Below are 144,179 nucleotides of genomic sequence, written 5' to 3' on the forward strand. Positions count from 1 at the left end.
TAAAGCTGAGCGGCAAGAACGATTCGAAAGAATACGTCATTGTCCTGATCGATGCCTTTACCAAATTCGTATACCTACACCATACTCGTAAGATAGATTCACTCAGCACCGTTAAGGCACTCAAATCTGTTATATTCTATTCGGCAGCCCCTCTCGGGTAATAGCGGACCAAGGCCGATGTTTTACCAGTAAGGAATTCCAAGATTTCTGTCAGGCTAAACAAATTAAATTCCACTTAATAGCAACCGGTGCTAGTAGAGCGAATGGACAGGTAGAGCGTACTATGGGCACATTAAAGAACATGTTTACAACAGTAGAAACAACTAGGGCGATCATGGCAAGACGCGATCGGCGAAATACAATTAGCTTTAAATTGCATCACCAATCGTGTGACTAAATCGAGTCCGCTAAAACTATTAATTGGTAAAACAGCAAGACCCTACGAGTTACTACTATCTGAAAATACCGAAGAAAAGGAAATAGATATCTCCATCGTAAGACAACAGGCCATACAAAATATAGAGAACAGCGCTAAGTACGATAAAGAAAGATTCGATAAAACGAAAGCAAAAGTAGTTAAATTCAATGTCGGTGATTTTGTATTAAAGAAAAATGAGGAAAGGAATCAACCGAAACTAGATCCGAAATTTAGGGGTCCACTTGTGATAGCAGAAATTTTGGAAGGAGATAGGTACATTTTAAAAACGTTAGACGGCAAACGGTCGTATAAATACAGCCATGATAGCGTCACGGCGATCTTGGAATAATCATATTTTGCATATCAGTTGGCATACCATAGCCATCAAAACTACAATTAAGCAGTAACAGCATATCCACGTGCCGGCATCCAGCAAACCCATCCATAGGAGCCAAAACCTTGATATAAAAATCCTCTAATACTTTAATAATCATTCTTCATAATTAACTGATATAAAGCGACTGGTTTATATTCTGCTTCACATTCTATTGCTTCTTCTTTTAATTCTTCCAGGCTTGTATAACGCCCTATAAAATTAACCGCTTCTTTATCTATATTTACATCATCGTCCTTGCCTGTCACCAAAACAGACGTAAATAATATTGGGTGAAAGAGTCCAAGCCGATTAAGTTTTCCAGGATCTTGCGATAATGTTGCACTGAATAATAACTTTTGTGCTGGAATTTTACTGTTTAAAAATGAATGCATTATTATAGATTTAATATCAGATAATACAACTTTATATTAATACATATCATCCTGGTAAATGATAATTCTAACTAAATTGTAACTAAAAACTAACCTAGAACGTAAGTTGGAAAATGTTAATCGTGGAGTTTGATAATGAGGCTCGGGGATATACTCCAACCAGTCAGCAGCTGTATCTGCTTCATCGATTACAAGAAATCTCATATCATCCAATGAAAATCCCGAAGTTTTTAATATGTGGTCTTTTAACCGTCCAGGCGTGGCAACCACTATATCCACTAGAGAGATATATTCCCCTCTATCATCTGAAATATAAAAATTATAGAGAATATTTTGTATTTTATAAATAATGTAAATAAAACCTTCTTCTTAAAATTTATAAACACATACTCTCTTTTCGAATATTTCTTTGTTCTTCGTGAAATGCTGATGCGCCGGAAAGTAAACCAACTCTTAAATTTGTATGCGAAGTATACGTAAGCATCACTTTATACACTTGCATAGCTAATTCTTGTACGGGTGCAACAACTAAACAGCGCACCTTCGGAACTATACGAAATTGTAATGCCTGGACAATTGGTAGAACATACGCTAGAGTTTTACCTAAAGAGAGAATAATTTCTTAAATTATTTTTTTTCACGACAGAAAGTAATTTTTTAAATACGGAGCTTTAATCTATTCGTTGTATGCAATGTTTAATTAAATAAAGAAAACTGACTTGAAACAATATTCATTAACAACATTAATTGTAATTAGAATTTAACATTATTTATTAACAAAACACGATAAAGTATCGAAACTAGAATGTAAATATTTCAATTTGCTATAAATAACTTGTATATTCGTACCACTGCCCGTAGGAGCAGATACACACGTATCCCTTAACCACCATTTTTGTTGCCCATTTTCATTACACTTCGTTAGCCAAGATACCATACTAGGTTGAACAGGAAATAATTTATTAATCCCGTTAGCTCTTAAAACTTCAATAAGCTTAGAATCTAAAATCGAATTCATGTCTTCCAAGGTTGGACCACTATTTAAATCAATAGATATGACTTCTGGATTAGCCAACCATTCTGGCAGAATTCTCTTAACTTCACGCTTCCTTCGCTTATTTTTTACACCCAGAATTATGAAATCACTATTCTGTCCTGATATTTTTTCTTGTGTTTCATTCGGGTCTGATGATTTATTAGGTATTTCATTATCCTGATTATCTGTATTTTCACTTTGCAATGTTTTATCTGCAGTTTTAATTGTTTCATTAGAACTTCCTTCGCTATATTTCCTCTTCTTTTTATTCTTTCTAAGCTCTGAAACATGTACTTCTGCCTTTCCATTAACGTCACTCGATATACTATTTTCATTCAAATTAATATTTTCCATTGAACATTTATTCAGATTTTCTGCTTTTTCCTTATTCTTTTTATAATTCGATTCTTGTGCATTTTGAGAACTACTTTCCTGTATTTGATGATTAGTTTTTAATAGCTCTTTCTACTTTACGTTCTTCTATTCTTTTTAATAATTCAGACAAATAATTCCTTTCATCTTTCGTTTCTTCTTTTTCACCCTCGTATCTATCAACAAATAGAATATGTATATTAATAATAAATATTCTATCTATTAGAACTAAAAACTCGAGTACGATTAATATAATAGAATATCTATTTATATAGTTTAATTGACTAAATTTATTATTCGGTGATTAAGTTTATTAACACACATGTATGATATTTTTGGACATTTTGACATACCTGTTTATCACAAATAAACTCATTTTGTTTGCAATTTTACTCACGTGTTATACACGTGTTTTACAGGTTATATTCTAACGTGTACTACCTATTCCACGGTTGTATACACGACTGTAACCTATATTAACCTATGCGTACTAACGCCACTCTAGACTTTAAAACCGGATGTGAATGTGTTGTTACGTATTTATTTGTTTTAAATCAAATTAAGATTAAAATTTAAATTTTGTTTAATTTATATTATTGTGTATGAAATATTTATTTGGATTTCTGATTAATACGGTAGTTGCTGCCACCAGAAATAGTCTAAGGACTATTTCAAAAATTTTTTTCAAACGTTACGGGTAGCGTCGACTAGAGTTTAATGCAACTGGCAAACTTCCACTTTTGGATTCCACTTTTTCGGCTAACCTGCTATGTGCAGGGATACTAGCACAGGAGAGGATTAAAGCTGGGTACAATAAATATCTGTCTTCGTTGAACGGATTTTTATTTGAATGTCGAATTTTTCGTCGCTTGATATAAATTTATTTTTTTTTACGTTTGCCTTCTTCTTCTCTTTTAATTTCGCTATAATAGTTTGTTGTTAGAACCAAAGCTCAGTTCATTCGTTACGATGGATTTTATTGCCACGATTTTCTTGCCTCTTGAGTTTGATAATCGAAGATGATTCTAACGATCCTCTCTGTGCGGAACTTGTGTGATTTCGCAAGCCTTGCCCAAAGACGGGCAATAATTTGCCAACAATGGGAGGAGGAATGCGAAGATCGATAGGTGTTTTCGATAATCGAAAACACCGTTTGCACAAGCCAACACAGCGAACGATCTTTTAGTTAAATCTTCAAGTCATTGCGATGTTAATTATTTTGAACGTTTGGCCTATCGACAGGTTGTTACTTAGTCCCAAGTGTTGCGTTGTGTGTTCTATTTCTTTTGTAGATTATTAGTAGTAGTTTAGTTTAGAATATAGATTATTTATATATATATATATATATATATATTTTTATATGTCGGAGATGAAAGGACAACGGGGTCACCCGTTGGAATTGCTTGGAAAAGCCTCAATATCATTCACGAAATAACCCAGACACAGTCATTCGAAACTTGAGACAATGAGCTTGGGCTCGAGGCGACAACCGGTCGCCGAGCGTAGCCGCGTTCACGGGATGAATGTTTCATCTAACAGAAAAGTACCAATATTGTGAGACACACGTTGTATTAACAATCAAACCCTGAGCAAGAGCAATGTCGCAGTTATGCGAGTCTGCCTAGCAACGGTAACAGTTTGTTGGTATCCCAGGCCAACGTTAAACAAAGCCAACGCAACCGTAAGGAAAAGAAAGTTTCCTTTACTCGATTATTCTTGAGATCTCCTTGGTGAGTGACACATCGTCTAGAGAGCAATATAAAGAGCGTCATTGTGAGCGATACTTTTGTGTGTAGAAATTCTATTCTGAGTTTAATAAAAGTGAGCCCGTGGACCGTGGATTCGCTATATCGAATCTAAGATCATTGCCATCAGCGTTTAGTTACTATTGTTATTGTTCAAACTTATTTCTTCTGTATTTGTGTTAATAAACGTTATCTTGATTGTGAAATTACAATGAACAATCCAGGCGAAGATTCTTTACACGCCCATAATCAAAACTCAAACAATTCTACTCCGACATATATATAGACATGCATGTTTCGTAGTGTAGTTCTTATTTTATAATTCTTTATCGGAATATAGGCTAGTTTTAAGTATGTATCTTAGATTACAGATTTGATTTAATAATGTAGAATGCGCACACATATATATATTTCTGACAATGTAACCTTTATTTCTTTAATAATATAATATTGTATGTTTTATGTATTCGTTAGACTATTAGTTTTTTGATTTCATATATACATATATTTCATAAATTGATAATATTGTATTTGTTGCATAGTATTGGAAGTACTGTCTCTAATATTTACTAGGTTATTACGTGTTTGGCATATATGTTTATACTTATATGTAACTCTCCAAGTTGTTGCGGCGTTGATTGATTAAAATATATATTTATATATACATATATTCCTGGCGTTTCAATCATTTCCCTTTCTGTAGTCATTCTTATTTCCTGGTTTATTTGTTTGGTTCGTGACTCGTTCAATCCATTAGTTGGTTCTATTTATTTTATTTTATACTGGTTGGGTTTATATTATATTGAACCATAGGTTTTCAAATTGCAAGTCGGTTATTGGTAGGTTTATTTAGAGTTGTGTGTATATGTATTTTGTTTATTGGTTGGATCTATTAGTCGCCCTCATTTTGTTAATCCTTCCTTTCGTTTCGTAGTGCCGTGTGTTCGTTTGTGCATTCAAATCCTTATTCGCGCGTTTTGTATAGAGTGGTTTTCTTCTTCTTGTTACGGCACGTGCGGAGCGCGGGACGTGACAGTGTAAGTTATCAGGATCGCGATCATCTTGTGGTATTATTTAAATAGATATATATTTACTTATGCATATATGTATATAAATAAATAAATATACATCGTCAAAAAGGCAAATTTAAAAATGGTATTATTTTAAACTTGTATTTCATTAAACTTTAACTATGTGTATTTACTATGTGTAAGAATAAGCTTAATAATATTTCATCATTATTACGTGCGTACATTTATATAATGTCTAGAAACAATTAATTTCAAAAATATGATTGAAATATATGTCGGAGATGAAAGGACAACGGGGTCACCCGTTGGAATTGCTTGGAAAAGCCTCAATAGCATTCACGAAATAACCCAGACACAGTCATTCGAAACTTGAGACAATGAGCTTAGGCTCGAGGCGACAACCGGTCGCCGAGCGTAGCCGCGGTCACGGGATGAATGTTTCACCTAACAGAAAAGTACCAATATTGTGAGACACACGTTGTATTAACAATCAAACCCTGGGCAAAAGCAATGTCGCAGTTATGTGAGTCTGCCTAGCAACGGTAACAGTTTGTTGGTATCCCAGGCCAGCGTTAAACAAAACCAACGCAACCGTAAGGAAAAGAAAGTTTCCATTACTCAGTTATTCTTGAGATCTCCTTGGTGAGTGACACATCGTCTAGAGAGCAATATAAAGAGCGTCGTTGTGAGCGATACTTTTGTGTATAGAAATTCTATTCTGAGTTTAATAAAAGTGAGCCCGTGGACCGTGGATTCGCTATATCGAATCTAAGGTCATTGCCATCAGCGTCTAGTTACCATTGTTATTGTTCAAACTTATTTCTTCTGTATTTGTGTTAATAAACGTTATCTTGATTGTGAAACTACAATGAACAATCCAGGCGAAAATTCTTTACACGCCCATAATCAAAACTCAAACAACTCAACTCCGACATCAGAAGTCGGCCGTAACGTCGCCGTTTGTACCGTTGGACCAGCTCATAGCCATCATGAACCAATCCAGAGGACAAAGGGAGAGCGTGGAACCGAAGGAAGTATCCTTACCAGAATTTAATCCTGATAAAGCAGGCGCCGATCCAGCCGCATGGTGCTTAACCGCCAATCAGCTCATGGAGCAAAGGCCCATTAAAAATAACGAATTACTTCTTACTGTAAGCCGTGCGCTGAAGGGCACTGCTGCGCAGTGGCTCACGCATATACCGACCGTCGCAGACTTCACTTGGGCAAAGTTTAAAGAACAATTTCTTGCGCGTTTCGGTGGAAAAGAGACGGCAACCTCAGCGTTGATGAAGATGCTGGCCGAACCTCAGCTGGATGGTGAATCTACGGGAGCCTATGGTATGCGTCTCCGCTCTCTCCTTGGAGCAAGGTGGGAACATTTGACAATAACCGAAGCAGTCAACGCCGCCGTTCTTTATCACCTGAGTTTACGCGACGAGCGTGTCGAGAAGATAGCGCTTACAACTGACGTGAAGACTATGGATCAATTTGCGGCGGAAATGAACGCTTTTCATTACGCAAAGAAGAGGCTGACGCCTTCGTCAAGAACTCCATCGGTAGGCCTCGAAGCAAAACGACGGAAGCTGTCTGACACCCGTATTAAATGTCATTATTGTGGAGTCCCCGGACACAAAATAGCGGAGTGCCGTACGAAGATGAAGACCGAAAGACAGGAAACTACACGACGCCCGGAGAAAAGCCGACCAGCTGTATCATCCAAGGTGTCCTGTTTCAAGTGCCGTGAGGAGGGTCATATCGCACCTGACTGTCCGTTATTGCGGAAAACAAACCGCGATACTGATAACGAACGTCGAGTAAACTCCTGCGTGGTGGAGTCTCCAATGGGTAAATTAAGTCACCTGGGTGAGTCGTTTTCATTTTGTTTCGATTCTGGAGCCGAATGTTCACTAATTAAAGAGTCCATAGCTTCGAAGTTTTCCGGCAAAAGAACGACCGATGTAGTAGTGATGAGAGGGATAGGAAACAATCGCATTAACTGTACATCGCAAGTTTCGTCTGTAGTGTGTATCAACGATTTTGCGTTGGAGATAACTTTCCATATCCTCGATGACAGTTATCTTGAGTGCGATATCATGATAGGCCGCGAAATCCTAAGCCAAGGTTTTAACATAGATATTTCCCGAAATAGTCTCACTATTAGTAGGGCAAAGACCGTTAACAGTTGTAATAAAACTGTAGAAAACGAAATTGATACTAACACACTTGACACTGAGGCGTTTGGCGAGGATAGAGACCGATTGGTTTCTATTCTTGAAGAATTTAAGAGTTCGTTTATTACGGGGTTTCCGCGTAGACGTGTTAAGACGGGACAGATGAAAATACGTTTGATTGACCCTAACATCACTGTACAAAGAAGTCCTTATAGATTAAGCGAGGCGGAACGAGCCGTAGTACGCGAGCGTGTAGACGAATTAATTAGAGCGGAAATCATAAAGCCTAGCAATTCACCGTTCGCGAGCCCTATACTACTCATAAAAAAGAAGGACGGTTCGGATAGGATGTGTGTGGATTTCCGAGAACTAAATAAAAATACGGTCGCGGACCGGTATCCCCTGCCCCTTATTGCAGACCAAATCGCGAGATTACAAAAGGCGAAATACTTCGTTAGTCTGGACATGGCCAGCGGGTTTTATCAAATCCCCATTCACCCCAGTTCGACGGAGTACACAGCATTTGTCACCCCTGATGGTCAGTATGAGTATCTAACGATGCCGTTCGGATTGAAGAATGTACCATCCGTTTTCCAGAGGGCCATTCTAAACGCTTTGGGTGATCTCGCATATTCTTACGTCGTTGTTTACCTAGATGATGTCTTAATTATTGCTGAATCGGTAGACGAAGCCCTGGATAGATTGTACATTGTATTAAATACCCTCGTAAACGCCGGGTTCTCTTTCAATTTTTCCAAATGCTCTTTCTTAAAGACGTCGGTTCTTTATCTCGGATACGTGATCCACAACGGAGAGGTTCGCCCCAACCCTGGTAAAATACAAGCTTTGACTTCTTTATCTGCACCAACAACTGTCACTCAACTTAGACAATTCATAGGTTTAGCTTCCTACTTTAGAAAATTCATACCTAAATTCTCACAAATAATGAAACCGTTGTACGCGTTTACTTCCGGTAGTAAAAACTTAATTTGAACAGATACACACGAAAGTATAAGACAAAGAATAATTTCCGTCCTGACGAATGAGCCGGTGCTAGTAATATTCAACCCGAATTACCCGATCGAACTACATACGGATGCTAGTTCGGACGGATATGGGGCAATTTTAATGCATAAAATTGAAGGCAAAAACCGGGTAGTAGAATACTATAGTAAAAGAACGAGTCCCGCGGAATCTAGATATCATTCTTATGAATTAGAGACGCTGGCAGTTGTAAACGCCATTAAACACTTTCGTCACTATCTGTACGGTCGGGAATTTCTTGTTGTGACTGACTGCAACTCTTTGAAGGCAGCTCGCAATAAAGTGAATTTGAGTGACCGGGTTTATAGGTGGTGGGCCTATCTACAAACTTTTACGTTTGACATCATGTACCGAGAGGGTAAGCGCATGTCTCATGTAGATTTCTTCTCGCGTAACCCTGTCGATATCGACCATACCCCTGTTAGTAAGGTCAAAGAAAAGAGGATTAATCTCGCCGAAATTTCTAAGGACTGGCTTACAGCGGAACAGCGTCGCGATCCCCAAATTTTAGAAATCGTTAATAAACTGAAAAACGATGAGCTCGCGGAAGACATCGCGAATACATACGAGCTACGATCCGGTACCCTTTACCGTAAGATCCAAAGGAGAGGCAGGACCCTCTGCCTGCCCATCGTACCAAGAGGTTTTAGGTGGTCCGTCATTAACCACATACACCAGTCGATCATGCACTTAGGTTGGGATAAAACGCTCGAGAAACTGTACGAGTATTACTGGTTCGAAGGAATGGCGAAATATGTTCGCAAATTCGTAGAGAATTGTCATGCTTGTCAGATTTCTAAGGCAAATTCAGGCAAAATACAAGCCGAATTACATCCCATACCTAAGACCAGCATACCCTGGCATACGATTCACATAGATCTAACCGGAAAACTGAGCGGCAAGAATGATTCGAAGGAATATGTTGTTGTCTTAATCGATGCCTTTACTAAATTTGTGTACTTACATCATACTCGTAAGATAGATTCACTTAGCACTGTTAAGGCACTCAAATCTGCCATATTCTTATTCGGTAGCCCCTCTCGGGTAATAGCAGACCAAGGGTGATGTTTTACCGGTAAGGAATTTCAAGAGTTTTGTCGGGATAAACAGATCAAACTACACCTAATAGCAACCGGTGCTAGTAGAGCGACTGGACAGGTAGAGCGTACTATGGGTACGTTGAAAAATATGTTTACGACAGTAGAGACGACCGGACGTTCCTGGCAAGACGCGATCGGAGAGATTCAATTAGCTTTGAATTGCACCACCAATCGTGTGACTAAATCGAGTCCGTTAGAATTATTAATTGGTAAAACGGCAAGACCCTATGGATTATTACTACCTGAAAATATCGAGGAAAGGGAAGTAGACATCTCCAACGTAAGACAACAGGCTGTACAAAGTATAGAAAATAGCGCTAAGTATGATAAAGAAAGATTTGATAAAACGAAAGCAAAAGTAGTTAAATTCAATGTCGGTGATTTTGTATTAAAGAAAAACGAGGAAAGAAATCAAACGAAACTAGATCCGAAATTTAGGGGTCCATTTGTGATATCAGAAATTTTGGAAGGAGACAGATATATTTTAAAAACGTTAGATGGCAAACGGTCGTATAAATACAGCCATGATAGGCTGAAGAAAATGCCTGATAGTTGCGTTCCTACTGAGTTAGACGTCTGCGGTGGGGGTGAGAGCAGTGGCCATAGTGATGCGAGTGCCCCGGCCTCAGAGGAGGATCACTTTGACCACAGCACTTGATAAAATGAGTTTGAGAGCGCCCAGTGGGGCGATACTATGAGTTCACTGTTTTCGTGGCACTATGGTAATAACATCTAACATAGTGTTCGCACGAGCGCCCAGTGGGGCGATATGATGAGTTTTCACAAATGCTCAGTGTGGTAAAATGATCCATAGAAGTGAGAGTCGTTGAGGTGCGAGATCGAGAATGGTCCATCTTACCATTACGCTCGGATTGATGATTCACTGAACGCAACTAGTACTTCGAATATTAATCATAACGTTTCGAATTTCTGTTCTCTTTTAACTCTTTCTTTATCAAACATTCGATCAGAATTTTTGTCGTCAAACTGGACCCTTGACCTATTTTAATACTTAGTACAATTGTAAATAACACCAATTATATCGAGTCTAACATGAGGAAAACCCAATATTCTAGATACAACCGAGGACGTGTGACAGTCAGGATGGCCGTGTCGGAGATGAAAGGACAACGGGGTCACCCGTTGGAATTGCTTGGAAAAGCCTCAATAGCATTCACGAAATAACCCAGACACAGTCATTCGAAACTTGAGACAATGAGCTTAGGCTCGAGGCGACAACCGGTCGCCGAGCGTAGCCGCGGTCACGGGATGAATGTTTCACCTAACAGAAAAGTACCAATATTGTGAGACACACGTTGTATTAACAATCAAACCCTGGGCAAGAGCAATGTCGCAGTTATGTGAGTCTGCCTAGCAACGGTAACAGTTTGTTGGTATCCCAGGCCAGCGTTAAACAAAACCAACGCAACCGTAAGGAAAAGAAAGTTTCCATTACTCAGTTATTCTTGAGATCTCCTTGGTGAGTGACACATCGTCTAGAGAGCAATATAAAGAGCGTCGTTGTGAGCGATACTTTTGTGTATAGAAATTCTATTCTGAGTTTAATAAAAAGTGAGCCCGTGGACCGTGGATTCGCTATATCGAATCTAAGGTCATTGCCATCAGCGTCTAGTTACCATTGTTATTGTTCAAACTTATTTCTTCTGTATTTGTGTTAATAAACGTTATCTTGATTGTGAAACTACAATGAACAATCCAGGCGAAAATTCTTTACACGCCCATAATCAAAACTCAAACAACTCAACTCCGACATATATATTAAAATTACATATTACTAATATTAAAATCGTCTGCTTAAATTAGCCAAACTACTTCTCAAGAATGTAATTGAAAGTAATTTGTAATTTCAAATTTGTTACAAGCTTACATACGTTGCTTACATAGGTAAGATACCAACAGAAATTACACATGTATATAGTAGTAGGTAACAGTAGTACGATAAGCGACTATATTTAACAAATTTCAAATAAATATCGTTTTTGCAAGTTAAATCACGTAATTTTTAACCGTGTTACTGTCTACAAAAAATTATTAATCAATTTTGTTAAACATCTCAATAATCATTTAATAAAAAGACATACAAAAGACATTCGTACAGTAATTAATTAATTTCAACAATTAATTTCTGTTTCTCTATTTCAAGAGCATATTTTAATTTATCAATATGATTAAAATAATCGATTTCATTTATAATACCACTTAGTTCGATTTTTTCAACACGTGGTATTACTTTATGCGCATTATTCAACATACGCTTAAATATTTTAACTTGTTTGGGTGTCAGAATGGATATAGCAGTGCCGGATTTACCTGCGCGTCCTGTTCTTCCTGTTCTGTGGATATAACCGTTAATATGCTTAGGAAGATCATAACTGTTGAAGTGTTCGATACTTCTAAGAAAACTCTACATCTGGTCTTCGGCTTTCACAAAGCGCCGATGTCATCGATAGCGCATAGACAAAAGAATGCGTCGACGACAGACGATAAGCGGCACACGTGCGACGTTTTTTTTTGCGGCGTTCTTTTAGTCTCAGGGTAACATTGCTAGCGTGCGGATCTGGACCAGCTTACATATATTCCACACTTTATACTTTCACAATAAATTATATATTTTCAATACCTTACAATTTACCCACGCGTTTCTTTAATTCCACATCCATCCTATAACCTTAACAGGTTATGGGCCCAGGGCTGTAGATTGTAAGGTAGCAACGCGAACTGAATAAAGTGTTAGGGTGTTGTGCTTGGTAAAGTAAGAGATAGTGCTAAAATGGAATCAGCAAGTTCGAAAATTGAGATGTTACGTGGCGAAGAAAACTGGCTCCAGTGGCGTTTTATTATGCGTACACTTTTGGAGGAAAATGACGACCTGATCAACGTGTGTGAAGGGAATCTGTGTCATCCAGGTAACAGTGCGGAAAAGGGAATCGCCCGTGAAAGATTTTTGAAGGCAGATCGGTTAGCGAGGAAATTAATTGTGACCTCGGTAGGAAGGAAACCGTTGGATCTTCTTTTATGCTGCACAACAGCACATGAAATGTGGAAAAAATTAAATTCAGTATATGATATGAAATCAAATGAAAATTTAAATATGGTCCAGAAGCAGTTCTTCAATTTTAAATGGGAAGAATCTGAAAATGTGTCCCACAACTTGTCGAAGTTGGAACTGATCGCGGCGAAGATGAAAGCCCTTGGAGGTGAAGTGGCCGAGAGAACGCTGATAACACGCATTTTATCGGCGTTACCAAGCAAATTTGACCATTTTCACAGTGCGTGGGATTCAGTGGAAGAAGAAAAGAAAACCCTAGACAAGCTTAGTACCAGACTGATGGAAGAAGAAACCAGATGGAAGAAAGACGACCAGGAAACATCGGTGGCGCTGGTAACAAAAAGTAATAATTGTAAAAGGGAACAGCAGAAACGATTAAATAAAACCGAATATGAGAAACAAGGACCAAGCTGTTTCAACTGTGGAAAAGTCGGACATCTAAAAAGAGATTGTTTTAGATGCTTTATATGTAAAAGAAAAGGCCACATCAGCAAAAATTGCTTTCAAAATAAAGGAAACAACAGTAGAGACAACCAGGAACCCAGAAATCGAAATCGAGATCACAGCAGAATTGGTCTATTAGGAAGCACCTCAACGATGCATGCGGCAAACCATGATCTTTGGATAATCGACTCAGGAGCTACGGATCACATGACAGGACGACAAGAATGGTTCAGCGTCCTCGAAAAATTCGACAACACGGTGAAGATAGAGATCGGCGATAGTACGTTCATGGATGCATGCGGCAAAGGAAAAATCAAAGTAGAGACTTTTGTGGACGGAAAATGGGTAGCATGTACAATGAACGATGTATTATACGTACCAGGTATGAAAAGAAATTTGTTTTCCATAAGATCTGTCGCAAGGAGGGGTATAGACTTTTGTATTTCAAAGGAAGGGCAAAATTGTATATTTTTACAAAACCGGAAAGTAATAGCAAGAGGTTCGGTTATCGGAAATTTATATAAGGTCGATATGCGAGTTATCATACCGTCAGTTTGCAATCTTAGCAATAGAGCGGAGTCAAACGCGGATACGTTGCAATTATGGCACGAACGGCTATGTCATCAAAACATCAGACACGTTAAGGAATTTTTAAGAAATTCAAATATAAAAGTGGTAGAGGATAGTAGCTTTTTCTGTGAAGGTTGCGCATACGGGAAACATCATAGATCGAGTTTTCACGAGAAAATCAAGCGTGCGACTAAACCTCGCGAAATTATTTATACGGATGTATGTGGACCTATGGAAGTCCAGTCATTAGGAAAGAAATTCTATTTTCTTATATTTAAAGACGATTTTTCGAAATTCACGAAGATTTACTTCTTACAACGTGTCAGAAGTAATCGAAAAGCTAAAAATTTTTTGTTTAGAAGTCGAAAACCAATTCAATAGTAAGATCAAAGAAATTCATAGTGATGGAGGGAAAGAATTCAAAAATAAAGAGGTTAAAGAATTTTTAAGAAGCCAGGGAATTAGGCACACGGTTAACGTCCCATACACTCCCGAACAGAATGGCGTTGCAGAAAGAGAAAATAGTGCAATAGTAGAGGCAGGCCGGTCAATGCTACATTCGAAACCAAATCTACCGCTGTTTTTATGGGCCGAAGCCATGAACACAGCAGTGCATGTCATAAATAAGACAGGGCCAACAGGACAAGACAATAAAACACCATATGAATTGTGGTACGGGAAATCGTCAGATGTAGAAAAGTTTAGAGTTTTCGGTACTGAGTTCTTTGCACACATACCTGAAAAAAAGAGAAGTAAACTTGACAAAAAGGCTAACAAAGGATATTTGGTAGGCTATCTAGATGACGGACGAGGGTATCGAGTATACGTGCCGACCGTAAGAAATGTAATATTAAGCCGTGATGTAATATTTATGCCCGAACTAGAAACTGCAAAATTCGTTAATATAAGTTTACCGAAAATTGTCGAACGCAAAGATGTGTGTACGCAGAGCGATAGAGCATGTACGTATGAAAGCGCAGAGAGTGAACATGAAAAACAACTTCATGTAACCAACGAGAATGTGAGACAATTGAGAGATAGAGATAAGATCAAACGAACCGATTTTTATGGTAGTCCAACAATGTATGTAGCGGAAAAACTACCGGTAGATTTTAACGAAGCGATGAGATCCGAAAAGAAAGAATTATGGAAAGCGGCTATGCATGATGAAATGAAATCGCACCAGGAAAATAAGACGTGGATCCTTGTAGAAAAACCAAAAGATCAAAAGACACTTAGTAATAGGTGGGTTTTAACGGTAAAGCAAAATCCGGACAATTCGGAACGATACAAAGCGCGACTTGTGATTAAAGGGTGTTCACAGGAAGAAGGCATAGATTATAAGGAAACCTATAGTCCCGTTGCTCGGTTTGACACAATTAGATTAATGCTCAGTATTGCTGCCAAAAATAATTTATACCTTGGACAGTTTGACATTAAAACCGCATTTTTATATGGAAGTCTGAAAGAAGACATCTATATGAAACAACCTAAAGGTTTTGATGATGGTACAAATCGCGTTTGTAAATTGCTAAAAGGCCTATATGGCTTAAAGCAGTCTCCAAGATGTTGGACGGAACGTTTCACAAAATTTATTTCAGGTTTAAAATTTTATCAGAGTAACGCAGATCCTTGCTTTTATATTTATACAGAAGATGACAAATTAATGCTGATGACCATATACGTAGACGATGGACTGGTAGCAGCTTCAGACGAATCTCTAATCGATAAATTTTTCAACAATTTAAATAAGGAATTCAAAATTACGAGTTCGAAAGTAGTAAAGAGGTTTCTTGGACTTGAAATTGATAGACTAGAAGATGGTTCAATATTCATTCATCAGAGCAGGTATATCGAAAGCATATTAGAAAAATTTAATATGAATGAGGCAAACAGTGTTTCTACACCTATCGAGACTAATTGGAATGAAAGTAACATAGGCGATAATGATTGTAACGCACCATACAGAGAAGCTGTAGGAAACTTAATGTTTTTACAAACCGTAAGTAGGCCAGATATTAGCTTTGCAATAAATATAGCGTCGAGACATTTAGAAAATCCAAATAAGCATCAGTGGCAATTAGTCAAACGAATTTTACGCTACATAAAAGGGACCGCAGACATGGGACTCTTATATACAAAAGCAGGCAGTCTCGAAACCTTCAGCGATGCTGACTATGCAGGCGACAAAGAAACAAGAAAGTCAACATCAGGCGTTGTATGTAAGTATGCGAATGCAGCCATTACATGGCAATGTAAGCGACAACAATGTATAGCTTTATCTACGACCGAAGCTGAGTATGTCAGTGCAGCCTCAGGAGCGAAAGAAATTATGTGGTTGAAAAAAATATTTCCTGAATGTAAAATAGACATCCTTAAGTATCTGCTATATGTAGACAATAATAGTGCTGTGAAGTTAATTAAAAATCCAGAATTCCATCAAAGAAGTAAGCATATTGATGTAAGATATCATTTCTTGCGAGATTTATACAATAGAGGCGAAATTGATGTAACGTATGTAACAAGCGAAGACCAACTGGCAGATATATGTACAAAGGCGTTGCCAAAACCAAGATTTGAATATTTGAGACAGAAATTAGGCCTGAAAAATAAAAGGGATATTAAGAGGTAATTGTTTGTAGAAATGTAGAGTTTTTAGGGAGGGTATCGAAGTGGTTATTACTTGTAAAAGAAAAAGAAAAACTCTACATGATCTACTAAGTCTTCTCGTAGTATTTTTAGTAATAAATTAATTCGAATGGTAAAGAGAAAGGCATTGTCGAAATTAAGCTTCAAATATTCACAAAGAGATAATTGTATGTGAGGATGTAGAGTTTTAGGCAGGGTGTTGAAGTGATCGATACTTCTAAGAAAACTCTACATCTGGTCTTCGGCTTTCACAAAGCGCCGATGTCAACAATAGCGCATAGACAAAAGAATGCGTCGACGACAGACGATAAGCCGCACACGTGCGACGTTTTTTTTTCGGCGTTCTTTTAGTCTCAGGGTAACATTGCTAGCGTGCGGATCTGGACCAGCTTACATATATTCCACACTTTATACTTTCACAATAAATTATATATTTTCAATACCTTACAATTTACCCACGCGTTTCTTTAATTCCACATCAATCCTATAACCCTAACAATAACTTATGACTAACTGTACATTTGGAATATCTACACCCCTTGCTATTGCATCTGAACATACAAGTCTGAAAGTATAATAAAATTATATCACAATTTTTAGAAAATATTGATCTTAATTTTCAACGAAATTATAAACAAAACGTACATTTGAATTTTTCCACTTGTAAATTTCGTGAGTATATCCTCACGTTCTTTTGATGCAAGTTGTGCAGAAAGTTCTCCAACCACTATATTCTTTTTAGATAAGAGTGATTGGAGTAAAATAGTTAGTCTATGAGCAGTTCCTCCAGAATTTGTGAATACTAATACTTTAAAAGTGATATCATTCTTCATTATTAATTGATATAAAGCTACTGGTTTATATTCTGCTTCATATTCTATTGCTTCTTCTTTTAATTCTTCTGGGCTTGTATAACGCCCTATAAAATTAAACGCTTCTTTATCTAAATTTACATCATCGTCCTTGGGCCACATCATCATCATCAGATTGGGCCACAGGTCTCGGACTCCTGCTGGTGAACAGGCGCTCGAAAAGAGGGAGAAATCTCTCTATGCTACGAGACGTATCGTGAGGTGCGGCGATCGCTGGAGAGACAAATCAAGATCGCAAAAGCGCGGACCTGGTCAGACCTGTAATGGTGTAAAAATTTTGCTCGAAGGGTCACCCGGCGACGACGGAGATAGAATCAATACTGCTGCTGGAGGTCATTGGGACGCTTTCCCCCCTACAGAATGCATCATCGCCTGATGAATTAAGTGAGGAATCGATTGGTGAATGGCGGCGTAGTTTGAGAAATGAAATAGAGAAAACTTCCGAAGTCCCTCGTCCCACACGAGGAATATACAATAAGTTAAAGAGTGTGTGGGATAAGGATTGTGTAGGCAAATAATAACAGATGTTACATGCATAATCTTGTTATAAAACATAATCTACTTCTCGATCAAGATGGCTACAAGCTGTCAAGACGTATCAACTGAAGCTCATAATAATCCTGTGGCGACACATGAGTCATAGGACGAAACGAAACTGGTAACAAATTCTTCGTTAGAATTTGTTGCCGACTTAACACTGAATAACTTTGGATTGAAATATTTTCCTGTCAGATTATGTGAGTGTTGCAAATATATCGTGGACATTTTTTATCCAAAAAGAACACTGCACACTGGCACCGAAGTACCATTTCCGCCTTTATTGTTTGTTACTATTTTAAATCGCATCTGCAGTGACAGTCCTATCCGAGCAACCGAGCTAAACAGACTGAGAAACTGCGCGTCAGTGAAACTGCGACAAGCAGTGAATTTAGACGAACAAAACGACAACGAACGCTGCCAAATGGTTAAAACTCTTAAATGCAACAACAAATACCGCCAATCAAAATAACCAACAAAGGTTATCAAATGTACCATGTAAATAAAGCTACAAATGTTGGACCAAAAACAAACATTTAACAAAGAACGGAAAGGCTCAGCTACAAAGGAAATGGAAACATTGCAAGAGCAAGAAGAGAACACGTATAACAACGAACTACTCTATCAAGATGAGAACTGGAAGGTAGCAACAGCTCACAAGAAGCGTAAAATCATACCAGACACAAGCGCTATGAAGCTTTCAGATGCAGAAAAAGAACAATGATTACAAGACATCCCATTCCGAAATTCTTTCAGCTCACTGATGTAACATGTAGTTACGGATCCGAAAGAAGAAGTAACAACCGATATCGCTAAATCACCACCGTTCTACATTCGTGACCAAATAATAGATCCTCTTATAGAACTATTAAAGAACACTGACGGAAAAAGACTTCGGTATAAATCGATTAGAATTGGAACAAGTAAAAGTACAGACAAATATTTTTAATATTTCAGAAATCCTTAGAAAAGTGACGCAAACATTAAGAGAGCGTAGCGGTACATGAGTCGTCGGAGGATTCGAATCGGGAGCGACTCGTATTGTTGTAGCTTAGAGTGTCAACGCAGTTTTCATTTGCTAGGTTCAAGAATAAACGAACTCCGGACAAAAATATTATCGCCGTTATGAGTAATCGGCAACCGAAATCACGTTTGAACTTTTTGAAAGTCCATCGATCGATAGCGGATCAGTCTTTATAGCGAGCGTTATTACAACCAGTATAGCGAATCAGTTTAACGAGTCATACGGTAACGTTGAGCGAGCGACGATTATCGATCTCTTTACTTATATTTAAAGTGATTTTAATATAGTTGACTATTACCATGTTACAATAAGTTTCTTTAATAAACTAACACGTTTAATACCATCTCTGGAGAAAAACGCTGAGTAGCATAGTAATTTAACGACTAACCTCAATAATATTCAAATGAATATTATCAATCGTACCACCTAAATTCGCTTGAAAACTATTTGTTGTATAAAAGAATATTTCGAACATCATTTGATATCGATTTGGCATCGAGCGTAATAACCACTTTTTTAATATTTCTTTTTTTTATCGAGATATGAAAGTTGCTCTGAGCTTTTCTATCATAACGTGTAATATTTGGCCTTGAAATTTCAAAACGTATCGAATACCGAGTAAAAGACTACTAAAGTATATGAGGTCTTCTTTAATTTATTTTCAATTTAAATAATGTTTAAAGTGTTGTCCATTACATTCGATGTAAGTACGCAAACTATTAATGAGAGCGAGTGACATATGTTCCACCGTTTCCGAAGTTACATCTTTGTATGTTCCAATAATTCGATCCATAGTGTCTTCAGGTGTCGGCTGGCTCTTGATAAACTTCGTTTTTTAAATGTCCAAAGAAAGTAGTCGAGTGGCGCCAGATTCGGAGATCGAACTGGCCATGGAATTTCTGGTCCACGTCCAAACCATTGATTAGGAAAAGATCGCCGCAACGCTTGATGCGCTTGTCATGCGTAATATACAAGACAACCGTCTTGTTGATACCACGTTGTCAGTGTTTGTAGTCATAAATCTGTTTGTAACGATGATAGTTTTTGGGATATGAGAATGGAATATTTCCGTCCAGTCAATGATCCCTCAGTATAAAAAGATCCAATTATTGAGATATAAGATTTGACGAAGCCAATGTGGATTTTCTTGTCATCGTATATAGTTATAATGCATATTTTTTATAACGGCTTGTCCAAAATTTGTGAATATGGCCTTATCAGTAGACAACATATTTTGTAGAAATGTATCATTTGTATTTGTTTTATTTAAAAGCCTCTCACAAACTTTCATACGGTTTTGAAACTTTGTCCCTTGCAATTCTTCGTGCAATTGTATACGATCAGGAAAAGATTTTGTGAATAGAGAATTCTTACAACACTTGTTTGACTAATTCTTATAGTTTGAGGTATTTTTGCCGTGTATTAATACGATGATTCTGATTGACAGCGGCAAGTATGATATTAATTTTATCTTCGGTTCTTGCAATGTGCGGACGTTTATGCTTTGAATGGAAATTGCCAGTTTCTTCTAGCATTTTTCAAAGCTTTTGAAACACACGGCGCGATGGTAGATGTTTGCCACGATATTTTTCCACATATAAGTGTTTCGTTATAACTTTTTCCTTGTATGCATCATAAACGAGAATCATATCCAACATTTTAATATTACTAAATTTCATTGTATCGTTGCACCTCTCCTCTTCGGCCGACAACGTACTACTACGGAACTCATTTAAGCATCAATATCGTCTGGCTGGAGAGGCCAGATGTCTTTATAAACGCAGGAACACGTTCACGCCGGCGTGTACCACTAGTGGCTCACGTTCGAGTCTCCCAGCGGTTCATGATTGAACGTTCCATCAGACAGTGTTGTTTATGTATTTCTATGCAATTCTTGAAAACATTTCAGTCAGAGTGCTGGCTGACCGTCACAACAATTGCAATACGCCGCTGCTCTTTTACCTTCCTTCGTGGCATAATCTCTACCTTTTTTTTTTTATATAAGCATTTATAATATTCCTCGCATCTTTTTCTTGACTTTTTTCCAGACCCATTATATGAATGAAGAATATGTGAATTTGCTTTTCAATAGCCATTTGTTCAATATTGTGATTATTGGTCAAAAGTTGATCAATAGTTCATTTTCTAAGTTGTAAAATATTAATATGTTTTCCATAAACAACTATAGTACGATGTCATTTGATCGGATAAATCAACATCCTTTTTTGCATTATTATACAAAAACTACCATCGGGATTATCTTGTCATTTTTTCCTTCAATAATTGTACACGTGTGATTCTTGAAAGCAGTTAACATACAAACTGGTCTTTTACCAGTCCATTTCAAAAATTTTAATCCGCTACGATTTTCAAAACTCATAATGTCAGCTCGTTGTTGTTTTGCGTGTGGTGGTAGAAATTTTTTATTTATTTTACGGTACCACAAATAAATGCTTTTTTCTCGAAAGTTCTTCAGCAAAAGGGACAGTCGTGAAATAGCTATCTATAAATAGCATGCGGCCCTCAAATAATAATCGGCCAGAAACGCAAAGTAGCGCGGGCGTAAACCTGTGTATTTAGCAGGTACGTAAGTAAGAATATCTCGGTAATTGTTAGTTTGTGCCCCATATACCTTAGTAGCTTTTTACTTGGCATTTAATGTCCTTTCCAATTGCAAATGTCGTACACTCCTTCCCAGTATCAAACAACTTTTGCTCGAAACATTGCTTTATACTGTGAACAAATTTGATCTCTTGCTTTACGATTTAAGTAGCAACAGCGCGTGCCGTAACCAACGGTAGGTCGGTCAGGCGTCGAGCCATTTCATAGTCTGGCTGAGCGTTCAAAGTCGTGCAAATCGCACCGTTCTTTTAATGTTTATATCATCTAAAAGTGAATAATAAATCAGTAACATTTTTATTACAATTTCTAAATAAACACATATTAAATATTTGTCAATTTGATCAAGACATTAATAATTTAAAATATGTGTTTATTTAGAAATTGTAATAAAAATGTTACTGATTTATTAAATATTTGTAAATTTGATCAAGACATTAATAATTTAAAATAATTTTCAATCGTGTGGTATATTTCGAAGCATATGGGTACATGTAATGCTACTTTACATATTTTGCATTCCCACATTGTTTCGCTACGTTTTTCATGTTTATGCAAACTTTGCAGAATCTTCGTGGCCTTGATTTCGATATTGTTCGGTCTATATGCTTGGAAAATTGACTCTAATGTTTTGCGTGCAGTTTCTTAGGTAAATCTTCGTTCGATAATCGTCCTCTCCTTTTATACTCTGGTAACGGTATATTTTTTAGTAATGACTCGTTTGCTTTTTGCTAGTTTGTTATTTATTTTGTCGAATAAAATGTACAGAGCAATATCTGTTCAACCGTTCGCGAAGAGACGCGGTCGAGGTAGAGCGCGTCAACGAGAGTCGTAAATTCTCGCTACGATACGACGATCGTGTCACACACTCAAGGAAACCATCTGCTTAGTAAATAAATAGACCGAACACTCTGAATGCCACATCTGTTGAAACAATAGACTAACGAGACCCCCTCCAAAGGGACTAGATCCTCGGTAGAGGGACCTTCCCAAACCAGCGTAAATACAGTCTGTTGTAGCATTTCGAAGCTATCTGTTGTAATCGTCACTCTGTTGGATTTCTGCAATAAATTTAATCTTTGCGTATCAAGTTCTATTTCCTTCACCCTATTCGTGAAAGAATCATTTCGTTCGTGCCGCGGCGCGAGGACATCACCGGCGATCTGTTAATTTCGCGATCTTTTGTGTCTCCGACGTGACAAAATTGGCGATCCTGCCAGGATCCATTCATCGCATCAAGAGGAAACTTCAAAGGGAAGTCTACGGATTTTACAGCGAAGGACCACGGTCACCTCTTTGATCAAAAGAAGGATCTACGAAGAATCTCGGTAAGCTGGCTTTCGCATATTATCGAAATCCTAAACCCGAAATACGTTCTGAAGATAGTGACTCTTCCGAAAATATCGCGTCTATCAAGATGAATCCAACTGACATGAGTACGGCAAAGCAGAGCGAATTAATTATGACTATACTCGAACAACTTCAAAATCTTACTCACGAGTTCAGAAACTTTAAAAGTAATACGGATCAAAGTATTAACAATATAAAAGAATTCGCGGAAACTTGTGATAGAAGTCGGGCCAAAGAAATACGAAGCCTTGCAAAGGCTATGGAACTAGGGTACGACACCGAAACTGACCAACCGCTCACGAGCACGCCTTTAGCAACCGGTGTTGACCAAATGACAGACGACGAAACCGACGAACCAAATGTTTCACGAAAACAACGAAGTAATCACGTTACGACTAGACAAAGAAACGACCGCAACGAAGACCAAGGGCTTGACGCAGACAAGGCCATACAAACTATCGAGACACTACGGGGTCGAGATGATGTAGGCGTTGAAGATTTCATCTCATCGGTCTGCAAAGCAAGAGCCAGATGTAAGGCAAGTGACAGAGAGCTATTATTGGACCTTATATTGATCCAAAGAATTACCGATGATGCAAAAAGAAATATACGGTATCTAAAAATTGACTCGTTCGAAAACTTGTATACATGCTTGAGACAACATGTGCTAACACCAACAACTATCAGCAATTGTAGGGACAAACTAAAGAATTTAAAACAAGGGGCAACAGAAAGTGTACAATCTTTCAATTCTAGATTCCGACAACAGCTCAATGAACTGAATTACGCAGTTCAAAACGAAAATCGTACACCAACCGAACGACGCATAGCTATAGATATTGAAGAACGCGAGGCGCTTAAAACATATTTACTCAACCTACGACATGAAATAGGACAGATGGTAGTGGTTAGCGACCCGAAAAATCTGAACCTTGCCCAACAACTAGCCACTGATAGAGAACAATGGCTACGGGAAGCGAATCGTGTCGCCAACCGCCCAAGGAACCAATCTTACAACACCATACCAGCACCCAAGCAAAATATTACCAACCCACGACTGCAAACTTTTGCTCGTTCATCTGGCCGACCATTAGACGACCATGTGAAACCGAAGTGTCCCAAGTGTTTACGAACCGGACACACGGCCGGAGGTTGTTACCCCCAAAAATTTTCCATTTGCCAACCAAGGAAAAATTCCACCTCGAGTAAACCAGACAACGGAGAACCGAGAAGAAACATCCCAAGAGTTAATTGTACCACCATCGGAAGATTATTGTCGATCGTGCTGCAACGAAGAGACGGAAAAAGAGCCAGATTTCTCGTCGATACTGGAGCAGGAATAAATCTCATAAAAGAAACGACAAACACACCACCAAAAAAATTTGTAACCTAAATATTTTCAAGAAGGATCAGCAATTCCATATAGTTCCTGACAATTTTCCCCTAATCGAAGACGGAATAATCGGACTCCCATTCCTTACGAAGTACCGATATAACGTCACTAACGATAAACTGACCCTAGACGAGATCACATTACCTTTCCAGAGCACCGATAACGAGATAGGACCAGGCGAAACTTTAACCTCAACCCAATACATCGGAGGAAAGCCCACCACAGTATGCTTTATCAACACTGGTAATCAAACCTGCCATATTACAAACAAAATAGAAAAACCCGATAGATTAACGCAAATTAATAAATTTACGCGAGTAATATGCACTAAACATATTGATCCAGAACTTCGAGAACCTCTTGAAAAAATCCTTATTAACTACTTAGACGTTTTTAACATGGAAACAGACTCACTACCATGCACTAACTTAACCGAACATACAATCACACTCAAAACGGACAAACCCATAAACGTCAAATCTTATAGACCGCCCGAATGTCATAAAAAAGAAATCGAGACTCAAATCAACGACATGTTAAACAAACACATCATAGAACCATCGGATAGTCCATATAACGCACCAATTTGGGTAGTTCCAAAGAAATTAGACGCATCAGGTAAACAAAAGTGGAGGATTGTTATAGACTTTCGGAAGTTAAACGAGCAAACAGACCAAGACGCGTATCCTTTACCGAATGCGGACGAGATACTCGATCATTTAGGCAAGGCTAAATTTTTCTCAGCCCTAGACCTCTCATCAGGATTTCACCAGATACCTATGGAACAAAAATCAAAAAAATATACTGCGTTTTCAACTCCACAAGGTCACTTTCACTATAATCGCATGCCCTTCGGACTCAAAAATGCACCGGCAACGTTCCAACGCATGATGGATACCGCGCTACGGGGCTTAGTAGGAAATAACTGCTTTGTATACTTAGACGATATCATAATATTCGGAAGCACCTACCAAGAACACAACCGAAATCTAGCTATTGTATTAGACAGATTACAAAATTTAGGGTTAAAATACAACCAGATAAATGCGAATTTTTAAAACCAGAGTTAGAGTATTTAGGGCACGTAGTAACAAAAGAAGGAGTAAAGCCTAACCCCGAAAAGATCCAGGCTGTGAAGGATTTTAAAATACCAAAAACCGCGACTCACATAAGATCATTCTTAGGACTCGTTGGGTACTATAGGAAATTTATACGCAATTTTTCCAAAATCGCGAAACCACTGACGGACCTCACAAAGAAAGACACTCCATTCCACTGGACTGATAAACAACAGCTTGCATTTGACACACTGAAACAAAAACTCTGTGAAGCCCCTGTACTGCAATACCCGGATTTTGAAAAAACATTCACGTTAATAACAGACGCAAGTAACGACGGATTAGGAGCAATACTCTTCCAGGACGGACATCCATGCTGTTACATATCCCGAACCTTAAACCCTCCTGAGAAAAACTATTCCACAACCGAAAAGGAGTTACTAGCAATAGTATGGTCAATCAAAAGACTGAGACAATATTTGCTTGGTAGAAAATTTAAGATTCAAAGTGATCATCAAGCTTTGAAGTGGCTAAAAAATGTTAAGGATCCCTCATCGAGACTCATGCGATGACGCTTGAGACTCGAGGAGTATGATTATGAAATAGAATACAAAAAGGGAAGAGAAAATACAGCTGCAGACGCTCTGTCCCGATTGTATCCTATCACCAATGGAGAAATTCAATCTGGCTTAGAAAACCCGAACTATTACGACGAATATATCGACTGGAAAACAAATATCACCCCAGCTCCAATAATTCAAAAGATTAACAGACCACGCTTTAAACAAATTACAAAGACCGAATTAGGAGACTTTAACGAACAGCACTGGTTGCATCAATTAACTAAACACTTTATTAACCAGACTGGACACTTGCATATAGGAATAAATGACAATAGCTTCGGTACATTAGAAAAAGTTAACATTCAACTCATGGTAAGGTTTCTAACAACTAGGTTCCCTCAAATAAAATTGGTATTTGGACAAGATCCGCCAGTAGACTACGATAACGAACAAAAACAAACTATACTGCGCGAGAACCATAACGAAATAGTAGGGCTTAACGATCCAATTGATCAAGTTGATAGATTACAACGCGTGATAGATTTAATAGACCGTCAATGTAAACCACCTTGCGCTCACATACCAGAAATAAGTAGCCTAAAATCTAAATACAGAAATCTTCAAAACCTGTCTCGGCAACTCAAATTATTATTGCATTACAGAAGCAAACGCGGATTGCTTAATGTCATAGGCTCAGTATCCAAAACTTTGTTCGGAACCCTCAGTTCAAAATTTTCAACTAATTCTAGATCTAAGTAAATTAAAAATATGGACAAGAGATAACAAACTTATATATACAATAACTGTGCCGGTTTTGGAAAACAATGAATGGAAAATAACAAAAATTTATCCGATACCTTCTAAACAAAACTCTGTATTCATTGCGCCTGTAATAGAAACTGACTTGATATTAACCAATTCAGAACAATACATCTTTGCCGATAGTCACTACTTAGACAGATATTGTAAACGAACAGCAATCATCCACATTTGTAAAAGAACTCAACCGAGTCACAATAGAATGAACTCACCCGAATGCGGGTCAGAATTAATTAATAATCAACGGACAGTCAAAACTTGTCCGACTGCTGCCTTCAAATCGGAAGGATTGACGTTCGTACCTTTGCAGACAGAAAACCATTACATTGTTATCCCTACGAAAAATGTACAAATCGACGTATTATGTAAGACACATAAAATCCTAGAGATTAGACAGCCTAGTTTAATAAGCAGTAAAACCGGGTGCATAATCACCTACGATCATAATATTATGAAGATAGGAGGTTCACATAAAAATATCTCTTACGAAACCAAATTTAAGAATAGTATATACAGCTTCGAAGAAACAGACGTTCCGATATTAGAGAAAATATTAGAAACAGCTCCAAGAGTAATTCATAACTTTAACCAATATAAAGCCGACCTCGATATGTTGCAAATGCAAATCAGTACCCTACAATTTGAGCGACGCATAAATTCATTAAAGGGATGTGGCATATCCACACTACAAATATTAGGAATCGTAGCTCTAAGATTAGGAACAATATATGTAATGTACAAATGTAAAGTTTTCGAATGTCTATGCCGATCATTTCCCAAAAACTTATGTATCAAAATACTCTGCCCTACCGCTCGCGTAAACAGGATCTATCAAACACCAACAGCACCAAGGACGGTCACTTATCAAAACATCGCAGATGTTGAAAATAGCGGGGTCATCCAAATCAGACGACCCACCAGAACCATACGCTTCCACGGAGTAAAGCGAATCTAAGAAGGGGGGAATGTCACACACTCAAGGAAACCATCTGCTTAGTAAATAAATAGACCGAACACTCTGAATACCACATCTGTTGAAACAATAGACTAACGAGACCCCCTCCAAAGGGACTAGATCCTCGGTAGAGGGACCTTCCCAAACCAGCGTAAATACAGTCTGTTGTAGCATTTCGAAGCTATCTGTTGTAACCGTCACTCTGTTGGATTTCTGCAATAAATTTAATCTTTGCGTATCAAGTTCTATTTCCTTCACCCTATTCGTGAAAGAATCATTTCGTTCGTGCCGCGGCGCGAGGACACCACCGGCGATCTGTTAATTTCGCGATCTTTTGTGTCTCCGACGTGACAATCGACGCCACTAATCAGCCGATCCCCTATTTCGGTTGCAACAATAAGACTGGTTGATGTGATTATAACACTGAAATAACAGGTTAATTATACAGTTTATTCCAACAACTTTGATCACTTAAATATTTACGCATGATGCGTGTAGGCGTGTTCTCAGCGAAGTGTTAATATGAAGTTAAGACGTTGAGTGATAAATGCAACGAAAAATCAGTGAAGTTCGGTGGTGGTACTATTGCAAAGGGAAACTAGCGATGAATGTGTCCAAAGCACGGAAAAAAGCTGGGCGTAAGGATGAGTGCTGACCGCTCACATCAAACACGCTTTCTCGTGTTTTCCCGGAATAAACAATAATCATAAGCAATGCTTCAACTTATACGATACTTGTGTGGTCTTACGGGCATCAACAGTAAGAAATGCTAAAATTTATAATGGGTTTTTAAGATTATCGAGGAACCGTAATAAGGTGGTCACTCTAGTGGCCATCTTACCCGAGGGATGGAGTCTGGTTTATATAGAGAGTCATGGGACGTAACAATATCAAAGAGCTAAAGGAAAACCTTTCGGTATTCTTCTATTCTTTTTATTTAATTTGTCCACAGTTTGTCTATTTTATTCCTTTAGTGAGGTCAGTGGGGTGTTTTCTCTTTCGTCTTCTTTTTACGAGGGTTTTGCTCTTTTCAGCAGCAAGCTGGTTCAGATGCGTTGCCATTTTTCCCTTGTATTATTTTGCGTATCTTCCGATTTCTTCTTTCACCGCTGGTATTTCTAGGTCCCCGTTTCTTACATACCACGGGGCTAATACCATGGAGCTATTTTCCATGCTGAGTTTAGAGTTTCGACTGCTTAGTCTAGTTATTCAATACATCTGCCTTCTTTTTATCCGTATTCTGTCTATAATTGATTTAGTATGTTGCTTTGTTTGTGTGTCTAAGTGGTAGGTATTTAACTTGCGTTGTTTGTGTTATGTGTGTGCCAGTCGATTGAATATTTAGCGGTTTCCGTTTTCGTAGTGTAAATATAATATGGTTTATCTTGTAGCAATTTTTTTATTTTCGTGATATGCTTTTGTAGTAATGTGATTGCTATTTCTGGATTGGTTTGCCTGACTAGCACAGCCGTGTCGTCCGCAAATGTCAGTATTTTGCTATTTGTAGTTGTTGGTATGTTGGCCGTGTAGAGGGTGTGTAGTATTGGTCTTAGGACGCTTCCTTGCGGTACCCCTACCTTGATGTCTCTAACTTTAGAATATGCGTCCTTTATTTTTGCTACGAAGGTTCTGTTGCTTAGGTATGATTCGAGTAAGTGGTGGATTTGTTCCGGGAAATGTTTTTTTCTTGTTTGTAAGAGGCTTTCATTGTTCACTTTGCCAAAAGCTTTCTCGATGTGCACGAAGAGGACTGTACAGTATCGTTTCTTTTCTATTGCTAGTAAAACTTCGTTGACGAGCCTGTGCATTTGCTCTATCGTGGAGTGTTTGTTTCTGAATTCAAATTGGTGATCTGGTATTAGTTTTTCTTTCTCTATTGTTGGTTTTAAGCGATCGTGTATTACAGTATTTGGAGAAACACTGGAAGTAATGATATTGGTCCGTAAGATGCTGTTTGGTGTGGGTCTTTGCCTGGCTTAGGTAACATTACGATCTGTGCTAGTAGATTAGGAAAATATTGTACTCTTAAAATTTCATTGAATATTATTGTCATTAATTGTACTGTTTTTGGGGGAAGGTCTTTCAAGATTTTACCACGGATTAGATCGATTCCTGGTGCTTTATTGTTTTTTGTTTTCTCCATTATGATCCTAATTCCTTGAGCTGTGTATTAGGTATGGCGCGGTGCTTGTCAGTCGAGCTACTAGTATTTTGCGCATCTTTGCCTCAAGGACATTTGATTTTTCTGTTATTAACAATCATTGTACGGAGTAATATGTAACAGTATTATATGGAGTAAATGTATTACAAAGATGGTTGGAGAATTCTGCAGCTTGCTCTCGTCTGCTTTTCTGATTGCTGGCATTAGTTTCATTGGTTGCTTTGTTTTTATTTTTATTTTTATGAATTTTGAGAAATCGTTATTATTATGATCTTTTATTTTACTTTTTATCTCCTTTGCAAGCTTGTTCACATGTTACTTTGTTTTCACGTGTCCTATGTTTTTGACATTTTGTTTTCGCTTTTCTGTTTTCTCTGATTTTGTCAAGGATGTCTGTTGAAATTATTTCTGTTTGCCTATTGTTTGCTTCTTGTATAATTTCTGTCAATGTTGTTACTGCCTGTTCAATGTGTTCGGGTGTTTTTAGTGAAATATTTGGTGGTTTTATTGCAAAGCGATTCTGAATTAGTATGATCTGGAGTATGATCGGAGCTAAGCTCAAGACTGGGTGTTATGTTTAATTTATGTGCGTTTAGTCCTTTGATAACTGCAAAGTCTAGCAAGTCAGGAGTTTTGTTTAGATCTTTCGGCCAGTATCTTGGTCTTCCTGTGGATAATACGTTGAGATTACTAGTTCTAATATATTTTCCTAGTGTTCTAGCTCGAAGTGTGTTAATTCTTGAGCCCCATAGCGTGTGTTTCGCATTAAAATCTCCTGCTGCGATGTATTTGTCACTTAAGAATTGAAACTACTCTTCCCATTTTTGTAATGTCATTCTATGTTGCGGTGGTGCATATACTACTAACATCTGCAAGTAGTTGCTTTTAGTTTGTATTGTAACGGTGGTTGCTCCTTCCTGACTAATTTGGCTATGCAAGTGGTGTTTGATATCGTCCCTTATTATCACTACGGCGCTTCCGTGTGCTTTTCCTGGGGGATATTTGGTATCGTAGATGGTATAATATGGTATTTTCGTGTAGCTTTTTGAAGTAAAATGTGTTTCCGAAAGAAGTAATACGTCAATATGTTTGTATACAGAAATGTTTTAGTTTCGAGGGCTCGTTGTTGTAGACTTCCAAGCTGCTATTTCCAACGTGTTCATTTCTATTGTTTATTTAACGTGTTTGTAAGTAGTAGCATGACTAATTTATTGTGTTTGTTGTCCGAGTACCGAGTATTTGCTCGCTTATCATTTTTCTTAGCATTTCAGCGTTTCTGATGAATTGTTTGAGAAGTTCCTTGATTTCTGTAACGTCGCTATTGTTGTTGTGTTGGTCGTTTGGTTAGTTACTTGTGCATAATTTCAGCTACCAAAGATGTTGATATCTTTATGGTTAGTGTTTGATACGTATTGTACATTTGTTTCTGATTCTGTAATTTCCTGTTGTGAGTGATAGTTGCTATTTGTTCCGCTTCGAAGCGGTGGAAATCTGCATGGTTTCCATTACAGTTATTTTACTTCGTCTATTTTTCCTATGTACGGGCAGTTTGTTACTACGTGGTTTTCCGCACATTTGATACACGCCGGGATTCTGTTGCAATTATTTGTGCGTCCGTATCGTTGACTCCGTATGCATTGCGATATGTCCTTTTTATAATGTGGTGGCTCAATTGTTCCTATTGTGTTTAGGATTTTTGTAATATGGAAGACATTTTTGTTATTGGTTTTGGGTTCGATTTCTATTAGAAACAGTAGCAATGGCTGTTTTGTATCGTATCTGGTTATATTATTAATTGTTCTTACTTGGTGTCCGATTTTTCCTACTTCCTCGCATGTATATTTTGTGTTTGTTCTTGGGGTTAGTTCTCTAATTACTACTTTCTACCTCTTTTCTGCTTCGAGCTGGTACAATACTCAGCGTTTTTCTCTCGTAATGTTTGCGTCACATTTCTAAAGATTTCTGGAATATTTTTATAAGAGGGGAACATGCAATTACGCATACCCAGTAGCCCGCGCCATACCCACTCAAAGCCTCCTCTTTTTATTAGGCCATGAGACAACTCTGACATTACTGTACAGCATTGCTTCAGGGTTATCCCTATTTGCTGTCAGATTCAATGTTTTCCGTAATCGCTGTCATCATTTGTTCGACGCTAAGTTGATCACTATAAGATTAAATGTGACTTTCTAACATTTTCTTCTATTCATATGTATGTTATGTTACTCTTGCCCTCTTTTTCTCTGCCTTGTCTGCTCATGATTATTGTTTTCCAAATTTTATATGCTTTACTTTTCTTGCCGAATGTTCTCCACCAACGGTTACTCAAGGATGGAGTTGGGAAAACAACCCGCTTTTCCCGTGTTTTATCGCAATGAGCAATAACCCCAAGAAACGTTATGACGGTTCCTTTACAACAACAGCTGTTATTACTTGCCGCTAAACTCATCCCACACACCTCCGAATTCGCGCTCGACTTTCCAGTCTGTGTGTTTGCTGGACGAGGCAAACAAGTAGCCCGAAAGAGTAATCGCAGTCTGCCTTTAGACACACTTAGCCCGGAGAATGTCTAGACTGCAGGAGGGCCAGTACGGCGTCAGGAAGTGGCGGTATACGATCGACGCGTTCCTTGGGGTACGATAGGGGAGGCCCTGGAGTATCACACAAATGGCCCTGTATCTGCGGAACGTTGTCCGGGCGTACCACCGGGACCGGTCTATTATATCACCGGTCGGGACAAAACGGCAGAGATGCGGTTTTACTCTAATAAGCGTTTGCGACTAATAAGGAACAATTTCTCAATTTTCTCGATGCTCTATGTGTATCTTATGTTAGAAATGTAATGCCACACAGATTAGAGGAAAATCTAAATCATGTTGTTGTTTTGTCTCAGAGTATCAATGTCGCCGCTACGTGCAACCGTCAAACAAAGATGAATTTGAATTTTCCGACTCTCCCCCGAACAGTATAAATAAACGGACGCGATCGCGAGCGAATCAGTTATTAACAGTTATTATACGAGTTTCACGAGTTACCGATTAATATCTGCGAGAGATTATACACTGTCTTTGCGAATACGTTTGTACGAGCGACTTTGGGCATTGTCTATATTTATTTCATTTATTTCAAGTATATTTGGCGGGTTGCAACAGCAAGCTCTCGTTTCTGTTTTATCAATCCTCTACACTTCCACCACAGAAATAATAGTATGCACTTGCTCGAAATGAAACTACTTGTACATTTCAATAATAATACTACGTCACTTGAAAATCTTAGGAAATATCACATTAAAAATCTAATTCTAAAAAGCTACCCTAGTTAAAAGTACATTTCTAAAATATAATATCGCAATACCATCCTCTACAAACGTTTGTCTGTGAAACGTTTATTTAGTTTTGCACGGCTAATATTAGCATCTCAACGAAATTCTTTATAAGATACTACGTTTGAAAAATATATTCTATTTAAGCAAACAAAGTAATTCAGCGATATATATAAATTGTTTCTGTCTGATATTTTCAGTTATAAGTATTATATTGTGGATAAAAGTATACTTGCATGTTAGATATGAAGGGTGCTTAGTATTAAAAGTATTACTCGAATAAAAATAGCGGTATTACTATTTGAAACACCATTATTTGAAATAGAAATTGATGGAAATACTATTATTTGAAATACTTTTATCTTATCTTTCAATGAAATACTCATTTCATAATAATATTTGTATGAGTTAATATTAAAATATGTATTTGAAATACCATTTCTATATATAATTATTATTTCAAAAAAAAAGTTTATTTGCCAAATCTTGTGTTTACCAATAGATAAAAAAAAGAAAGAAAAACTAGGTAAAGCTGAATAACTTTTTTTACCACTTATATATTTGGTACATATCAAACTTCGAAGTTCTATGCACGCACTTTTCTGTCCTAGAAATGAATTTGTTTGTTATATATGTTAATCTTTTATTAACAAAAAATTGCTCTCAACAGCAAATAGGAACCATCTTATTCAACTTCGGTGTCGATCTAAAATAAATAATTTACTTATAATATACATATGTGTTGTTAACAAATATTTACCTATTATTATTTGTTTTATAATATACTTCAATTTCATAAAAAATTTCTTGGCAATCTTAATAATATTGTACGTACGATGTGTTTTTATATTTATTTTAAAGAATCAAAACTGATATTTCCTTTCAAACGCTTCCAAGTAACTTCCTTTCTTGCTTCTACGTACACCTTTCATATTTCTATCAACAGCAGCATGCAATGATTTCCATGAAAGCAAACGATTTTGTTAGCAGCTTGTTGATATTCTCTTAAAAGCGACATTTGATATTATGATTCAAATGAAATGAGAGGCCTACGATAAAAAGAACCATGTTATAGCACTTTTCAGACAACGAAAATTTATTTTTCAATATGTAATGTCACAATTTTGTATTTTCTCATAAATATTCCATTAAGATAAGACATTTCGTTCTTCGTTTCATTCTGCATCATTTTCCAGTTTTACTTGTAATTACGAGTAATGTATAACTGAGGAAACGGTAATAAATGAAAAATACGTTGTACACGACAATTTCATTCGAATTAACTAGTGATAAAGAGCACACACAGAAATATATGAAAACATGTTAAATTCAAAATTCGTTGAAATTGACATACCCTCTTTTCTCGTCGACCTTTTATATGATAAGCAATATCATTTATTCATGTATATTATATACTAATTAAAGGTGTCAGATTGTTTAAAAGCAAATAAGGGATTAGTTAACTTGTGAAATAGAAGTAGTAAGCTTTAAAAAGTGCATGCCTGAGAAGTGCTATAACATGGTTCTTTTTATCGTACATAGCGTGCTATTGATGAAGCGCCAGGAAATTTAAGAAGTGATTCTTGAAGCTGACGTAAAACGAAAATTAAGAATAAAAAAATTGTTTCTTAATTTTTGTCAATTAAAAATCGATAAAAATACCCTTACACGAACGAAAGGAGCAGGGCTGCAAACCTATTTCTTACAAGTGGTAAAAAGAATATCATGGTATTCAGAGACGTAAACTGATATTGTCCCGTTCACGAGTGTCCACGGAACGATCGCGCACGCACCGCCATTGTTTCGGGCGAATACGGTGCAGTATCTGCACTCCCACATCTGGACCGTCCGCCAGATCCAGCAAGTTTCAACGTATCAGTACCCGCAATCGTTTGTCTATTTTGCAAAATATCTTTGCCCTGGGCATAGTCCTATTGAGATATCTTTCGCCGTACGAACGTCGCGCTTTCGTGCTGTTGCCGTCGTCGCATCGTAGCGAAAATGTATATATTTTGTAAATGCCTACGATATAAATACTACTACACACTCGCTACGCGCACTGCACACCCAAGTAACACTCTACTTTAATTTTTTCAGTTCTCTGAAAGTTCCTCGGAACTCGGATGAAGAGATTAAGAGACGAGTCGTAAGTGAAGAGTGGCGATTGCGGCAGTTTTCGGCAAGAGTTGTGAATAAATAGTCATCCGCACGAGCGGCGAGTCGAGAGTTGTAAAGAATTAAGTCGAATTAACAAACGCATTGTTAAATAAAACGCCGAGTATTTCTTTGGCACCCTACACGTCCTATCACCTCAGTTCGTTCGAGCGATAGCTTCGCCTAAGCTTGCGCTGTACATAAGCGTGGAAACTGTGTTTCTGAGCTGATATTACTGATATTACTGATATTATTATATTGTCGTGCAAGTCGGCGTAACAATACTTTTTCTTACTTTCGAACATTCCAAACAGAATTGGTTGGGATAATCGAGGCTCTGTCGTATTATTATTTCCGCTACTGTAAACCTAGTATCGAGTTTAAAAGAATGTTACATTCTGAACAATTTTTCTTTTTCTGCCATTGACCTAAATGCTTTTAGACTACACCTTTGGTGTATTGGGAATTCCATAATCGAGAACAGTAACGGTCCATGACGTTTATTAGATAATTCATCGTACTGACGACGCAGATCAGTATTTTTTGCACGAAAACAGATTGAACTACTCAATGCGCAATGGACGGCGTTGTCCTTAAGATTGTCAAATGTATACCAAGGCCTCTCGTATAATTCGATAATACTAAAGCATTCTGGAATATTCCAGGGAATTTAGAATCGCATTCAATACTAGGTTGAATTTCGTAATAGCGATGTTTTAGCCAGTCTTTTGTACTCGTTATATGATATAATTTGTAGAATTTATATATATGTAATTGACTTGAAATTGTACATAAGGAAAATCATCAAAATAAAAAGTTCTTTTAGATAATACCATGATAACGCATGACGTTGCCATATTGATGTACAATATTCCCTCCGTGAATGATTTGATTTCGAATGAGGAATGTTTGATCTAAACTCGTATCAGGATCTACATTCTGCGATACGCGAGAGAACATAACGTCGATTTTCAGGGTTAAAATTATAAAATTTTCAGCTATAAAAATTTTACCTTCTGATATACACAGTTACATATATGATCGATTGTTACTGATTATTAAATAGAACTGAATAATTATCATACAGGAAATTTTACAGTTAACGTGAGAAATATGGGCTTGTGCCGAAAATTTGATTGTCATTACGCATGTACCAATTTATTAATAATAGCGTGGTAATTATAAAGCTAATAGATAAATTGTAAGAGTGAAGCAATATGTTTGAAGGAAAGGGAAGAAAGGAAAAGACACGAACACTTCCATAACTTTCCAACCTAACGAATCACGATCCTTTATGCATCGAATTCGCAAGCTGTTTCATTAGGCGCGACAGAAATGTAATGAAAGTTGTTCAGAATTTTGACCTTGACAACATATTTCGTTGAAATCGGTGAGATCGACCGCTTTGTGAGTGATTATTTAGTGATTTTCCCAACAAAGAGACAGCCATTTTTTAAAAAGCTCGAAGGATGAATATTTTTTTTACTAAACGTAAAGTATTTTTTATATTGTGCTACGTAGAATTGGTATACTCAGAATAGCCCTATTTATTGTATGTAAGAAAATTTTGTAGACATACAAAGCAATCCATTTTCTTACATCGGAGTTATGCATTATTATTTTATTATTAATGCTTAATAATATTATTTAATTTTTTTACAAGTTTCAAAGCCTCCGTATCAGCTGTATTAAAGACTTACTTTAACAGAAACAACGGGACAACCGCGTCGAGGTTTTGTGCGTGTATATGTATCAATGTCGTTTAAAAGTCTTTCAATTTCATTTATATGTAAACCAGCTTCTCTGGTATGATCCTTATCAACAGCAACTAATTTATCGAACCAGCATTTTTCATCAGTCGTACAGATTTCTTCATTGACAATACCTTGAAATTTATTTGTTTTGTTGAACATATTCATTTGTTAAATACACTACTGTCTCGTTAATTGATCCCCCTCAGTGACGAATTATCGTATACAAGATCTGACTCTAAGTACAAATACGGTCTACCATTTCGCTGAACGTAGAGTAGGACACCGCGAGTGAAGAAAAAAGAAGTTAGAAGGTCGGCTTAACCCAAAAAACATATTCGTGAGACAATGCTAAAACAACAATTATATTTTTAATTTTTGTTTCTAGTGAGACTTTTACCAATGTAATGAGATTTTTATGATTAAAACAAGATATTCGCTGATTTAATTACATTCGCCTATTTCCTTTTACCTATTAAATGTGTAATTGAATGTGATCTAAAATATATTCCAATTTAACTACATATTCTCATTTTAACCAGAAAAATTCTATAAATTCGTTAGTAAAAGTTTAATTGAAAAATGGTTGAAAATAGAAAAGTATCATCATATTACTACTGTCACTAATTGACATTCAAGCTCGGATTAGAATATACATATTACTCAGCCGAGCTTCCCAGTGTGTCGTACTAATCTTTGGAAAAGTTGTGAGAGAGACGACCGATCACTTGAGTGATACGAGATGACGTTCGATTGATAAAACGATACTGTAATTAATTACTTAGAGTAATTTCTTGAAAATTTGATTCTAACTATTTCATTTTTATAATGACTTCTTTTTTATATTATAAATATATTTTTCATATTACGCATACGATATACTTGAATATATTTTATACATAACATACATAAATATTGTATAAAAAAATAAAATGTAATACACACGTGATGTGATTTACTTCTTTATTCATACAGGTATAAAAGAAAACAAACAAAAATAATATATTGATATATTAACTATATTATAATTTATAGTTTTCACTATACATTTTTAAATAATAATAATATGATTACACTATATCTAACATATTCTAATTTATAGTTAAATTAACAAACAATTTGTTTTCTTAAATGTGTACACAGCAAACAGCTTGCTATAAATGTACACATTTGATCTCTAACAACAACGAATAATTATACTAGAAAAGAATAAAAATTGACCTTACGCTAAAAATAATATGACAATAATAATATGATATGTTATTATATATATAAAAAGATATATAACAGGCGCGTGCGTCTCTGTTCCACATACACACAAACTGAAGTATGAAATGAACAAACTGAAGATTCTTAAAAATTAAATAAATTATTTATACGTATAATATCAACTATCTACCTGACGTTAATCTCTGAAAAACAGAATTGCTAATTTTAATTAAACTTTCTTTCTCCGATATTTCCTTCTCAGTGGCAGAATATTTTTCGCTCATCTTTGAAATTTTCTATTATGTGGAAAGTATAAACTTGTTAGACTATTTTCTCCCAATGTAATGTAAATTTTTCTGTGTACTACTTGAACATTATCGCATCCGACGATGAACTTTTCATACTGTCTTTTTTTTATACATACATAGTGTAAAATATTCGATTGGTACGTACACATCGATAATTCAGTGGAGTGTCGTGTACGCCACATCCATTCAAATTTCAAAAAGTCAAATTATAAAATAGCGTAGCCTAAGCAACGAACACAGAGAATTTGTCCAAGTAAATATTTCGTGTCTGCCAGATTATTTATCAGAGATAACTACCGTTAATCTTTAATTTGCGTATTTATTTGTAATTGATGTTTGTAAGAGAATAATTTAGATATTACATTCTTTATTTTACTAAAAGATAAACTATTTATTGTAGATTGAAAATATATAACAATTCCATTCTAACAATAACATTTTCACGTCACATTAATGTAATTTAGTAGTTCTTAAAAACCATTCAAAGTGGAAAATAGATTTGTTTCGTATAGAAACTGCTAGAATATAATTCTATCTCAGTACAAAGCTATATTGCGAAGTGTTAGTGTCTGAATTCTAACATGCAACGAAAAGTCAGAATAGTAGTTTCGATAAAAGACATCTTGTTATTTATCATAGAGAAAAAGATAAAAATTATCGTGAAATTGCACAATTATTAATAACGAAAAAGAGCACAGTTGCGAATATTATTAAAAAATATAAAGAAAAAGCCACCTCGAATTATTACAGAAAAGGAGGAAAGAATAACAATAGGCCATAGAGATTGGCCATGAAACTAGGAAACAAGTCAGTGCAGAAACAGTAGGCAGAATAACGAGACGCAATGGATTTAATGTTTGAATAGCAAGAAGAAAGCCGTATATAAACGAAATAAACGGATAATTGTCCGATACTAACAGTCCTTAACTCCACTACGAGAAGGTACGGGAAATCTACTTTTCTCAGGAACGACGCTTCCTGCCAGCAACTTTCTCTCAAGGGCGACTAGCATCTTTCTCTAACCACCAACATAGAAATTAACCAATTAACAGCAACGTCCATTTCCCTCGCTTTCCGAGCGAAGGTTTTTCTCGACGACTCCGATGATCTCGTGCCCTTAGACACACCCCATCATAGTTTTCCGCTGCAGCATCACCGCGACGGAAAACTCACTCTCGTGCGATCTCATCAGCGAGAAAAACAACGTCTTTACGATCAGTGAATATTGTTACATTTTATTTTAACCAAGGGTCAGATTCAGACTTTGGAGAAAAGTACCTTTACTATCCCGTTGACCGCGGATTCGTTATCGAAACTAACACCATTGCCATTAGCGTCTAATCACCGCGGTTACTTGCCGATTCTGTGATACCCACACTTGTGCTAATCAACATTACCTCGATTGTAGAACAACGATGGCTAATTCCGGTCACTACCCTTAATCATAGCTTTAATCCGACATATAGATAAGAATAAATATTTGGATCAATCGCGTACGCTTTGGATAAATTGCAAGAGGACAAAGCTTATAGGGGTGATATTTTTCCATAGATTTTACATAGATAGAACATATTTTTCAAGATATCGGAGGCGTAGACAATATACACAAACTTTGAAATATTGCGAACCTTAATATCATTTAATATCAAGTTTAAAAACTCGGTTTTCTCATTTTTACGATTTATTGGAAACTGAAGACTTAGAGGACATCTGATTACATAATTGCGATTGTTAGTCATCCATGATGGAAAATATACGTAATTATATCGAAGAAAGAATGTTGAAAACTTTAAAAGATGTATGAAATCAATCCTCTCCACTTTCGCAAAGCAAAGTATAAGATACAGTAAAACTAGACGATTTCTTTTCATTAATGGGAAAACAGAGAGTTTAGTGTTTACAATGATAGTTGTTGAAGTGATCGATACTTCTGAGAAAACTCTACATCTGGTCTTCGGCTTTCACAAGGCGCCGATGTCGTCTATAGCGCATAGACAAAAGAATGCGTCGACGACAGACGATAAGCGGCACACGTGCGACGTTTTTTTCGGCGTTCCTTTAGTCATAGGGTAACACTGCTAGCGTGCGGATCTGGACCAGCTTACATATATATTCCTACTTGTATTTACACTTCTATATTAAATTATATTTTCTACCTTACAATCTATCCACACGTTTCTTTGTTCACATATCTAATAACCTCAACAATAGTAACACTGCATAATTAGAATCGTTGAAAAGTTCAGACGGTAACGTCCCACGAATTCAAAATATCACAAAATACAGATACATGAAACAATTATTTTTAAAATATAAAACACCTATTTCGTCGTCTATCGCACTTGAAAGATCGCTTAGCTTCGCTGGATTGATTCTGTGCCAGCGAAGGAGTAGCCTAAGTAGACGAAAACATTGAACGATGCACTATGTTACATGCAAATAGCCATACTAAAAGAGGAAACTAAATTTATTTTCAATATTATGGTTTCTTGCATTTTAATATCATCTCTTTCCCCAATCTATTTTCGTCGTCAAGAAATATGTGAAATAATATTTAACGCAAAGTTAAAATATTTTATTTTATGTTTTAGATTATTAAAATAACGCAAACGTATGAATAATGGTATTAGCGGAGGATGTTGAGATTGCAATAAAAGACCAGATAACGCGAAACACGCCTTATTTAACAGTCCTAAGTGGGCCGCGGAAATAGCGACATTGAAAAATCGGGTAGGAGAAACTCTTACAGACAAAAAAATTGTTGATGAGGTTATGAGGTATGAAGATATATATGAAAATTGCCAACATCACATAAATCTAGAAAATGAAACAACAAAGAATGCAATAATGACGAAGAATGAATATACCGACTTAAAATAATAAAAGTAATAATATAATTAAAATAACAAAAACTCACAGGTGATGACCGACGATGTAGGCACGTGTAGAAATGGCGACGTTGAGGATGTAGCTGATGCGATGTAATCATGAGTACACGAACAATAAGCGGCTACCTTGGAGAAATGGATCAGGAGCATGCGCACGGTGCGATGGCGGTGGCGCCACTTAACTAACGATGCGCGCTGATTGGCCTGCGGAAATTCAAGAAAAGCGACCAATTGGTTCGCGGAATAAGTGCGCTGATTGGCCGATCAAGTAGAAAAGAAAGACAGCCAGCAGGAAGTTCAACTTGAGGGAAATTTAAACGCATTTTTAAGAATAAAACGCAGCAAGTAATTAAAAGACGAAGAAGAATAGACATACTGACTTAAAATTCACAGATGAAGATTGGACATATATGACACGAGTAGAAGCGATTGGCTGGTTTAAATAGATAAGTAAGATAGCCGACGAGTAAACCTACTAGAGGGAAATTTGAGAACATTCTAAGAAAGGATGATAGTAAAAAGGGGGAAATACTGTTTTTCTCACACGTTGATTACAGAAGTACGAACAAATAAGAAGACCAACCCTTAAGTAATACCAATGGTGGTTCCGGTGTTGGTCGTCATGTACCTTGTGAGGGCTAGGAAAGGAAGAAAGGCTTTTATTGAGTATGGCGCATACCATTCAACCCAATCTCACATAACTCAACAGTACAAGCTGTTGGATATGCATAATGCATTTCCCCTTGCTCGTGGAATAAAAGCATTATCAAAATTAAAATCCTTTATTTGGCAGAATTTTACCGCCTACTTAAGATAGTTTCTATTTGAATTGTAGAACAACGAATATTTAAAACAGTATTTGCAATATTTTTTCTCCAAATTTTTCTAGGTTTTGGTTATCAGACAGCCAAAAGCCAGGTAACACAGAATATGTCAGCTTTTAATAGAGAACCGAACCCAGAAGAAAAAGATGATATGATAATGCAGACACACTAGCCTGAAAGTCCTTAAAAAGGACCAATATGATAAAGTAACTGGATAAACTTAAATATGCTGATGACAGAATATCACATGCAAAGACAGTGTTACGTATTTATTTGTTTTAAATCAAGTTAAGATTAAAATTTTGTTTAATTTATTTTTCGTTTGATTTAGAGTTTAGTCGAAAGGGAAATATTGAAATGATATTATTGTGTATGAAATATTTATTTGGATTTCTGATTAATACGGTAGTTGCTGCCACCAGAAATAGTCTAAGGACTATTTCAAAAATTTTTTTCAAACGTTACGGGTAGCGTCGACTAGAGTTTAATGCAACTGGCAAACTTCCACTTTTGGATTCCACTTTTTCGGCTAACCTGCTATGTGCAGGGATACTAGCACAGGAGAGGATTAAAGCTGGGTACAATAAATATCTGTCTTCGTTGAACGGATTTTTATTTGAATGTCGAATTTTTCGTCGCTTGATATAAATTTATTTTTTTTTACGTTTGCCTTCTTCTTCTCTTTTAATTTCGCTATAATAGTTTGTTGTTAGAACCAAAGCTCAGTTCATTCGTTACGATGGATTTTATTGCCACGATTTTCTTGCCTCTTGAGTTTGATAATCGAAGATGATTCTAACGATCCTCTCTGTGCGGAACTTGTGTGATTTCGCAAGCCTTGCCCAAAGACGGGCAATAATTTGCCAACAATGGGAGGAGGAATGCGAAGATCGATAGGTGTTTTCGATAATCGAAAACACCGTTTGCACAAGCCAACACAGCGAACGATCTTTTAGTTAAATCTTCAAGTCATTGCGATGTTAATTATTTTGAACGTTTGGCCTATCGACAGGTTGTTACTTAGTCCCAAGTGTTGCGTTGTGTGTTCTATTTCTTTTGTAGATTATTAGTAGTAGTTTAGTTTAGAATATAGATTATTTATATATATATATTTTATATATAGACATGCATGTTTCGTAATGTAGTTCTTATTTTATAACTCTTTATCGGAATGTAGGCTAGTTTTAAGTATGTATCTTAGATTACTGATTTGATTTAATAATGTAGAATGCGCACACATATATATATATTTCTGACAATGTAACCTTTATTTCTTTAATAATATAATATTGTGTGCTTTATGTATTTGTTAGACTATTAGTTTTTTGATTTCATATATACATATATTTCATAAATTGATAATATTGTATTTGTTGCATAGTATTGGAAGTACTGTCTCTAATATTTACTAGGTTATTACATGTTTGGCATATATGTTTATACTTATATGTAACTCTCCGAGTTGTTGCGGCGTTGATTGTTTAAAATATATTTATATATACATATATTCATGGCGTTTCAATCATTTCCCTTTCTGTAGTTATTCTTATTTCCTGGTTTATTTGTTTGGTTCGTGACTCGTTCAATCCATTAGTTGGTTCTATTTATTTTATTTTATACTGGTTGGGTTTATATTATATTGAACCATAGGTTTTCAAATTGCAAGTCGGTTATTGGTAGGTTTATTTAGAGTTGTGTGTATATGTATTTTGTTTATTGGTTGGATCTATTAGTCGCCCTCATTTTGTTAATCCTTCCTTTCGTTTCGTAGTGCCGTGTGTTCGTTTGTGCATTCAAATCCTTATTCGCGCGTTTTGTATAGAGTGGTTTTCTTGTTCTTGTTACGGTACGTGCGGAGCGCGGGACGTGACACCCCCGCCCTTGAAGTTCAAATTTCCAAAGGAAATTTGACTGATGGTGTCTCTGAGTTCGTTCAAGGCGGATGTAGATGTCGTTGGTTGTTGAGTGACTACCGGTGTTATCGATATCCCTTGAGGTTGTGCTGTTTGATCATCGATATTTCGTCTTCTTTTGAGGTATAGTAGCAGGAGGGTGACTGAGCCGCATATCGCTCCTAATAGGGCGATTCCACATCCGTAAGTTTCACGTAACTGGTATCCGTGTATGGCTATATCTATTATCGTCTTGATTAATTTAAATATTACGAGTATTCCAAATATTGCTGCACTGATAGTTCCAAATTCCATGAAACCAGTCCATAGCTTGATACGATATTTTTCGCTATTGTCGTTAATGTGTTTGCGTCCATCATTCCCAGGATGTTTACTGTTCCAGGGACGATTGTTTTTCCTGTCGCTCCTCTGGCCAATGTGTTCGAGACTGTAGTTTTTTCTGCCGGGAACATGACGTGGTTCCGTAGTGCGTCCAAGTCCTTTTGGGTATATATTCCGCTCGTGGCCAATGACGATGGTGCTGAATATCGCCACGTTTGGCGCACGTCCGGGCGGAGTTCCTGTGGTGCGATTGTTTCCATGGGTTTTGGTACGAATTTGTGCCAGAGTCCGTCGATGTTGTATAGCGTGGGTAGTATTGCGCTACATTCTCTATGGTTTCCGTGTTGCGTTAGGATGTGTGTTTTTGGCGTTAGAAATGCGGTGCGATTTCCTTGCCAAACGGGTAGCTCCGAGTAGCATTCTGTTGTATGTCGTATCTTTACTTGTACCGGAATGCATTTGACTATATGGACCGCTTCTCCTGCGATCAGAGCCATGTGTCCTGGGGTTTTGGTTATGGTGTATGCAAATTCATCGGGCAGTAAGATTGCTAAGCTTAAAGCATTCTCCATTAGTTTCTTCTGTGTGGTGCATCTTTGTGTCAATATATCATGGTATAACGTTGTCATTTGTCGTTTAATATGTTTCTCTACGTAAATGAATTTTGAGTTGACATATGCGAATATATCCAGATTTTCGACTGCTGTCTTGCTTTTGGAAATGAACGTATTTCCTCTTGTTGTTTCTAACAGGAACAATTTGGGGTGTTCAGTGGATAGTAGAGTATATCCACACAGTGGCTGTTCTCCAGTTTTAGTCAGCGCAAATGTTACTTCCTGCGTTGTTAGTGCGTAAACTGGTTGTGCTGGTTCCTTGTTGGTTCTTATTTCCTGGATCTTTGTAGCAATTCCTTCATATAGCACATCGTACTGATCAAATTTGCATGGTGAGGGCAGTTGTGGTTGCCAATAAGTGTATCCGTCCTCAGCATCTAGACAGTTTCCTTCGCTAAAGGTACATATCATTCCTGATTTCAGTAGAATTTTGTTTGCTTCGATCCGTACTGGCACAACTGCTGATCTTAAACTTATCTTTACTGTGGCTTGTACTACGACTCTTTCCCAGCTCCTGTATGGATCTACATACTGTGTTCCCTGGCAGCTGCTGTCGTCTGTTAACTTGCCAGCTAGGACAAGCGACCTTGTTTCTGTTGCATTATCTTTTAGGCCTACTATAAGGTTTTGTGGTCCGAATGAAAACGTGTCGTCTTGGTGCATCCTTGCACATTGTTGGGCGGTTGTTTCATGGAGGTATTCGGCGAATCCATTATGCACTGCCGACGTGTGGGAGTGCATGCCACAGTAATATATAATTCGAGTTATTTGCATCTTGCATTGCCTTACACTGGTAAATTCGAATTCTGAGAGTTGCAGTAGTTGAATATAAATATCTTGGGTTTCTGTTATCGCAGGCTGTATGCTGCAGTCCACGATGGAGTTTAAAGAGATGGTGGTAACGTTGAGGTGGTTGCCATTGTAGTCGTATCCTACCAGGCCATATACTATTTTGATGAGGGTAAGTACGATGACCAGGTAATTCATCTTCCTATTAACAATTTATTAAATCGTTTCTTACTCTCGAGTTTATTAGAAATAAGAATAACCTTTTATTATTATTAATATACAAAAAAGAAAATTTTTATATTTATATATATATATTTTTTTTTTTTTATTAAAACTATTGTTTTATTTTAGGTTTTACGTATATGTTATCAGTGAAAATAAATATTATGAATGCTACTTGGGTTATAATTATATACATATATGCATACGTATTGGTAAGTAATGAGATTTGTTTTATCGTTATAAATATATATGTATATATTATCAATAGAATAGATATTACAAATATAGCTTGTTTTCGAATATATATATATATGTGCGTGTAGTGGTAAATATGACGGCTTATTTTATGAGTCACTTGCATTATCAATGGAAGTGAGTGTTATAAATATCACCTACTTTACAACATGCGTGTGTATATATTGGTAAACATAAGTAAAAATTACATGTATAGTTATAAATGTTGTTTGTTTACAGGTGGATAGCATAAGTATTTGGTTTTGTGCGTAGCATACAAGTTTATAGTTCTACGGTGCGGAATGCTATTCCTTGAACTAAAAAGTGTCTTTCAAGGTGAGTCAGATTATTGTAAACGATCATGCATGGGATGCATGATATAGCGGGTTGTAGGTCCGCTATGTTTATATCACACATACGACAGTATGTTATATGTGTTCTTGCAGGTATTCGGCATAGGAAATGAGTGGGCGGCTCGTCACATAGGTCCTGGTCGTCTGGATCTAAGTTGTCGAAACAGTCTTGACAAAGATAGCCGTTATTGAAATGGTAGACGGAGCGTATCAACCGAACACAGAGGCAAGATTGAACATCCTCCGTCGCCTCCAGATCGAATGGGAATTCGCCGCCCGTTCTGTACATACATATAAAACAGTTAATATATATAAAATTTTTTTTTTCTTTTTTTTTTTTTTAAGTGCCTAACATTGCTATTATGATGCTGTATTACATTGTATTGGCTATTATTCGTGTTGAGGTGTGTATGTGTGGGGTGCGCGCAACGAATTTTCAACATGGTCGCTCGCGTGTATCTTTGGTATGGCGTTGGTTTAATGTCAACAGTAGTGTGTTGTTGAAATAGCTAATTAATTATGATTTTATTTAGTAGTGTTTTGTAATATTGTTTTGTGTTTCATGATATTGTGTGTGTAAATACCGTGTGCTACTTTAATGTAATAGTCGTGACTTGCATTTATATAAGTCTCGTTTAATTTAGTTAATGCTTTGTGTATTGTGTTACCAGTCACTTTCGTGTAGCATAACTTTATTCCTCGAGTTCAGTCATGTCTTGTTGTTAACATTTATTTAGTCTATCTTGATTAATTTCTAACCTATTTCTGTGTTTATTGACCTTTCTTATTTTCCCTATTAATTTATTATTGCTTGTACTTGCTATTTGTTATTATTTTATGTATGATATGTATTAGTTCCCTTATTAGTGATTAAAATTTATTTATTAGATTAACATTGTCTGTGATTCTTCAGATTCTACTCTTTCGATGCTGCGACACTTACCTGGATCATTCCCACAATATCATCCGATTCTTCGATATGCCTTGGATACTTACTACGGTTGCCTTCAATTGTCTTATATCTGTGGCCTTAAAGGTACTGTTTAATTTATTTAATTTAATATGTGTATAATGCATTGTGTGTGCGACAGCTATTGTGCATTACAAAATCCGCTTCTACATGTTAGATATAATAATATAACAATACTACGTAGATTAATACATAATAAAATATCCTTTTACTCCGGTTATATTTATTACTAACTCTCAATTAATCTATCTTAATTATTTCCTAACCACTTTCTATACTTATCAGCTATTTTATTTCTTCTTATTAATCTGCGAAATTCATGCATGTACACTTCCTTGTATGGTGATTGATTGTTCACGAGGTAAGTTGCACTTTCACTGTTTTAGTTATTCGTTGAACTAACACGTTTTACATTCAAACAGTAATTGGTGCACTTGTAATAATCTTCTTTTCCTTTTTCAGGTTTTCGCTGTCTGTGTTATTCGACGAACAGTGTCACGCTTCCGCAGTTTTGTTATAACATTTAGTTATGTTGTATTTTGCATTAAGGCCAATGAAGTTAATTCGTTCGTTTATTTTCAGCTGGCTGTTGTACGTGGTGTTCCGCAAACAGGGGTCCATAACCTATTTTGCACGTAAACCTTCTTATATGATGATTACTTGTTCACAAGGTAACTTTCACTTTCACTCTTTTAATTATTTATTGAATCAACACGTTTTATATTCAAACAATAATTGGAGTACACATAATAATTTTTCCTTTTCTTTTTAGGTTTCCGCTATCTGTATTATTCGACGAACAGTGTCACACCTCCTTTTGATTTAACCACAATATAGTTATAATATTTAGTAACCTTGTATTTTGCACTAAAACAATTGAAACTAATTTATTCACTTATTTTAGGTAGCTGTCATACATTACGTTCCACGAACAAGGAATCATAACCTATATTTGCACATACACTTTCTTGTATGTTGATTACTTGTTCACAAGGTAACTTTCACTTTCACTAGTTAATTATTCATTGAGTTAACACGTTTTATATTTAAACGATAACTGAAGCACACATAATAATTTTCCTTTTTTTTCTTTTAGGTTTTCACTATCTGTGTTATTCGACGAACAGCACTACAACATACACTACTGCACTACGTTGCCCACTGCAATCACTTTATTCATCGTTTGTTTCGATTATGCGCTAGTTTTAACTTATTTAAGTGCACTGTTCGCGGAATCCCTTTTACTTCAATCTTGACGTTTTGGTTCTGCAAGATTTCTAGCACCCTGTGTGGTCCAGTATATTGATCGGAGAACTTTCCTTTACTAGGTTCTTTTAGTAGATATATCAAATCTCCTATTTTAAAATTTTGAGGGTTGATTCGTCGGTCGTAATATTCTTTTGATCTTATTTTGGATTTTATCAAATTTTCTCTTGCTGTTTGCTGCACGGTGTTGATTTTATCGAACAGGTCTCTGAGATATTCCGCATAAGTTGGTTCCATGTTTTTTTCGATTAGTATTTCGCCAGTGGGTTCTCTGGCCAAGTGTCCAAAGACTAATTCGTGCGGAGAGAATTTCGTTCCTTCGTGTACAGAGGTGTTATAGGAAAACATGGCCAATTCCACCCATTCGTCCCAATTTCTGGAATTTCCAATATATAACTTGAGATATTCAATCAATACGTGGTGGGATCTTTCGATTGAACCGTTACTTTGTGGATGATATGCCGTCGTGGTATATTGTTTGATGCGGAATCTTTTTGCTACTTTCTTCATTAGTGAGGATGTAAAGTTCCTTCCTTAATCGGTGAGAATAGCTCTCGGTGACCCGAAACGACAAATAAATCGTTTTACAAAAGCGTCCGCTATCTCGGCTGAAGAGATTTCTCCTATTGGAATCCCGATTGAGTATTTAGTCAATAGGTCTTGAATTGTTAATATGTATTCGTTTCCTTTTGCTGTCTTTGGTAATGGACCGACGATATCCATACTAATTTTGTCGAAAGCCCTGCCCGGTGTATCAGTGAGTACCATTGGTTGCTTTGTTTTTATTCTAGTTAACTTTTTTAATTGGCATTCTTTACATGTTCTTACGTATTCCTGGATCTCTTTCTTCATATTTTCCCAATAATAACATTATCGTATTCTTTGATACGTCTTCGTTACTCCTTTATGTCCCGCTACGGATGATTCGTGTTTTTCTCTTATTATGTCATTTCGTATTTCAACTGGTGGTGTGACTACTTCCCCAGTGCAAATGGTGATGGTTAAGGTTTTTTCCATAAATATTTCTTTTAATTTTCTGATTGTATGTCGCCAGGGTATCTCTTATAAATTTCCTTTGCTGATGCTAAAGGATGTTAATTGTTTTTCATTTACTACATCTAGTAGAGATCTTAGCGAGTTTAATAAATTTTCTGGTGTTATTGGAATATTTCTATTTTCCTTTATCGGTAGGGATACGATGTATTTCCCGGAATCGTAATTCAATCTTGCTTTTTCTAACATTAAATCTTCGTAACGAGGCAATTTTCCCGTCTCCTTCATTTTTAAGGCTCCTTTATCTATCGGATTCCCATGTACACCTATAAATATTACTTTATGGTCATTTACCCTCGTAATTGAGTCTCGGGTTTCTGAAATTTTTAGTTCCGCAATTATCGTAGGTCTCGTGTCCTTTTCTCGTTGTTGAATTAGTTCTGGAATTACAGTGGAGGGCTCTTCTTCGCTTGTCGTATCCGTGTCTTCTTTTTCTCGATCGAGCTCGGCTAGTGCTTCGTCAAAATATTTTACGGGTGTTTCTTCTATAGTGAGATGCTTTCGAGTAGAAGGTTTTCCCTGTTTATCGTAATGCGACAATACGCGTGGCTTAGCCTCGAATATCGGAGAGTCCTCGGTCGAGGTATCCAATTGAAATCTTTTTAGATGTGGATATCGATCTGGCGAATCTTCATCTCGCTTCCTGATTGGTAAGCACATCTCTGGCGGATTTCGGGATAATGCATCTGCGTTCGCGTTCGCTCTACCTTCCTTATATTGAATATCAAATTCAAAGTCCGACAATTTCAATTTCCACTTCCAAATTCTCGACGTGGGATCTTTAATGGCATTCATCCATACTAACGGTTTGTGATCAGTTATTATCGTAAACTTTCTACCATACAAGTATGGTCTGAAATGCATCGTACAGTAAACGATTGCCAGACACTCCTTTTCTATGGTAGAGTAGTTTTGTTCGGCGGAATTTAATAGTCTTGAGGCATATGCAATCGGTAAATCCTTTCCGATTGACCCTTGACTCAGTACACCGCTTATTGCGTATCCTGATGCGTCTGTAGTAAGGTTAAAGGGTTTTAGAAAAGTCTGGATATTGTAAAATGGGTTTTGTCATTAGCGCTGTCTTTAAATTATTGAATGCATTTTCTTGATTTTCTGTCCATTTAAAGGGAGTGTCTTTCTTTAATAGTTGTGTCAATGGTTTCGCGACCTTGGAGAAATCGGGTATAAATTTTCTGTAGTATCCTGCTAGTCCCAGAAATTGTTTGATATTTTTCACCCTTTTTGGTCGTGGAAATTTTGATACGGCTTCGATTTTCTTTGGGTCGGGTTTCACGCCATCCTCACTAATTATATGTCCTAAATAATTCACTTCGTGTCGTAAAAATTCGCACTTATCAGGCTGTAATCGTAATTTAGCTTTCCTCAGTCTTTCCATTAACTTATTAAATTTAATTTCGTGTTCTTGGAAAGACCTCGAATAAATCACTATGTCATCCAGATAGACGAATAGTTCTATTCCTTGCAAATCAGATAACACTGAGTTCATCAAACGTTGAAATGTTGCTGGGGCATTTTTTAATCCAAAGGGCATTCTTTTGAATTGAAAATGTCCGTATGGTGTCGAAAATGCAGTTTTGTGGGCATCTTCCTGTGACATACGGGTCTGGTGAAAGCCCGATGCTAAGTCAAACGTGGAAAAATATTTTGCACTTCCTAATTGATCCAATATTTCTGTAATGTTGGGTAGTGGGAAAGCATCGCCGATCGTTTTCTATACTTTTTATAGAACGTTTTCAACTTTCTATAATCGATAACTAATCTCCAGCGTTTATTTACTTGCGAATCGGGTTTTTTGGGTACAATCCATAACGGGGAATTATATGGAGATACTGATGGTTCCACTACGTCCGTATCTAGTAATTCTTGAATTTGTCGATTTATCTCTTCTCGATGTACTGGTGGGTATCGATACTGTTTAGTATTAATTGGTATATTATCCGTTGTAATTATTCTATGTTCCAAAACTTCAGTTGCTTCCAATGTATCTCCTGGAATATGAAACCTATCTTGATTATTACGAATCAACTTTTTAACATTTTCCGTTTCTTCTTTGTTCAAGTGTTCGAGTCGTAGTAACTCAATTATTTTATCGTATCTACTTTCCTTCGATTTTAAAACTGTATTACACGCTGTCCTAGGAAGCGGGGATGGATTTTCAAATTCCTTAATTACCATTGTCGGTGTTGTAAATTCGTAATTTCTTGAAGTAGTATTTATTATTCTTATGTAACCTTTTCCTTTATGATTCCTCACAACTGCATTACCAAAATAAATTCCTTTGATCGGCTCGATTCTGGGAATAAATCCCTCTTTTATCTCTGGATTCGCGATATTAATTGAACACGTTACTGAACTTCGCTTCGGTATAATTATTTTTTCTCTAGTATCGAAGGGTATATAAATATTTCCCCATTTGATATGTTTTTCCTCATAATCTAAACGAGCTTTACAACCTGCAAAAAATTCGGATCCTAGGATTCCGTCTTGATCGATTAGCAATGAATCATCAACTACATGAAAATTAACCGGATGGCCCGCAACCTGTATTACCGTTTGCCCTAGGGAGACCAGGCTCGTTGCCGTAATTCCTCGCACTTCGATTGATTCCTTTTCGTCGATGATGGCTGAATCGGGTAAAGCAGGTTTTTTGATAATATTAATTTCCGATCCAGAGTCTAATAATAAACTCGTCTTAGTTTTTAGATCTGGGGAAACTATTCGTGCAGTTGGAGTCGTTGGGGAATCATTAAATTTTACTGAAATAATTCGGAGAGGTCGTTGTCCGAATCTGAGTCCGACTCTTGGTGATTTTCCTTCGCCGGTTGCTTGTGCTTCACTCTTTCCTTTTTGTCTTGGGATTCCGGATTCTCCGTTTGTGACCTCGTTTGGTTGTGGGATGACTCCCCCACAGTATTTAATGGTTGTTCGTTCGACCTTACGGTCGGCATTGCGTTCGCTCTGTCTCTCGTTATGGGTGGTGGAGTCGATCTCGCGAGGGTGGCTGCCCTTGTTCTGTTTGTTGCCGTCGGCGCCGGTCTCCTGGTTGCCGCCTGTACTCTTGGGCGATTCGGCGTATCGTTCCTTCGTGGCTCGCCCCATTCTCCCGAAGGACGTGTTTGGTTTCCCGATGGCCTCGAAGTATAGGGTACGATTAATCCGGCATCTACTCGGGTTTTAAATTTGTAACAATCTTTCACTAAATGCCCGGGTTTTTTTACAATAATTACATGTGATATTTTGTCTTGTAGTATTCGAAAAATTCTGCGATGGAGGTACCGATCTTCGATCTTGGCGGTTGTTCCCGGTGTAGTTTTTATTAGGAGGGTTAACGTTGTTTCGGTTGTTCCCGGTGTAATTGTTATTAGAAGGACGAGCGTTGTTTCGGTTATTCTCGATGTAATTATTATTAGGGGGACGAACGTTGTTTCGGTTGTTATTACTTGAGGATGTCGGACGTTGGTATCGCATTCTGTCGTATACTCGTTTTAGTTCCCGCGTTGCTTTTACGGCTTGGCGATACGCGTCTTCTAAGGATTGGTATTCCGATAACTTTACTCGTAGATATACTTCGTTCGGGAGCCCCTTGACGAAAGCCTCCCTCGTGTCCCAATCGATCGTATCTTGAACGTCTTGCGATATGGAACCGTACTGACATCTTTCTCCATCAATTATAGCTAATCTGAGGTTTCTGACGCGGTCGATGTAATCTAATATATTTTCTCCTGGTCGTTGGAATACCGTTCCCAACTCTCCCCTGTATTCGTTAACGGTTTTTCCTGGGCCGAACATATCTTTTAATTTATTCCCGAAATCGTTTAAGGTCACTACCTCATTGTCCTCTACGGCGAGAAACGCGTGTCCGCGAAGTTTATTCATTAATAGTTTTACCAACTGAGGCTCTTGATGCCTAGGAATCATACTTCGCGCTCGCTCGCATAATCTCAAGAATTAGAACACAGACGGTCGGTATCCGTCGAACACTGGTACTGATTCAATCGCGTCCTTTAATTTAATCGGCTGATAATTATCGGTCAGTCTTGTTTCTCGCGGTGTTATCGGTGATGGTACGGGTGTTTCGGTTTCGTTCGTTTGTCTGCTTACGCGCACGTCTTCTTCTAATTTAATTAGTCTTGAGCTTATGTCGGTCAATACACGGAAATTTTCGTCCCACGCTTTCAATTTTTCCGTCAACACCAAAAGCGTATCTTCCCCTAGCGAATCCCGGGCGATCGACATTTTCCTACTTGTTTTTTAGTTGATATTCGTAAGAGCTTTAATCCTCTGTGGAGCGTATCCCACCGCTGCCACCAAAAATTTTATTTAACTCTAACTCTGTTACGTATTTATTTGTTTTAAATCAAGTTAAGATTAAAATTTTGTTTAATTTATTTTTCGTTTGATTTAGAGTTTAGTCGGAAGGGAAATATTGAAATGATATTATTGTGTATGAAATATTTATTTGGATTTCTGATTAATACGGTAGTTGCTGCCACCAGAAATAGTCTAAGGACTATTTCAAAAATTTTTTTCAAACGTTACGGGTAGCGTCGACTAGAGTTTAATGCAACTGGCAAACTTCCACTTTTGGATTCCACTTTTTCGGCTAACCTGCTATGTGCAGGGATACTAGCACAGGAGAGGATTAAAGCTGGGTACAATATTTGAATGTCAAATTTTTGTTGCTTGATATAAATTTATTTTTTTTTTTTTACGTTTGCCTTCTTCTTCTCTTTTAATTTCGCTATAATAGTTTGTTGTTAGAACCAAAGCTCAGTTCATTTGTTACGATGGATTTTATTGCCACGATTTTCTTGCCTCTTGAGTTTGATAATCGAGGATGATTCTAACGATCCTCTCTGTGCGGAACTTGTGTGATTTCGCAAGCCTTGCCCAAAGACGGACAATATTTTGCCAACAATGGGAGGAGGAATGCGAAGGTCGATAGGTGTTTTCGATAATCGAAAACACCGTTTGCACAAGTCAACACAGCGAACGATCCTTTAGTTAAATTTTCAAAATGAAATTGTTCTACTATTTCTCTCTTCTTTTCTATAATTGCATGCAATGATGGTAAGAAAATCGGTTAATAGCAATGCCGGTATTGCTCTGCCGCGGTGATTTGCTCTTAATTTTCGATTGACGTCAACGATGTATTTAATGGTCCTCTCTGTGCGGGACTTGTGTGATTTCGCAAGCCTTGCCCAAAGACGGGCAATATTTTGCCAACAATGGGAGGAGGAATGCGAAGATCAGTGGGTGTTTCAGTAGCTGAAAACACCGTTTGCACAAGCCAACACAGCGAACAACCCCTTTGTTTAAAGTTTAAAATAGTGATTTTATCTTCAAACCGTTCACGGAAATAAAACGAGATCGATTCTAGTTCGATTCTCGAGTGCAACGAAATTATCAGAGAAGAAGGAAATTTTTAGAATTAATTTTCTTACCTTGAGAAATAAGTGCTGTCGGGTGCCATTACTTCGTCTGCTCTAATGGTAGTCGGTGTTTTTTAATTCTGGGTTTATTTTTCGAACTCGGATATAATTTATTATCAAACTTTTACTTTATTTATTTATTTCGATACACGGTTTACAAATTACTAACCGGATTAATACCGCAATTACAATGTGTTTTTTCTTTGTGTCTAAGAGATGGAATGTGAACTTCAAAAATAAATTTTCCTTAGTCACGACTCTTCTCTCCCCCTTTTTTTTTTTTTTTTTTTTTGAACAACTAAAGACCGCCGAAACGCAAAAATAATAATGGACTTTAATAATGACGAACACTTTAATAATAAGAACTTTTATAAAAATGAACTGTTATAACAATGGACTTTTATAAAAATGAACGCTTTTATAATAATGGACTTTCATAAAAATGAACTTTTATAACAATGGACTTTAATAATGATGAGCACCTTTATAATAATGAACTTTAATAATAATGAACTTTTATAACAATGGACTTTTATAAAAATGAACACTTTAATAATAAAGAACTTTTATAAAAATGAACTTTAATAATGACGAACACTTTAATAATAAAGAACTTTTATAAAAAAATGAACGCTGCTCTATGTTGCTACGCTTATTTATAATGCCATCCCCCACGAGGTGGTGGTGGTGGTGATGGTCCACTGGGGGTACCCTTCCGTGGGAATCGGGATTTTGCAGTTTGGGCTTCCAGAAATCGTACGTGAGAGAATGTAAGTTCCATATCTCGACTTAGTTCCCATCGGTCCAGTGTTTCTGCTGAGCTAGCGTCTAGGAGACTTGAAGCGTTCCATGCTGGTCTAGTCTTTTCGAGAAACTTCCACGTTTGTACCGTGGGAATTACCTGTGTTTCTTCGGCACGTGCAAGGGCTGGCGGCTGCGGCATCATTATCATTTCGATGTTTGCTCGGGCAACACGCGCGATCCGCTGCTCTCCCACAACAAGGGCCTCCTCCTTCGAGTTAGTTTGCGTAAGTTTGGTTTAGATGGATATTTGCATATTATGGTTGTTTTCGTGATTTTGATCCTTTTTCCTTTTCTTGTTGTTTCTCTAGGCTTCGGTGATCGACGTTTGAACAATGTTTGCGGAGGCATTTCCATCAGGGGTTCCTATCCAGACTTCTCTGGTGCGTGTTTTGTCTTGTTTTTAGTCCGCTTGATTCGTTCTGTTTCGTTCTATTTAAACTATATTGTGTTGTTTCAGCGCAAGCGAAAGAGGGATTCCAAAGAACCCATGGGCGACTCGAGAAGACCCATCAAACGCATGCGGCGCTGTGATGAACCACAAGTACCAGAGTGGTCGGAGGAACTATTCGACATTGATGCCGAGGCCGTGGATTTCCCGTCGGAGTTGAGTTTTGACAATTTTGTTACTGTCGATGAGAGTTTCTTCGATGCAGAGATCGTCGTATTGGAGTGGGAACCCCCTCTGGTTGAAGTCGTTGATACCGATCGTTGTGTAAAAGTTCATTTTGCAAATGAAATTCCTGGAGAGGTTTTGGAGGCACATCTTCGTCACCATGCTTCTGGGAGAAAGGGAATTTCCCCTGTTGTGCGTTATTGGTGTATGCGTGAGCTCAGCGAACTTTGTCCTGGAGCTCCTTGCTTCGATTTTGATTTGGTGTAGCTGCTTCAATTTCGTTGGTTCGTTGTTTGATAATCGTGGGTTCCTTATTATTATATTATTTTTTTTTTAGATGCATTTTGTTTTTTTTTGTGTTCAATATATATATATATATACATTTTAAATGTGATAGTTTAAGGTTATCTTTTTTTTTTTATGTTTGTTAAATATATGTGTATTTATTTAATTTTATATTTCCCCCTTTTTTAATTAATTATATATATATATTTTTACGTTTGTATTTGACAATGTAGTTGCGCATAGAATTTATTAAAGAAAAATGTTAATGTGTTTTCATGACTTGTTTCTTGCGCCTGCTTTCCATTAATCCCTAATATTTCTGTCACCATAACGCGTGTTATTGTGTTAGTTGTTCCGATGCGCGCGTGTAAATCTAACATGACTACTCATAAATGTCATCAGTAAGGTTATAGTGGCGGGTCTTTAGTTTTGTTTGATATCGAAGTAATTTTCTGTCGCTCGTTTTTCCTTATTCTACCGCAATTAGAACATTTATTTATTAATATTGTTATTATTATTACTTTAAAGTGACAATAGCATTGTTCGTGTGAATATACATATATATATATATTTATATTTATATTTATATTGTGTGTCATTTTAATATGACTAATGTTTTGTAATTCTTCGATAGCGTTATTTATTGTTTTGAGTAGTTTATTTTATAGAGTGTGCGATAATATAAAACACACACACACACACACACACACATATATATATATATGCATATATACATATTTCTTCTGGCAGTGTAGTATTTATACCAAATGAAATGTTAATTATTTATTTTATATTAACTTCATTTAATAAGATAGAACACACACACACGCACGTATATATGTATATAATTCTGGCAGTGTGATTTTCATTTAGATTCTTTAGCGATGTAATGTTGTGTATTTGAGGTTATGTGTCAATTATTTGATTCCATATATACATATATATATATCTTGTATTGTGACAACATAGTATTGAAGGTTTTATTTCTAAATTATTGTGTGTTTAATGTGTTTTTACATATTTGTGTTTAATGGTAGAATTTCTGTACGCAAATCTTCAAGTCGTTGCGGTGTTAATTATTTTGAACGTTTGGCCTATCGACAGGTTGTTACTTAGTCCCAAGTGTTGCGTTGTGTGTTCTATTTCTTTTGTAGATTATTAGTAGTAGTTTAGTTTAGAATATAGATTATTTATATATATATATATATATATTTTTATATATAGACATGCATGTTTCGTAGTGTAGTTCTTATTTTATAACTCTTTATCGGAATATAGGCTAGTTTTAAGTATGTATCTTAGATTACTGATTTGATTTAATAATGTAGAATGCGCACACATATATATATTTCTGACAATGTAACCTTTATTTCTTTAATAATATAATATTGTATGTTTTATGTATTCGTTAGACTATTAGTTTTTTGATTTCATATATACATATATTTCATAAATTGATAATATTGTATTTGTTGCATAGTATTGGAAGTACTGTCTCTAATATTTACTAGGTTATTACATGTTTGGCATATATGTTTATACTTATATGTAACTCTCCAAGTTGTTGCGGCGTTGATTGATTAAAATATATATTTATATATACATATATTCCTGGCGTTTCAATCATTTCCCTTTCTGTAGTCATTCTTATTTCCTGGTTTATTTGTTTGGTTCGTGACTCGTTCAATCCATTAGTTGGTTGTATTTATTTTATTTTATACTGGTTGGGTTTATATTATATTGAACCATAGGTTTTCAAATTGCAAGTCGGTTATTGGTAGGTTTATTTAGAGTTGTGTGTATATGTATTTTGTTTATTGGTTGGATCTATTAGTCGCCCTCATTTTGTTAATCCTTCCTTTCGTTTCGTAGTGCCGTGTGTTCGTTTGTGCATTCAAATTCTTATTCGCGCGTTTTGTATAGAGTGGTTTTCTTCTTCTTGTTACGGCACGTGCGGAGCGCGGGACGTGACAACAGACTACGATCTGAAACAATAGACATAGACGAGCACAGTATGACCCGCAACGAACAATTGCATACAATACAAAAACCAGACGGAAACAGGAGTGACAGGTATGCAGCAAGACAGATATGCAGTGCATACAGCAGACACGTGGAGATATAACAATTAAAAATAGATATGAAATAATTAGCAGGAGATACAAAACAGGGATACGATACGATACAACACACCGAACCCGAGACAATTAGACATCATGAATGTAGACATATAGAGCATGACTAACAAATGGGAAGACAAAAAAAGAACAAGGTGCAATCATAGGGAAGAAAAAGTCAAAAGAAACATAATGGGAAGAAGCAGATCAAAAAATTGCAAGGCGCTAGCAAACCTGCAAGGAAAAACGAACTATGAACTATTTGAAGAACTGATGCACCGACATAAAGGAAGGAACCTGGAGAAAAAATTGGGGTAGATTTCAAATTGCTCTTAGTTTTCTATTTTGAAACGACATATTGAAGTTGAAAATTCTAAAAAATTATAAGGATAAGGATCGTCGTGTTAAAAAGAGCATCTAATAATGGTATATTTATTTTAACGAAAAGCAACAATCGATACCTGACACTGGCGTATAAAAAACAAAGACTGTATATTCTGTCTGTATATTGTTAATACTGTTATAAAACGTTGCGAGGGCAAAAAACGTATGAAGCAAGATAAATGAAAAAGATTATTTAGTTCAAACGGTGAGCGAATGAGCTGGTAGAGTGAGCTACTATAGTAGCACGTCATAATTTTTTAGGTTGACTGATTGAAAAACGAGTGGATGAATTTGTAATAGAAAACATTCAAGTAGGTTACTGTTTGTTTCCCGTATTCGACCAATTTGGAACAAAATATCATCCGCTTTTTGTAAAATTCTTTTTTGGAAAATTATAATTTTTATTCTATAATTATATATTATTTTATTCATTTCGTAATCGTCACAATGACTTGCTCATGAGGAAAATTTGCAGCTGACCTAGCTCAGAGGTAGTCTTAGAGCGTTTTGAGCAGCTTTTTTCTTAATTCTTATTCTGCAATCTTGTGAGAATATGCACATATTTTCTATTTGTTAAAATTTTGTTAATAAACGATGTTTTTTATTAAATGATTATTGAGATGTTTAACAAAATTGATTAATAATTTTTTGTAGACAGTAACACGGTTAAAAATTACGTGATTTAACTTGCAAAAACGATATTTATTTGAAATTTGTTAAATATAGTCGTTTATCGTATTACTGTTACCTGCTACTATATACATGTGTAATTTCTGTTGGTATCTTACCTATGTAAGGAACGTATGTAAGCTTGTAACAAATTTGAAATTACAAATTACTTTCAATTACATTCTTGAGAAGTAGTTTGGCTAATTTAAGCAGACGATTTTAATATTAGTAATATGTAATTTTAATATATATTTCAATCATATTTTTGAAATTAATTGTTTCTAAACATTATATGAATGTACGCACGTAATAATGATGAAATATTATTAAGTTTATTCTTACACATAGTAAATACACATAGTTAAAGTTTAATGAAATACAAGTTTAAAATAGTACCATTTTTAAATTTGCCTTTTTGAAGATGTATATTTATTTATTTATATACATATATGCATAAGTAAATATATATCTATTTAAATAATACCACAAGATGATCGCGATCGTGACAACGTACACATTCACATCCGGTTTTAAAGTCTAGAGTGGCGTTAGTACGCATAGGTTAATATAGGTTACAGTCGTGTATACAACCGTGGAATAGGTAGTACACGTTAGAATATAACCTGTAAAACACGTGTATAACACGTGAGTAAAATTGCAAACAAAATGAGTTTATTTGTGATAAACAGGTATGTCAAAATGTCCAAAAATATCATACATGTGTGTTAATAAACTTAATCACCGAATAATAAATTTAGTCAATTAAACTATATAAATAGATATTCTATTATATTAATCGTACTCGAGTTTTTAGTTCTAATAGATAGAATATTTATTATTAATATACATATTCTATTTGTTGATAGATACGAGGGTGAAAAAGAAGAAACGAAAGATGAAAGGAATTATTTGTCTGAATTATTAAAAAGAATAGAAGAACGTAAAGTAGAAAGAGCTATTAAAACTAATCATCAAATACAGGAAAGTAGTTCTCAAAATGCACAAGAATCGAATTATAAAAAGAATAAGGAAAAAGCAGAAAATCTGAATAAATGTTCAATGGAAAATATTAATTTGAATGAAAATAGTATATCGAGTGACGTTAATGGAAAGGCAGAAGTACATGTTTCAGAGCTTAGAAAGAATAAAAAGAAGAGGAAATATAGCGAAGGAAGTTCTAATGAAACAATTAAAACTGCAGATAAAACATTGCAAAGTGAAAATACAGATAATCAGGATAATGAAATACCTAATAAATCATCAGACCCGAATGAAACACAAGAAAAAATATCAGGACAGAATAGTGATTTCATAATTCTGGGTGTAAATAATAAGCGAAGGAAGCGTGAAGTTAAGAGAATTCTGCCAGAATGGTTGGCTAATCCAGAAGTCATATCTGTTGATTTAAATAGTGGTCCAACCTTGGAAGACATGAATTCGATTTTAGATTCTAAGCTTATTGAAGTTTTAAGAGCTAACGGGATTAATAAATTATTTCCTGTTCAAGCTAGTATGGTATCTTGGCTAACGAAGTGTAATGAAGATGGGCAACAAAAATGGTGGTTAAGGGATACGTGTGTATCTGCTCCTACGGGCAGTGGTACGAATATACAAGTTATTTATAGCAAATTGAAATATTTACATTCTAGTTTCGATACTTTATCGTGTTTTGTTAATAAGTAATGTTAAATTCTAATTACAATTAATGTTGTTAATGAATATTGTTTCAAGTCAGTTTTCTTTATTTAATTAAACATTGCATACAACGAATAGATTAAAGCTCCGTATTTAAAAAATTACTTTCTGTCGTGAAAAAAAATAATTTAAGAAATTATTGTCTCTTTAGGTAAAACTCTAGCGTATGTTCTACCAATTGTCCAGGCATTACAATTTCGTATAGTTCCGAAGGTACGCTGTTTAGTTGTTGCACCCGTACAAGAATTAGCTATGCAAGTGTATAAAGTGATGCTTACGTATACTTCGCATACAAATTTAAGAGTTGGTTTACTTTCCGGCGCATCAGCATTTCACGAAGAACAAAGAAATATTCGAAAAGAGAGTATGTGTTTATAAAGTTTAAGAAGAAGGTTTTATTTACATTATTTATAAAATACAAAATATTCTCTATAATTTTTATATTTCAGATGATAGAGGGGAATATATCTCTCTAGTGGATATAGTGGTTGCCACGCCTGGACGGTTAAAAGACCACATATTAAAAACTTCGGGATTTTCATTGGATGATATGAGATTTCTTGTAATCGATGAAGCAGATACAGCAGCTGACTGGTTGGAGTATATCCCCGAGCCTCATTATCAAACTCCACGATTAACACTTTCCAACTTACGTTCTAGGTTAGTTTTTAGTTACAATTTAGTTACAGTTATCATTTACCAAGATGATATGTATTAATATAAAGTTGTATTATCTGATATTAAATTTATAGTAATGCATTCATTTTTAAACAGTAAAATTCCAGCACAAAAGTTATTATTCAGTGCAACATTGTCACAAGATCCCGAAAAACTTAATCGGCTTGGACTCTTTCACCCAATATTATTTACGTCTGTTTTGGTGACGGGCAAGGACGATGATGTAAATTTAGATAAAGAAGCGGTTAATTTTATAGGGCGTTATACAAGCCCGGAAGAATTAAAAGAAGAAGCAATAGAATGTGATGCAGAATATAAACCAGTCGCGTTATATCAGTTAATAATGAAGAATGATATCACTTTTAAAGTATTAGTATTCACAAATTCTGGAGGAACTGCTCATAGACTAACTATTTTACTTCAATCACTCTTATCTAAAAAGAATATAGTGGTTGGAGAACTTTCTGCACAACTTGCATCAAAAGAACGTGAGGATATACTCACGAAATTTACAAGTGGAAAAATTCAAATGTACGTTTTGTTTATAATTTCGTTGAAAATTAAGATCAATATTTTCTAAAAATTGTGATATAATTTTATTATACTTTCAGACTTGTATGTTCAGATGCAATAGCAAGGGGTGTAGATATTCCAAATGTACGGTTAGTCATAAGTTATGATCTTCCCAAGCATATTAACGGCTATATCCATAGAGCAGGAAGAACAGGACGCGCGGGTAAATCCGGCACTGCTATAACCATTCTGACACCAAAACAGGTTAAAATATTTAAGCGTATGTTGAACAATGCGCATAAAGTAATACCACGTGTTGAAAAAATCGAACTAAGTGGTATTATAAATGAAATCGATTATTTTCATCATATTGATAAATTAAAACTTGCTCTTGAAATAGAAAAACAGAACTTATTACGTGCAAAAGCTGTTAAATAAAATATAATTTAACTGAAAATTTTTACCTATAACTGAAAAAATTGTCTAATAAATCAAAACCTTTTTCGAACCTATAGAATCCACTGAGTGATCCTTGTAGTAAGTATCCTATTCCAAACACGAGGCCGAATACAGAATTGCTCTATTATCTCTAGTTTTCAATAACAAGAATTTTTATAAAAACACGCGAATTGGTTGATAGCTAATGTTTAAAAGTGCGTAAAACGTTAGCAGATTGATTTAGTTTTAAATAGAGATAATTTTTCTGATATCGATATAAAGAATTGTTAAATGTTATAGTTTCAAGTGATTGTAAATTGTCATCGAAGCATAAAAGGAGTCCATGTGCGCAATTTCTATGTATTATTTTTCGGAAAAGTTCTTTATCTAAGACGAATTTTTTATACTGTATTCAATTCTATAGACATTTCTGGAGAAAGAGCCGCCCAGAAAAGATGTTAGAACTGTTTTTAATTCGTACAGGTCGAAAAACAGACGTAAACAGACGTGTATATCAAATGTACGTTTTGTTTATAATTTCGTTGAAAATTAAGATCAATATTTTCTAAAAATTGTGATGTAATTTTATTATACTTTCAGACTTGTATGTTCAGATGCAATAGCAAGGGGTGTAGATATTCCAAATGTACGGTTAGTCATAAGTTATGATCTTCCCAAGCATATTAACGGTTATATTCACGGAGATTACGACTGCTTGTCGCCAAGTCCTCGGCTTCGCTAACAGGAGCATCTGCCCCTCCTTCCATAGAACGGGGAATTCGCCCCGTGACAGACATCTGTCAAACAGAGTTCTTAGCCTTGGAGCCAAGACTAAACATCCTAACGGCACCGTAGCTCGCCACATACGGATGGTCGCCAGAGGTTGATGCATCATTCACAGTATGTTCAGGTGGTCTGAGGAGACGCTGTAAATCTTGGGATTTAGTTAACTAATGTCCTTCAGATTGGCAAGCGGCCTTTGTTCTATTAGCCTGTATACCTGTCGCCTGTTATGGAGGCTTTCTTCGACGAATCCGATGACCTCGTGCCCTTAGGCATACCCCACCATAGTTTTCCTCTGCAGCGTCGTCGCGACGGAAAGTCATTCCTTTTCTTACAGCCTCATTAGTTAGATACCTAGTGTGTTTGTACGATCACTGAATAATCTACGACTTAGCAAAGAGTTAATCAAGCGATCCTTGTATCACGAGGAGTAAGTCGAGTCCGACTTAGACTTTGAAGCAAAGTAGATCAGTTATCCCGTGGGCCGTGGATTCGCTATACCGACTCCACGATCATTGTCATTATCGTTCGAGTATCGAGGCCAATAGTTTATCTTGTATTTGTGACAATAAACGATATCATCGATTGTACAACGACGATGAGCGACCCAGGCACAGATTCCTTACACGCCCCAAACCCAAGTGCTAACGCCAACCCGACATATATATATATTTACACCAGCTTACAATACTTGTTGCGTAGACAGGAATTGTTTGACTTCGTCGTGTCGGAAAGTACAGTAGTTGATTGATCCGAAGATATGAAAAGACGATTTGAAGATCAGTAGACTTGACTGCCCGAGGATCGATAGAACAGTGGCAGACCCGTCTCGTACTATTAAGGAGGAAAGCTCGGAGTGGGTGTGCCCTTTTTGAACTAAGAACGCGGATTCGTTGTTCACACTTTTCGGTAGAAAAGTGAGGGCAACAATCCGCGATGCCCATTGGTTATAGCCAATGTTAATAAACAAAATACGAGGAGAAAGTCTCCTGCAGATGTGGCTCATGGGTGTCCTTGTTCCTGGGAAAAACCAGCTATTTCGCTGGGCAAACATCCGCTTTCTCTGTAATTAGTAAGAGCGTGCAATAAACCTAAGGACTGTTTAAAGGACCATCCATAAACCGAAAATACTTATATGAATAGAAATTAAGCTAAAAAGATTCGGTTTATGGTGGTTCCTTGGGTTTATTGCGGGTCAGTGTAACGAGGTGAGGGACGTCGCACGGACCATCTCGCGCGACGTAACACGTTGTATATATAAAAAGAAGGTAGCGAAAGTGGTATAGCTTGAATTACTTTATCACAAGTTCAAATCCTTCATGATCAATTAATCTTCTATTTTTTATATTTCTTTTCTTTTCTAAATTATTTTTTATGGGTATATTTATAAGTTTAATTAATGATATTAATATGTTTTTTTCCTTCTTAATATCTTTTTCACTTTTTTTTTACTAATTTTGTCATTCTATTCTCTTCTTTCAAATTCACAGCGAATGTGTTATATTATTTACAACGTATAGAATGGCAGATATATGGAGAAACTCGAAAAACAGAAGAGTCAAGACAAAACGAAGATTAACTCTTTTGTTCTTTTCACATGAGCTGAGAAAACACTTGTCACGTACCAAGAATATCTAATCATGTGTGTAAAAGTTGATATAGATAGTGGCTGGTGGGTTAAAGAATGTATATCTATTGGATCTTCTCTGGTTGATAAACCGATTTGTAAAACTTTAGTTGAATCGTGTTATCGCTTTATAAAATTGTTTATTTGGTGGAAAAGGAAAATGTCACAGGGTTGGAAATAGTGAATACAATATAGCGGACTAATTTCTAATGTCGATGTACAATTTCTGTACCGCCATCTGTAAAAATGCTATTAAAGCAAGAAACTTCTGTTTGTCTGCCCTATGAATCCAGAATTAACAGGAATTTATTGTTTCCACGGTATAGATTGATTATATTTAATAATTAGTATTAATAAATCTCAGATCATTGTTGTTAATATTATTGTATTTATCAGTTCACTTCCATTATCCTATAAGTGACGTTCGGGCCTCCATTTGCATTTACTTCCTACTCTACTACAATAGATCTTCCCGTAGTCAACGACTAGCTCTCATCTTTGTTGTATTACACTCTGGGATAGGTGACACTGTCAATACGACGACTGTTAATGAATTCTGCACGTGTTTCGTGTAATATAGTATCATGGTGTTAATATAATTTCTATGATTGACCATTGCATGTCGAGCACTACTTTTCCGTTCTTTTTTCCGTTTTTCAATTTATCATTAATTATTTAATACTTGACTCGTCCTATTTAGTAATTATTATTACGATGATACTAAGTTAATATATTATTTTATTAATTATTGGCGTTATTTATTCCATTTTATTAGCAACTATTTATTATTATTGTTCTATGTCTATATTTATTTATTGTTGTATTTTATTAATTGGTCATCGCAATTAACCTACAATTAAGATTAACTTATAATTAAAATTCCATTTTATCTGCTAGTTCTTCTGCTAGCTGATAGGTGGCTCTTATTCCTTCTTTTCCATTATTTCCCTTCACGTTAATCAAACTCACAACCAACTGCTGGCGCACCTCGTCGATTTGCTATGCTCTCAGGAAGGGCCTCTCTTTCAATATGGCGTCAACAACATGAATTAAAGCTGATCTAAACCTAACTTAAATCGAAGTTAGACTCACGAGGGAAATTCGGCAACTCGAAAACTTAAAAAAATGTTGAAACTGCACAAATGTGGTTCACATGATGCTAATAATGCAAAAATGTCTTTCGAAAAACGATGTTAAGGATAAAAACACCGCTACAGAAATTTCGGCTTTTCGTGATATGAAATATTAAGTATGTAAATCATATTTTAAAAACTGTATAAAGTGTAGGAAAAAAGTTAAGTTAAAAGTTGTAATGTTTTTCTTGATGGTCTATATTATGGAAGTGAAAAATTTTCAACAATATATTTTTTTCCACGATTTGCCCCCATCACAGAATGTATTAAAACATTTGTAAAATAAAAGTTCGTGCGAAATTAACTAGCAGCATGATTTTCAAAGTTGAAATAATTTTTATCGTAAAGTATGTTCATGTTTCTATAGTCTTTTAAGTATTATTTTTCCTCGCAGTTTTACTAGCGTGAAGAGTAAGCTTATGTTTTTGTAGCGGCGCCGATATTTAGGCTTTTCTCTGTGAAGCGGCGCCCGAATGCACGGTTTGCTTCGTGGGGCGACGCAGCTTCAGATTACACTGTTCAACACGATTTTTAAAACGGAATCTAAAACCAGTTTTTGTCCATCACCCTCAGTTGTTGAGAAAATTGATTTTGAAAAAAATTGCAATCTTCTAACTTTGACCTCGATTCATAACAAAATTACAAGAGCTATATGATTCCTGTTGGATTCAATGAATTCCGTGGACTTCAACTAATACATTGATATACGATAGTTTGGCAATATCAATTTGCATATACCTGTAACTGTTAAGTAAAGCTGACGGGACCAGCTTTGGCCCTAATTTTGGAGTACTCTTTTCGATTTTTCTGAAAAAGTAGAGGCCTGGCGCGAATTCTGACCACCGCACGCAATTCTGTGAATATTTTTCTATAAGAAACGTTCATATCGCGAATCAAAAAATTTTTCAATTCCGTACAGGAAAAAAGAATAGTCATGCATGTTCAGACACTGTTTTTTTTTTTTTTTTTTTTTTTTTTGTTTTTCTTCTTATAATGATACTACAAAAAGGGTTGATCTATCCGATCAGATGTCATCCTATTATAGTTGTTTGCGCAGAACTGTAAAATGGTATAGGAAAATTGTAATAGAATTAATATGCGGGACTTGCCTCGTAAATGTGTGGTATCTACATAGTATATACCAAAAGTATTAAAATTTTAAAATTTCGCGAAAAAATTATTGTTCACCTTTTAAATACAGTGAATCCCTACAGAGAAAAAATGCCAAGTTAAAATGAAGTACTGCCTAAAAAACAATCACATTTTCTGCAGTCGTACCAAGGCCCCGCGAGAAAAACGAGACGGCGGTGTAAACAATGTTGTTAACGCCTTTCTAGAATAAATAGTAGAGAGTATGCCACGAATAAAGCCAAAAAAAGTAACAACATATTGTGATCGTTGTAAGGACCAGCCGTCACTCTGTCTAACATGTTTTAAAAAATTGCATTAAAAAAGTAAATAATTATGCTGTTTATAATATTGAATTGTTATGTTTTTACTATTTAATGTCTGTTTATAATATTAACATAAAATAATAAGCCTATTTTGTAAAATACAAGTGCGACCCACCGTGATGCTCGCCGGCGTCAACGTGCGTAACACGTGCGTAGTGGGGATATCGAAAGATGTTGATGAAAAGGGAAGAAAATGGATTAAGAGAGGAATTGTAATTGAACAGTCGTCGGTACGAATCGCGAGTCGAGAGTTGTAAAGAAGCCGCTAGTCGAATTAATAAACGAATTGTTAAATAAAACACCGAGTATTTCTTTGGCACTCTACACTTACTACACCTCAATTCTGTAGCAGTTTTTGGCTTATGGAGTTTTAGTATGGACATTTTGTGTGCGATTTTTCACTGCTATGAGAAGTAACATAACCTAAAAGTGTTGTTAATTATGTATGTAATTTGTACTCTGCCTTGCCTACCGTGATCGGTCATTTTGACCGCCCGACAAAATATGTTAGTTGTTCTTAAAATAAATGCAATCAGTACAAAGAAAAGGCTATCTCAAGGTCAGATGACAAACAAAATCAGCAATAACCAATAATAACAGTTGTTAGAGCCGTAATCTTGTCATAAAACAATCCATCCCTCGATCAAGATGGCCACCCGCTGTCAAGACATATCAACTTAGGCTCGTAATAATCTTAAGGAACCGCTACAAAATTTATCATTTTTTACAGTCCATTGTTATAAACATTTTAAAAGTCCAGAAGTTTCTTAAGGTTATTGCTCATTGCTATAAAACACGGAAAAGCGGGTTTTTCCCAACTCCACCCTCGAGTAACGGTTGGTAGAGAATGGCCAATACTCATCAATATTTTCGTATAAATATCACCGTCGCAGATCATATTCCTACTTGCTGCCATTCTTTCGATCAGAATACATCTCAGTTTGTTAATCAATAAGTCGATATCTAAACTTGTTATCTCTAAAACTCAGACAGAAAGCATCTCAGAGCGTTTTATGTAAAGTTGTTATAAAAGGAAAAGTAAAGCGTATCGAATTTGACAATAATTTTGTATTCCGTACATGGTATTATTGTGTGATAAATATTTACCCTAGAAGTGTCAAGAGTTTTCAAAAAAAATTATTAAAAAAAAGTAACGGACATAGAAGACTGTTCAGTGTGCGATGAACAAGAAACTTCAGCAACTGAAAACGGCATGAAAACACATGAAAAGCTATTTACAACCGAATCAGAGTTGAATATTATAAATAAGCGTTTACGTAAGGGCAGAACAGAAAAAAATTATCGTTGACAGCAGAGAGTGAAGCTGGGCCCGATGGAACAGTTTGGAAAGAAATAGATGGAAACCCCAAACCTAGCAGGACATCGGTTTATAATATTTTCATAATATTTTAATATGCTAATAATATTATATTTTAATATAATGAAAGGACAAGAAAAGACAGCATTTTATCTTATAAGCATTTAGAAGAAGCATTTAGAGTATTGAGGACTAAGAGGAAGCTAGATGCAACAAAACTAGATGTATTTATGGCTCTGCTACATGCCCGCGGTGCATATCAGGCAAAAAGATTTAGATGTCTCGTATTTGTGGAATAAAATTTGGAGACCTACATTTTTTTCAAAAACAATGAGCAGGAATGACTTTGCTGAAATTATGAGGTTTATACGATTTGATAAGAAGAGCGAAAGAAGCCAGCGTTTACGAACCAATAAATTTTTAATGGTATCTACAGTATGGGCCAATTTATAGAGAATTCACAAAATTGTTATAAACCTGGTGCACATGTTACTTTTATATAAAGAATCGTAGGAATGAAAACACGAAAACACAACAACAAACAAACACAAAAACAATAAAACTATCATTACTACAAAAAACTTGTCGAGTAAAAAATTGTAAAGGTTACAAAATTACGAAAATTTGTTTAGATTTAAGCGGGAAATATTTATGCGGCAAATGTATATTTGATAATAAGATAATTTGTAAAAAATGCAGCGAAGTTGAATAAGATATATCTCTATATAAATGAAAGTATAATTCTATTTAAGACTATAATTGAAATTAAACGAAAGTAAATTTGGTCGAAATTTTATGAAAGTTCATAGTTACGCCACGAGGCTCTGTAGAGATCGTATTTCCAACCGTCGCTCGCGGTCCTCCAGCGTCGCAGATATATCCTCTTATCTGCCCGACGAAAAATATACATTGTATCGACGAGCGCATACTTGTCACCAAGTAACGAGTTCTGGAACCGTCGATCTCGGACCGTTATTTTCTAACGAAGAAGTCGGCCTGCGTGATCATCGGTGCGTGCGATGGCGTGACCCGAGCATAGGGGGGATCGTCTCCCCGAAAGACAAAGAATCGAAATCTGTAACCGATCAGTCTCATTCGACAACCGTAACTGCACAGTCGTATCTGGACAGTCTCAGTCCAGACAGTCTCATAGAATTTACACCGCATACATAAAAAATCGAGTCGAATCTCTGTAAAACATTAACTGTACCTATCACGAAACAATTTGTGACGCTTCTATTATAATTTAATTTATTGTTAAAAATACATACTATATTAACCTGTTAACACAGTGTTAATTTCATTCAACCACCCCTGTTATCTTAATCGAAACAAGGGGAACGACTATTTCGCGGCGTCGATTATACGAATCGTAGCGAGAATTTACGCCTCTCGTTGATGCGTTTTCCTCACGACCGCGTCTCTCCGCGAACGGTCATAGATAGATATAAATTAACCAATATCTAAGTTAAATCATAAAAACTGTTATTTCTTTAATCACGGGTCATTTTCACCGTACACGGTAGGAATAGAAGTATACACGAAGTGTCGGTAGGTTTAGTGTTAAACGTGTTCAAGAGTGTTTACTCTTACTAGTCGTTAAGTTGTTGAGAATTGTGGATCGTAGTTGCCGAAATAAGTATGTAGGGATACTTACGTTACACGTAGAGATGACAATAAAATAGTTTTGTATTTATTTAATATGTGATTTACAAGATATTCATAGATATCTATTACAAGTGTTTGAGCACTCTTCTAGTCTCACTTTTTCTCACCACGCGCACGCAACAGTGACATTCGCTTATTCTACGAGATGCTGCGCACACTCATACTCACACACATACTCACGCACATATATGTGTATTACTACTGCGCGGGTGATCCGGTGTAGCCCATAAAATTACATATATCTCAATATAAGTAATTAACGGAATTCTGATTAAAAAGAAGGGGCAGCGGAGAAAATAGAACTCCGAACCTATTTGTTTTAATTTTCATTCATGAAAATCATATTTGCTGCAGTTGTAGTTTACCGAACACGTTAATCGAGTCGCGACGTTGGTAAGTAACAGATATTTCACGTTTCGTTAACCATCAACGGCAAAAATTCGACTGACTATTTCAGATGGGTTCAGATTATTCCAGACAAAACGATACACTCTGCCATTTGCAACTCTTCCTATCTTCTATATCGCGAATATACGAGAACTACACGCTGTATGGGAAAAGCTAATCAGTATCAGCGAAAATTTGGTATAAACTCCCCTTATAGTGTCACTTGTAATGATTAAGCTCGTTTCTTTAATCGGTGACTCATCGGTTTATTCTATTTTCGGTGATCGCGGAGATCTCACACACTCTGTCGCCTAGCGCCGATCGGTAAACTCGTTACTGTACACAGCATACTTGTGCAGATGTTGATCTGTTTTCGTCGATCGATTAAATCTCTTTAACTGCACGAACCGTAACGCGAGACGAAAGGTAGCACAACTAATCAAGAATAACGACGATTAAGGAAAATGAACGATACAACAGAAACAAAATATTTTAATGGGCTAACAATCATATATACATGTAAATAAACACACACACATATATAAATATTATTAGCAAATAGATGTATGTACATCTCTATTGTATGAGCGAGGAATGAAAGAGAGGAAGACAAAAGGAAAACGTCATCGGACGAGCGCATCACCTATGTGTTGAATGAATGAACGTGCAATAAAACAAATTCGTTCCTGTTTGAGAAGTATAAGAGAATAGAGCGATATTCGTCAATATTTCAAGTTATTATAATAGCTATTATTATAAAAATTGAAAAATAAAAATTACCATACAATAAATACAAATTACTATGAAATAGTTATTCTTTTCTAAAGAAATTTTGTGTTTAATAAAACGTTATATAGTATTACTTGAAGATGTAGCAAAGCGTGGTTGCAATCATCGTGCAAGACTGGTTGTGATTATCGTGCAATAATGAGTGCTGTGAATATATGATTGCTGTTTGAGAACGCGAAGGAACATTCGACAACGAGTAAAGAATCAAAATAGCTAAAACGATGTCAAGATACCAATATATGATAGAGAAGATTATAGTGTGTGGAAAAAACTTATAGAAATGTTTTTGAAATTCAAGAAATGTGATAAAGTTATAAAACGGAAAAAGATCGAAACAGATAAAGCTGATTGGGATGAAAATGATCCAAGAGCAGTGAATTATATATCATAGTGCTATTTCGAATAAGCAATTGGAATTTGTTAGCGAAGGAGAAACGGCGTATGACACAATTAGAAAGTTCGATGAGATGTATTTGAAAGAACCAGCGACACTGCAGATTGTGTACAGGAATAGATTGGAAAGAATGAAACTTAGTAACTATAGTGATTCAGCGACATTTTTCAGTGAATTCGAAAAGGCTGTAAATGAATTGAAAAACGCGTGTGCTACTGTGAAGAAAAAGGAGAAATTGAATTATACATGCCCAACGCGTTGCCTCGTACGTTGAATCGTACAGCTATATAGGCGATTTAATGGACGCATTAAAGGAAGCAGATCAAAGTGTGGCGTGTGTTAGAAATAAAACACAAATGGCAGAAATGAAAAATCAAAAGGACGACCGAACAGGAAGAAGATCGAATGTATTTGCTGCGGAGAAAATCAAGAAGGAGAGACTCTGTTTCAAATGTGAAAAAACTGGTCATTTTGCATGAAATTGTCAGACTGGCCAAACGGGAAACAAAGCCGTTTCTTGGAGGGAGCCAACACGTGGTCGTGGTCGTGACAGAGCCGGAAGAGAATATCACCACAAAGGGCGCGGAAACTTGCGAAGCTTTCGTAGTCAAGATGAGCACAAAAATGATAAGCGAACAAAATGCAGTCCTCAGACAGCAAACGCAACAAATCACAACCATGTTACAACTACTTACAAACATGTTAAGCAAAACATAAAAATGGACATGCTTAAAATAGTAGCCTGGAACTCTAACGGCCTACAACAAAGGGCCCTAGAAACTAAAACATTCCTGTATCACAACAACATCGACATATTACTCGTATCAGAAACGCGCTTCACCACAAAAAGTTACATAAAAATACCTTACTACACCATATATGATACCAAGCATCCCTCAGGAAAAGCACACGGAGGGACCGCAGTAATAATAAGAAACGACATTAAGCACTACTTACACAGCCAAGTTAGTAAGGAATTTACAGTTGTCAGCGGTATATGTACCACCGCGACACAAAATTACAGCACAAATGTGGGAAGAGTACTTTCAACAACTAGGCGACAAGTATATCGCAGCGGGAGACTACAACACAAAGCACACACTATGGGGATCAAGAATCACTACACCTCGAGGTAGAGTCCTGGAAAAATACATAAAAAAAAATAACCTCAATCTATTATCTACAGTAAGACCGACATACTGGCCGACAGACCTGAGCAAAGTCCCTGACATACTTGATTTTGCAGTTACAAAGGGACTAAATGGAAATAAAATAAATATAGCACCCAGCCTCGAGCTTAGCTCTGACCATACACCCATAATAATTACATACAGAAACAAGCCAATACTCTACAACAACTCAGAGACGCTATGCAACAAATCCACCAAATGGCAAACATTCAAAGAAATAATCGAGAGCAAAATCAACTGCAACATCCCACTGAAAACACCTGAACACATCGAACAAGCAGTAACAACACTTACAGAAACTATACAAGAAGCAGCAAGGGTAACCACTTTACCTGAATCAACCATTAGACAAACAAAAATAATTCCGCCAGATATCCTCGAAACAATTAGGGAAAAAAGAAAAGCGAAAGCAAAATGGCAAAAACATAGAACAAGAGAAAACAAAAAACACCTAAACAAACTTGCCAAGGAAATAAAAAACAAAATAAAAGAACACAACAACAACGAGTTCATAAAGTTCATAGAGTCACTATCTGCACACGAGAACTACAACTACTCACTATGAAAAGCCACAAAAAAGAAAAAATAAAGAAGACAATAAAATTAGCCCCAGCAATCAGAAAAGCAGACAACACATGAGCAAGAAGCAACGAAGAGCAAGCCGAAGAATTTTCCAACCACCTATGCAACACATTTATACCACACAACATCTAGTCCTCTCATCGGTGCCGTCAACTCAACTGTTGCTACAACCTTAGTTAGTTAACACTCCCGGCGGCGGAGCACGCAACCGCTGCGCCTACTGGTGGATAGAGGAAATCGCGGAACTCCGAAGAGAAAGCGCGCTGGCCCGAAGAAGACTCCAAAGGGCTAGGCGCAAGCGGAGTCGTGACGAAGAGGAGATCTCCTGCTGCTACGAGGGCTACAGAGCGAGGGAAGAGACGTGCTCTCCAGCAGGAAATCCAGAACGCGAAAGCCCGGTCCTGGATGGAACTGGTCGAGTCGGTTGAATCCGACCCGTGGGGGCGGCCCTACCGACTGGTCACGAAGAAGCTGAGACCACCAGCCCGCCCCCCCCATTGACCGCAAACATGGAACCAGGGTTGCTTGCCAATGTCATTGTTAGGAAGATGATACATTTACGCTGTACATGTGAATGTGTGTGTAAGCGTCAGAGGGGGTCGCGGGTGGTACGAGACACAGAGGCTCGCGGATACCGCCGTGGCATGCGCAGTGCGCGCCATCCGGAGACTGGGCCTGAATGTGTCGCCGACCAAGTCAGAGGCACTGGGGTTCTTCGACCATCGCACTAGAGGAGCCCCCCCCCTCCTGAACTCTGCGTGGACATTGACGGAGAGGAAGTCCCGATGAGATCCCAGATGAGGTATCTGGGTCTCACCATTGACAGCGGATGGACGTTCGGTCCACATTTCGATCTACTGGTCCCAAAAGTGACGGCAGCAGCCAACGCCCTGTGCGTATTTACTGCCGAACATCGGAGGAGCGGGAACCGGAGTGCGCCGCCTATATGAGGGAGTGATTCGATCGCGGGTCCTCTACGGGGCTCCCATAAGGGTCGGAGATCTAATGGCCAACCGCCGCAGCCTGACCTTGCTGCGGAGGCTACACAGGACGACCGCTATCCGCATAGCAAGGGGATATAGAGCGATATCCCATGCGTCGGCATCCGTGCCAGCTGCGTCACCTCCGTTCGAACAACAAGCCCTCGCACTCCAACAGGTGTACGATCACCTGAGGGATCTGGGCTCGGGCGACGGGGAAACGCAGCCCACCAACTGTGACCGGCCGGTCCAAGACGTCCGGAGGGAGGCAAAGCGAAGGTTATGGGAAAGGTGGCGCTCCCAATTGCTGGAGGAAGACACCACGCGGCCGCACCGAGCCGTCCGCGCCATCCTTCCCAACTGGGAGGCCTGGACGGACCGCGAAGGAGTCCCACTCATATTCAGGATGACGCAAGTACTCACCGGCCACGGCGTGTTCGGGGAATACCTGCTAAAAATTCAAAGAGAGGTGACGTCCATCTGTCGCCACTGCCAAGAGAAGGAAGATACGGCACAACACACACTGGAGCGCTGCCCAGCGTGGGAAGAACCGCGCCGCGTACTACGCCTCACCATCGGCGATAGGCTAGCCCCTAAAGCGATCATAGAGGCCATGACGAGGAGCCAACAGGAGTTAGCCGCCGTCCGCAACTACTGCGAGTGAATAATGCTAGCGAAGGAGCGGGCGGAGAAGAACAGGGAGAAGAGAGGCGACCCCATCAGAGTGGTTCGCCGAAGAGAACCGATACGACGCCGCGCGATCGCGGCACCACCACTACCGCCGTCATAGAAGAGCGCGGCGAAGGAGCCGTCAGACTGAAGAGGGTCTGGGCTCCCCTTCAGACTCGCACGACGGCCCAGGGAATGCGGTACTACGGGGGGGGAGTGGTCCCCCTCCCTTGCTGCCAACCTCAACCAGGAGGCTTCTCACTACAACAAAGGGAGACGACGACGAAGGAGTGTTGCGGTAGCAAATCTAAAGAAAGGAACCGGAACACTCCTGACAAGCGTCATGAAGACCACCATGGGGTTTTAGTTGGTAAGAGTCCGACACTACCCGCCGCCCCCCAGAGGGCAGCCAGGCGTCCATGAGGATTTCCCCGCGAAAAAAAAAAAGTGTAGCTGTTACAGCAGGGGTCCGAGGACACTGCCTTGGGGTATGCCAGCTTTTATTGGAAATGTAGAGGTTATAGCGTCTAAGTATTTTACCATGAATTGTCTTTTGGTTAGGTAGGATTTTAGGATGGAGTAGTAGGTGTGTGGTAGGATTTTCTTTAGTTTGAACAATAGTCCTTCATGCCATACTTTGTCGAATGCCTGTTGAGTGTCTAGAAATACCGCAGTGCAATATTTTGTCTTTTCTAAGTCTTGGGTGATTTTGTGAGTTAAACGATGAATTTACTCTATCGTAGAATGTTGCTTTCGGAAACCGAATTGGTGATCTGGCAGTGTTTTTAGATCCTCTAAGAGTGGAAGGAGTCGTATCATTAGCATCTTCTCGAATAATTTGGACAAAGTGGGCAGAAGACTAATTGGGCGATAAGAGCTGGTTTCATGTATTGGTTTTCCAGGTTTGGGAATGAGAGTAATCAGTGATATTTTCCAAGACTTGGGATAGTATCGAAGGCGGAGAATTGCATTAAAACTGGAAGTGACGATTGTAATCCCTTTTACGGGAAGCTCCTTAATGGCTTTGTTACTTCTCAGATCATGCCCCGATGCTTTTTTGGAATTTAGACGACGGATTAATTCTATGACTTCTAGAGATGAGAAAGGTTCAATAGGAAGAGACATCTGGAAGGGAGAGTGCAGGTATTCAGTTTTTCGTCTGGAATAATGAGGGAATATGGTTTGAAGACGTTAGTTAAATGACTAGCAAACAAGTTAGCTTTTCGTGTAGGGCTACGCGCCCAGCCACCTTGCATACAGCGAATTGGAGGGATTGTTAGCGGAGGACGAGAGAGTTTCCTGAATGTCTTCCGTAGTGAAGGGTTGCATTATTTAGCTTTCGCTTGACGTCGGGTGTTCTATGACTCTGCCATATTCTTCTAAGTCTGCGTTTTTCTATGACCTTTTTTAATATATGGTGAGGATATTCGTGTTTATTGTCGAAGCTCTTCATAGGTGTGGAAGAACGGACAGCGTTTACTATGCTGGTGTTTAGATATTTGGCAGCTGCTTCTATATCTTCGTTTGTTTTTAAGCGAATTGAAGCAGATGTTGTATGATTGAAGATTTCCCTAAAGTGTTGCCAGTTGGAAAGTTGGTCGTGAATAAAGCCATTAGGTAGATTTTCAATAATCGTTGAGTTAATTATTGCTATTACGGGTGAATGATCCGAAGAGAGTTCCACAGAAGATTTGATTTGGTCATATCTTGGCGAGATGTTTTTGGTTATAAAGAAATCCAATAAGTCAGTTAGGTTGTTATTGTTAGTGGGCCAGTAAGTAGGTTCGTTTGTACTGAGGTAATTAAGTTTGTTGGTGTTTATACTGTTTAGTAGATTTTTACCTCTTACTGTAATAAGTCTGCTGCTCCATTGGGTATGTTTAGCGTTGTAGTATCCTCCTGCTATGAATCTATTGCCGAGGACTTCGAGGAAGTTATCGAAGTCCTCTTTAGAGATAGAATGTCTAGGAGGACAGTATAGTGCCGACGTGGTGATTGGACCATGTCAATTTTCTATTGCTACGTTTGTGGCTTGGAGGTAGTCCTTCTGGAACCTTGGATGGAACCTCATAATGTTTTATGCTGGTTTTAATGATAATTCCGGTGCCGCCATGGGCTTTTCCGCCGGGATATTGGGTATGATAGAAGTTATAACCATTTATTTTTAGGTAATTTTTATCGGTGAAGTGGGTTTCAGATATGAGCATTACATCAATTTCTTGTTGTTTCAAGATGAGTTCTAGCTCGTATTTGTGCTGAGCTAGACCGTTGGTATTCCAAAGAGCTATGTGTATTGGTTTTATTTTACGTCGCAGTGTTGTTTGCGCACAAGGAGTGTAAGCAGTGATAGCAAGCTTTTAAATTGCTCCGATTGTTGTTCGATTAATTTTTCGAGCCTATCTACGTTATTCGTGCTTTGTGGACTGGGAACTGGGACTGGAATGTTTTGGGAATGTTCATTATGGATTATCGGTCTGCTTTATACTTCTTCAACTACCTGTGCGTAGGAGATTGAAGGAGTAGATGGTTTTTGTGGACTGAGTATTGGAATCGTAAGGTCCTTTACTCTGGGTTCGGGGTATTTGTTGTTATATAAGGTCTTGTAGGCTGAGCAACCTTTGTAGTTCGCTGGGTGGTCTCCTTGACAGTGGATACATTTCGCAGGAGTTCCTACTGATTTAGTGCATCGATCTGAAGAATGAGGACCTGCACATTTGATGCGGCAGTAATTGCGATTGCAATATTTTTGCGTGTGGCTGTATCTATGGCAACTTTTACACTGAACTATCTTTTTTTTTTGTAAAAGGTGGTTCGAATTTTATTACTGAGTTCATTAATCGGTTGATATTATAGATTTCCTTGTTGTTTGGTCTTTGCTCTAAATGAACAAAGAATAAAGATAGTGGGTTTTTCTGTGATTCTGTCTTATATTGCTGATATTGGTAACTTCATGGCCAAGATTTTGGAGTTCGTATTTCAGTTCGTCTAAGTTAGCAGAATGGTGAATGTTGCGTAGTACCACTCGAAAGGGTCTTTCTTGTTTTAGTTGATAAGTGTGGAATTTAGCGTTCAGGGTTTTTAGCAGCCTTATTAGTTTTCTATAGGAGTCTGGATTAGTTGGCAGAATTATAACCTGATTGTTTTTAACTTTTAGTTGATAATCTTCTTTGTTGATGTCTTTCTCGATGGACTTGATCATTGTTTGAATATCGATGACGTTGTCACGGATCAAATTTCTGTTTGGCACGTGTTACGCCAGATGCGATGGTCCCTGCGAGATTCCTCATGGTCTGGGCGCCAAGACTACCCACTGTTACACTGACCCGCAACAAGCCTAAGGAGATACCATAAACCGAATCTGTTCAGTTTCATTTCTCTTCACATAAACATTTTCGGCTTACAGATGGTCCTTATGTTTGTTGCACGCTCTTACCTATTACGGAGAAAGCGGGTGTCTGGCGAGATAACAGCCTTTTCCCATGAACAAGGATGCCCACGAGCCATATCTGGTTTTCTTTGTCTTTACAACTTCATTTATTAACCAATGGGCATCGCGGATCATTACCCTCACTTTTCTACCGAAAAGTGTGGACGACGAATCCGCGTTCCGAGTTCAAAAGGGCACACCCACACCGAGCTTTCCTCCTTGGTGGTACGAGACAGGTCCGGACAGTTCTTCTTGCGATCTTTTTGTAATAAGAAACCTAACTGTAACAAATAAACTCAATTTTCTACTGAATCTTTTGTAATCACTTAAAAATTACGCGACAACGTCATCGATGAAGATTGGTGCGGGAGGAGTTTTTTGCTTTTGTTGGTGTTACGTCGACCGACTCTCTACCTGGACCAGGCGTCGCATCGCGAGCGGGATGGCAACCATATGTCTGCACATCCTTATTGCGTACTCTAAAGAACCTCAAGGACCGACCATAAATCTTAGAAAATTTCAACTAAAGACTCTCAGGTCGAACAAGGATCTTTTCTACGAAAGTATTTTCTAAGATCTCTGGTTTGTGTCCGGAAAACACTTAAAATTAGTTATTTTCACACGTGCGATGCTTCCCATCACAAACCTTCTATCGAGGGCGGCTAAGACCCCTCCTAGTCCACCAACAATCGTAATGGCCAATAGAAACAATGTCTATTACCCTCACTTTCCTGGCCAAAAAACTGTCATCTACGAATCCGATGATCCCGTGCGTTAGACACACCCTTTCCTAGCTCTCCTCTGACACAGCATCGTCACTCTCAGGGTAGTCCATTTTCGTCGTCCGAACAGTCAATAAGTCTACCACGGTTCTACCTTCAAATCAATCCGTTTGTAAAGTCTAACTATCTCATCGAGAGATATCGTCAAATCGGGTCATATTTTCTGTAACGCATAAGCTGTACTCATCGTCAAATACTTGTGACGCTCATAATATTGTGTAATCCATTGTTGAATATATATATCATATTAACCTGTTAACACAGTGTTAATTTCAATTAACCACCCCTGTTATCCTAACCGAAACACGGGGAACGACTATTTCGCGGCGTCGATTAGCCGAATCGTAGCGAGAATTTACGCCTCTCGCTGACGCGTTTTCCTCGCGACCGCGTCTCTCCGCGAACGGTCGTAACAGTTGGCTTGGTGATGTTTCTATTACGTCCATAGAGTCGTGTGTGGATTCTAGTAGTTCGAATCTGTTGTAAGTGGAGATATTTATATTTTTGTTGGGTGAGTCCGGCTTGCGTTTTTTGTTATCATTTGCGTGGTTTTGAAGGTGGGACAGGTTGTCCTTTTGCCACGGAGGAGGGAGAATAAAGCGGTTATAGCTTTGTTCGAGTGAGATAGTTCGAGATGTTTGGGCCATCTACGAGCTAATTAATTCAAATTGAAATAACTACTCGTGAGACTATGATTCGGGTTGGAGATTAGAAGTTGTTTTATTTTGATTTCACTTCACTTTCGACGGAGGGTCGTCACGTGTATTGTGAACTGCATTAGGCACTAGACACACACGTGTTCACGCTTCGAGAGGCCGTTGGAATGTTTACTGTTAGGTGTCGGTACAACTATTTCTTTTTAAGGAGAGCTATGCAATTCTATACCTCTGTTAGATAAAACATTCGTACCGTGACCGCGGCTACGTTCGGCGACCAGTTGTCGCCTTGATCTCAAGCTCAATATCGCAAATCTCGGACAATTATAACTGGGTTGCTTACAAGATTAAAATGTTACGTATATTCCTAAGAATTCGGAAGGGAACGCCAGGTGTACTTTCATCTCCGACAAATCATGACTGCATTTGTATGATCGTTTACCATCTAATGTTTTTAAAGTATACCTATCTCCTTCCAAAATCTCTGTTATTACAAATGGATCCTTAAATTTTGGATGTAATTTAATTTGATTGTATTCCTCGTTTTCGCATAATACAAAATCACCAAGATTGAATCTAACTACTTTAACTTTCGTCTTGTCGAATCTATCTTCATCACACTTAACGCTAATTTCTATGTTCTGTATAGCCTGCTGTCCTACATCGGAGATATCTACTTCTCCTTCTTCAATATTTTCGGGTAGTAATAAACCGTAGGGTCTTGCTGTTTTGCCGATTAGTGATTTTAACGGACTCGATTTCGTCACACGATTGGTGCTGCAATTCAAAGCCAATTGTATTTCGCTATTCCTTCTAACCAGTAATACTCGTACAGCTTCTCGAGCGTTGTATCCCAACCTAAGTGCATAATTGACTGGTGCACATGATTAATAACGGACCACCTAAAACCACTGGAGACAATGGGCAAGCAGAGAGTTCTACCTTTTCTTTTTATTTTACAATAAAGGGTACCGGATCGTAATTCATATGCGTTTACGATCTTCTGAAATTTCGGCTAGATTAATTTCCTTTTCTTTGACTTTTTAATTATACTATGGTCAATGTCTATGGGGTTCCGCGAAAGAAATCTACGTGAGTCATTCGTTTACCTTCTTGACACATAATGTCAAAAGTAAAAGTTTGTAAGTAAGCCCACCACCTGTAAACCCTGTCACTTAAATTCACTTTGTTGCTGGACGCCTTCAAAGAATTACAGTCGGTAACAACTAGAAATTCTCGTCCATGTAAATAATGACGGAAATGTTTAACAGCGTTTACAACTGCCAACGTATCTAGTTCATACGAATGATACCTGGATTCCACGGGACTAGCTTTCTTACTATAGTATTCTATTACTCTGCTTTTACCGTCAACCTTATGCATTAAAATATATCCATATCTATCCAAACTAGCATCAGTATGTAATTCTATCGGATAATTAGGGTCAAATATCATTAACACCGGCGCATCAGTCAGGACGGAAATTACCTTTTGCCTTATCTCTTCATGTTTGTCTGTCCAAGTTATGTTTTTGATACCGGAAATAAATGTGTACAGAGGTTTCATTACTTGTGAAAATTTAGGAACGAATTTTCGGAAGTACGAAGGTAAACCTATGAATTGTCTAAGCTGTGTAACGGTCGTTGGTGCAGGTAAAGAACCTAAGGCTTGTATTTTACGCGGGATGGGGCGAACTTCTCCGTCTTTGAATTACGTATCCGAGATAGAGTACCGGTGTCTTTAGGAAAGAGCATCTAGAAAAATTAAAAGAAAATCCGGCGCTTACGAGGATATTTAATACAGTGTACAGTCTGTCTAGAACTTGATCTATCGAATCGGCAATAATTAGAACATCAACCAAATAAGCAACAACGTACGAATAAGCGAGGTCGCCTAAGGCCTTGAGAATAGCCCTCTGCAAAACAAACAGTGCATTTTTTTTTTTTTTTTTTTTTTTTTTCAATCAAAACGGCGTCGTTAAATACTCGTATTGTTCGTAACAAACGCTGTATACTCTGTAGAATTAGGATGAATAGGGATTTGGCGAAACCCGCTGGGTTTGTCCATTGGTTCATGTCCAGACTAATAAAGTATCTCGCTTTTTACAATCTCGCGATTTGATCCGCAATAAGAGGTAGAGGATACCGATCCGCGACCGTCATTTTATTTAGTTCTCGAAAATCTACACATAATCTATCTGAGCCATGTTTCTTCTTAACGAGTAACATAGGGTTCCTGAACGGTGAATTATAAGGCCTTCTGATTCTTATTCTAATTAATTCACTTATTCTGTCACGTAATATTCTGCGCTCTTCCTCGCTAAATCTATTATCACGTCCCGCGCTGCGCACGCGCCGTAACGAAGACTAAAACTACCAATAGCGCGAGTGAGCGTTTCAATTTGACATTTAAATGAAATTTAACAATTTGTATAGAAACCGAATTCGAGCTTCACAACCCCCACGGAAAAACCCGTCACATGACGACCCCTCCACGGTAGACCTAATTATAAATAAGTGTAGCGACATAGAAGAGTAGATAGATAATTCCTTAGTTCAGAGTAGTTAATTCCTTAGTTCTTGGCGATCAGTTCCTCAGTTCTTGGCAAGTAATTTCTTAGTTCATAGCGATTAGTTCTCAATTCCTTTGGCTCTTAATTTCTTAGTTCCTTTGGCTTTCAATTCTTTAGTTCCGTAGTTTCTTAGCTCTTAGTTCTTAAGTTCTTTAGTCCTTTAGTTCTCTAGCTTTTAGTTCTTTGTTTCATTAGTTCTCAGTTCTTGTCAGTTTTGTTAATCGACGTGTTTGTATTTGTCAATTTGTAAATTATTGAAAATCAATTAAATTAAAATCTTGTAATTAATAAGAGTAAAAACGTATCGCGAATTATTGTAACTTCGAGTATTCCAAATCTCAACGATAACTCTGTTAATAACCAATTAGAATTAGAATAAACTTTTGTTGTGGAAAATATTTGTCTAATAATATAATAAGATTAAGCGAACATTATTTTCACCAACTTTGATCCTCTCCCGTGCCAGTACTCCTGCGCGTAGCAGGTTAGCCGAAACGTGGAGTCGCATGTAATTGCCAGTCGCATTAAACATCAGTCAACGCTACCCACTGATATTTTATTGCCGACAGAATTATTAGGAAATACGACAGTTCAGGATTTTCGAAAAGATAAGCGACAACAAAAAATTTAACTGAAACAGTCCTTAGATTGTTTCTGGTGGCAGCAACTACCATTTACTCTAAATTCAAAAATTAATGGCAACATAAGCAAAACAATCCAAACAAAAACGTAACACTATATTCCAAGTGGAACTGCCCTTATATACTCCTCTCCGTACCTCTCTGTACTCCTCGGGTCAATCTTTGTTTTTAAAGAGAGCTATTTAATTACTCCATACCTCTGTTAGGTACACGCCCCCCCCCCGTGACCGTGGTTACGTTCAGCGACCCGTTATGACATTTCGAGCCCAAGCTGTTGAAGTGATTGATACTTCTAGGAAAACTTTACATCTGGTCTTCGGCTTTCACAAGCGCCGATGTCATCGATAGCGCATAGACAAAAGAAGGCGTCGACGACAGACCATAAGCGGTACACGTGCGACGTTGGCTTCGGCGTTCTTTTAGTCTCAGGGTAACATTGCTAGCGTGCGGATCTGGACCAGCTTACATATATTCCACACTTTATACTTTACTTTCACAATAAATTATATATTTACAATACCTTACAATTTACCCACGCGTTTCTTTAATTCCACATCCATCGTATAACCTTAACACAAGTCCACTGTCATAAATCTCGGGCACCCGTACTTCGATTAAATCATAAACAACCATTTCTCAGTTTTTATTATTTAAGTATAGTTATAATAAAAAGTCTGGACTAAAGTATTGGGGAACTTATCAAACATTCCAAAAGAAAGGCCCCGATGTCCTTTCATCTCCGACATATATATATGGAGATGAAAGAACATCGGGGCCCTCTCTTTGGAATTCTTGGGAAAATCCCAATACTTTAGTCTAGATTGTTATCATAATTGTACTTAAGTAATTGTTTATGATTTAATCCGATTATGTTTGCCCGAGATTTGCGACAATCAGTTTGGGCTGGAAGTTTTTTTTTTTTTTTTTTATTGATTGTTTGTTAAATTTTTACAATTTGTCCAGAAGGACATTTGGTAAAATATTATAGCTTAGAGAATAAAAGAATAAAAAAATAAAAAATAAAAAAAATATAAATAAAAAATAAATAAAATAAATAAAATATAGCATGTGGATGGTTACCCCCAGCGGGGTTCCATCTTCTAGGTTTCCTATTGCATCTCTATTTCGAGATCTGCGGGATGCTTCCTCTTCAGTCTTCTTTCTATTTTGGTTTTATTTGTTTCAGCAGCCAGCTGGTTTGGGTGTGCTGCAAGTCTTTCTTTGTACTTTTTTGCGTATCTAGCGATTTCCTCTTTGACTGTTGGAATTTTTAGATCTTTTCGTAGGTCTTCATTTCTGACGTACCATGGAGCGTTAACTATTGTCCTTAAAATTTATGCTTGCTCTATTTCTATTTTGCTTATGTGACTCATTGCTGCCGTCCCCCATAATGGGACTCCGTATGTCCAGATTGGTTTGATTATTGTTTTGTATATATTTAGTTTATTCATTGTGCTTAATTTAGATCTTCTATTGATTAACCAGTACATCTGCTTCCTTTTTGCACTTATTCTGTTTATTATTGATTTTATATGGTGCTTCCATGTAAGGCGTGTGTCTAAATTTATTCCTAGATATTTGACTTGCTTTGTTTGTGCTATGTGGGCGCCGTTCAGTTGAATATCTGGTGTTTTTCCTTTTCTAAGTGTAAATGTTATGTGGTTGCACTTGCTGGTGTTCACTTTTATTTGTTTGTTTTGCAGCCATTTTTCTATTTTTGTAATGTGTTCTTGTAGTAGTGCGGCGGCCGTTTCTAGATTTGCATGCCTCACTAGTATGGCCGTATCGTCCGCAAACGTCAGTGTTTTGCTGTTGACAGTTGTTGGTATATCTGCCGTGTATAGTGTGTATAATATTGGTCCTAAGACACTTCCTTGCGGTACTCCTGCCTTGATGTCCTTAATTTCAGAGTATGCATCATTTATTTTTACTACAAAGGTTCTGTTGTTTAAGTGAGATTTGAGTAGTTTGTAGATTTGTTCTGGAAATTGCTTTTTGATTGTTTGAAGAAGTTTTTCATGGTTAACTTTGTCGAATGCTTTTTCGATATCCATAAAAAGTGCTGTGCAGTATTGTTTTGTTTCAAGCGACTGTAAGATTTCATTGACGAGTCTATGCATTTGTTCTATTGTGGAGTGTTTATTCCTGAATCCAAATTGATGGTTCGGTATTAGTTTTTCTTTTTCTATTGTTGGTTTTAAGCGGTTATATATTATTTTCTCTAATAATTTGGAAAACGCAGGTAGTAATGATATCGGCCTGTAGGATGCAGTTAGATGTGGGTTTTTGTTTGGTTTGGGTAACATCACTATCTGTGCTATTTTCCATAGTGTAGGAAAGTACTGTATTTTTAGAATTGCGTTAAATATTATCGTTGTTAGTCTTATTGCCTTTGGGGGAAGGTTTTTTAAGATTTTCCCATTGATCAAGTCAAATCCTGGTGCTTTACTTGTCTTTGTTGCCTCAATTAAGTTTGTAACTTCTTGCGCTGTTGTGCCGAGTATGGTGCAGCGTTTATCAGTTGTGTTGCTGGCATTTTCCACTTCTTCATTTGTTTGCCATCCAGGGATGCTGTTATTAATTTCATACGGTGAAAATATATTTTGTAGGTGCTTTGAGAATTCTTCTGCCTGCTCTTCGTTGGTTCTGGCCCATGTGTTGTCCATTTTTCTAATTGCTGGGATTGTTTTTATTGTTTTCTTAACTTTGTTAGTGACTTTCCATAGGGAATAGTCGGTATTCTCATGCGCGGATAGTGATTCGATGAATTTTGAGAATTCGTTATTATGATGTTCCCTTATTTTATTCTTTAGTTCCTTTGCAAGTTTATTTAGGTTTTTCTTGTTTTCTCGTGTTCTTTGTTTTTGCCATTTTGCTTTCGCTTTTCTTTTTTCCCTGATTTTGTCTAGGATGTCCTGCGGAATAATTTTTGATTGCCTGCTATTTGTTTCATAGGTGCTCACGCTGCTTCCTGTATTATTTCTGTCAAAGTTGCTACTGCCTGCTCAATGTGTTCAGGTGTTTTGAACGGGATATCGCAGTTCATTTTGTTTTCGATTAGCTCTTTGAAAGTTTGCCAATTGGTGGTTTTATTGCAAAGCGACTCTGACTTGTTATAAAGTAGTGGTTTGCTTGTATATTCCATTATAATTGGTGTATGGTCGGAGTTAAGCTCGAGGCTGGTTGTTATTTTTAATTTGCTTACATTTAGTCCTTTTGTCACTGCAAAATCCAACGGGTCAGGTATTTTATTGGGGTCTGTCGGCCAGTACTTTGGTTTTCCTGTAGATAGTACATTGAGGTTGCTGCTTCTAATGTATTTTTCTAATGTTATACCTCTCGGCGTGTTAATTCTCGAACCCCATAATGTGTGCTTTGCATTAAAGTCTCCTGCCGCTATATATTTGTCGCCTAAGGATTGGAAGTACTCTTCCCATTTTTTTAGTGTCATTTTGTGTCTCGGAGGTACATATACTGCTGACATCTGGAAGTAATTGTCATTGGTTTGTATTGTGACAGTGGTTGCTTGTAAGTGTTCTTGATTTGTTTGGCTATGTAAGTGATGCTTGATGTCATTTTTTATTATTACTGCAGTTCATCCATGTGCTTTACCTGAGGGATGTTTGGTGTCGTAGATGGTGTAGTACGGAATTTTCGTGTAACTTTTTAGAGTGAAATGTGTTTCTGAGACAAGTAGTATATCAATATTATTTTTATACAAAAATATTTTAGTTTCGTGGGCTCGCTGTTGCAAGCCATTGGAGTTTCAGACTGCTATTTTCAAAATGTCCATCTCTATTCTTTACTTAGCAAGTTTGTGAGTAGTTGTAACATGACTGTTGTTTGTTGTACTTGTTGTCTTAGTATTGTGTTTAGCTCACTTACCATTTTTCCTAACATTTCCATACCTTTAATGGATTATTTGAGCATTTCTTTGATTTCTGTAACGTCTTCGATGTTATTGTTTTGATTCTGATTGTTTGCAAGCGTTGTTTGGCTAATGTTTTTGGTTACTTGTGCGTAGCTTCGGTTACCTTGGGGATCAATGTTTCTGTTTATAGCGTTTAGTTCGTATTGTGCTTTCAATGTTGTTTCATTATCCGTTATACTTTGTTGTGGTTGGTAGTTATTGTATGATCTATTGCGAAGCGGAGGAAACAGTTTACGTTGTATTTGTTTCCTTATTTCACATCCTTTGTAGCTGGCTGGGTGGTTTCCGTTACAATTATAGCATTTAACTTCTTCTATTTTTCCTGTGTATGGGCGGTGTATTGTTAGGTGATTTTTTGCACATTTAACACATGCCGGGCTTCTGTTGCAATAATTTTTTGTGTGTCCGTATTGTTGACACCGCATGCATTGTGGTATATCTTTTTTGTAGCGTGGTGGTTCCACTGTTACAATTGTATTTAGTATTTTTTTGATTTCATAAATTTCCTTGTTATTGGTTCTGGGTTCCAGTTCTATTAAGAATAATGGCAATGGTTGCTTCGTATCGTATCTTGTCATATTGTTTATTGCTCTTGTTTCATGGCCAATTTTTCCTAATTCTTCACTTAATTTTTTTGTGTTAGTTTTTGGATGTAAACCTCTTATAACTATTTTATAGCTCCTTTTTGTTTTGAGTTGGTACGTGTGGTATATAGCATTTTTTTCCTTTAGTTCATTTATCACTTTCCTATAAACTTCTGGGGTGTTTGTTTGAATATTTACTTGTTCTAATTTTGTTTGTTTTATTGTGTAGTTATCCTTCCCGACTATATTGTTTAGTAGATCAATAAGCGGGTCTATTATTTGGGCCTCAACAAATATTGGTGGTGGTTTTGATATGTAAGGCAATTTAGTTGTGGTTTTGCTTGTCGGGTCATTGTCTGTTTCTTCCGTTAATGAGCTGAAGGAGTTTCTTAAAGGTAATTCTTGCAGCCATCGCTGCTTTTCTGTATCTGGGTTTCCTGCAGCATTTGTGCCTGGAATTATTTTACGTTTTTTGCTAGTCTTTGCTAGCTTCCAGTTTTCGTCCTGGTAACTTATTTTGTTGTCGTGTCTGCACTCCTCCTGTCTCCGCTGCTCTTCCATTTCTTCTATTTCCATATCATTTTGGTTGTTATTATTTTGCTGTTGTTGCTGTAAGCCTGGTAAATCTGACGACCCTTTTATGTAATATTTTTCTCCATTGGTTGCAATCTTGATCTTTGATATCTGCTGCTGCATTGTTTGTCACTATCACTATTCGTAGCACTTCTCTGAATCACTTGACTGGAGCACACGTTTGCTTACACACATCTGTTCGCCTCGGTTGCCCGAGCGAGACTTGGGGCTGGAAGTGACACTGAACGTAGCCGCTAAACGTAGCGGTGGTCACGGAATGAACGTTTTTACCTAACAGAGGTATGGAGTAATTGTATAGCTCTCCTTAAGAAGAAATAGGTAAAGGAACTGTTTGTTCGTCCAGTCGCGGGGAGGCGCGGTCGCGCTGTAGCGCGTCAACGGGAGTCGTAAACTCCCGTTACGATTGCACGAATCGACACCACGAGCAAGGCGATCCCCTTATTTCTTTTGGGATAATAGGGGTGATTGGTTTTGAATATAACTGGAATCTACAGTTATATAATATATATATGTCGGGTTAGCGTTAGCACTTGGATTTGGGGCGTGTAAGGAATCTGCGCCTGGGTCGCTCGTCGTCGTTGTACAATCGATGATATCGTTTATTGTCACAAATACAAGAAAAACCACTGGCCTCGATACTCGAACGATGATGACAATGATCGTGGAGTCGGTATAGCGAATCCACAGCCCACGGGATAACTGATCTACTTTACTTCAAAGTCTAAGCCGGACTCGACTTACTCCTCGTGATACAAGGATCGCTTGATTAACTCTTTGCTAGATTATTCACTGATCGTACAAACATACTAGGTATCTAACTAATGAGACTGTAAGAAAAGGAATGACTTTCCGTCACGACGACGTTGCAGACGAAAACTATGGTGGGGTGTGCCTAAGGGCACGAGGTCATCGGATTCGTCGAAGAGAGCCTCCGCTCGGAGGGTGAGGGAAATAGACGTTGCTGTTAATTGGTTAATCTCCATGTTGGCGGTTAGAAAAGGATGCTAGCCGCTCTTGAGAGAGAGTTCCTAACGGGAAGCGTCGTACGCGAGGAAAGCAGATCTCCCGTATCTTGCCGCAATAGGTGACAGATATACGGGCTGATATAATAAAGACTGTTTGCCAATCTGAAGGACTTTAGTTAATCAGATTCTAAGATTTGTAACGGTTCCTCAGGCTATCTGAACATAAACTGTGAATGATGCATCGGCATCTGGCGATCATCTTACCCAAAGAATGGGGTCTGTGTGTGGCGGGCCACGGGGCCGTTGGAATGTTTTATTGTCAAGTGTCGGTACGGCCAATTCTTTAAAGGAAAGCTATGTAACTTCATATCTCTGTTAGGTGGAACATTCATCCCGTGACCGTAGCTACGCTCGGCGACCGGTCGTCGCCTGGAGCCCAAGCTCATTGTCTCAAGTTTCGAGTAACTATGTTTGGATTATTTCATAATTGCTACAGTATTCGGGTTTTTCCGAGTGATTCCAACGGGAGGGTCCCGTTGTCCTTCCATCTCCGACATATATATATTGAATTTTTAAAATAGATAAATAAAAAAAATTATATAAAATATTATATATTTAAAAATTAAATTAAAAATTTGAAAAGTTTTTAATTTTATAAATAAATAAAATGAAATAAAAAATAAATTTTATTATTATATTATTAATATTATTATTATTGAAAGTTTTACTAGTTTTACCAGTTAAGTTTTCACTTTCATTGACAAATTGTACAAGAGAATCAAACACTTCGTCTTTTGATTTTATAGGATAAATCTTAGCTGTTTTACTACAATTATCGGCAAATCAAATGAAATATTTTTCTCCATTTACTCCGATAGTTTCAAAGGGACCGCACACGTCCGTATGAATAATTTCCATTATCTCTCTAGCCTTAGTTCGATTATTTTTAAATGGTAAATTATGCATTTTACTTTCTATACACGTTTTACATTTCACAAATTCCGTTTCAAATTCATTTGGTATACCCGTCATTAACTACTATTTATCCAAAATATTCAAGTATTTATGTGCCCTAGCATTCTATGCCATATTTCCTTTTGACTCATAATATTACTTTCGGCCCTGTTTACTAAGTGCTCCTCCCTTTTCAATATGCTTGTCATTTTATACTATTTTCCTTGAACTCTATTGCTGTATGTCTATTATTCTGATCTATCATTTTCGCAATGTTTGCTTTTAAAATAATCGTATTATTATTATCCGTTAATTTTCCTAAACTAAACAAATTCGCAGACATTTCTTTCGCGTAAAACACTTTATTCGTATTTACTTCACTGTGTCTTCCAAATGCTTGAAAATAACTTGTGACATTTCCAACTTTTGTTGCTTTTATCGGTCTCTATTATCACCTAAGTATATATATACTGAATATTCACTGGCTCTTTAAGATCAATACATTTATCAAAATAGTTTACGTTGTTTCTTATGTGATCGTTACAATCGCTGTCTAACAGCCAAACTATTTCGTCATCACCTAATGTCTCCCTCGCTGTTGTATGCTGCGTGCGCCTTTGCTACTGTCGCACGCTCAAGAAGGTCACCCGCCGCTCAGTAATCAGGTAGACGAAACATCCTGCATACAACAGCTATCGAAACAATAACCAGACAGTAAAAAATAGCCGCCTCTGATTCACATCCGACGATAACTCCTCCTAAATTAGCGCTCGACACATTATTCCGTTGTAACACTTTGAACCGTCACTCTGTTGGATTTATATAATAAATTCCATTATCATATTCGAAGTTCAATTTCTTCACCTTATTCGTGAAACGTTCGAACTACGGAGCGAGGAGATTGCCGGTGATCTATCGATTTCGTGATTTCTCGTGTCTCCGACGTGACACTGTCTGTGTGTGTCTGCTCACAGTTACTCTGCTCGCACGTGCCTGTTGCTTGTCGACGATGGAAATTTCCGCGCCTCTTGCTCGTATGGCCTTTGTCTTCTCTTCCCGTGCCGCGACCACGTGTCGATCCATGCCAATGTCACGTCGGAGACACAAAATATCGCGAAATTAACGGATCGCCGGTGATCTCCTCGCGTCGCGGCACGAACGAAATGATTCTTTCACGAATAGGGTAAATGCTACGACGGACTGTTTTAGCGCTGGTTTGGGAAGGTCCTTCTACCGAGGATCTAGTCCCTTTGGAGGGGGTCTCTTTAGTCAATTGCTTCAACAGATGCGGCATGCAGGGTGTTCGGTCTATCTGGTTACTGAGCGGATGGTCTTCTTGAGTGTGTGACACCAACAACCGTTATTGCTTTCCCCTTGGATATTTTCACGCTCTCGCAAAATATTCTGCTTTCCCACATCTGAAGCATCCTCTCTTTTTTTGCAGCAAACGCGTTACTTTTTCTTTCACCCTGATCAGATTTTTCTCTCGTTTCAGCTATTTTGATTTTATTTTTCACATACGCTACTGTTTGATTCCCTTCCATCAAGGCATCTATTGGATCTCCTATATAGCTATATGTTTCGGTTAACGTATTTATCGTGTGATTCCGCTTTTCCTTTTCTTTCACTTGTGCATCCGTATTTTTTAATTCATTCATTGGCTTTTCAAAATCGCTACATTTATCAGGCCTCGTTTTCCCCAGTCTATCTCTGCACACAATTAATATTGCCGTAGATAACTTCAAACATTTACATCTTGCTGAACCTCTTCATTATATCATATGCCGTTTGTTCTTCGCTAACAAATACTAATTGCTTTTTGAGATTGCACTGTAGATTATATTTATTGCCTTTAGATCATTTTTATCCTAGTCTGCGTTGTCTGTGTTAGTCTTTTCTCTAGTTATGACAGTATCTGTATTTTCTTCCAGTCACGGGGAGACGCGGTCGCGTTGAAGCGCGTCAACGGGACTCGTAAATTCCCGTTAGGATTATACGAATCGACACCAAGAGCAGGGCGATCCCCTTATTTCTTGTGGAATAATAGGGGTATTTGGTTTTGAATATAACTGGAATTTACAGTTATATAATATATATCTATTTATTTACACCAGCCTACAATACTTGTTGCGTCGACAGATATTGTTTGACTTCGTCGTGTCGGAAAGTACAATAATTGATTGATCCGAAGGTTGATCGATTTGATGGGTAGAGTACCAAGAACTTGACTTTTGATATTTTTCGATATTCGTTAAATTCGCGATTTTATTCGTCAGGGCTCTCGATGTATGCAGTATGAATTTTGAAATGAGACTAACTGCCCTTGGATAAATTCCTTGTCCTCTCGGCGAGACGACCCCCACCGTGCTCGGATCACGCCACTGCTAGCGCCGATGATCACGTAGACCGACTTCTTTGTGAAAATAAAGAACGGACCGCAATCGGACAACCATGCGCTTGTCACGTAATTTTTAAGTGATTACAAAAGATTCAGTAGAAAATTGAGTTTATTTGTCACAGTTAGGTTTTTTATTACAAAAGATCACAAGAAGAACTGTTCGGACCTGTCTCGTACCATCGAGGAGGAAAGCTCGGTGTGGCCGTGCCCTTTTGAACTCGGAACGCGGATTCGTCGTCCACACTTTTCGGTAGAAAAGTGAGGGTAATGATCCGCGATGCCCATTGGTTAATAAATGAAGTTGTAAAGACAAAGAAAACCAGATATGGCTAGTGGGCATCCTTGTTCATGGGAAAAGTCTGTTATCTCGCCAGACACCCGCTTTCTCCGTAATAGGTAAGAGCGTGCAACAAACATAAGGACCATCTGTAAACCGAAAATATTTATGTGAAGAGAAATGAAACTGAACAGATTCGTTTTATGGTATCTCCTTAGGCCTGTTGCGGGTCAGTGTAACAATGGGTAGGTCTTGGTGCCCAGACCATGAGAAATCTCGCAAGGACCATCGCATCTGGCGTAACACGTGCTAAACAGAAATTCGATTCGTGACACGCTCGTCGATACATTGTATGTTTCGTCGGGAAGATGAGACGATTCGTATATGACGCTGGAGGACCGCGAGAGACGGTTAGAAACACGAGCCATACTAAGCCTCGCGGCGCAACAGCATCATACGTGACAGAACGAATCCTGCCGAATCCTCCCGTAGCGAACAATAAGAATGTGTCCTTGAGAATATTGAAGGCATGCCGTGATAACGTGCGGACATCTGGTTGCCAGCCTCCCTACGGTATGTGGCCCGGTCGAGGCAGAGTGTCGCTCGACGTAATACTTGGGTCTATCGCGGGTCAGTATGACGATGGGTAGGCCTCGGCGGCCTGACCATGAAGGACGTCGTCGGGACCGTCTCACACGACGTAACAGTATCGCATTCTTTAAGCCTCAAAAACATCGTAATTCTTTTCTTCCACATATCGTAGTCCTCTCCATCAAACGCCGGTATCGCGATATCTTTTCTCTCCATTTTAATTTCTTCTTCATTCTCGAACGTTCCTGCGTGTTCGAAATCTTCCTATTATCTTCGAACGTTTCTTCGCTTAGTAAAACTCACTCACTAATTATCACCCAAACAAACCAACAGAATTATTAACCACGAATCTCTACTACCATGTTAAGGTATGGAAAGAAATTGCAGAGGTATTACAAATAAATTTACTAGAACGTTCACGTAACTTTGCTCGCCACGTGGTTACTCGCCGATGGCCTAAGGTACGAGATTTCACTCTGCGCACCGTTCTTTTTTCTCAAGGAAGGCCTAGACCATCGTGCGACGCTCATATACATATTAGGAAGGGGATACATACTTGTGTGTGTTTCACTCTACGTTCCCTACCTCTTACACGTACAATACAAATACTATATATTCAACAATATTATTTAAATAAACTAACCTTCACGAATGCTACGTTGACACGGGTACGCCGCGGCCATTTTGATGAGGTTGTCCTAAGCATGCGTACGGTACTATACCGGTGGGATCGCATTGCACTGCGATAGGCGGTCAAACGAACGATACACGCTGATTGGCCCACGGCAAACGTATTCCTATTGGTCCGCGAGAAACGTATTCCTATTGGCCCACGAGAACCGTGCTCCTATTGATTGGCGGTCAGGGAAAAAAAGAGATGGCTGACACAGAACGCTCCAGGACAGAATAAAATGAACATATTGTAAGGAGGAAAACCATGAGGAAAACGCTGTCTTCCCTCTCTTACTACACTTCTCGTCAAAAAGATATCCCAGTTGTACTATTTTTAATTTCTCAATGACCCGTGTAAAGTTTTTCGTCTGTAACGCATAATATCAAAATACTATGAGCTTAGAATATGCGGTTCGTTGAAAATAATTAAAAATATTACGATGTTTAATGTGTAACAAAAAAAATTATTTTATTTTAAGAACGAAATGATAGCACATGTACAATAAGAAAATAATAATTAACATAAATTGTAACTAACAATAATTACTTATCAAACGTATATACTTATTTAATACTTATTTAATTTCTATTACTTGTACTGTACGATTTGGTATCGATTTATATAGTTTCTGGATATAATTTTGACTTAACGTATCCCATTCGCGTACAATTGCATTTTTTAATTCTTGTACGCGTTGATACTGCTTTCCATTCGCGTATACGCCGTGAACAAGTTCTGCCCAGCAATTTTCAATAACACTAAGGTCCGGGGAGCGTGCAGGCCATGGCAAAATAGATATTCAGATATAGATTTCCATTAAAATATGACAAATATGGACGAATCGTGATGTGTACAGATGCATTATCTTGTTGAAAGATGTAATCAGGCACAGACATGCGTTCCGCATGATTATTTTTTTGTTGTTTGATTAAATTTATGTATCGGACACAATTCATTCTCTCATCGATGAACTCGATACTTGTCTTGTCGAAATAACCGATGCCGGCCCAAACCATCACGTTGCCTCCTCCCATTTGTCGTCGAATTGCCGACATTGTCCCTTTTCTTGTGTCATGAAAATAATAATGGAACCTATCAGGACCATCCAAGTTGAATCTTTTTCGTCTGAAAATAGTACCCTTTTCTATTTCTTTTTCCAATGAATTCTTTCGTTTGCAAAGCGTAGACGTTCTACTTTGTGCTGCGTTGTTAACGAAAGTTTCTTTTTCAATTTTAGCCTCGATCTCGAGTTGAACTCGACGAACACTCGAAACACTGACACTAACACTAAACTTTTTCGTTATTTGCTTCGTTGTTAACTGCAAGGTGGAAGCTACGCGCAAAATTGCTCGCTTATCACGATCGGATAACGATGACGGCCGACCAGTACTTTTCTTCTTGCCATAATCTTCAATATTTTTTAAGAAATTATGTATTACTTTACTTACGACTTCTTCTTGTTAGGAAGACCATACAGTTACACTGTACATGTGAATGGGTGTGCAAGCGTGAGAGGGCGTCCAGGCCTTAGTTAGGACAAAAGACGATTGGCAGTCGTTTAGAAGCATCTGAAAGAGTCGGTTGACAACAAGCGTGCGTGCGAGTAGGTTTACGAGGTTTTCAGAGTATAAGATATATGTATAACTGTTGTGTGCTAAATAAAGTGAATTATTTGTATTTCCGAATCCCTCCTATATCTTTACACTTCTTATTACTTTCGATATTTTTGCTACCGATAACAGTTTTTGTTTTAGTTCAAGAATTTGCTTTTTTCAGACTCGTTTAATTTTTTTCCGCGTCCCATATTTACAAATTTATACGATATTGAACTGTAATCTTTACTCGTTGATAGATCATGAACTACTGAGCAATTTCTAAACATATTAACAGAGTGTGCTATCATTTCGTTCTTAAAATAAAAGAATTTTTTTTTTTTTTTGTTACACACTAAACCTCGTAATATTTAATTATTTTCAACGAACCGCATATTCTGAGCTCATAATGTTTCGATATTATGACGAAAAAATTTACACGCGTCATTGAGAAATTACAGATAGCACGTTTGGGCTATCTTTTAGATGAGGAGGTATATACATTAGGTATAAGTAAATAAATAACGAAGCCAATCCCGAAGTAATGGCTATGGCGGTTCCGGGGTTGGTTCCTTTTGTACATACCATAGCAGGGTTTTTAGCGAGTGTCACACACTCAAGAAAACCATCCGCTCAGTAACCAGATAGACCGAACGCCCCGCATGCCGCATCTGTTGAAACAATAGGCTAAAGGTCCAAAGGGACTAGATCCTCGGTAGAGGGACCTTCCCAAACCACCGCTAAAACAGTCTGTCGTAGCATCTCGAAGCTATCTGTTCTAAGATTCCGAACCACGCTGTTGTAACCGTCACTCTGTTGGATTTCTGCAATAAATCTCATTTTCGCATACCAAGCTCTATTTTCTTCACCCTATTCGTAAAAGAATCATTTCGTTCGTGCCGCGACGCGAGATCACCGGCAATCCGTTAATTTCGCGATCTTTTGTGTCTCCGACGTGACACACGTAATCCAACAGTACGGGTTGCTGAGTATGCGTAAAGCACTTTCCACACCTCGTGAAGCAAAAGGTCTTGAGAGATGTACAAGAGCTTAATAGAAATATAGGAGGCAAATAACTTGGAAAAAGGAGAATTCTCTTTTAATGTCTACTGCCGCGTGATATATGGGAGAAATTCCATGCGACTCGGTTTACGTGCATGTTACGAACAATGGAAAATTAAAATAATACAGTGTACACATATCCGGATACACCAAGCTTATAATTAGCCAATGATCGTTAGCTGAGTTGTGCTAAAATATTCGGATGTGAATATTTGTATGTAAAGGGGTGGGATTTATGCTATGGCAGCGTGTACTATACCACGATATTTAGAAAATGTATTTTCGATATTTTGAAAAATTACTGTTTGAAGTAGAGCGTTTTTTTTATTAGAAAGTTAATTTCTGTGGAATGTATCTGTGATTAAGCTGGTGCGAATCACGTTAAGCAGAAATTCGTAAAAGGTGAGCGAGTTGTGCGAACACGATATATTGTAAAATATGGAAGAAACGGAAATAATTTGCGAAATAATACCACCAGTTTTATAGCTTCTCGTTTACAAACACCGCATTTAAAAGAAAAATTGCTTAAAATTGATGGAGAACTGACGGAAAAAGAAAAAATTATAACTAGTGTTTATTCGTGCAAAGCAGGCTTGGGAGAAAAGTGCACACATATATGAAACGTTTATTTTGAAAGTGATATAAGTCTATTTTGGTAAAAAGATGAGATATCGCAGAATTTGTGATTGATTTAGTGTAAACTTAGTTAATATCTAATATCTTAAAAAATGCCAATGCTTTGTTCGATTTAAAATTGGTTAATAAAAGAAATTGCGTAGCGACTGATTATGAAAGTGGCGCATGTCCAATTTCCATAGGCATGGGTGGCGGGGCATTATTTTGTTTATTATGATATCATAAAACAATGTAGACAAAATAACAAATTTATTTTACACGAACTGAAAAGAGAAAATTTCGTTTCAACGATAAATCTACAAAACGCAATTCGAAAACGGGTAAGAAAAAATACTAACGGGGAAACTGGCTGAAAATATGTTGAATGAGGTTTCGCAAAAGTGTACCGTATACTATTTTATATAAAACATCGATAGAGGATACGGAATTTACGACGTTAGATTTATCACCTACATGTCAGGGAAGACCGCGAGAATTTGAAAGAATCGCCCTGATGTCTTTGTACGGCGATACCAGACCTATTACGTACGAAAAATATAAGGATATGGATCAGTTATTACCTTGTTTACCTCCTGTGCATCATGAATATTTCGAAACACTGCCACTATTTTATTTCTTGTAATTATTTATAAACAAAATTGGATAGATATAAAATATATTTTAAGTGATATTTAATTTTTCATAATTGAAATTAAATGATTTTTACAACTGACTAATTACGAAAACGGTCCAAGTCCATTTACATCCCGTAAATATTTATTATTTTAATTAAATTCGCTTGAAAAAAATTTATATAATCAAATTACATATTGATAAATTAGTAGAGACATTGACATAATTAATTTATATCTTTGAATTGACTAATATGCTAACCTTTAATTTTCTGGGAACAACAAAAAATGAATTTTCACCACTTTCAAAATAAACGGACTTTCCATATATTACGGACAAAATGATGATCTGAAAAATGTATCATGAATTGACGAAAAGTGCAGTTGGGAGAAAATTCAAAAAAGAGACGTAAAAAATTACAAATCAGCCGCTCTCGTACAGCATACATGTTTTTCGCCATCTAACAAAGTACAAGGAAAAAAGGAATCTAAATTACTTAAATTAGAAAGATTTCAGAACCAGTGAAGTTTGGTGACCTCACCACCGGTCTCTTGCGGGTGGAAATGACCGTTGAACATGGGAAAACCCGTCCCCATTTTTTACCCGATGGAACGATAACCGCAAAGAACGTCTCGACTTGAATATATTTTATAACAATTAAGGGCCCTAACGGTAAAATATAAATGCTTAATTTTATGATAGTTCCTTAGGATTATTGCGGTCCGACTAATTATATTTGCACAGATAGTGGCCGACTCGACGGAGTGATGGATTCTGGTTTACGTAAAGAGTCACCGGACGTAACAGGTCTTAAAAATCAAAAACATTTCAGCGCGAAATCAATCAGGCGCATTCCAGACTTCGTTTATGTTTATATAGAAGACATTTTCATTGTCTAGGCCATTCAAAACGAGTATTGAGAGCGTCTACAGACGGTCCTCTAGCGTCTGGAAGAATATAACTTGCATATCAACGTGTAAAAATGCAACTTTCTTGCGGACATAATGGAATTCTTGAGCTACGAGGTCTTAGCGCAAAGTTTCAAGCTCCTACCTACCAAGGTCAAGGCACTTCTGGATTTCAAGAAAGCTCAGACGCTGCAGGTGCACTATCGTTCCCTAGTTGCGCTCAACTACCGTCTGTCTCAAATACACAATTCTCAAGCACCACTTTATCTCATTCTAAACGATACCAAGAAATACGACAAGTGATCAGTCCATTGGGATGCAGCTTCGGAAGCAGCCTTCACTAACGCGACAATTCTTGCTCACTGTTGTGTAGGCAGCTGCAATCTTTTCTGGTGCCTCGGACACTGCGATGCGAAAGTATGCTAAAGCACCGCGAAGAAGAGTTCTGGCAGACACTCAGTTCCTTCTCTAAAAAGTTCTCGAAGGTAAAGAAGAACTACAGCGCGTACGATCGGGAGCTCACGGCACTCTTCAGCGGCGTCAAATTCTTCAGAGCAATGATTGAATGACACCTGCTCATCCTTATAAGATTAATGGAAGATCTCTGCGTGTAAAAGACATTCTGTGACAATGCGATTTTCAACAGTTATGTTAACAACAATATTTGGTAGTCAAAAATTAATTGTAGATTAATTGTGACATCTGAATGCAGGTTGATCCCGCATCAATTGGCGTAAAAAGGAACAGGTTAATTATCGTTATTGCTCGAGTTTATCCTTATCGGGCACTGTTGAACCTACAATAATTCGTCAAGTGAAAATCAATCACATGACAGTGCGACAAATAATGGAAGAAGGGCTTACGACGTTACAGAATTTGCCGCGTTTAAACACTCCAACCAAATGACTAAGCTACTCGACAAAGTTTTTATTGTTGGATGTTACATAAGTTGCAATGCATACCACAGATTTTGGAGCATGTACTATTTACGGATGAAAGTAGTTTCTTAAATTGTAACATCCTCAATCGACAAAATGCCAGGATTTTGACTTGCAAAAATCCACAAGTAATGGTTGAAAGATTTAATCACGAACGATTCACAATGGATCTACGGACGGGAATTATTGAAGATCATATTATGGGCCCTATTGTTTTGCCTACATCGATAAGAAGTGCAACATATTGCAATTTATACGCTCACATCTGCTAAACGAATTACGTGAAATTATATCACGGCAGGTATCATACAGAAGTGACTGATTTCAGTCTTGGGTGGAAACGTTAAATATGTTTTCGTTAAAAACTTTTCTGATCATATGTTTTGCATGTTGTCTATTGGCAACCCTGAGTCTAGTGAGGTCATATTTGAAGATCTCGAGAAATTAGTGAGTGAAGTTATTGCTAAACAGTCCGAAAAGAAATAAACTTTAGATGTTCACAGTATTAAATTATTAATTATAAAAAGCTATTTACTTTTTATTTGCATTATTATCACTTGGCGTCTCGGCGTGTTATACACTGACATATTATATACTGCATGAATTTATCTAGTAAAATTTCGTATATCTTCACCTTATGCTGTGCAAATTTATGACCAAATCGATTCCTTTTTCATAACATTCGTGTCGCAAGTGTGCAATTATGGTGTCTCTACTCAGTTTTGTCATAAATAACCTAAATTTCCTGTTTGAAAAGTTGTATTACTTTATCTGATTGTTTCTGTGGTCGTTTCGACTCTGCTATTATCGTGCCTCTGTGTATTGATGAATATACAGTTTGTTTACCATTTATTACTAGTGTGGCCTATCCAGCGATTGTTTTTCTCTAACATCTACTAAACAGACATCTACTAAGAAACACTATCTCTTGTCTACCCTGTGGGATATCATCTTATCCGGAAGTGTCTTGTTTACTCCGTTATTTGCACCTATAACAGTAGGGAAAACTTCTGGATTGTAGCGTGCAAGCAACCATTATTGCTTCGGTGTCACCTACACTTGAGGTGCAGGGCAGCAGCTTGATAAAGTGAGTGGTTATATATAAGAATAGAGTGAGCGATTTTGAATCGACTACAAGTAATCTTGATGAAAATATTATTGAGGAGGTTATGAAAAGAAATAAGATATCTCACACTCTTATTTTTCTTTGATGTTGCTGAGAAAGATTTAACCACGGGGACGTCTATTATTAAAGGTAGTCTACATAAAATTCAGCTCGAATCTTGCAACACTGGCTTTATTATCAAGCGATTTGATAGAAATATTTCTGGTGACAAGCCTAGGTCAATTTGTGTCACACTTAAATTGTCAGAGACTCTTTTATTAATTTTGAAAAACAGATCAAATTACTAGGGTTCAGTCAGAGTTTCGCAACATCAAACGATTAAACAGCGTTTCTAGACACCTTGGAAACCGAATTGCAGGTTACAATCGATGTGTCAAATATTCGGGGCCTTCACAGAATTCTTTTGGTTACAGGTAAATCAAAATACATCATCTTCACCTATTAGTGTACAACCAAAATGTAATGGTCTTTGTAGAAAGTTATAGTAGCTGTAGCGTGGAATTGCTTGTTCCCCACGTGCGTACGATGTGATTGCTCTCATGAAAACATGGCTTCATACCGATGTATTAACCTCGAAGCTTAGCTTCTCTTGCTGCGATGTATTTCGTTGTGATAGATCTTTTCTCACTAGCAACCTCTCAAGAGATGGTGGTGTTTTAATTGCTGTTAAAAGCTCATTTCGTTCCTTAACACGTCGACTGCCACGCGTGTTTTCAAGGAAATCTCCGTCAGGCCACGAGTGACGCACTACCAAGCGTTCTCTGCTAGATACTCCCATCGATATTTTAGTAATGCGAGTCGCTCAAATGCTGGTCTCAAGAATGATCTCTCGTTTCGTTTGTTCACAATATTAAAACCACTAGCTGTTGTTGAATATAATGTAGGAAAGTGTGGTATAGATTATTCCGACCAAATGGTTTCTTATGTTACCAGAATTAGAAAAGGAATTAAATGGTATAGAGAAAACTTGGCGTCCAACTCCTTCTGGGAATTTCTGTTGAAAATGCTTTGACGGTTTACAAAATTGTAACGAGGAAGGATATAAGTATTAAAATATTTAGAGAGTCATTAGCTGCAAAATTATTAGGGTTGTCTGAAAATACAAAAAATCCTTATCTTCGACGGAGTCGGCATAATATCGCCGTAAAGACGTCGAATTAACCGAACAAAGGCACAAAAGAATTACGAAAAGTAATACGAAAATGGTTTATTAGAAAAATTATTTAGAATGTAAAACTTTATAGCATTCTATACATAGCTGAGGGTGGTCGGGACAATTTGAACAATAAGTTGTTGTTTTCTTTATCGTTTTACATTCTAAATAATTTTTTTAATAAATCATCTTCGTATTACTTTTATAACAATTCAATAGTTTTATTATATTCTCTGGAATATCTTTTCAAATTCCTACGACGATCCTTTGCAAGTAGTCAAATAAGCGACACCCGAATACGGGTTACGCGGCCCAAGCAGAAACTTTGCTGACACCCAAAAAATGTATTTACATTAATATCTTTCACCTTGAGCACTTCCTTGTCAGGATTTTTTTAAATCTGTTGACATATGTATAATTTTCTGTGCTGTACTGGGTTAAATACGTAGTGGGGGTACTTGTATGTGAGTGCCAGTATGTGTGCGTGCGCAACGTCCCGAAGACAAAAGAGTATAAACGGTCAGTCGAGAAAAGGTCGAGGGACAGACGAAAGAAAGTCAAGGAACAGTCAGGTATGGAAGAAAGTGCTGAGACACGTGCAAGTATGTATCGATAAATATATAAGGAATCGTCCATGAAATAAATATATTATTGCTTAAACAACAACTCTAAATATTAATTAAGTGTTCCTATAACACTTATCCCGACCTCAAAGATCCACAATTTTCAACAAAATCAACATGTGCTCCTTTCACGGCAGTTTATTTTTCACCCGCATCTTCTCCCTCTGTATATTCCGACATCTCAAATGGCGTTATTGAAATCATTGACTTGTATCCCGATCGTGTGTATAATACTGTACATACTAGATGATTTTAATTTGCCTCGTGCTACGTGTAACGGCCAAATTCCATCTATTGACCCCGACGCAAACTCGAATATAGCAATATTCCTAGAATACTTATTTGTCAACTTGAATTTTTGTGATCTATTCCAGAAAACAAAAATCAATCATTTGTGAGTTTTGCCTTGATTTATTTTGAACTAGCGATAATAAGGCTAGAAGAGCTGCCTTATCTTCCTTTACTTCACTGTGGTTTTTATCATTCCGTCTTGTTCGTAAAATTTTGCACGGATTTAACATCTTACTCTTCGCCTGTTAATTATATAACCTATAGATATGATCTCAGACGTGGCGCTTCCTCCGAAAACTCGTGCGCAATGATCTAAATTCGATCACTTGAGATGACATATTAATCATGGTTATGCAGTATATTATATAACCACTTATATTTTACCATAGATTCGTTTATGCCTAAATTCTATATAAAGAGCTGCACTTTTTCTAAATGGTTTTTGTCTTCGACTCGTTCAGCTCGGTTGACAAGGAAATGTGCGTACCAAGTCTACGTATACGAATTTCTATGAGGATTACATAATTTTTTCTAAAGTTCGATCTCAATTAAGGCGCTGTCTAGAATTGTTACATGCTATATTCCCGCAACACTGAAATATTAATCCGCGAAAGCAATAATATTAAGCCATTTTGCAGTTTCGTAAACATTATTTGCAACCTTCAAAGTGATATTCTTTTTCACCGCTGAATACAACTTTTCTTTAAAGCTTCCTACACTGAGGACACGCCTACACGGGGCAACAAGAAGATTTATAGACGGAAGATCATTTCGGACATTACAGTAGCGAAGGGTAAGATTTTACCCTTGTTAAGAAAAGGAACAAAGGAAGATGACGATGCCTTTATTCCAAAAAGCCTGGCGAAAAGTCCAGTTAATTAGAACAAATATGCTGATGAAAGTGAATTGGATATCGACATACCTTTGGAATATTCCGAACTTAGCGATTATAGCACCCCAATGGTGGTAAAAACAAAAAGAATTCAGGAACCATTAATCATATCGGCCACGAGGAGGCAGAAAAATATAAAATATCTTACGAAAGGGGATAGCGAGGAACAAAGGAGATCCTCGCAATCAAAAAGAGAAATAGAATACTCCATCAAACAAGTGGAGGTGGATGTGTTAATTAATACACTAATCGAAGTGATCTTAAATACAAACAAAATAAATACGAGATTCCACTTATTATCCAAAAAAGATACGGGAATAGCCAGTCACAAAAAATAACGGACATTTAAGTGGCATTTCTGAGTGGATCCAAAGACTAAATAAAAAAAGAAGAGTAAGGATTACATTGATCAAGGAAACGGTTATTCATAGAAAGCTGGTGGTAACCCAAACGTCGCCCCCTAAAACAGAACATAATAGCTACAAAATACAGACTGATATAAAAAGGAAAGAACACTACCAACTCAGTAAAAGGAAACAGACCTTCCCAGCGGAAGACAAAAAGGAGGAATTTAAGGAAAAGAGCAAGGAAAGGAGAGTTTGCATACGTTCGCGTATGCAAAATAAGCACCGAAAAAGATGACACCCAGAGGGAAGATAACAGTAGCGAGATTAACGAATAGAAAGTGCAAATAAACAGGAAAGAACTCAGAAAAGAGGCTAGAAAAGAAATCGACGAATATCGATACCAATCCAAAATGGACATTAGAGAAGCAAGAAGTCAGCAAAGAATCCACAATAGACCAGAGGCAATACTGGTTAAGGTCGAAATATATAGATCTATAGAGAGCTTATAGGAGCTAAGAAAGCTCTGAAGGAAACGACAGGCGTAGGAATTAAAAGCTATAGCATCAGCGAGAGAAATATCTGAGAAAATAAAACCAGTTACAGAAAACCAGGTACAACCAACACCACTATAGACTATGGTGTTACTGGAAGTAAAAAACATTGATCCACTGACAAGCAAAGAAGAGTTCAGTAGCGATATTTGTCGAGATTTAAACATAAGTAACACGAAGTGTGTCGACGTCAAGACACTATGAATAACTCCATGGGGAACGCAACAGACCATAGTTGTTATCCCCATATCAACTGTACCTGCTGATTATAACAATCTAAAAATCAGAAGGGGGTTAACAATAACAAATATAAAAATTTTGCCGAAAATCAGTAGATGTTTTAGGTGCCATAAAATTGGACACACTTCAAACCAATCCAGATAAGTCAGCCCAGGAAAGGAGCACTGCAGGAAATGTGGAACTAGGACCAGCAATAAGGCATATTGCAGTAACGAATCGTACTGCACCAGGTATAGTGCACAAGGATCAACAAATAAGACACGTCACTAGGTCATTGGCGTGCCCTATATACAGAAGAGCGATGAAGGAGGGCAATATTAAACCAAAAAGATAAGGATCTTGCAGATCAATTTAAATCGCTGCAAGTTGGTGCAGGATTTAATATATCAATACGCTTGTAAAGTCAGAGCAGTATTGTTACCATCTCTGAACCAAATAAATAACAGATGTACTGATACAACCATCCATATGGGTTATGTTATTTAATAGTGCATACCCATGTGAAGATACCATAATTCAGGAACACGGTATGGTGGGAATAAGAATAGGAGAATTTTACTGTGTGAGTGGATATTGTTCCCCAATATCGACAAAGATAGCTATTATAAATATGTAATTTTAAAAAATTTAATAAACTAGAAAGTTTAATTAAAAAGATATATAAAAAACAAAGAAAAATAATTATTGCTGCCGATTATAATGCAAAATCGGCAGCGTGGGGCGGAGACAAAACCGACAAAAGAGATAGAACCTTAGCTAGGCTTAGCTAGGGTTAGCTAGGCTTTATAAATCATTAACTTGACAAACATCCCACAAATTTTTAATACTTCAGATCACTTTTATGCATTACATGAATTTTAAAATACGACGATCAACAGACATTGAGATCATTATAAATTTTCGACAGAGGCCTTTAATCCGGACAGGTTTATTAATAAATTTGGCGAAATAAAAAAAAATCTAATAATAAATTTTATAATTGACGGGACGAACGGGACGAACGGGACGAAGTTCCCCAAAATATTATATAAAAAACGTGTGGTCGAATTAAAAAAAAGTCTTCCCATCAAGGGTTAAGAAGAACGAAAACTATTGGTAGAATGAGGATATAGCCTGACTTAGAAAAATAGTAAATAAAAGTAGAGGGGTTGCCTAAAGAACCCGTATTAAACTTAGTCAACAATGTGGAGGTTCTTACTAAGATATGTACGCAGAAGAAAGAAACTGAAAATATTAATTCAAAAAAGCAAAGAGCAAGCATGGAAGGAATTCGTTGCAACCTTAAAATGGGATCCTAAGATGGGATCCTATAGAAGCGTTATAAATAAACTAAGAAACAAGAAACCAATAGATAACTTGAATTCAAATAAAATTAATAGCATTATAGATACACTTTTCACCACAAAAATAAACATAACTGCCAAAGAAGAGAGACGGGATGGCAAATACGAGGAAGTAACAAGCGATGATGTATGTGTCACCGTCCAAATGGAGAAGTTAGCGAATGCCATCAGACAATTAAATTCTACAAAGGCAGCTGGCGTTGATGGGGTTCCTGAAACAATAATTAAATTATTATTTGAGCGCAAAGCTCACAACATACTAAGCATGATTAATACTATATATAAAATAGATAAAATACATAAAAATGGAAAATTACCAGGGTAGTATTGCCAGCAAAATCAGGAAAGGATCGCCTCCTTCCTACTTTCTATTGCCCAATAAGTATCCTACCTGCGATGAGCAAAGTAGGTGAGAATACTTTTAAATCCTCCATTGAGAAATATCAAGAGCAGGATCCATATTACAAAACCAATATGGTTTCCACAGATTCAGGAGCACGGTCGATGCCATCACATAAGTTACCAAATTTGCAGTTTTCTGAAAAAAGAAAAATTTAGTATATATCCTGATGGCTGTCAATATTAAAAATGCTTTGCACACCTTTTGATGGGATACATTAATTAAAGAAACCAGGTAAAGGAAACTTTCAAGAAACAAGAAAGAAGAAAACATTATTATATGATTACCTGAAGGACAAGGAGATTATAATTAAAAGCATAAATAGAGAATTTGAAAGTAATATCCATGCAGGAGTCCCACAAGGTTCCGTAGTAGGACCATTATCATGGAACTTAGTGTACGATGGACTTCTTAATAAATTTGCTACTATAAAAAATTTAAACTATAGCCTTTGCAGACAATTTGGCAATTCTAATAGATTTCAATAAAGAAGAAACCATAGAAAATAAACTAAACATAAACATAAACAAAGTTATAATGTGATGTAATAACGCTAGATTGCAAATTACAAAAGAAAAAAAAAAGAGATTATTCCATTGACTACTATGTGAATATCTAAGATAATAAATGTAAATATTATAAATATGCTAATTACTACAAATAACACTATTAAGTACTTGGGAGTCGCAATTGACAATACCAGAAAGTACGCTATGTACATGGAAACAATATGCGGTAGAGCTGATGTATTAGTCGAAGTGCTGAGAGAACTGGTTGTCAACGTAAATGGCCCCACTAACCTCGTTAGAAAATTGTACTACAATGTCTGGGAATTGGTGGTACTATAAACCTCTCTGAGATTCTAAAAATGACCAAGATCAACCCTAATATGGACATCAACAGCTTATACTGGCAACATGTCAATATACATTAAAGCACAGTTGCAAGGAAAGGTGTATGAGGTGAAAAAAGGCACATATTAAAGACGGTAAGAAACATAACCGATAGGGTGTAAATGTCACTCAAGTAGAAGCTAGAATAATTGGAAGAAACAGCAATAGATGATTGGAGGAAGGAATGGACCCTGTATAGGAAAGATATCTTTATAAAGAATAAAAAACTTCTTGATCATTGTACAATGCAAATGCTTACCAGACGTGGTATCTTTAACACATATAGAATGAGAATAAATAAAGAAAACAATAACCAATGCTAGTATTGCAAAGAGCCAGATGATGTTGAATACGCATTGTTTAAATATCTATGATGGGCCTCCCAACGTACATGAAAATTGAAAACCATGCCGGCGATAGTTTAAATGCCAAGAATATAATTACCTTAGTTACAGCAGACAGTGATATATGGAATCACTTCCAAGTATTTTGTGGTTCCATAATAAAGGCTAGGCAATCCAATGAAACAGGATATGAACTTTCTATAAAGTTTACATACAGGCTATAGCCCATAAAAACTATTTTAACCAACAAGTAAGGAAATTAATTATCTGTTATCTACTTTTATCTATTCTGTTCTGTCCATCTATGTAATTAATTACTGTACTTATTTATTTAGTTATCTTTTATATATCGGTTAAATTAAATAATTAAATTAATTAATTAATTAATTTATAATTTGAATTATACGAACAATACATTATATTAGCTATTTGTGGATGAACACAGTGAGCTAACAAATATACTCAACTAAATAACATATAAGAATAATAACATAATTTAATAAATAATTAGTTATATACACAATTTAAAATACTACTTTGCTATGTTATTTATTTATCTAGTATTTGTATATACACTTATAACTACTTAATGGATGGAAAAGTAATACAGATTGATATGTACCATAATTTAACCCATACACAATGGAATGGGTTAAATAGCACCGTTATGATAAATTGAAAGTTTAGTAAACTAAACACTGTTTATTGCACTCACGCGCGATCAGCGATGACTACTTAGAAATCAAGTAACCACTTAATAGATGTATGAAAGTTTAATTGTAAATATTATATCTAGTTAAAAACTAGATATGGAACTAGCACGTGGTGTTATAGAATGTCACTAGTTATATTGAGAGCACTGAATATGGCATAATACCAACATAACTAATTTTTAATCAATCATCGCAATATTGTTACCAGTAACTATTTATTTATTAATTATTAATTTGTGGTGCTTTACCTAGCAGCTAACATCTAACCAAATGCCGTTAATTTAGATATATAAATACAGTATTAGAAATTAATCAATTAGTAATTACTCTTTTCCGGGGTGTTTTCATTTATAGGTACTTTACATTCCAACAAATGTCATAATTTAGACATGTTACATGTTACCATCAATTTAGATACTTTATTACATTTTATTAGTTATTTTATTTATTTTAATATTTAATAATAACGAATTCTGACTATATTCATTTTAATGATATAAATTAGTTAGTTAAACTAGAAAACGTTGAATTATTATCTTAGCTATCGAACAAAGTGCCGCAAATTTAGACGTATATGACACGTTGATACTAAATTATTCTGAATAGTTATTATTTATTTTGGTGACTCATTTTATTACGCAGCACGTTGCTAATAACATAGCTACTTTATTATAGCTATTTGTTTCATTCTTTCATTTTAATTATAACGAGTGTCAATAATACTCACATTAATTACATAAATTAGTTTGTTAAATTGATAAATTAGTTAACTTTGAATTATTATTTTAATAAATGAACAAAGTGCCAAAAATTTAGATTTGTGGGACACGTTGTTGATAAAATACTAATTAATAATTAATATTTATTTCGGCGATCCATCTTTATTAAGTATTTAACACCTGATCAAAATGTCGCAATTCTAGACATGTATATGATGCTAGCAATACAGTCACTTTTACTATAATCAAGTATTGTATTGCAACGAATAACGATATAGACACTTATACTTAAATATATATAAATACAATATAGATAATTTATATTACATAATATAAAAATTAAGAGATAACAAAATAATATATATTAACATTATACGGGATATAAATATAAATATGTATATTAAAATAAACTTATATTATTTAATATAAAAACACATAAGGTATTGGAATAACCTATATATATACAAGGATAATTAGAATTACTATAAATTGAATTATCAAGTTAATAAACCAACAAACAACAGAACGAACAATACATTATATGAATAGCTATTTGTGGATGGACACAGTGAGCTAACAAATATACTCAACTAAATAACATGTAATAATAATAACATAGTTTAATAAATAATTATTTATTTTATAAATAATTAGTTATACACAGAATTTAAAGATAATAAATACATAATAATAATATATAATGCAATACAGTATTAATTATAACATAGAAGTTAAAATATAATAAAATAATATAATTATTGAAATAATCCTTATATATTACATAACAAACAATTAGTTATACTCTCAATTTAATTACAATAAATACAATACAATCTAATAATAGAATAGTAATAGTATAATAATACAATACAATATTAATTACAACACAAAAGTAAAAGAAATATAATAAAAGTTATATATCAATAATGAGTTATTGAAATAATTTTATCTTTGGACAATTACAAAGATTATATAATAAATAATCGGTTATACCCTCAATTTAAATATAATAATACAATCTCATAGTATAATATAGTATATTAATACAGTGCAGTATTAATTATAGCATAAAAGTGAAAATATAATAAAATAATATAACAAAATAAGTTAATGCACAATTTTTATCTTTTGTCAAATATATAAACATTATATTACTAACAATTAGTTATATCCTCATTTAAATATAATAAATACAACATAATCTATAATAATATAATAGAAATAATATAATAGTACAATACAGTGTTAATTGTAGCATAAAAACTAAGATACAATAAAACAATTTATGTAAACTTTAACTTGAAGAAGAATGTAATACAACCATAAGAAATAATTTAATATTATTAAATAACAAAACCAGCTATTGAAATATAATTTGAAAAGTGATGGTAAAAATACCAAAATTAAATGACGTGGTGCATATAGTTAGAGTTCGATGTATTGCTTATGGCTGTTCCGGAGTTGTTCCACGCACCGCATAAAATTAGGAAGAGAAGAGGTATTTAGTGGGTAGAGGCGCTACTATCTTGCCGAGCCCCACATAATGCAGTGGTACGGACCATTGGGTGTGCGTAATTTGCATTTCCCCTGTTCGCGCAGAAAAAAAGAGATTCATTCATTTTCAAAACATTTCATTGTTTCATATCGTCATGATTCACATCGTCAGTCCGAACACAAAAGTGCATTTAGATTCCGACAAATTCATACATAACCCAGTAGAAACGCGTTTGAGCACTTATGTTAGGGCTTTCTAGTTCATTCGACATTTTACTAGGGTTTCGTCTGCTATTCTCGGCTCTGCAGACCTAAACAGTAAGATCGGAAACACCGCAGCGCATCCTGAAACCCAAAAAGTACTAACTCCGTAGAAATGCATTCGAAGCAGTTATGTTTGTGTTACGTTTGAGTCCCGTTCGAGCTTTCCAGGTGTAGCGAGCCTTTACCGCGGTTATGTTTACATTTTTCGCGTTAGCAGTCTCGTAACACCAATTTTTATCCACGGAGCTAGTGCAGGTTAGGGTTAGATTATGCTTAGATTAAAATCCAAATTACTGGATAAAGTATAATACGCAGAGCCGAACTGAAGCTGAAGCACAATCAACCAATATAAAAAAATAAAACACACACAAAACAAAACAAAATTAAATTAAGTAAATTAAGTGAAGATAAATCAAAATATACAAGGAATTAACTAATCTAGTCGCATTGTTTTAATAATTTAAATAATATTAAAACATTTTAAGCGAGAAACTTGACCTTGATAGGTTAGATAAGATATGATAGGTTAGATAGGATATGAATATAAATGGTAAACAGTATGATAAATGATATATTAGAGAAAACAAAAGTTGAATTACTTACAATATGAAACAAATAAAATTGTAGATAATATTGAATGAACCTGTTTTAATAAATATATCCTGTTAAAGTCGACCTACATATAACACGTTATGGGGGGTGTGATGTAGTCGAATGGCTAAATTCATATCAATGTATTATTGGCTAATCAAATACAGAGCACCGTTAGCCGACGTCTAGTAATGGAGGATATAGAATGGATTCTTTAGGACGGAAATTTAAAATTAATGAAAATTAAACTTGGATATGAGACTGTGATTAGAAACTGGTTAAATAACCAAATAAAGGTAAAACGTTTTGGATGATGGTATAATCGCCATTAATACATGGTTGTTATTATATAAAAATTGGCTAAACGTATAAGATGATGGTCCATTAATTGATGCGACAGTTTCAGGAAAGCGTACAGAAAACAATAATATAGAAAACTATTCACAGCGTGAAAATACCCCTGCGATATCAGAGTGATTATGTACAAACAAGAAACAACACCGTTTCTTGTAAATGATACTAAAAATTACTTTTTTCTTTAACGAAGAAACTAAATAAATGAGCAATTTATATGAAGAATGGGCGATACGTAGGACAATCTCATCCTATAATCACGAGAGTTATTCTATTTTATATGTGAATAATGTTATTTTATTTTATACATTATAATCTCTTAGTTACTTGTAATGTATATTTTACACAAATAATACACTTGACATAACTTATTTAAATGACTTAATTACGTTTTTCTTTTACTCTATTACATCTTTGAACTCATAGGGTAGATTAAATGTCTCAACAGATAATAGATAACACTCGACAGCGAAAATACCACCACTCGACACTAACTAGTGTCGGACGACGGCAGCGCAGTGGTTAGCGCCTTCAACTGGAAGGCCTGGAGGGATCGCGGAGGAGTCCCACTCACATTCAGGATGACGCAAGTACTCACCGGCCACGGCGTGTTCGGGGAGTACCTGCTAAAAATTCAAAGAGAGGTGACGTCCATCTGTCACCACTGCCAAGAGGAAGAAGATACGGCACAACACACACTGGAGCGCTGCCCAGCGTGGGAAGAACCGCGTCGCGTACTACGCCTCACCATCGGCGATCGGTCAACGGGAGTTAGCCGCCGTCTGCAACTACTGCGAGCAAGTAATGCTAGCGAAGGAGCGAGCGGAAAAGAACAGAGAGAAGAGAGGCGACCCCGTCAGAGTGATTCGCCGAAGAGAACTGATACGACGCCGCGCGACCGCGGCACCACCTCTACCGCCGTCATAGATGAGCGCGGCGAAGCAGCCGTCAGACTGAGGAGGGTCTGGGCTCCCCTTCAGATTCGCACGACGGCCCAGGGAATGCGGCACTAGGGGGAGTGGTCCCCCTCCCTTGCTGCCAACCCCAACCAGGATGCTTCCCACAACAACAAAGGGAGACGACGACGAAGGAGTGTTGCGGTAGCAAATCTAAAGAAAGGAATCGGAACACTCCTGACAAGCGTCATGAAGACCACCGTGGGGTTTTAGTCGATAAGAGTCCGACACTACCCGCCGCCCCCCAGAGGGTGGCCAGGCGTCGATGAGGATTTCCCCATGAAAAAAAAAAAAGTGGTTAGCGCCTTAGGTTGCGAACGTTCGGAACCCGGGTTCTCAAATCCCGGCGACCAGAGTCCGATTTTTCTTCCACGTATCTGAATTATAAGAAAATACAGCAATACCCCAGCAGCGACATCTACAGCCAGCGACTACAACTATCACTACTACCGTTCACCTCACCCCATATGCTTTAGTATATATGTGATGGCACTCGACAGCAAAAATACCACCACTTCTATTTGTCTCCCGCGGCATCAAAAATGAGAAGAAAAATGCAGCAGTATCCCAGCAGCGACATCTACACCCGCAGCAGAACTTGTCTCACCCTACACACTAGCAGTAGCGCACTATCGCCACAACTATACAGGCTAGCGCACTAACTAAGAGACTACTACCACATCTCATATATATATTTTCTACATGCTTATAAGTAGTACTCAAATGAGATTTAAAATAAATATCTCATAGTAGCACATAGTATATTATTATGGCGTGATATTGTAGGATGGTATAATTTGCAGTGCTTATGATTGGCGACCTGGTTGGGTACTATTTAGGAAAAAATTTATGAGCATTGATAACGACCTTGGCAAATAAAATGGTTTATGAAAATGGAATAACGATTTTATCATAACCTGGGCAATGATATTTCGAATGGCCTACCAGGCTCGACTCGACGGTCATCATATGATTGGAGGATCGACGAGAGGGTCGGTTTCAGGGCCACCTTTCGTACGGTAACAACAACAGGGGACTCAGAGAGATGGGGATGGTATCAACGATATAAGAGAAGAAAGGGATACCCCGAAAAGAAGAATACGGTTGAAGCGAGAGTAATCTCGGATATAAGAACATCAAGGGGAAAGATACTGCCCTTCATTAAAAAAAGGGATAAATATAGAAGAGGATCCGTTCACTCCAAAAAACAGTCTAAAGAGAAGTTCAACGGAACGAAATAAATAAGTGAATACAGTGAGGCAGAAGGAGAAACACAGGGAGAAAACTCCAACTACAGTAATTATAATACGCCCATTGTAGAGAAAACGAGAAAAGATAAGTTTGATGAAAATAGGAAAAATAAATAGGAAAGGCTCCAAAAGAGGAGAGAATGAAAGTGAGACGGTAGGAACAAATGATGAAGGAGAAGAAGCACTGACGGAAGAAGGGGACACGATCACAATAAAAATAAGTGAATGGCAGCCTATGATCCAAATATTAAGAGATGTTTTTATAGAGATTAAGGGTGTAGTAGGAAGACTACAACTGATCTCTAAAAAAGATCCGGAGTTAAAATAGAAGGCTGAGATTATAGACAGGGACGCAAATAAACTGTATATATTGAAGTATATTGAAGAAAGTCAACAGAGGAAGTAGGAAAGTGATAGCGGGTGATTTTAACGCGAAAACTACGGACTGGGGAGGTAATAAAACGGATAAAAGGGGCCGAGCCTTGATGATGTAAACAGGGAATGTTTCCAATTAAGTTAAAAAATAAAAATACTTTTGGCAGGAATGGGAGTAGTTGCCAGCGTTACGCCGCGAGGCTCAGCATAAATCGTATTTCTAACCGTTGCTCGCGGTTCTCCAGCGTCGCAGACATATCCTCTTATCTGCCCGACGAAAAACATACAATGTATCGACGAGCGCATAGTTGTCACTAAGCAGCGAATTCTGGAACCGTCGATTTCGGACCGTTATTTCATTCTCACAAAGAAGTCGGCCTACGTGTCATCGGCGCGAGCGGTGGCGTGATCCGAGCGTAGTGGGGGTTGTCTCCCCGAAAGACAAAGAATCGGTCTAAGGGAATCAGTTTCATTCGAAAAGTCTAACTGCATACATCGAGAGCTCTGACGAACAAAGTCGCTTAGTCTAACGAATATCGAAAAGTATCGAAAGTCGAGTCGAACTTCTGTAACGCATTAACTGTATTCATCGCCAAATAATTTGTGACGCTTTTATTATTGTACAATTTATTGTTGAATATATACGGTATATTAACCTGTTAACACAGTGTTAATTTCATTGAACCACCCCTGTTATCTTAATCGAAACAAGGGGAACGACTCTTTCGCGGCGTCGATTAGCCGAATCGTAGCGAGATTACGCCTCTCGCTGACGCGTTTTCCTCGCGACCGCGTCTCTCCGCGAACGGTTGTAACACAGTTATCTAATAGTTATCGATCAGCATCTACGAGTATTTATCAAGCATTTATCAACGATCTTATTTTGCGACTTATGCGCTGTACGAGCGTCTCACCGAATATTGTCTGTATACTAATTTATTTAATTATTTTTATATACATCCCACGGTTTCAACAACGAGCAATCTCGTCTAATAAATCTTACGATCAAACATCCTCTATACAAGTCCTCTACAGTAATATATCGTATTGCTTATTATATCGTGCAAAGAACTTTATTGTGCGGCATTTACCTCGGTTTGAATTGAATAAAGATTTGCTGTATTTTGCATCGCGCGAAATCCATCGTCGCCATTCATCTCTTCGTCGTAAATCATTCCGAGTCGAGTAAACGACTCTAGATTCTCGATTCTCGTGATTTCCTTTGGGTCAGATCCTTCGCCAGGAAATTGTAAGCGACGATCTTTTATTTTTAAAATCGTGTTTTCGTAACAGCATACGACCTATCACAAGATGTCGTTCAAAGCTTCGTTTCACGAAGACACCGAAGATTCTGCGTCACCCAGTAGTGCATATTCCTTTAATTGATTTATTTGTGTAGTACCTCTTTTCACGTACAATTTAATGCTTTATGTGAATCCGTGAAGAAATGTCAGACATGAAAGCTCGATAAGATGGTAAAGTAACAACACTCCGATTACAGCTCTGTACTCTGTCTTTCTGGAAATCATGCAACCTTTGAAACATTTTTTCGCGCAACAAATAATTCACTTATTAATTCACTGGTCATTTGAAGTCGTCATGTATGAGTCATCGTATGTATAGAATATTATTATAGTCTTTCCTTCAGAAGTTAGGAGTATCGCTATAAAATTCGTGATAATGCGAACGCAAGCAAGATTACATGCTCTTATCGCTTCAATTATAAATGAGTGGACTTCTTTCTTTTCTTAAAATTGCACTTATGGAAAATAAGTCATTTTGCATTTATTATTGATACCTTGGGATTATTAGTGTAATAATGCTAGGTAATTTCATCTAATCGATAAGAATACTGAGAGAAGTTTAGTATATAGTGGACATTCAACCTGTGCAACCTGCAACTATGTTAGAGAAATTACATCCATCTGTACTATCGATTTTATTTGAATTGTCACTACAGTGGTTTTACTTGAAAAGATTTTGGAAAAGATTAATTAAGCTGAGAGAAATCTTAAATAAATAAATAATAATACGAAGTCTCCTACAACAAATTTTCGAGATAACGAAATTGTTTGACTTTTTAAGTTTTACATATAATATTAATTGATATGATAATTAGTACCAAATTCCGTGCTTTATTATCGCATATTAATAAATCAGCGCGATTACAGCTATAGTAATTATTAGACTGTTATTACATTCTGTTTTAACGCAGACCAAAAGTTGATGAAGATGACTTCAAAAAGTATGATCAATCGTCCTTTGGAATATAGTCTTCGCTTGTTCGGTGTTTGGCCAGATTCTTCTTATCCAATATTAAAAATTATCATTTGGACGACAGTAATGTTAACGTTTCTAGTATTTCAATATTGGTATTGTATTACACATATTAAATCGAGTTTAATCGAATTATTAGATGGATTGAGCATTACTTTATCGAATTCACTCTTTTTCCTCAAATTTACCATTATTTGGCTTCATAAACGGTAAGATATAAATATATTGTATAATCTATTTACTTTTTATAAGTAAATAAACGAAATTTATTCATTAGGTTACGGTTATACTGGATGCGTATGCGAACGATCAGATCTATGACACGGATTTAACAAATGTTTACTATTTCTTACTAGTTAAACCTGAGCCGCATAACATCGCACTTTATTTTAACGGAAAACACCGCGTTAATACGTTAATGAATTTTTGATTAAAAAAAGCCAGAAATAAAAAGTCTGTCGGCTGCTTAGCGTTGCTTCGCCTGAGATGTAGGCTTTTAATCTATTATGACTGTCGCGACTGTCGATCACTCCATCTCTTCTTTCTCTACTGTCTGTTCTACGTCCGTCGGTGTCTGCAAAATATAATTTGAAAATGTGTGTGTGTGTGTGTGCGCGCGCGCGCGTGTAAGTATATATAAATATTTTGTAGCGGTCTCAAATTGTCAAGTTTTATGGAGACTTTATTGTAAACTGCAAATTTCAGACTCGTACATGCACGCATTTACACATATTTGTCACATTCATCACGAAAGTTTCTAATTGTGAGCGTCAATTATTTGTGCAACGCTCAAATATCTATACATACAACGTCTTTTTCTAGAATTATTCAAATCTTTCACTTCTTACATTAATCTTTCATTTTCCTTACATCGTGAACGATTTCAAATAGGAAGTACGCTCGAAAGATGTGGGTTATGTATCTTCAGTCGCAACAAACTGGAAGGAAGGATCGAATCGATTTGGTGCTTTGCGTGTAAAGACGATATCGAACGTTCAGTGCCCAGACGACGAAATAATCGTATTCCTAGCCGCAAGAAATTGGACGAAAAAATCAAAGTGATTTGGACGACGCATCGTACGTATAGCGACGGCATATAACCACTTTCATTTATTTTAACGCTTTACTGACCGCTAGCGGTTCAACAACATACGCACGTCCGATCGGTAGCTCAGGCGCAGATTCTGCCAGGCACCGACTCTCTTTCGGTTTATACTCTCCAATACCATTCTTTTCGTTCATCGCGAACGGTAAGTTTTAAAAATTTTTTTTTTATTTATTTATTTGGATTTTTTTACAATTTGTCCAGAAGGACATTGGGTAAAGTATTATATCTAGGCGGAAGTGAATAAATAAAAAAAAAACAAAAATAAAATATAGCATGTGGGTGGCTACCCCTAGCGGGGTACCCTCGTCGTGTTTGCTAGGTTATATCCTTTGTGAGTTCTGTTGGATGTTTCCTTTTTAGCTTTCTTTCAATGTTTGTTGCGTTGATTGTTTCTGTTGCCAGTCGGTTCGGGTGGGTTGTTATTCTTTCTCTGTCTGTGTTATTCTTTCTTCTTGACCGTTGGTATTCCCAGGTCTTTCCGAATGTCCTCGTTTCTAACGTACCATGAGGCGTTTACTATGGTTCTGAGTATTTTTGCTTGCATTGTTTCAATTTTGGTTATATGGCTCATTGCTGCTGTTCCCCATAGCGGGATTTCGTAGGTCCAGATTGGTTTTATGATTGATTTGTATATTCTTAATTTGTTTTCAGTGCTTAATTTGGATTTTCGACCTGTTAGCCAGTGCATTTATCTCCTTGCTGTCTGTATTTTGTCTATTATCGATTTGATATGCTGTTTCCATATGAGTTGTGTATCTATGTGTAGCCCTAGGTATTTGACTTGACTAGTTTGTATTATTTGCGTGCTGTTCAGGAAGATGTTTGGTGGTATCTGTTTTCGCAGTGTGAATGTGATGTGGTTGCATTTATTTAGGTTAGCTTTGATTTGTTTAGCTTGTAGCCACTTTTCTATTTATGTGATATGTTTTTGTAATATTGCGACTGCTGTTACTGGGTTAGTGTGTCTGACTAGTACAGCTGTGTCGTGTTTTTTAAATTGGCATAAAACTGTGGGAGCTTACAAAACAACGCATCTGAGCAAGGTACCCTAGTACTAAATAACGAATTACTGCTCAAATAATGAGATAGATTGTCGGCGATAAAAAGCCGATTAATAGGATATCGGTCGGTAAAGTGTTAAGGCTTTCAATAGGTTGACCGTGTATGAACGACGAGCTGGCCGTTCGAATACGCATCCAGTATAACCGTATATTCATTTAGACGAAACAACTGTCACTACGTCAAAATTACAGTGGCACTGATAATTGAGAAACGTTTAACGAAATTCAATTTTCGGTATATATTTCTTATGCTTGACTTAAAAAAGATATTATTTTGCAACAGAACGTTTTATGAAATCCTGATGACCATGTTTGAAGACTGGAATGTTGATAACTCTACCACTCGAAATAAACGAATAATGTCGGATAAGGCTATATTATCTTTTCGTATTTCGAATTTTTTAATTGGTTATTTCGCGATTACTTTCTTCGTATATGCAGGACTTGCTTTAACATTATTTGATGAGGACCAACTTTCATCAGATTCAAAACAAAGGAAGTTTTTAATCAGAATGGAATTTCCATTCACAGCAACGATCTCTCCACGTTATGAGGTTATTCTAGCTGTACAGTTTATATTCGAATCAGTCATAGTTTATGGAGCAGCCACGTCGATAGCACTAATTGCAGCTTTAGTAAGTAATTTTTTCCTATTGTGTTTTCATAAATTGATGTTGTAAAATGTTTAATACTTACTCAAATGTGTAATGCATTTATAACAGAGAGGTAAACAATGCAGATATTATTATTGCTATTCTATTCAATTTTGTAATTCGAATGTGTAACATTTGATATATCAATTAATATAACATATGATTACCATATCATTGTGTTGGAACAAAAGTTCATAGCGTTTTTTTTAGGTGAGATTCAGATACAATACGTAGATTTAGAAAACCCAATATTCTAGATACACCCGAGGACGTGTGACAGTCAGGATGACCGTGTCGGAGTTACTTGGAATTACTTGGAATTACTTGGAAAAACCTCAATAGCATTCACAAAATAACCCAGACACAGTCATTCGAAACTTGAGACAATGAACTTAGGCTCGAGGCGACAACCGGTCGCTGAGCGTAGCCACGGCCACGGGATGAACGTTCCACCTAACAGAAAAGTACCAATATTATGAGACATACGTTGTGTTAACAATCAAACCCCGGGCAAGAGCAATGTCGCAGCTACGCGGGTCTGCCTAGCAACGGTGGCTGCAGTTTTGTTGGTATCCCGGGCCAACGTTAAACAAAGCTAACGCAATCGTAAGGAGAGGAAAGTTTCCATCAGTCAATGATTCTTGTGATCTCCTTGGTGAGTAACACATCGTCTGGAGAGCAATATAGCGAGCGTCATAGCGAACGTTACTTTTATGCATAGAATTCTATTCTGAGTTTAACAAAGAGTGAGCCCGTGGACCGTGGATTCGCTATATCGAACCTAAGGTCATTGCCATTAGCGTCTAGTTACCGCGGTCACTGGCCGATCTTATTTCATCTGTATCCGTGATAATAAACGCTATCTCGATTGTGCAACAACAATGAACAACCCAGGCGAAGATTCTTTACACGCCCATAACCCAAGCCCCAACAACTCAAACCTGACATATATATATTGTGAATATTAAAGTACAAAGTGTGAAATACAATGTAAGCTAGTCCAGATGTGCACGCTAGCAATGTTACCCTGAGACTAAAAGAACGCTGAAGCCAACGTCATATCCACGTGCCGGCATCCAGCGATAACCCCTCCACAAGAGCCAAAACCTTGATATAAAAATCCTCTCAAGTCAGCACTCGACATTCCATTCCATTCCTATTTCTGTTCTGTTACTGTGACATTCTGTACCGTTACTCTGTCAGTTTTATAATAAATTGTGAAACAACTATCAATTATTATTAATTGGAGTACGAATCTCTCACCTTACGTGCGGAACGTGAAATAATCTCTAATAATACAAAATATATTTTCGCCGTATGAAATTAATAACAGCATCCCTGGATGGCAAACAAATGAAGAAGTGGAAAGTGCCAGCAACACAACTGATAAACGCTGCACCATACTCAGCACAACAGCGCAAGAAGTTACAAACTTAATTGAGGCAACAAAGACAAGTAAAGCACCAGGATTTGACTTGATCAATGGGAAAATCTTAAAAAACCTTCCCCCAAAGGCAATAAGACTAACAACGATAATATTTAACGCAATTCTAAGAATACAGTACTTTCCTACACTATGGAAAATAGCACAGATTGTGATGTTACCCAAACCAAACAAAAACCCACATTTAACTGCATCCTACAGGCCGATATCATTACTACCTGCATTTTCCAAATTATTAGAGAAAATAATATATAACCGCTTAAAACCAACAATAGAAAAAGAAAAACTAATACCGAACCATCAATTTGGATTCAGGAATAAACACTCCACAATAGAACAAATGCATAGACTCGTCAATGAAATCTTACAGTCGCTTGAAACAAAACAATACTGCACAGCACTCTTTATGGATATCGAAAAAGCATTCGACAAAGTTAACCATGAAAAACTTCTTCAAACAATCAAAAAGCAATTTCCAGAACAAATCTACAAACTACTCAAATCCTACTTAAACAACAGAACCTTTGTAGTAAAAATAAATGATGCATACTCTGAAATTAAGGACATCAAGGCAGGAGTACCGCAAGGAAGTGTCTTAGGACCAATATTATACACACTATACACGGCAGATATACCAACAACTGTCAACAGCAAAACACTGACGTTTGCGGACGATACGGCCATACTAGTGAGGCATGCAAATCTAGAAACGGCCGCCGCACTACTACAAGAACACATTACAAAAATAGAAAAATGGCTGCAAAACAAACAAATAAAAGTGAACACCAGCAAGTGCAACCACATAACATTTACACTTAGAAAAGGAAAAACACCAGATATTCAACTGAACGGCGCCCACATAGCACAAACAAAGCAAGTCAAATATCTAGGAATAAATTTAGACACACGCCTTACATGGAAGCACCATATAAAATCAATAATAAACAGAATAAGTGCAAAAAGGAAGCAGATGTACTGGTTAATCAATAGAAGATCTAAATTAAGCACAATGAATAAACTAAATATATACAAAACAATAATCAAACCAATCTGGACATACGGAGTCCCATTATGGGAGACGGCAGCAATGAGTCACATAAGCAAAATAGAAATAGAGCAAGCAAAAATCTTAAGGACAATAGTTAACGCTCCATGGTACGTCAGAAATGAAGACCTACGAAAAGATCTAAAAATTCCAACAGTCAAAGAGGAAATCGCTAGATACGCAAAAAAGTACAAGGAAAGACTTGCAGCACACCCAAACCAGCTGGCTGCTGAAACAAATAAAACCAAAATAGAAAGAAGACTGAAGAGGAAGCATCCCGCAGACCTCGAAATAGAGATGCAATAGGAAACCTAGAAGATGGAACCCCGCTGGGGGTAACCATCCACATGCTATATTTTATTTATTTCTATTTATTTTTATTTTTTTTATTTTTTTTTATTCTTTTATTCTCTAAGCTATAACATTTTACCAAATGTCCTTCTGGACAAATTGTAAAAATTTAATAAAACAAATAAAAAAAAAAAAAAAAAAAAAAAAACTTCGGAAATACATTCTGTATTTTCGTCCAGTCGCGGGGAGACGCGATCGTGCTGAAGCGCGTCAACGGGAGTCGTAAATTCCCGTTACGATTATGCGAATCGACACCACGAGCAGGGCGATCCCCTTATTTCTTATAGGATAATAGGGGTGTTTGGTTTTGAATATAACTGGAATCTACAGTTATATAATCTATATCTATTTATTTAACCAGCCTACAATACTTGTTGCGTCGACAGATATTGTTTGACTTCGTCGTGTCGGAAAGTACAATAATTGATTGACCCGAAGGTTGATCGATTTGATGGGTAGAGCACCGAGAACTTGATCTTTGATATTTTCCGATATTCTAAGCGACTTTGTTCGTTAGAGCTTTCGATGTATGCAATATGAATTTTGAACTTAGACTGACTGCCCTTGGATAAATTCCTTGTCCTCTCGGGGAGACGACCCCCACCGCGCTCGGATCACACCACCGCTCGCGCCGATGATCACGTATGCCGACTTCTTTGTGAAAATAAAGAACGGACCGAAATCGACGTTTCTGGAACTCGCGGCCGGGCGGCATCCATGCGCTTGTCTCAGATCAAATTTCTGTTTAGCACGTGTTACGCCAGATGCGATGGTCCTTGCGAAATTTCTCGTAGTCTGGGCGCCAAGACTTACCCATTGTTACACTGACCCGCAACAGGCTTTGTTGCATGCTCTTACCTATTACGGAGAAAGCGGGTGTCTGGCGAGATAACAGACTTTTCCATGAACAAGGATGCCCACGAGCCATATCTGGTTTTCTTTGTCTTTACAACTGCATTTATTAATCAATGGGCATCGCGGATCATTACCCTCACTTTTCTACCGAAAAGTGTGGACGACGAATCCGCGTTCTGAGTTCAAAAGGGCACACCCACATCGAGCTTCCTTCCTTGATGGTACGAGACAGGTCTGAACAGTTCTTCTTGTGATTTTTTGTAATAAAAAACCTAACTCTGAAAAATAAACTCAATTTTCTACTGGATCTTTTGTAATCGCTTAAAAATTACGCGACACGCTCGTCGATACATTGTATGTTTCGTCGGGAAGATGAGACGATTCGTATATGACGCTGGAGGATCGCGAGAGACAGTCCAAGATTAACTCATTGATGTTAATCGTTTTTAATATAAATTAAGGAAAATCAATCGGCTAATAATACTAACATGATATAATGTATATTTCATTCGATTTTTTAAAGCGTAGCGTGTAGCTGTCTAAGTAAATTCGATTACCATGATTTAGTATTATTTACATGTATTACCAAACATATTTTTGTGTAGAATTCAACAACTAAGACACTATGCAGTTATCACTAGGTTCCACATGGACATGTATACAGTTTATCTTACATCATCTTGATCAGTTGAAGATCAAAATTAAGTAGAACATTCTATATATTGGCAAATTCATCGAAAATTATTTCTCGCTGTCATTGCCGGGCGCCTAATGGTGGTCGGATACTATTCTAACCAACACCTATTCTAACCGAGCCTTTCTGAAGCGCGGCGCTATTCCAAATATTCCAGATGGTTGTGCTCTAATTATTTTCGCGACAACCGAATGGATTCAAAACTTGTCGCACCTTTCTAAAGCGCGACACTATCTTGAATTTCCAAACTGTTGTGTCCTTGATATTAATATAATTTATAACCGTACGAGTTGTGTTGACTAGCGTATCGATGCAACCGGTAAGTAGACTCCACGTTTCGGTTTACTCGCTGTCTGCAGAAGTACTATCACGGGAGAGATTAAAGTCTTTCAATGTCTTCTTGATTGTTGAATTGATATTTCATTCAAGTAGTACATAAGGTGCAGGTCCGAAATTGAATAAGAATATTACAATGTTTAGATTCTTACCTTGTTGATATGTATAGTCGACCACACTCTTGGAACATTATAATAAGTTAATATTATTGTTTGAAGACTATAATTCGTCGACAATTAAAGAGGTTTTACTTCTTGATGTTACACAAAGAACTAAACTGACTGACTGATAATCGAAAACTCAAAGGAACTCAACTGCTAACTGCTCGACAACTTGAACTCCCTGCTTGATAACTTGAACTTGAACTGAACTCCTTGACAACTTGAACTTGATAACTTGAACTCATAACTTGAACTTCATGACAACTGTGAAACGCCAAGTGGCTGCGCTTATTTGTACAAAAAGATATCATGGAACAATTGTCACGTGACGGGTTATTCCATGAATACGCGGAGTCTCGACATGTAATTACTTCCGCAGACGCTGCAATCTTCATTTTTGCTGATGTCCTTTCAAGAAGCGTTAGGATTTCCTTTCTTCGCTGATGTCGCTTTCATGGAACTGTTTTGGACTTTTTCCTTTCTAAAGTCTTTGTTGATGCGTTCCTCTTAGAATTTTTATTGCCGCTAATGACGAGTCGTACTTTCCTTGACCCGATATTAATGAAATATTAAACGTTTCAAATATTACGGGTGTCATATTATTAATATTTATGCGATATTTTTCAATAACCAGCTGGAGATGTTTTATGTTTCAGATATTACACGTTGGTAGTCAGATTGACTTACTTTGCTGCAAATTGACAGAAATTTCTCATAATTGTGAAAAAGAAAAATTGCAGAAACATATAATAGATGACATCGTTGGAAGACATCAACGAATCATACAATTCTCAAAGAATATTGAGAAAATCTTCACTTACATATCTTTATGTCAATTTGTATCGAATATGTTAGTAATCTGTTTCATAAGTTTCATTTTGGTGGTCGTAAGTGAATTTGGCTTATGATTAACAGTAACATTGATAGATAATTGAACTGAGCGTGTATAAAACAAATGACTTTCATTGATAACAGTCTTCGCATATGGACCAAGCGACTGTGTTAATAATGAAATGCTTTCCGTATTACATCGCTGTTAATTGCGAAGCATTTATATTATGTTATACTGGCGAATATCTTACTTCTAAGGTAAGAAATGGAAATACAAGAAATAAAGCAAAATAAACTACTCTACATACGACATAATAGTTTATTAATATTTATATACCTTCTTTTCAGAGCGAAGACATTAGTAGATCTGTATATAATTTTCTTTGGTACGAATTGAAACCTCAAAATGTTCGTGTTATATTATTAATGATATTGCGATCACAGAGAAAATTAACATTAACAGCGGGAAAGTTTTTTTGTCTTTCTCTCGAGGCATTTGCGAATGTAAGACACTTGAGTTTATAATATGAAACGAATACATATAAAATAAGAAGTTACCTACGTTCCGATTTTATTAATTTTTTTTTTTTTTTTACTATGTACTATTTTTTTAATTTTTGTAATTAATTTCTACGTAAACGGACATTTTGCTTTTATGTAATTATAATAAATTAAAATTTTTAGATGTTAAAAGCATCTGCTTCGTACGTGTCTGTTTTGTACGCAATGTACTGATTTGTTGAAAAATCGTTTCAAAGTTTTGTAGGTTTCATTTGAGCACGGAAAATTTTAACAAAAGTATCGTGTTAATAGACTGATACATTTGTTTTTCTTTGTAGAGATATGTAAATAGAAGAACTTGAACGTAATTAATCGAATAAAATCTCAGTTATTTAATTTCCCTAATATTTCACAAGATAAGTGCACAAAAGAAAGATATCCCAAATAATAAAGTTTGTATAAACTGCTTTATTTAAAGCGAATCGTGATATACGTTTACAATGTATTCTTAAATTATTCGCGAATAACTGCGCGTATGTGAAGCATTACTACTTTTCATCGCTAAAATGTAATCAAATATCAGGTCTGTAAGTATGAAACCGAAATTTGCCTATAGATGGCCGGGCTGATAATGTAGTTATCACTAAACTGCGTCATTGATGCCAAAAGTCTTTGTTAACATCTCACAAACATTTTCGACTCAGAACAATACAAGTTTCATACAACAGCATAGTTTTGTAATAGCGTTGAATATGTCGAATTTTGTGCCTGGAAACTACGATTTGCGGACAGCGTTGATTTTCTGTTACCATTTGAAGAAAACTGCTGCAGAATCGCATCGAATGCTTGTCGAAGCTTACGGTGAGCATGCTCTTGGTAAATCACAGTACTTTGAGTGATCTAAAAAATTCAGAAGTGGCAATTTTGACGTAAGGAACGAAGAACGTGGAAGACCACCGAAAAAGTTTCAAGACAGAGAATTGCAAGCATCGTTGGATGAGGATGACGCTCAAACGCAACAACAACTCGCTGATCAATTAAACGTGACACGAGAAGCCGTCTCCATACGTTTGAAAGCCATGGGAAAGATCCAGAAGGTGGGAAAATGGGTTCCGCATGAACCGAATGGAAGACAGCAGGAAAACCGAAAAACCACTTGCGAAATGCTGCTCGCCAGATACAAAAGAAAGTCATTTTTCCACCGAATTGTGACTGGCGATGAAAAGTGGATATAGTTTGAGAATCCTAAGCGTAAAAGATCATGGGTAGTTCCAGGCGAACCATCGACATCGACTACAAGACCAAATCGCTATGGACGGAAGACAATGCTCTGTGTTTGGTGGGATCAGAAGGGTATGATCTGTTATGAGCTGTTAAAACCTTGCGAAACCGTTAATACTAAGCGCTACCGACAACAAATGATCGATTTGATCATATCGACAACAAATGATCAGAGAATGTAATATATCTTGTATAACGTAGTTAATGTATAGCGACAAATCCTGACGGTACCGCATCGCATATATCTTGTCGCTAGGCTCACGAAAGTACTCGAACGCTGTAACACTGCTGATAGTTTTTCATCTTCCTTTGTACCGAATGTAAACATCATTGCTGAATGAAAATATTGGTACGTACACTTGATAATAGAATATCGTTTCAGTAACAATAACGTAAAAGTGTGCACAACGGTACTTAAAATGAATACCAAAAAGTCTGAAACAAAAGTGTGAAAGAGATATAATATTCCGATTACGCGAGGACGGCAAGTCATATAACAAGATTGCCGGAATTGTGAACAGAAGTAAGTCCACGATACATTATATCGTAAAAGAGTCAAAGAACGAAGGAACATTTACAAACAAAGCTCGATCAGGTCGACCAAAGAAATTGACCGGAAAAGAGGAGAAAGTTATTATTCGCGAATTAAAAAAAAAATCCTACTGCATCCGCTCCTCAACTCGCAAGTATGGTAGCTGATATGTTTCATAAAGAAGTTCATCCGGAATTATGTCGATGAATCTTACGAAACAATGATTTTCATGGCAGAGTACAGCGAAAGAAGCCATATATTAATGCGGTAAATCGTAAAAAAAGATTGACTTTTGCCAAAAACTTTGTTAATAAAGATAATTCTTTTTGGGACAAAGTCATCTTTTCGGAGCGAGTCGAAGTTTAACATTTTTGGCTTAAATGGTCAAAATTATGTGTGAAGAAAACCAAATATGGAATCGGAAATTCGACATTTACATCAAACAGTGAAACACGGAGGTGGATCGGTCATGATGTGGGAGTGCATGGCTGCCAGTGGCACTGGAAATTTGATATTTATTGATGGAATATTTGATAAATATAAGTATTTAAATATTTAAAAAAAGAACCTTAAAGAAAGTACCCGTAAATTAGGATTATTGGAAGATTTTCACTTTCAACAATATAATGATTCTAAGCATACTGCTAAAATTGTAAAAGAATAGATCGTATATAACATACTACACATGTTAATTACTCCACCGCAAAGTCCAGACATAAATCCGATTGAATATTTATAAATTTCAGATAATCTCAAAGCAAGTATTAAAAGATCAAATTATAGAAATATAGAACTCCGTTGAGTGTAGTTTTACAAAATCATTGGTACAGTATGGAACGTCGATTGAGACACACTATTGCTGCTAAAGGTGGTCCAACAAAATATTAATATTAAATAATTTAATAATATATGCGCGTTTCTAATAAATGTATCATAACTCCTACTTACGTTGTTAAATCCTTTTCAAATTTTACTGACACAATCTTAAGACTTCCATTTTCCTATTGACATCTGCTGCTCTAAGCAAATTACTTTAATGTACATTATTTCGGTTATTCAGGTTTGCATGTGTATGCGTTCGAATACTTTCGTGAGCCACTGTACGTGAAAAGCGTTGCACTAACAATAATACTTGATATGAGAACATATTAACACATTATGATATATATTTTTATATTTATAACAATAAAAAATAATAAATAGCTAATGCAAGTGGCTCTTAAAATGCGTTACATGCATTTTATGCGTAATAGAGAAAGAATTAAGTTGGAATTGTTTAATTATATTGATTAATTATCCGTATGTGACATATTTTAAAACACTCTCCCAGAGGGATGGTTTTCTGTTACACGTATAATAGAAGTATTGCAGTTCTTTCTCTTCTTTTGGGTAACATCCGACCGAAATATACACAGTTATGTTTGCAGTTTGTCGTTTGTTGTCGTTATTTGTGATTGATACTCTTCCATGCTATGATGTTTTGCATTCACGGAATTTGTCAACAAGTGATATGATTATTTGCCGAATAGATTATTAATGAGTTATTGGTTTAACATTGTCATAATTACATTCCATTTTGTATAAAATGTACGAATTTAAGCAGAACATTTTCATTCGCTCCAAGAAAAATTGTGCGACAGTTATAGAAAATCATATTACACAATGATAGAACTCGATAAAGAGCACGAAACTTTCCCCTATAGTTTCTTTCTATCTGCAGTAGGGACAGGGTGATACTCCGGTTCAGTTGCTAGACTCTATGTTTTTTCGCCCAGTCGCGGAGAAACGCGATCGCATTGAAGCGCGTCAACGGGAGTCGTAAATTCCCGTTACGATTGCACGAATCGACACCACGAGCAGGGCGATCCCCTTATTTCTTGTGGGATAATAGGGGTGTTTGGTTTTGAATATAACTGGACTCTACAGTTATATAATATATATACATTTATTTGCACTAGCCTACAATAATTCACGTCTTACAATGTTCGTGGCACTACCACGCGATTGTCGTATTACATGACTGCTTTTCGATAACCAAATTCCCTTGTCGAATTTTTCGAATGTAAAATCTAGTCTTCATTTTCAACTCAGTACCATTTTGTAAGCCTTGAAAATGTTCTTGTAATTCAGTATCCTTCGCTGTTTCTGCAACCAAATAGTTAAACATCACGGGTAATGCCTCGATAGTATTAATTTCGAATTTATCGACTGCGTCATCGTCTCGTATCTCCTCTGGCTTAAGTGAAAGAAATAAGTAAGTTTGTATTTTTGTACTTGTTATCATACTTTGTTTGTACGATGTTTGTTTGTTTGCCGATAAAAATTCTATTGAATCGAATAGTCGTACGTTTAACTGCCACATCTAATAATTTCTCTATTATATATAATTGCTCTATCGGTATTCGTGCGTATATTGGAACGTTTGAAGCTGGCATGCCGTTTCCCGTGTGATTGAACGCGCCTGTTTAGTAATCAAAAAATCAACTGTTTTCATAGCGCTGTATATATATAATCTTCAAAATAACAATGGATATTTAACCTCTGTAATTTACATTTGGAGATGTTTCATTGTTAGTCTAAAGTTAAAGACTAGCCTTCTTCTGCGAACTAGTTATGCTGCGGAAGGAGGCGGCGGAGCGGGCGAGGAAGCGGGTTTCCCATCCCGAGAGGATCGGCGGACGAGGGCGCGGCGGTTCCCGTGGACGCGCCTACACGAGGCGTGCGAGGGCCGCCGCGACCCCCGAAGGGGATTGAAATTAGGTGCTGGACCTTCAGCACCCGGGAGCCACCAAGCAGTCCGGTTGGGGATCCGGACGGCCCCTGGGAGAGGACGCGACGTGACATGGCAGCACGCCGCGCCATTTACGGACAGAATGTTGTACGCGGGGGGCGGGGGGGGGGTCGCCTCAGCGGTTCCCGGGCACCCCTCGATCACAAGAGGGACGGTCATCGTGGAGGTTTTAGTCGGTTGGAGTCCGACACTACCACGCCGCTCTTTCTCCTACAAGCGGCGGGTGTCCGTGCGGATTTCCTCCACGAAAAAAAAAAGTCTAGAGTTAAAGACACAGACGAAAGTGGATCAAATGCTTGAAATAATATGAAAAGGGGATACATGAACATCTAAAATTTTACCATCAATATGTATATAAATCTATACAAACTATAAACTGTAAGATGCGGAAATTTCAGTGTAAGGAATCGGTGTTTGCGGCGGACCGAGCGCCGATAATATAAATATTTTCCCGACATCGAGCCGTCGATGATCTGTTTAGTTTGTCAGCGAGAAAACGTCAAGAGGTTCACATTTGAGACTTCGGTCGCCTTCAACACATAAAACACTTAAGCAGACAAACGTGACTTGTTTTTTTTTTTTTTTGTAAAATCATTTAGCCCTCTTCCTATAAGACATACGTATCTAATGGAACCATCAATCGTTTAGAAGTAGAGAACCTTTAAGAACCTTTTGCACCTGATTCCTTGAGAAAACAGAATAGGTTAAGAAGAGTTCATAATAATTTGATCGGAAGAGATCAACTTTGCATGCGACTGCAAGACAATATTTTCAATAATTGATGACTACATAAAATATAAGAGCATAAGTATACAAGTATTGCAAAGCAAAGATTTTGCTTTCTGTACGTAATGTGCATCCTTACCTCGTACTCTCCGACAATACCGATAGTAATCCGCCAATCTAGGTTATTTATGGTTAGAAGTACAAATCGAAACAAGAATGTAGAGCGAGATGCGTAAAATAGGTATTTAAAACGCTTTTAAGGGATAATGCGTTTGTATTTTGTTGCGATATAGACTAGACTAGCAGACGTTAAAAGGATGCCTATCGACAAAGCGATACGTTTGAGCTATTACGTTCTCTTTCTGACCATTATCTTTCGTAAATATTGCGAACACGTTAATGTCTTACCGAATGTTTAATTGAATGTATACATACATATGTATATTCTTTTCCTAAGGTACGGTGCTCATGAACTCCAGCACTGTTGCACGATAGCCTCCCTTTGCACCTGTCTAATAACATATGCACCGCCAATGTATCATTATCAACACAGCCGTTAACGTCAGAAATACTGTTCAAAGAAAACCACCAATCGATATCTCGCTTTAGAATGTTATGCCTAGTATAATTTATTAAATTTCTCATACATGCAACAGAATTTTATACGGGTAACATCTGTGATTATTCAGATGCAATTAAAGCAATGTAACCGTTTTTCAAGTTCCAACAACTTGCACATATCGTTATATCGTTTCTATCGTTCTATCTATCACTTTAATTCCATTTCATTCGATTCGCAAAGCAAGTACTTTGTTGTAATTATGTTTAGACAAGTAACACCGGAGAAAGTTATCCACGTAGTTTGGCTTAGTGCCGCTTTATCTTTCTGTTGGCCGCTTCCTATTAGTAGCAGCAGAACTCGGATCCTTGGTTTCAAAATTCTACAAATAAGTGCAATTATTAGTGCTTGCATGTTACTTCTGCCTATGTTATATTCGATTTATTTGCACCCTGATGACCTGGTCGTTGTTTTCAAATGTATGTGCATGTCAACAGCTTTGTGTCAACTTATCGTTCAGACTACTATGTGTTGGATTAAGAAAGACTCTTTACAAGTAAGTTTCTATTTGCTTACCTTTGGCATTCTATGTAAACAGATATGTGTTTTAACTACGAATTACAGCGTACAGTTAGAGAAATGATGACTTGTGTTAAAGAAACGCAACAGTATGAAAAGGAAATTTTCTATAAATATATCACGAGATGCGACATGTTGTGCATATGTACCATAGTATGTATGTACGCGACTGCGACTGGTTTTTCATTGGGACCTGCAATCTTGCCAATTTCTTTTCCAGCCGATGCGGAATATCCGTTTCGCGTTAATTATACGCCAATGAATATTATTATATATGCGCATCAATCTATCCTTAGCTACCAATGCGCTGCACATAGTTGCGTGAGCATATTTGGAGCGCTATTGCTTTGGTTCACAGCCGCAAGATTCGAATGTTTGGCTGTGGAATTAGAGAAAAGTACAAGTATCAATACGCTAATTGTTTGCATTAAAAAGCAATTATCTTTAAGGAGGTAAAGGCAACATTTGGTAATTATATCGATCAGGGTGCACATCACCAATTTCAAGTATTTTCAAACGTGTTGTCACGGCTGTAGTTTTCAAAATGCTCGTAAAAATATTTTGTAAGCTTTTTATTTCGGCGCGAGTTATCCGGTTAGGTTCGGGTTATTCTTATTGGTTATTGTTTTTTTTTTTTTCGTGTATTAACTAACCCGAAGGATCCAAGCCTAAAATCGAAGCAAAAAATATGAAAGAAGGAAGGTTGGTCATTTACCGAAGTATTCATTTCTTTTCTTTCTCTGTATACAAAATAAAACGTGAGACGTATAAATACATCGCCATGGAAATATACAGAGAAAGTAAATAGAAACTATCATCTAATATAGCTATAATTGTAATAATAAATAAAATAATAATAATAAAAAGTGTTTTAAATGAATTAAGTTACATTTGAAGTGGTTAATGCGTTTGATTTTGAACACTATTTCGTAATTCGCGGGCCTCCAGTGAGTCGTTTGTTTGACGTAGATCGCAGAAAAGAGAGCTCCACCATACTCTTCTATTTACACTATTCACGGTAGCCCGCGGACCGCCTTCTTCGCTCTCGTCGCTCGTGTGACGCCAACCACATCAGATACCAAGTCCCGCTTCGGAACCGATGGGATGATGACGACAATGTATGTCGCCGAAGCGTAGTGCCTAATGAACCTTCTATATCCTAACGGTCCTTTCGCCGAATCTTCGAGAAGAAGGCGTGCGTGGCAAAGGCCGCGGATGCCTAACAAACGCATGGATAGTGGGGATATCGAAGGGTGACAAGGAAAAGGGAATCGGATCCCACCGAGAGTCAAGTTGCAAGAGCTTCAGTCTTGAAAAGTCGCGCCTAGAGATCAGAAGTAAATTGTTGTTAGTGTAAAACAAGTGTTAAGAAATAAATTCTCTTTTTTATTTTTTTTACTTTTATCGTTTATTTTCATCTTCGATTTCCTTTTTTTATTTTACGTGACGCTCGCACCCTCGATGGTGTGATAATCGGATAGCTGAGAGGATTAGTCGTGCGGTCTTCGGCGGAGAAGTTCTGCGCTCCTGTTGTAGCCGATGAAAAGATGAATTCAAGTTTTAAAATAAGATGGTCTTGATTTTTCCTTAAATCTCAAAATTACACAAAATGCCGAGTGTAATAGTATCACTCTGTTTTAATGCTTTCGTTCAGAATTCTTGCCGTCTACTTTACATTTCTCTAAATAGAATCGGAATGATTGAGGAACTAAACTCAGGGGTGAGTCACAGTTCTTTTTCTCGCATGCTCTTTCAATACGCCATCGCACATCTTCTGCACTAATTGGTACTCTTTGATAAACGACAGGTTTCAATGTCTACCGCAAGAAGAATTGTAGCGGATTTAGACTTGACGAAAGTGAATCCGTTTGGACGAATCCATCTATTTGAAAATAGTAATAGTAAACAATAGTTAAAGTAGTGTGTGGCGTACTAGTCTTGTTAGTACAATATAAATATAGGTACAATGTAAATTTTGCGAACATCGTACGAAAGCTCTTGCAAAAACAGATATGATACATTCATCAATAATCTTACGTATCTGTTTCGTTTATCAAAATGTATCGACTACTATAGAATATATACGATACAGCGAGTTAGAAAAAATGTGCGAGAAAACCGGACTCACTCAGAATAGTTCACCAATTATTCTGACAGCGTTTGAAGAAACGTGAAGAAGCGAACGACGAAAACTCCGAACAAACACAATTAAAACAAAGTGATACAATTACACTGGATATCTTGTTTCGTCGTACGGTTCAATGCCAGCTCAAGGACACTCTATTACAGATAGTTGAAATCGTATTTTATTGACTAGAACTTAATATTAAGATAAAGATACGTTGACCTTGAAAAATCCCAGTGTCCCTGGTATTTCAAAAATATAAGATACAAAAAAAAACCATTTAAATGTAACATAATTCATTTCGAACGTTTTTTGATACAATTAACAGATAACGAACTATGTTAGATAATAGTTTTTATTGAGTTATCCTATGTAATATAATCATGACCGTACAGAAACTCTATCTCAATCTTTCTTTTCAATGTGAAGAAAATTTTAATAGACACTTCGTAATCCCTATGCGTAGTGCCGAATCTTTCCCGACTAAAAGCTTCACGGTGCTCTTACTTGAACGTATCCTCCACGTCACAGCCTAAGCACGCGCTTCTATTTGGCTGAAGGGAACGAGAATATAAGTAAGGCTAATGAAGCAGCAACCACAAAGTGAATAATAATATCAATTCATGTTACAATATGTAACATCTAAAGCTAAAAAATTAAAACAGTTTAAAAGCTTCTTTGTAACGCAGAAGCATTTCTGTAAAGATCATTTTCATCAAGATCCAGTACATTTTGCAAGATTGCATGCAGTCCGTAGCAAGGCTTAAATTCTTTTAAAAGACACATAAAAGAAGAATTTCAAAACTTCATAAATTTTTATTGGTACAATAGAATTTCAATTATTAATATTAATAATTCTGGAAAAATGTTCCCTCAAATACATTCAATACTTCGTCCTGAAGCAAATATTTCTGTTTTATTTTATTAGTTGCATATGACAATCCCAATTTAATTAACAAAGTAAATATTGATTTGCAAAATATAGATCCTAAATTTAAGCCGATCTACGAGTGAAATGCAAATTTAGGTAGCAAGAAATTTGAACGTTTTGTCTGAAGTAGAATATTACAATTTAAAACTGAGACGTTCACAGACTTGAGGTGAATAGGTCGTGACAGGTACTGAAGAATCATTCGGATATATTTAACATACTCTCTGTGTATACGATGCGCTATATATTGGCGATTCGCGATTACAAGTTCGATTTGTGGTTTCGATGCGCTATATAATTTGATGCGCTATATAAACTCGGGTGATGATTGCCTAAGATGCCGAGGAACTCTGATCAATTATTATAAACTGCCAACTATTGCTTCGGACCGATATGTAACGACTGACTTTACGTCACGATGATGCCGCGAAGGAAAACTGCGTTGGGGTGTGTTTTAGGATGCGAGATCATCGGATTCGTTGAGGAAAGCCTTGGTTCGGAAAGTGAGGGAAATGGACGTCGTTGCTAATTGGCTAATTCTTGTGTTAGTGGTTGGAAAAGGATGCTAACAGCCCTTGCAGGAAAGTCGCTAGCGGGAAGCATCGTACGTGAGAAAAGCAGATTTCTCGTACCTTCCCGTAGGAAGTGATAGGTTTAGTGTTAAGAGAAATGCAATTTCAAAATTTCGATCACACCACAATTTCACAAATATCCGTACAACACGAAAGCTATGAAGCTTTTGGGGCTTGATGTTGATTTTAAGCTTAATTTTAGTAACCACCTCAGAACACAATTAAAAAAGTTCAAACAGCATTTATGTCGAATAAAAAATTGTTTTAATGGAATATAAAACCTTCCATGGACGGCAGCAGTTACAGAAATCAATTTTACATGGGTCACTCTACATACGTATAGTAAGGCCGAAGTTGTATTAGTAACGTCTGTACAGGCAGAATTCAATTTACAGTGCTGAAAGTTTTCTTGTTAATATTTCAAAAATTAATTACTATCCGAAGCTACGATTTAATGTTTGACTACCGCCATCTTCACTACAGTCCTCAAATTCCGTGTCGATCGACCACTGGTGCCTTTTCGAAAAATATCTCAATATTCTCAAAGTTTTGTCATGGCAATACTCGTGCGATTTAGAATGCTTGAATTATTTCTACACAGGCTGAATCAGTTGCACTTTGAAAGTAAGAAACGATATAATAATTTTTCAACATTGAGGAGAGAAAACCTAACAAATGAATATATACGGGTTCGGCTATAGTACAGCATGTTCGAGTATAGGTGTAAAAAAATTTAAGTACTGATTCCTGATGCTAAAATAAGACGAGATTCAAGAATAAAAAGATTACGTTTCGGCTTTGTGTTTTAGTTACTGAAAAATACATATCAGCCGAAATATCCGTGTATGCGCCGTGAACAAACCTCTTTACACGAACGAAAGTAAGTCAACCTAAGCTTACTCGTACAAGTCGTAGACAAGAAGATTATGGTATTGGAAAACATCTTGCGCCATGTTTTCTAGCTAAAGTCGTATATTAAACACGAAACCTGCTACTCATTAAAATTCCTGGCATATCATAAACCGCTTCAAGGAATTTTTGAATACAGAAGACTAATGTTTTCTCTAATCCTTTGCCTCAATAAATAATTAATAAACAAAAGTATATATAAACAATGTTTATACAAATATCACACACGCACCGCAATCGTGCTGCTGAATGTCTTCTCTGAATGTTTTCTCAATAGGCATACTCAATTATGCTTCTAACAGAAACACCTGGATAATTTCGAGAAAATCATATTAAAAAAATGAAAGTATTGATGAAGAATATCGTGTTTTTCTTTGCGAATGAACTCTCCACTATTACCTTGTTACGTAACATATTTTAGCGACTTTAAAAATTCGATAAGAGGGTAGAATAGTTCTGGAAGGATAGAATCACTTCGATATCCAAGGAAAAATGTTAGAGAACTGTATAAACATAAAGTTGGAGTTAATTGTAGATTTAGTATAGGTTTAAGTCATTCTACCATAGATTTTTTGGGTCCTTGTTATTTTTAAATCTTTGAACCTTTTTATTTTCTTTATTTTTGTATTCTTTGTTATTTTTTTAATCTTTGTGTCTCGGTGGTGCATATACCGCTGACAGCTGTAAATAGTTGCTGCTAGATTGTACAGTAACGGTGGTTGCTTGTAAATATTCCTTACTAACTTGGCTGTGTAGGTGGTGCTTGATATCGTTTCTTATTATTATTGCGGTCCCTCCGCGTGCTTTTCCTGAGGGATGCTTGGTGTCGTATATAGTGTAGTAAGGTATTTTCATGTAGCTTTTTGTGGTGAAGTGCGTTTCTGATACGAGTAATATGTCGATGTTGTTGTGATATAGAAATGTTTTGGTTTCTAGGGCCCTTTGTTGTAGGCCGTTGGAGTTCCAAGCTGCTATTTTTTTATTTTTTGCTTATCATGTTTGTAAGAAGTTGTAACATGGTTGTGATTTGTTGCGTTTGCTGTCTGAGGACTGCATTTTGTTCGCTTATCATTTTTGTTAGTATTTCAGTGTTTTTGATGGATTGCTTTAGTAGTTCTTTGATTTCTGTAGCGTTGTTGGTGTTATTGTTCTGGTTTTGGTTGTTGTTTGTTTGGTTACTTGCGCGTAGCTTCGGGTACTAGAGGTATTGGTATTACTGTGGTTGATATTCATTACATGCTGTACGTTTGTTGGTGTCCCAGTTTCTGCCCTATCCTGTTGTGTGTGATAGTTATTATATGTCCTGCTTCGGAGTGGTGGAAAGAGTTTGCGTTGAAGTTGTTTTCTGACTGTACAGCCTTTGTAGCTAGCTGGGTGGTTTCCATTGCAGTTGTAGCACTTTACGTCGTTTATTTTTCCTGTGTATGGGCAGTTCGTTGTTAAATGCTTTTCTGCGCATTTAACGCACGCCGGGTTTCTGTTGCAGTAGTTTTTTGTATGTCCGTATTGTTGACACCGCATACATTGTAGTATGTCTTTTTTGTGTCTGGGAGGTTTAACAGTAATTATTGTGTTTAGAACTTTTTTAATTTCGAAAATTTCTTTGTTGTTGTTTTTAGGTTCAAATTCTATTAGAAATAGCGGTAGTGGTTGTTCTATCGGTTTTAAGCTGGTAAGTATGGTACCCGGCGTTTTTTTCTTTTAGCACCTTTACCACCTTTCTATAGATTTCAGGGGTGTTGGTTTGCACTTTGACTTGGTCAAGCCTTAGTTGTTTTATACTGTAGTTCTCATTGCTTGCCGTGATGTTTAGCTCTTCGATGAGGTCTACTATGTGTGCATCTATGTAGATTGGTGGTGGTTTGGCGATGTGTATTTTCGGTGTTACTGTTTGTTCTGATTCCTTTTCCTGTGGCAGAGCGCTGAAGGAGTTTTGGAGTGGAATTCCTTGGAGCCATTGTTGCCTTTCTGTTTCTGCAGCCCCCCTAGCATTTGTGTTTGATGTTGTTTTTCGTTTTTTGTTGGGAGTTACGACCTTCCAGCTTTCGTTCTGGTGTGATAGATCGATGTTGATATTATTCCTCTCGTCATTCGTTTCTGTGGTTTCCATTTCTGTTTCCTTTGTAACTGAATAATCGTGTTCTTCGTTTGTTGGTAGGATTGGACTTGTTTTATATACCGCTCTGTTTATAGTGTATGTTTCGCCGTTATTTAGTATTTTTATTGGTGGTACCTGTTGCATTGCTTTGCCTATTCAGCGATTGGCTGCGACCTGTGTCACTTTGTTCTCTCGCTTGTCGCAACCACGGAGGCACTGTTTCACGCGTCCGCTCAAATCAGCTGCTCAGGTAAAACTGACGTCGTCAAATTTGAGTCCGGGGATGCTTCGTTTTCTAGCTGATTTCTTCAAAATGTTGACGATGTAAATTTTTTATGATTCCCATTGCACCATTCATCAAACCATCAGAAATTGCTACGTTTCGTTCCAACGTAATTAATGATCTCTCAGCTAACGCTATTGTACGCAACATTTCGCTGCATTTATTTACATTTGCAGAAGTGACATCCTTGGGTAATCCTTTTCAATATCTAGCGAAACTCGTCTACTGAATCAACAATGCATATACAATAATGTGAAATCAGTAATGATCATCTATCATTTTTTATGATATTCGTCCATTAATTTTGCTGTCGGGAATATTCCTAGTGCTGCACCGAATGTTGTATACCCTTAGTATTGCTTCTTGAGGAATTGTTACGTCATCAAATCGTAAATTATTTAATAGGTCGATAAACTCTGTATCGTCCTTCTGTCTCATATTAGCGATGAGTTCGCAGATTGAAAATTGGTACCAACAATTAATCTCTGCGCTGTAATTGTAATAATCAGGTCGCTATAGTTGTACGAAACAACAATGTTCCTGTTACGTAACGAGAAATAGTCCGAGCGACGTCCCTCACGGCCAGGCCGCCGAGACCTACCCATTGTCACACTGACGTGCAATAGACCCAAGGAACCACCATAAACCACATCTGTTAGTTATTAAACTCTATTCATATAAACATCTTCGGTTTATAGATGGCCCCTTAAACAGTCTTTCGGTTTCTTGCACGCTCTTACTGATTACGGAGAAAGCAAATTTGCCCAGCGAAATAGCTGGTTTTTCCCCAGGAACAAGGATACCCATGACCCACATCTGCAGGAGACTTTCTCCTTGTATTTTGTTTCTTAATATTGCCTAGAACCAATGGGAATCGCGGATCGTTACCCTCACTTTTCTACCGAAAAGTGTGAACAACGAATCCGCGTTCTTAGTTCAAAAAGGGTACACTCACATCTAGCTTTCTTCCTAAATAGTATGAGACGGGTCTATTACTGTTCCAACTCTTCTCGGGCAGTCAAGTTCACTGTTTTAACACCCCTCGGACGGTCAAGTTCTAACATAACTCGGGCAGTCAAGTTCTCGGTGCTTTATCTATCAAATCGATCAACCTCCGGGTCAATTACTGTGCTTTCCGACACGACGAAGTCAAACAATTTCTGTCGACGCAATAATTATTGTAGGCTAGTGTGAATAAATGTATATGTTGGAGATGGAAGGACAACGAGACCCCCCGTTGGAACCACTTGGAAAAATCCGAATGTTGTAGGAATTGCGAAATAACCCAAACGCAGTTACTCGAAACTTGAGACAATGGGCTTGGGCTCGAGGCAACGACCGGTCGCCGAGCATAGCCACGGTCACGGGATGAACGTTCCATCTAACAGAGATATGAAATTACATAGCTTTCCTTTAAAGAATTGGCCGTACCGGCACTTGACAATGAAACATTCCAGCGGCCACACACAGACCCCATTCTTTGGGTAAGACGATCGCCAGATGCCGATGCATCATTCACAGTTTATGTTCAGATAGCCTGAGGAACCGTTACAAATCTTAGAATCTGATTAACTAAAGTCCTTCAGATTGACAAACAGTCTTTATTATATCAGCCCGTATATCTGTCACCTATTGCGGCAAGATACGGGAGATCTGCTTTCCTCACGTACGACGCTTCCCGCTAGGAACTCTCTCTCAAGAGCGGCTAGCATCCTTTTCTAACCGCCAACATGGAGATTAACCAATTAACAGCAACGTCTATTTCCCTCACCCTCCGAGCGGAGGCTCTCTTCGACGAATCCGATGACCTCGTGCCCTTAGGCACACCCCACCATAGTTTTCCTCTGCAGCGTCGTCGCGACGGAAAGTCATTCCTTCTCTTACAGTCTCATTAGTTAGATACCTAGTGTGTTTGTACGATCAGTGAATAATCTACGTCTTAGCAAAGAGATGATCAAGCGATCCTTGTATGACGAGGAGTAAGTCGAGTCCGGCTTAGACTTTGAAGTAAAGTAGATCAGTTATCCCGTGGGCCGTGGATTCGCTATACCGACTCCACGATCATTGTCATCATCGTTCGAGTATCGAGGCCAGTGGTTTTTCTTGTATTTGTGACAATAAACGATATCATCGATTGTACAACGACGACGAGCGACCCAGGCGCAGATTCCTTACACGCCCCAAATCCAAGTGCTAACGCTAACCCGACATATATATATTATATAACTGTAGATTCTAGTTATATTCAAAACCAATCACCCCTATTATCCCAAAAGAAATAAGGGGATCGCCTTGCTCGTGGTGTCGATTCGTGCAATCGTAACGGGAGTTTACGACTCCCGTTGACGCGCTACAGCGCGACCGCGCCTCCCCGCGACTGGACGAACAAACAGTTCCTTTACCGGGCGTAGTTATATGATGTCACCAAATAAAAGTACATTTATGCGAAATAGTTCTTCGCTGGTCTTGAATTTTTAGAGTCTGTGTTCTCAATTCTCATTTGTATAGTATAGACAATATAGACGGAATTCAATGCGGAAAATTTTTTTAGTAATACCTCGGAAACTAATAAATCTCCTTCTCCCCATCTATCCTCTCAAATTTCTTTCAAACTTTGTGATCAATTATTGGTTTCTTTCGAAACTACGTTTGAATATTGTTATGTATTATATACATTTGTCATGGTAATAAAACACTGTTTAAAAGGAAAAGTAACTACGATCATCGACCTATCATTCATGGAGAGGTTTACGCCTTTCCCTTATGGTATGCTACACTCTATGTCATTTTCCGGCCACGCCGTCCTTGTCCGAATTGTCCGTAACAACGCTTCATCATAGCAGGCCATAGCCATTTGAAGGGAAGGACACAAGTTCGCGACTAAGGCCAAATCTCACCCAAACTTACATTTGATCTACGACAAAGTAAAAGATATCGAAATAATTTTTATGAACATAAAATTTTTAAATTTTAATTAAAATGAAAAATGTTTGGAAAACTAAAATCAAACAACAGTTATATGTATAAGTGAAGTTACTCAGAATAATAATCCTGGCAACATATCTGAAAGTTATTGAAATCGGAGAATTGTATTCTGATCGATATAATTACACAATATTTTACAAAGTATAGATCGAATGATACATTTACGTTCGTTGTATGTGTTCTATTCCTTTAGGTA

General features: G+C 37.0%; 8 protein-coding genes and 1 long non-coding RNA gene across 17 annotated transcripts in view; 5 read left to right on the plus strand and 4 right to left on the minus strand.

Moving 5' to 3' along the window:
• LOC141445948 (uncharacterized) overlaps positions 1–767 on the plus strand; it is a 909-nt gene extending 142 nt beyond the window's left edge. Inside the window, exon 2 of the mRNA XM_074112177.1 lies at positions 318–767. Coding sequence (XP_073968278.1) covers positions 318–767 — 450 coding nt within the window. The remainder of the gene's footprint in view (positions 1–317) is intronic.
• Positions 768–886: 119 nt separating this feature from the next.
• On the minus strand, positions 887–2,681 carry LOC139996499 (ATP-dependent RNA helicase DDX51-like). Its single transcript, XM_072020869.1, has 4 exons — positions 2,036–2,681; positions 1,577–1,789; positions 1,281–1,491; positions 887–1,166 (listed from the first exon to the last, which is right to left on the minus strand). Exons 1-4 carry the CDS (start codon positions 2,574–2,576, stop codon positions 902–904), a joined length of 1,230 nt encoding a protein of 409 aa, XP_071876970.1. The 5' UTR covers positions 2,577–2,681; the 3' UTR covers positions 887–901.
• Positions 2,682–7,543: 4,862 nt separating this feature from the next.
• On the plus strand, positions 7,544–49,790 carry LOC141445938 (uncharacterized). Of its 8 annotated transcripts, none has more exons than XM_074112161.1 (4): positions 47,013–47,135; positions 47,560–47,707; positions 48,224–48,312; positions 48,546–49,790. In XM_074112161.1, the coding sequence occupies exons 1-3, from the start codon at positions 47,034–47,036 to the stop codon at positions 48,262–48,264; spliced, it is 291 nt and encodes a 96-aa protein (XP_073968262.1). In that variant the 5' UTR covers positions 47,013–47,033; the 3' UTR covers positions 48,265–48,312; positions 48,546–49,790. The 8 variants fall into 8 exon arrangements, 6 of the variants coding, with proteins under 6 accessions (XP_073968262.1, XP_073968261.1, XP_073968263.1 ...); XM_074112160.1 differs by lacking the exon at positions 48,546–49,790 and adding an exon at positions 48,414–48,539; XM_074112162.1 differs by lacking the exon at positions 48,224–48,312 and having other exon boundaries at positions 48,546–49,789.
• LOC139996665 (probable ATP-dependent RNA helicase Dbp73D) lies at positions 16,911–17,410 on the minus strand. The gene is made up of 2 exons (XM_072021191.1): positions 17,064–17,410; positions 16,911–16,983 (listed from the first exon to the last, which is right to left on the minus strand). Exons 1-2 carry the CDS (start codon positions 17,399–17,401, stop codon positions 16,911–16,913), a joined length of 411 nt encoding a protein of 136 aa, XP_071877292.1. The 5' UTR covers positions 17,402–17,410.
• LOC139996666 (uncharacterized) lies at positions 43,529–46,126 on the minus strand. The gene has a single exon (XM_072021192.1). The coding sequence runs from the start codon at positions 46,058–46,060 to the stop codon at positions 44,387–44,389; it is 1,674 nt and encodes a 557-aa protein (XP_071877293.1). The 5' UTR covers positions 46,061–46,126; the 3' UTR covers positions 43,529–44,386.
• A 6,251-nt stretch (positions 49,791–56,041) lies between the features above and the next one.
• LOC139996576 (uncharacterized) lies at positions 56,042–57,331 on the plus strand. Of its 2 annotated transcripts, XM_074112168.1 has the most exons (3): positions 56,042–56,441; positions 56,526–56,597; positions 56,675–57,330. In XM_074112168.1, exons 2-3 carry the CDS (start codon positions 56,550–56,552, stop codon positions 57,095–57,097), a joined length of 471 nt encoding a protein of 156 aa, XP_073968269.1. In that variant the 5' UTR covers positions 56,042–56,441; positions 56,526–56,549; the 3' UTR covers positions 57,098–57,330. The 2 variants fall into 2 exon arrangements, with proteins under 2 accessions (XP_073968269.1, XP_073968270.1); XM_074112169.1 differs by having other exon boundaries at positions 56,042–56,597; positions 56,675–57,331.
• Positions 57,332–60,873: 3,542 nt separating this feature from the next.
• Positions 60,874–63,609, plus strand: LOC139996490 (probable ATP-dependent RNA helicase Dbp73D). The gene is made up of 6 exons (XM_072020861.1): positions 60,874–60,974; positions 61,152–61,885; positions 62,132–62,344; positions 62,430–62,640; positions 62,755–63,189; positions 63,270–63,609. Exons 1-6 carry the CDS (start codon positions 60,952–60,954, stop codon positions 63,607–63,609), a joined length of 1,956 nt encoding a protein of 651 aa, XP_071876962.1. The 5' UTR covers positions 60,874–60,951.
• A 44,342-nt stretch (positions 63,610–107,951) lies between these two features.
• LOC139996420 (uncharacterized) lies at positions 107,952–109,191 on the minus strand. Its single transcript, XR_011802237.1, has 2 exons — positions 109,062–109,191; positions 107,952–108,480 (listed from the first exon to the last, which is right to left on the minus strand). It is a non-coding gene; the product is annotated as an uncharacterized lncRNA (long non-coding RNA).
• A 24,572-nt stretch (positions 109,192–133,763) lies between these two features.
• The window catches only part of LOC139996521 (uncharacterized), an 11,262-nt gene continuing 846 nt past the window's right edge, over positions 133,764–144,179 (plus strand). The window contains exons 1-3 of the mRNA XM_072020879.1: positions 133,764–134,057; positions 134,126–134,532; positions 144,177–144,179. The exon at positions 144,177–144,179 is cut by the window's right edge and continues 97 nt beyond it. Of these exons, the coding sequence (XP_071876980.1) occupies positions 133,764–134,057; positions 134,126–134,532; positions 144,177–144,179 (704 nt within the window). The remainder of the gene's footprint in view (positions 134,058–134,125; positions 134,533–144,176) is intronic.

Source organism: Bombus fervidus, chromosome 18, assembly GCF_041682495.2.
Source record: "Bombus fervidus isolate BK054 chromosome 18, iyBomFerv1, whole genome shotgun sequence".
Classification (NCBI taxonomy): Eukaryota; Metazoa; Arthropoda; class Insecta; order Hymenoptera; family Apidae; genus Bombus; species Bombus fervidus.

Coding starts and splice junctions, on each gene's coding strand:
- LOC141445938 (XM_074112158.1), top strand. CDS start 47,034: ATGATGCTGTATTACATTGTATTGGCTATTATTCGTGTTGAGGTGTGT. Junction 47,136..47,559: donor GTCGCTCGCGTGTATCTTTG/GTATGGCGTTGG, acceptor TTTATTTATTAG/ATTAACATTGTCTGTGATTC. Junction 47,708..48,103: donor TTATATCTGTGGCCTTAAAG/GTACTGTTTAAT, acceptor TTCCTTTTTCAG/GTTTTCGCTGTCTGTGTTAT.
- LOC139996576 (XM_074112169.1), top strand. CDS start 56,550: ATGTTTGCGGAGGCATTTCCATCAGGGGTTCCTATCCAGACTTCTCTG. Junction 56,598..56,674: donor TTCCTATCCAGACTTCTCTG/GTGCGTGTTTTG, acceptor GTGTTGTTTCAG/CGCAAGCGAAAGAGGGATTC.
- LOC139996666 (XM_072021192.1), bottom strand. CDS start 46,060: ATGAATTACCTGGTCATCGTACTTACCCTCATCAAAATAGTATATGGC.
- LOC139996665 (XM_072021191.1), bottom strand. CDS start 17,401: ATGATGATGATGTGGCCCAAGGACGATGATGTAAATTTAGATAAAGAA. Junction 16,984..17,063: donor ACAAGTGGAAAAATTCAAAT/GTACGTTTTGTT, acceptor TTATACTTTCAG/ACTTGTATGTTCAGATGCAA.
- LOC139996490 (XM_072020861.1), top strand. CDS start 60,952: ATGAGTTTATTTGTGATAAACAG. Junction 61,886..62,131: donor ATCTGCTCCTACGGGCAGTG/GTACGAATATAC, acceptor TTGTCTCTTTAG/GTAAAACTCTAGCGTATGTT. Junction 63,190..63,269: donor ACAAGTGGAAAAATTCAAAT/GTACGTTTTGTT, acceptor TTATACTTTCAG/ACTTGTATGTTCAGATGCAA.
- LOC139996499 (XM_072020869.1), bottom strand. CDS start 2,576: ATGGAAAATATTAATTTGAATGAAAATAGTATATCGAGTGACGTTAAT. Junction 1,790..2,035: donor ATCTGCTCCTACGGGCAGTG/GTACGAATATAC, acceptor TTCTCTCTTTAG/GTAAAACTCTAGCGTATGTT. Junction 1,167..1,280: donor TTTTCCAACTTACGTTCTAG/GTTAGTTTTTAG, acceptor ATTTTTAAACAG/TAAAATTCCAGCACAAAAGT.